This window comes from Trichechus manatus, unplaced genomic scaffold, assembly GCF_000243295.1.
Source record: "Trichechus manatus latirostris isolate Lorelei unplaced genomic scaffold, TriManLat1.0 scaffold00006, whole genome shotgun sequence".
In the NCBI taxonomy this organism is placed as follows: Eukaryota; Metazoa; Chordata; class Mammalia; order Sirenia; family Trichechidae; genus Trichechus; species Trichechus manatus.
In genome coordinates this window covers 10857081-10968803 of record NW_004443942.1, presented here as the reverse complement: position 1 = coordinate 10968803, position 111723 = coordinate 10857081, and the positions used below count along the sequence as shown (strand labels likewise).

The window sequence follows — 111723 nt, the reverse complement described above, 5'->3', positions numbered from 1 at the left end:
GGATTCTACTAAACATTCATAGAAGAGCTCACACCAGTACTACTAAAACTATTTCAGAACATAGAAAAGGAAGAGATACTTCCAAATTCATTCTAAGAAGCCAGCATAACCCTGATACCAAAACCAAGGAAAGACACCACAAAAAAGAAATTACAGACAAATATCTCTCGTGAATATAGATGCAAAAATTCTCAACAAAATTCTAGCCAATAGAATTCAGTATCATATTTAAAAAAAAAACCCACAACCAAGTAGGATTCACACCAGGTATGCAAGGATGGTTCAACATTAGAAAATCAATCAATGTAATCCACCACATAAATAAAACAAAAGAAAAGAATCACATGATCATCTCAGTCAATGCAGAAAAGGCATTTGACAAAGTACAACACACATTCCTGATAAAAACTCTCAATAAAATAGAAATAGAAGGAAAATTCCTCAACATAATAAAGGGCATCTATACAAAACCAACAGCCAACTTCATTCTCAATGGAGAGAGGCTGAAAACATTCCCCCTGAGAATGGGAAGAAGACAAGGATGCCCTTTATCACCACTCCTATTTAGTATTGTTCTAGAAGTCCTAGCTAGAGCAATAAGACAAGAAAAAGAAATAAAGAACATCCAAATAAGTAAGGAAGAATTAAAATTATCCCTATTTGCAGATGATATAATACTATACATACAGAACCCTAAAGACTCCACAAGAAAACTACTGGAACTAATAGAAAGATTTAGCACAGTAGCAGGATACAAGATAAACATACAAAAATCAGTTGGATTCCTATACACCAATAAAGAGAACTACAAAAAGGAAATCAGGAAAGCAATACCATTTATAATAGCCCCTAAAAAAACAAAATACTTAAGAACAAATCTACCCAGGGGCATAAAGACCTATACAAAGAAAACTACGAAACACTATTGCAAGAATCCAGAAGAGACCTACATAAATGGAAAAACATACCATGTTCATTGTTACACAGACTCAACATTGTGAAAATGTCAATCCTACCCAAAGTGATCTGTGAATATAATGCAATCCCTATCCAAATAACAACAGTATACTTTAAAGAGATGGAAAAATTAATCATTAACTCTATATGGAAAGGAAAGAGGCTTCGGATAAGTAAAGCACTATTGAAGAAGAAGAATAAAGTAGGATGACTAACAGTACCAGACCTCAGAACCTACTATACAGCTACAGTAGTCAGAACAGCCTGGTACTGGTACAATAACATCCACATTGACCAATGGAACAGAATCTAGAACACAGATATAAATTCATCCACCTATGGTCACCTGATCTTTGACGAAGGCTGAAAGTCCATTAAATGAGGGAAAAAAAACAAAACAAAAAAATCAAACCTGTTGCCATCAAGCCGATTCTGACTCATAGCAACCCAACAGGACAGAGTAGAACTGCCCCATAGGGTTTCCAAGGGGCACCTGGTGGATTTGAACTGCTGACCTTTTGGTTAGCAGCCGTAGCTCTCAACCACTCACTGCCAGGGTTTCCACTGGCCATTAGAGAAATGCAAATGAAAACTACAATGACAAACTTTCTCACCCTGACATTATTGGCACAAATAAACTTAAAAAAAAAACACAGAAAATAACAAATGTTGGAGAGGTTGTGGGGAGATTGGGACTCTTATGCACTGCTGGTGCGAATGTAAAATGGTACAATCACTTTGGAAAACAATATGGCGCCTCCTTAAAAAGCTAGAAATAGAAACATCATACGATCCAGCAATTCTGCTCCTAGGAATATATCCTAGAGAAATAAGAGCCATCACACAAATAGACATATGCACACCCATGTTCACTGCAGTGTTATTCACAATAGCAAAAAGATGGAAACAATCTAAGTGCCTATCAACAGATAAATGGATAAACAAATTATGGTATATACACACAATGGAATACTACGCAGTAATAAAATAAAATGATGAATCTTCGAAATATCTTACAACATGGATGAATCTGGATGGCATTATGCTGAGTGAAATAAGTCAATCACAAAAGGACCAATACTATATGAGACCACTATTATAAAAACTCAAGAAAAGGTTTACAAAGAAACAATCTTTGACAAGCACGAGGGAGGGGAGGAATGGGGAAGGAAAAACACTAGATAGTAGATAAGTAGTAACTTTGGTGAAGGTAAAGACACTACACAATACTGGGGAAGTTAGCACAACTTGACCGTGGCAAAGTAATAGAAGCTTCATAGACACATCCAAACTCCCTGAGGGACTCAGTTACTGGGCTGAGGGCTGGGGACCACAGTCTTGGGGACATCTGGCTCAATCAGCATAACATAATTTATTTAAAAAATTGTTCTATGTCTGACTCTGGTGAGTAGCATCTGGGGTCTTAAAAGCCTGTGAGTAGTCATCTAAGATACATCTACTGGTCCCATCCCATCTGGAGCAAGGGAGAATGAAGAAAACCAAAGACACAAGAGAAAGATTATTCCAAAAGATTAATGGACCAGAACTACCACAGCCTCCATCAGACTGAGCCCAGAACAACAAGATGGTGCCTGGCTACCACCATCGACTGCTCTGACAGGGATCACAATAGAGGGTCCTGGACAGAGAAGAAGAAAAATGTAGAACAAAATTCAAATCCATAAAAAAAAAAAAAAAGACCAGACTTACTGGTCTGACAGAGATTGGAGGAACCCTGAGAGTATGGCCCCTGGACGTCCTTTTAACTCAGTACTGAAGTCACTCCCAAAGTTCACCCATCAGCCAAAGATTAGACAGGTCTATAAAACAAACGGTAATACACGTGAGGAATGTGCTTCATAGTTCAATCATGTACAAATGGGCACACCAGTCCAAAAGCAAAGATGAGAAGGCAGGAAGGGACAGGAAAACTGGACAAATGGAAACGGGAAACCCACAGTGGAGAAGCGGAGAGTATTGACACATCTCAGGGTTGTCAACCAATGTCACAAAACAATTTGTATATCAATTGTTTAATGAGAAACTAATTTGCTCTGTAAACTTTCACCTAAAGCACAATAATAAAACAAAAAAAAAGATGAACAGCTAGATGGAGAGATGGATGGGTATGTGAAAAAGCAAATACCGGAAAATATGACAGTTGTGGCATCTGAGTAATGCATATATGGGCGTTCATTATATCATCCTTTCAATTTCTCTGTAGGATTGATAATTTTCATAACATATTAGGGAAGAAACACTATGAGAGGAGTATTGACATTGTCATTGTTAGTTGCCATTGAGTCAGCTCTGACTCATGGTGACCTTATGTATAACAGAATAAAATGTTTCCTGGCCCTGTGCCATCTTTACAATTGTTGGCATGTTTGAGTCCATTGTTGTAGCTATTGTGTCATTTCATCTCATTGAGGGTTTCCTTTGTTTTTGCTGACTCTCTACCTTACCAAACATGATGTCCTTTTCTTGCAATTGGTCTTTCCTGATGATGTTCTAAAGGAAGCAAGCTGAAGTCTCACCATCTGCTTCTAAAGAGCATTCTGGTTGTATTTCTTCTAAGGCTGATGTACTGACATTATTTACCCCCATTTTACAGGTAAGAAAATCAAGGTAGTAAAGTCACTTGCCTGATACCACACAGATAGTGAGTGACAAACCCCAGATAAGACCCCAAGTCACCTCACTTCAGACCATACACATAACTGTAAAGTCTACTCTCTCCCCATGGCCATTAGGCTCAGTTAAACACAGTCAGCAAAGGACTCTCAGAGGGCAGGAGGCCACCAAGTGGAAGGAAGACACAGCCTCCTCAAGGGAATAGAATAGGGTCAGGCAGCTGAAGACTCACTATGGACTCTCTCTCATTGAGGGAGGCTCCTGCACCCTCAAAGTGGAGGAAATGGCCCCTCCTCTGATTGCCCAGATGAGAATAACGGGGGGAAACTGCACCCTCTGTTACCAACACTCAAGACCTCAGTAACTGTTTATCATAATACTTACCCCAGCCAGAATTACATTTTTAGTTTTGTGATTTCTGGTTTGCCTGTCTAAACTGAAAAGTTACATCAGAGTAGAAATCGTGTTGCTCAGTGCTGTATCTCCAGCCCTCAGCACAATCCTGCACATGGTAGATCTACCACAACACATTAGGAGAATGACTGAGGAACTGGACTTCATTACATTTAGAAACTATCCAGTGCAGCATCACTAATTTACAGAAGAAGCTAAGGCTCAGAGATGGGATGGGACTCGCTCAGAGCCACACAGCAAGTTAATAGTTGGCCCAGGATCACAGCTTGGTCTCCTGGAGGCCTATCAGTTTGTGAAGAGCTCCTAAGAAAATGACTGATTCCCTGGATCCTGAGATCTGAGAGAGAGAAACAGCATCTCCCCTGTGGGTGCACTTTTCATCTCTATGGAGTTCAAGAGGCTGGCCATTCAGAGCCCCTGTGGAGATGGAAAGAGGCCCAGGCCACATTCATTTGTGAAACTCCCTAAAAAAATTAACAGATACATCTAGGGTTATAAAATGGCCCTCTATCTTAAATATGTTAAAAAATTTTTGACAGATAAAAATGCAATGTGTTATAATTGTTTCATTCCCAAGGAATTACAGAATATACAAAACATTTTAAATCATAGTGATATGGTGTGATAAAAGGACATAAGCACAAAGTTACATGATAAATGTAATTTTTTAATCCTGTCAGCAGAATTCTGTAACTGTGAGCATAACCTTATTTGAGAATAGCATCAAAATCTAAATTTGAGATGCTTTGGGAATTTGAGGACTGGGTTAAATGAGCCTCCTGCTTCTCCCCCTGTCTAACCTTGATAAACCCTATGATTCATACATTCTGCCCCACTGGAATGACACTAGAGAAAGAAAGCATTAGAGTAAGATTTGGAGGGAGAGATGGTGAGAATGTGAGTGGTATAATAATAGAGACAAGACAATGATTTAGGAAACAAGCAAAAAAGTAATAAAGGAAAATAAAAAACCATGATGCAAAAAAATAACATAGGAGAACTCCAGCAAAGCTAGGAAATCTGAAACGTGTAATAGTTCTCCAGCTTTGGGATGTAACGACCCACTCTCTTCCTGAAATAGCATTTTATCACCCTCTTCCCATGTCAATGGATCTGAATGGTTGGAGGGAAGGAGGAAAGTTGGGGAGGATTAAAAGTGGTCTGGTATATCCCAACCAGACTGCTGGCCCCCAATAGCTCATGCCTCCTCATGGTGACTGTCCCACACGTCCTTGCACATCCCATCACAAGAAAAAACCATAGGATTCTGAACTAAGAGGGAAACCACCCCTGGGTTTGAAAAGAAAATGATACTTCAGCAAAACTTACCTTCTATCTAGTCTCCACAGATCTCCGGTGGCACACAGACCTGTACTGAAGACCTTCCTGGAATTGACAGTCAGATAGAGGACGATTCTCTGCCCTATGAATGCAGGGTGTCTGCAGGAACTGGAATGAAAGTTGGTAATAGAATAAGGCTTATTAACATGGTGGACAGCCCTGTGATTTCCTATGCAGGGGCCTACCAGCAAATCAAAGCCCAGTTCCCTCACAAGATTGTTCTCAGCATTTGCTTCAATTATCTTAGACATCTCAACTTCTGCCTTACCCCACCCTACGGGGGCCCTCCCTGCAAGGAGTGACCACCTGACTCTTGTCACTGATAGCCAAGAGCCAGAGCAGCAATGCCAAGGATATGGGAATAAAATGGTTATAATGATTGAAAGTTTTTGTTTTTTAATTTTACATTTAAGACAGTATGTCATAGATTGAATTGTGTCCCCTAAAAACGTGTTGAAATCCTGACCCTGTAACTGTAAATATGACTTCCGGAAATAGGGGTTTTCTTCTGTTATGTTAAAGAAGTCATACCAGAGTAGGGTAGATCCTAAACCTAATCATTTCTGAGTTATTAAACGAGCACAATAGACATAGAGACACACAGGGAGAAAAGGCAAACAGACACCATAGACAGATGAACCTACAAGCCCAGGAACGCCAAGGATTGCTGGCAGCTACTAGAAGCTCAAATAAACAAGGAGGGACTTCCTGCTGGATTCACACCCTGAATTCAGACTTCTAGCCTCCTGAACTGTGAGCAAATAAATTTCTGTTCTTTAAAACCACCCACTTGTTGTATTTGTGTTACAGCAGCACTAGATAACTAAGACACAATAATAGTGACTATGGAATAAAATTTAAATGTCTTCCTTAGCTTAACATTCAAGGTCCTCCAAAATAAAACTCCAAGTTACATTTTTTTCTTAGTTAAACAAGTTTTATACAAAACTAAGGCATGTATAAGGTAAGCAATAATAATAATAAATGGTTATGAATTTAATATTAAATGTATTTTATTATTAAAATTATTTAATAATAAATCATAATAAAATTCAAATAGTGCAGATATATTGATGACATTAGCAAAAATGGTGGAGTAGGTAGCTCCAAGTAACCATCCTCCATAGCAACATTGAGAAATCAAGCCAAAACTGTCAGAATTAACTTTGTCAGAACTCTGGAAAACAGTCAAAGGTTTACAGCAACCAAGCAAACGCTGAATCAAGAAAAAGGTAATTTAACACCTGTCAGGCCTTGGTTGCTATATTTTGCCCATTTACAGTTAAACTTGGCATAGGAGTACAAAGAGACTATTCTGTGGTAAACATATTCTTCCCTCCCTCCATTATGTAGGAGCAGCCCTACCTCCTCGTGAGGCTAAGGGTAAATTACCCTTGGCAAGATGGTGATACCTTTCTTTGGCTGGTGGTGTGCTGGAAAAGTGACCAGGAGGCAGCCATAGTTTTAAGTTCAGTGCATAGTAAACAGAGCCTCAGACCCTCAGGGATGAGGGTCTTGATCACTCTACCAGTCAAGCCACCTAGACTAGATGAAATGCTAGCTGAGGTGGAGGGAATCTGGTATAGGTGGTAGAGGAAGGAGATAAGTATCAGTTGCAGCCTTGGGACCAGCTACAGAACTGGGGGCTGTAGCTTCTCCCATATCCTTATCGCTCTCTTGTAATTTTCCCTATAGAATCCTGGAGAACAGTGACAGATGCAATGAATGTCATATGAAAAGCAAGTGAATCTGAGTGGTGTAAGAGGTGGACTATAGCAGATGCTGTTGGTACCCTGCCAAGGGGATCCCTTTTTCCAGGCCAGTGCGCTTATCCCCCAGCTGCAGCATGAGCTGTTCACACTTCCAACTCCTCCATCAAAATGCTTGGGTGATTGTCTTCACAACTCACATTACCCCCCAACCCACCTATAGCCATGACTGAACAGAGTAGGGGTGGGATACAGAAGCCCAGCTCCCTTGGCTCAAGGTGGGACAAGCTGTGTGTGCAATTTGCACTCCAGAACTCCCTGAAAGATCAGGCTGAGGCTAGTCTTTGCAAAAATCACATTCTTATTCAGCTTCATCCCCTTCCCTACCCTGCTTTTCTCATTCCCTTACAGGTTTCTCCTGAGATCACTCCTTAACAAACCATGTGCACTAAATCCCCATCTCCAATTCTGTTTCTAGAGAACTTGACCTCAAACTATAAAAGTGATTTCAATTTTACTGTGATCATTGAATTCAAATAAAGTTCAAACTGAAATAATGATAAATGCAATTTGAAAATCATTCCCAGACCTGTGATCAAAATCATACGGCAGATTTCTTAAAATGTAGCTTACCAGGTCCTATCCTAGACTTAGGAGACACTGGCTGGCACAAGCTGGCACAAATGGTTAAATGCTCTACTACTAACTGAAAGGTTAGTGGTTCAAACCCATCCAGAAGCTCCTTGGAGATCTGCTTCTGAAAGGTCACAACCTTGAAAACCCTATGGAGCGTAGGTCGCCATGAGTTGCAATTGACTCAATGGCAACTGTGTTTTGTTTTAATTCTAGACCTCCCCAATCAAAACATCAGAAATGTGGCTTAGGAGTCTTAATTTTTCTAAGTTCTTCCGGTATTTCTAATTATCAAGGTTTTGGAACCCATTGATTTAGATAATTCATTTGTATTGGATGGTTTAAATATACCTCTACATCCATATTGCAGGATGTGCAAGATGAAGTCTTGAGGTCCTTTCTAATATGGCAAGTCTGTGATTCAGTTAACTACATTATAAATCAATAGCCCTTAATTGAAAACAAGTGATCTTGATTTTAAATCAGTCTGAGGATGATTATTCATTAAATTATAATTTAATGTGATTGTTTCTGAAATTCTGACATAAAAATTTCTGAATATGGTTGTATGCATAATTGGTTACATTTTATGAAATGGTAATGATTCTTTTTATTACGTAAGTTATATGTGTTACTGTATTAGGATAGATTGGGTTATGTTGTGGTAACAACACCAAAATCTCAGTGACTTAACAAAGTAAACATACAAAGTCCACCACAGATCTGGGTACCTCACTGGGGCATCTGTCCTCAGGTGATGGCTCAATAATATAGGCAGCTTCCATCTTGAGGCGTCTCCATTCAACACGAGATTTCAGGATACACTTTCGCTAGAGAGACGGGCACTAGAAATTAAGTGCTGTGGCCCTGAATGACCTGATAATTTTCATTCATAACCCATTGGCCAGAATTAATTATATTATCCCACATAAGTGCAAGAGCCAAGTAACCCCGCCGTGTGCCCAGGATGACAGAGGAGAACTGCACATTAGGGAAACAAGCAATGTCTACAGTAGTTACTAAATAAAACGTAGAAGATTTATGTCAGTGGAAAGAAGAAAAAGTGTATGTATATAATCTCCACCACTGAACTGTTATTGACTTTTTGGTTTATTGCCTTTGGAATGTTGGAAAAACATGTTCTTTTGAATAACATTTATTTTTATTTTAACTTTGCACATTCTCATTGAAGAATATTTAGAAGATACATCAATGTATACAGAAAATTAAAACCCCTTGTAATCCCATCTCAAAAGATAATCAAATATGATTTTAATCAAAATTTGAATCATATAATTTACGTTTACTTGTAATCTCCTTTTCCTTACCAATATATACAAATGCAATTTTTACTTCTAATTGATGATCATTAACTGTGATTTCAGGCAAGTCACTTCTGTCTGGGTCTAAATTATTCTGTGTCTAAAATGAGGATGTTAGAAGAGATGATGTTTAAAATGCCTTCCAGCTACGGTGATTTGTAAGAATATGCAACTCCTTTCTCTTCTGTCCTCTCCCCTACGTTCTACTCATGGGACTATTTTGTACCTTGGAGAATGAAGACTTTGAATCCCTCAGATTCCACTTTCAGGACCTAGGATAGCTCCCAGCGGTTCGGTCTGACATGGTGGTTTCCGAAGGCCTTTGTTGCTACAACTGTGATGTACAAATCTCCTTAGACTCCTGAATCCCTGGCCAATATCTTTGTCACAAATTCCTGCCAAATCAGACTTCTATTACTAGGAATTGATGAATCTTAAAATCTCAAGTTAGGAAAGAGCATTGTAGGTCGTTTACCCCAAAAAATGTAAGCTCATAAAACAAGGAGTTTGTTTTATTCACAGCTGTACACCCTATTACTTGTGAGAATTTCTAGGACATAGTAGATACTCAGTAAATATTTGCTTCTTTGAATAAGTGGACTTAACCTTACCTCTAACCTTTTCTAGCATTCCCAAGAAAGCATCATCAACATCTGCTTCTACACTTCCAGCAAATAGGAGCTGGTTACCTCCTGAAAAACCCCATCCACTGTTGCCTTCAGAGATAAGTGGAACTGTAGGAGGGAGGTGCTGAACTCAATACATCCTCTATCCCTAAATACTAAGTCTAAACTCAGGGGCAGAGGGGTGAACATGTCAAACCGGCAAAAGTCATCTCTGAGAGTGGAAATACAAGATTCAGAGACAATACACTTTCCATTTGGAGACTATGTTTTACTTTACAGGACATTTATAGCTATTTTTAATCCTACAGTTAAGGGTAGGCAGAGGCAGGATTTATTAAGCTCAGTAATATTTTGAATGGTTGAGCTTTTTCTGCATTTTTTACATAGCTCACCAGGGGGCGCACTTGTTGCTTAAATTGTCTCTGGATCTTCCTTGTAGATGGGGACCTGCAGAGTCTGATGGCCATGCTGGACTTTAACAATAAATAACCAGACGTTTAGATCCTGTCGCCTGCCCTTTCTACAACAGAGGAACAGTGCCAAAAAGGATTTCCTAGCAAAGCAGATAACTCGGGCACATTACATCTAGCAGGAAGGGTGGATAGAAACTCCTCTTTTACTTCTTATTAGATAGCCAGAGGAGAACCAGGGAGGAAAGCCAAAGACTTATCCCCCAAAATTATGGCTTCAAGGTGAAGGGGTCCCCTGTGTAGCTTTGTTGACCTGGAAGGAGGGCTGTAGAGAGGTTACCTACCGGTGCTACTTTATTCTCTAAATTTCTGGCAATCTCTTCCTAAAATGTTAGGGCTAGAAGGAACTGCAAAAGCACCCAGCTATTCTTCTGCCCTTCCCTTTTACAGATGGGGAAACTGATACTCAGGGAAAAAAATAAATTACTTGCACAACATCAAATAGCTATCTAGTGGCAGAGCACGAATTAAAACCCAGGAGGTCAGTTCACTGAGTATTTGCTTGGCTGATGTGAGATGGTTTTTAGAAATAACCCTTTGAATTCAAGACAGTCTAAATTCTATTGGTAATTGAGATTGGTCTTTTTAGAAAGGGTTATTGATTATGATATCTTGGCTCAAAAGAGACGAGAGAGAGAAAAGAGGAGAAAAAAGGAAGGAGTGAGGGAGGGAGAAAAAAGGAAGGGAGGGAGAAAGGAAGGAAAGGAGGGAGGGATGGATGGAGGGAGGAAGGAAGGGAGAGAGGGAGGGAGGGAGAAAGGGAGGAAAGAAAGAAGGGAGGGAGGGAGGAGGAACAAGGGGATAAAATAAAAGAATGTTCTGATAGCCTTGTCTCCAGGCAGCCTCTGTTGCTGCTGTCTCTTCCTAGCAACTGCAGCTATGCTGCATTGTTTGAAGTAATCATTTTGTTCAAAATCAAAGATGAAGGATAAACTCCCAAAACAAAAGGCATTTTTCTTCCAAGGGCTTAGATAAATCATAATTCAAGGACAAAAGAGGTTAGGGTGAGCAATCCCTCTAAAACCATCTGCAGAACAATTAAGCACTGTCAATAGCTCAACTCATTTCTGAAGTGCAGACTTGGAGAGCCTTGGAAGCCAGAGATAGAAGGGGCCTTGGAATCATCGTATTCAAATACCTCACTTTACTAATGAGGAATGTGTGGTTCACAGAGGGACAGGATAGGCTCACAACTCAAATGCTCACAGTGGCCAGGGCAATGAAGTAAGCTGGGGTCAGAGAGAGAGATTTTAGATATGTTACAGGAAACATGTGACTTCCCTCTTTAACAAAACAAAACAGAGCGAGCATGTAGATAAATGGCAAATAACACATGCCCTCAGAACGGGTATAAGAGGGAGCAGGGAGAACCGTGGCAAACTGGACATGTCCTACCTCGGGAGGGAAGCTGCGCGGCCATCTCCATTTAGTCACTGCCACTTGGGGATGTCAGCCTAGAGTTGCCAGATCTTCTGTTATTTTTTTTTTTAAAGGATCTGGAGATACAGATTTGCACTTGAAGTGTCTTGATTTTTTTTTTTTTTTTTTAATGATGGCAACTAATTGGAATTACTTGCAGGCCAAACAAAACCCTTCTGCAATCTGGATTCAGCCTCATGTTGCTGGTCTGCACCCGCCGGGCCAGGCTTATGGGGGAAGGTAGGGAAGGGGCCCTTTGGGAAGCCCTGGACTCCAGTTCATCAACGTTCATTTCTGTGGCTTACTGTCAGAGATGCTTGACTCCCTGACCATGCACTGCTCCGGGTTCAGAAAACTGGATTCCAGCCTCTGCTCAGTCATTAGCTCACTGTGTCTTTGGGTGGTACAAATGGTCAATGCACTCCACTGCTAACCAAAACACTGGCAGGTCAAGTCCACCCAGAGGCACTTTGGATAAAAAGCCTGGCGATCTACTTCCGAAAAATTGGCCACTGAAAACTCTACGGAGCACAGTTCTACTCTGACACACGTGGGGTCGCCATGAGTCGGAATCGACTTGATGGCAACTGGTTCTGGTGACCTTAGGCAAGGTATTTCTCCTCCCTGTGCTTCAGTACCCTCCTCCATAAATGGAGGCCTAGACCAGGCTCGCTGTTCCCGACCCTGGCCAATCAGCAAAGCATATGGGGAACTTCTTTCAGATTGAGCCTCACCCTGATCCTACTGAGTCAGATTCTCCAGGGGTGTAGGCTGAGAATCTACCTTTTTTAATAGTTCCGCCTGGATGATTCCGAGGCACAGCCAGTTTGGAAAGTACTGGGTTGGACGCACTCTGAGGGCCCTTCCAGAGCAGAAGGGCTGGGATTCTCCATGATTCTATGATGCTGCTGCTCTCTAGGAGACCCACAGTTCATATCCAGATATCGTCACTCTCCCCACTTAGAAATTTCTCGTAGCTTCCCCCTATGTTGAGAATAAAGTCCTAATGCTTCCCTGGCCTTCAAGGCCCAGGGTAGTCTTGCTCTGCCCTCCTTTCCTCCTCGTATCTCACTCTGGCCTTCCTGCTGTGTCTAGAAGAGAACATTCTGCCTGGGAAGCTCTTCATCTACTCTGTGGCTGGTTCCTTCTTGCAATTCGAGTATATGTCTAGCTATCTCCCATGAGATACCTTCTCTGAAGACCCAGTCAAAAATAGCCACTCTCCGCCCTCACTCTCCATCACCCCACTCTGTTTTCCTTTTCTTCACGACACTTACCACTGTCTGAAATTACCCTTTTATTCATTTTTTTAACCCCCTTCATTGTCTGTGTCTCCACTAGAATGTAAGCTCCATGCGAGCAGGGAAGCTGACTGTCTTATTCTCGAATGTGTACCCAGCTTCTGGCCCAGTGGCTGACTCAGAGTAGGCCCTCAGTAAAAAATTTGTCAAATGAGGCTGCTTTGCAGGAGCCCAGAGCAGAGCCACAGGGGAGAGAAAGCTCTGGCTCCCACTCCTCCTGAAACAAGTGTTGCTGATGTCTCTTCATGGGATTGGCATTGGCCTTCACCTTGAGCTGATAGGCTGGCATCTGTGGCTCCCAGGGGCTTGCCTGGATCTGTGGCCAGGAAGATCACATCACCCCCCTGCTCTCATACACCCCAGCAATCAGTTTCCTCCAAGACAGTCCTCTAACAAACCTTGTGAATGTCCCTGGCTTTTCACTCTTCAGGCTTGCAGCCAGGAAATACGACTCCAGAGGTGAGCTCTTACGAGCACAAGGATGCCCTCTGCCTTTAAATTGCTTCACACAAAAGCCCTGCTTTTTGTTTTCCTATCTCCATCCTCATAACATCTGCTCTAAATCCCAAATCCTTGGAATCTGATACTTGGGCACTATTTCTAGATCCCAAAAAGGATTACCTGTGTCGATGCAGATGTAAGGATAATGTTCAGCTTTCATTGAGAGATCTCACCAAAGTTAGCTACATGAAACCCGTTTCTGCATTTGCTGTGACAATGACACTGGCCACAGAAACCCTCCTGAAGATTTGCTTTCTGAGCTAAGTGCTAAAGCTGCCTCAAATTCTTTATGGACGTGAGTAGGGGAGAAAGAAAGAAAAGGAGAAAGGGAAAGAAAGTATGAGCTAGCAAAAAAAAAAAGTAAGCTGCTTCGCCACTTTAGATACACTAATCTGTTTCTTCCTGTCTGAAATAATCAATTCAACAAAAAATTATTGAGAACCCACTATATGTCAGGAAATGATCCACACAGACAAAAATGCTGCCCAAGCGGATATCGTATACTAGTGGGAGAAACCAAAAAAAAAACCAAACCCGTTGCCATCGAGTCAATAGCGATCCCATTGGACAGAGAAGAACTGCCCCATAGGGTTTGCAAGGAGTGGCTAGTAGATTTGAACTGCTGACCTTTTGGTTAGCAGCTGAACTCTTAACCACTGTGCCACCAGGGCACATATACTAGTGGGAGAAGACAGATGATTAACCATAAATGGCAGTGGTTAAAGCGATCCACTGCTAACCATAAGGTCAGTGGTTTGAAACCACCCGTGTCTCCATAGGAGAAAGACGTGGCAGTCACCTTCTATAGGGATTTATAACCTTGGAAACCCTATGGGGTCACTATGAGTCAGAATCAACTCGATAGCAGTGGGTTTGTTTTTGGTTTTTATATTAAACAGATAAATTTCTAACTTACATATAAATTTGTTAACATAAAATATATTCTATATTAAACATATTATATAAAATATAGTTTATAAATAGACTCTCCAGTATGATAGAAGATAAACTGTGCCATCATAAAAGAAAAGATAAAGGGAGATTGGGACTGCTGAAGGGAGCAGGGATGGGGAAGTTCCAGAATCAAATTGAGCGGTCAAGGTAGGATTGAGACGGTGACACCTCAGCAAAGACTTGAGGGACATGATGGAGTGAGTTCTACGTAACTGATTATTGCCTTTTTCTTTCTTTCTTTTTTTTTTTTAATGACATCCAAAAAGATCAGAACCAAATTTGAGGCTCACCCACACCGACTCTCTAAGCCCTGTGGTCTGTGAATTTGAGGTCTTTTGTCCCTTAGAGAGGCAGGGCAGGACAGTGGATAAGGGCATAGGTTCTAATGTCAAACTGGATTTAAATGGTGGCTGTACCGCTTACTAGCTGTGTGACTTTGGGCAACATATTTAATCTCTCTGAGCCTCAGTTTCATATATTTCAAAACAAGCATAATAATAGCACTTATCTCACAGGGCTCTTTTGAGGATTAAATGAAATAAAATATGTAAACTCTTTTGCACATAGAAAAAACTCAGTAATAATCAGCTATAATTAGTAATCCTTGGTCTTGTCTCTCAAAGCCAATTTATATTTTCCTTGGTCTTGATGCACTATCCTTATTGATATTTTAACATTGTTTTATAGTTTCTGTTCCTATGGTAAGTTACCTCAAATCCTTTGTGGCTTATAAATAAGCAAGTAAATAAAAATCTGGATAGGGGAACACTTTCACTGAAGCAAAGCATTTCATTAACAATAGAGTGAAGTGCAAGTGAGGCCACAAGCAAGAAATATTCACTCTAATCTCTAATAGTCCATCAAAAACCACCAGCAAAAATGGGCAGCTCCTGTCCAGAGGTGAGACAAGAAGGCAGAGAGGGACAGGAGCTGGTTGAGTGGACATGGGAAATCCGGGGTGGAAAGGAGGAGTGTGCTGTCACAGTGTGGGGAGAGCAACTAGGGTCACATAGCAGTGTGTGTGTGGATTTTTGTGTGAGAAACTAACTTGAGCTGTCAACTTTCATTTAAAGCACAATAAAAAACAAAACAAAAATTGGAATGATTAAAAAAAAAAAAACCACCAACAAGACACTCTGATTACTGAGACTGTCTTCTTCTCCCCTTCTCCTCTTTCCCAAACCCCCTCTTCCTCCATCCATCAATAGAGGTTAAAGGAGTCACACACAAATGGTTCAGCAAGCCTCCTAAATCCTTCCCTCAACCCCACAGCTACTTCATTGCCATGGGTCTCATGGAACTCTCCTCCTTCCCCATCAGAAAAGAGAAAGGAAACAAAAGGGGTCACTTCAGGTGGTGATGGAGTGGGGAGCACTGATTCAGTGAACAGAGCCAGACATAGGCTAGATTCTCACTGCCGTTAATTAGTGAGCTCTGGCGGCCATGGGAATGTCCCTGGATCTCTCGGTGCCACGGTTTCCTCATCGGTAATAACGGTACCTCCCTTCTAGGGTAGTTGCGCAGATGAAAGGGGAGAATTCAGGGAAGCAACACGCCTGGTTTATTTTTAAAGTTTTCAATAAATGTTAGGCTTCCCTTCCTTAACTACACCGCAGGGTAATAGTCAGAGGACTATGGGCACCTGAAACTCTCCAACAAGAGTATGTACAGGGCAGAAATGGGGTGAGAAGACCAGTTTAGATATATCCATGTTATGGATTGAATTGTGACCCCAAAAATATGTGTTGTAAATCCTAACCTCTATGCCTGTGGTTACAATTCCATTTGGAAACCTATTGTCTTTGTTATGTTAATGAGACAGAATTAGTGTAGGGTGTCTTGAGTCAATCTCTTATAAAACATAAAAGGAGGAGTTTAAGGAAGCAGAGATGGAGGAAGAGAGATGCCAAGCCACATGAAGATTATCCAGGAGCAGAAGCTAAAAAGAGACAAGGACCTTCCTCCAGAGCCGACAGAGAGAGAAAGGCTTTCCCTAGAGTCAGCACCCTGAATTTAGACTTCTAGCCTCCTAAATTGTGAGAAAATAAATTTTTTTGTTCAAGCCACCCACTTGTAGTATTTCTGTTATGGCAGCACTAGATAACTAAGACACATCCCTATGTGATAAAAACTCACTACAAGGAAGGAAAGGAGAAAGATCATTTTTTGAGGAGCCCTCATGGCACAGCGGTTAAGTGCTCAACTGCTAACCAAATGGTTGATGGTTCGAACCCACCAGCTGCCCCACAGGAGAAAGATGTGGCAGTCTGCTTCTGTAAAGATTTCAGCCTTGGAAACTGTATGGGGCAGTTCTACTTTGTCCTATAGGATTGCTATGAGTCAGAATCAACTCGACAGCAATGGGTTTAGAATGGGTTAGTACTTTCTAAACATATTATCATGCTTAATCCTTGCTATAACTCTTTGAGATAGGCATTATTATTCACATCTGACAGCTGGAGCTGGAATATGAACACAGGCATACAGCTAGGAATGTTTGGGAGGCCGCTCTGGTCTTCTGCGGTTGATTTTATGAAGGGCAACAACTAAGCTCTACCACAAGTCATCGGGGGAACCATTACAGAAATCTATGAGGCCCTGGCCCCCCTGGCGTGCCCTAACTGTGATTCTTGAGCTGGGTACAGCAAGAATCCGGGCCAGACTGACCCTGCTGAGGCTCCCTAGGCCTTTCTTCCTCCCCTCCCCTCCACCAGGCTGCAGGGCCATCACAGTTAAGGCATCCCTGTTCTGTGAGCTTGGGCTATGGAATTAGCTAGATCTGAATTTGAAACACACACCTCACATACCAACCGTGTCACTTATTCTTTCTGGTTCCTCTTCTGAAACAGGGGATATCAAGATGCCTACCTTCTAAAATTGCCAGGAAGATTAAATAGAGCAGTGCATTGAAAACACATAAAATGGTACCTGGCACATACCAAGCACTCAGTTAATGGTATCTGTCATTATTACACTGACGCAGTTTAGGGAAAATCAGCCTTACACTGAGCAACAGTGATGATGCTCTCAGGGAGGGAGAAGGGGCCCTTGAGCACTGGCTGACATATCTACCTACACTTCCACAAAGCCCAAGCATCATGGTCTGGTTGTCTGATCTTGATCCCCTTTCCCCGCTAGGAAACTCCTTGCGTGTAACAAGGAGACCTACCTGTACTCTGTGTCCCTCCCGGAAAAAAAAGGAAGACTAATCAAGGCCCAGCCCAGACCCTCTGGATCAGTGCCCCTGATCCACAAACATGTCTTCATGGTCCCTTTGGTGGTGGGCACTGAGAGTGAAGAAAGAGACACAGCCCTGTTTCCCAGAAGTCCATAGAGCACCTGGAGAAAAGGACAAAAAAACCAACGCCTGCTGCTGTGGAGTCAATTCTGACTCCTAGGGACCCTACAGGACATAGTAGAACTGCTCCATAGGGTTTCCAAAGAGCAGCTGGTAGATTCGAACTGCTGACCTTTTGGTTAGCCACCAAGCTCTTAACCACTGCACCACCAGGAGAAAAAGACAAGAAACTGCTAATCACAGCAGACAGAAGGAAATGAGTGCTAAATAGAGGTAGCTGCTTTCAGAACCCAAAAATTGAGCGTCCCTGGGGATGTGAGGGAAGGCCCCATGGAGAAGGAGGTGGTATTCGAACCGGATCTTAAACAATAGGTAAGACAGGCTAGAGGAGAAAAAATACAGGGTGTATTTAGGAAGCAGAGTAATCTGGTAGGCTGGAGGACTGGGATGTGAGAGGTGGGAGCTGGCAGTGATGGGCCAATGAGCCTCAGGTGCAGGGAACACAAAATTAAGGTAATGAGTACCATGGAAAAAATGGGGGGGTGGGGGTGGGATCGGGACTGCAATTTAAAATAGGATAGTCAGAAAAGACCTCTTTGACGTGACACATTTAAGACGTAAGCAAGCAAGCCATGTGACTACTGGGGGAAGAGTTTCCAGGCAGAGATAATAGCAACGCAAAGGACCTAAAGCCACAGGGTGGCTGCCATGTTGGTGATGCATTAAGGGGCCAGTGTGGCTGGAGCTGTGGGAGGCAGGGGGAGAGTGGTTGGAGATGAGGTCAGAATTGTAAAGGGGAGCCAGCTTATGAAGGGCCTTGCACAAGGCCGTTATAGGGGGCTTTAGTTTTCACTTGGATGAAATGGAGAGCCATTGTAGAATTTCAGTAATGGAGCAACGTGATCTGACTTACGTTTTAAAAGGATTGCTCTGGTTGCTGTGTAGAGAATCAACTGCAGGGGGCCAAAGGTGGAACCAGGCAGACCAGTGAAGAAGCTATTGCAGAAATCTAGGCGAAAGATGATGGTTGCTGGAACCAGGGTGGTAAGCAGTGTGGTGGTGCGCCTCAGTTTCCCCAAGTAAAAATGGAGCTTAGGATCCCCGCCCTGCGTGCAGCCCAGCCCCTCAAAAAGCTCCCATCGGGATAGAATGTCGGGAACCTCGGGCCAGTGGGGCGCCAGCCTGGAAAATATGGGATCGCGGGATCCGTGGGCAGCTCCTGGCGCATCCGGGCCCCTGGTGCCCACGGGAAAGCCAAGACAGGTGCGCGCCCCACGACGCGCGCCGGGAGGGCGAAGCCCTAAAGAGCGAGGGCTCTTCGGAGACTGAACAGAGAGGAGTGGGAAGGTGGGCGTTTCCTCTGAGCATTAGAGCGGGCCCTGGGGACCGAGCTCCGTGTGTGCAGGTGTGGGCAGGTGCGGGGAGCGCCCTACCACCCCTTCCACGCACCCCTCACTGCAGCTCTTCCCCCTTTGTCTCGCTTGCCCCACTCCCATCTGTCTGTCCGTCTCGCTTGGGGTTCGGTCCGGAAGGCCCCGCCGGGGTCCCTCTGGCGGTTGCCGTAGCGGCGCAGTCCCGGCCTGGAGCTCCTAGGAGAAAATCATGAATGAAATGGATGTGGTGCTACGACTCCCCCGCCCTCCCTGTCCAGGCAGGCTTGGCGCGGGGGCGGCACCTGCGGGGCTCCGCGCAGAGTTGGGGAGGGAGGGTACTGAGATGGGGTTCAGAGGTCAAGGATCTGTGATCGAGACCTACTGAGGCCCTGGGCGCTGCCGAGCCTCCCCGCCCCGCGGGCCCGTGGACCCAGCGCCATTCCCGGAGAGCAGCGCAAGCCGTCCGGGGGCGGGGCGGAGCTGGGGGCGGGGGTGGGGAGTGGGGGGCTGAGGCCGCCGGGCGGCTGCGTCCGCGACTCCGCAGCTGAAGCGCATTTGGTGGAGCGGTCGGGCGAGGGAGCGCGCACGGAGAGCGGGACGGAGCGCCTCGCAGACGGACCGACGGACGGACGCCCCCGCACACGCAGACGCACAGAGCTTAGCGCGGCCCCCGTCACACACACACTCGAGCAGACACACACAGGAACACACGCAGACACACGCACACTCGAGCGCGCACATCCTCTCGCCAGCCGGCCCGCCCGCTCGCCGGCGCCCGGAGCTCGCTCTGGCCGGTAAGTGCGGCGCCTCTGTCGGCGCCTTTGTGTGGGGAGCCGAAAAGCGTAGGGCGCGGGGTGCCTCCTAGAGCGGCCCGGCAACTGAGAGCTCCTCTTGCCCCGGGGCGGAGGAGCTCGCGCCCGCCCCCGCCACGCCCCCATGGGGCTCCGGGCGCCCCCGGACTGGGGGGAGGGGTCTCCCTGCGGGGGAGGGGTCCTGGGAGGGAGCGGCAGCCACTCCCCACGACGCTGGTGCGCGGTTCCCGGGAGGGATCCGGATAGTGGTCCGGGGCGCGAGCCTCTGCGGCTGAGGCCAGTGCGCGGCTTTTGACTGCATCGCTTTTCCGGGGTCTAGACCTCCTGGGAGGGAAATTGGAAATCGCCCTAGCCTGCTAGTCTATAAACCGGAACCCCTCGCCTTCCCGGCTCCCTCGGACCCTGTGGCTTTAGCCACCCGCTTCCCACCTACCCCCAAAATAAAAGCCCAGCACGTTCCCCTCCCCCAGCATGCCGCTTTTTCCTAGGCGAAGCCAGGCTCCTGCAAAACCCGTAGATTGCCGGGGTCAGAGCCTTGGGGGCAGTGTGGGGTTTATCTTACCAAGGATCGCGTGGCCCAGCGGGTCAGAGCCAGAAGAACCTTGGGAACTCGTTTAACCACCTCATTTTACAGGTGGGGAAACTGAGGCCCAGGGAGGTGGCTTCACCAAGGCCACCAGAGAGTTAGTGGCAGAGCCTGCATTAGAATCTAGGGTCTCTTGGCTTTCGTACTCATTCCCCCCAGTACAGTACACAATTCGACCCAATCCCGGCTGAAGCCCCAGAACCCAAAAATCACCTTAGTATGACACGAAAATTGTAATCCCAGCCCTGCCCCCACTTGGAGCTGCAGATGCCATTCATTTGCTGCCATCCTTAAGGTTAAGGGAAAGAAGAAGAAAAAAAAAGAAGGGTTTGCCTTTAATTTGCCTCATTCAGCCTCATAGGAGAGCTCTCTTACTAAAGCACTTCAGGTTTGGGATTTTGTTTGGGAGAATGAAACAATCTTGGATAGAGATCAGATTCCAGGGCTTTAGTCCTGGTTCGACCTCAGTGGGACCCGGTGATGTGACATTCAAGGATTCATCGCAAACCCCACTTTGACCTGACTTCATGTCCTCCCAGTCACTCTCCTCTCCTCCTTAAGGGCCCAGGTCTTTTAATCCAACCAGTCCCCTTTATCCCTCTGTCCCCTAGACTCCTTTTGCTATTCTTTTATGAAAGTCCCCAAGTCCTTTATGTGGAGCCACCTCTTCTTCCTTGGTGTTTGTTGAGTGTGGCCTCTTGGTATTGCTGACAAAACTTCTTGAGAAACTTGAGTTACAGCCATGCCAGGCTCGGGTGATGTCTCAGGACAAGGTCCTTCAAGGGCAACTGGGTGTCCCCAGAGCTGAGCCCAATGTCTGGCACAATGAGGGTGCCCCAAGAGTTTCGTTGAAGGAGTGCATCCATAGCTGGATGGTGGATGGATGAAGTTAGTCACCTTTAAGGAGATTCCCTTGCATGGTATAGTTGGCAGGGACGAGATGTTCAGTCTCTAGGGCCTGAGGCTCTTGCATCAAGAGGGGTGAGCAGCCTGACATAGAGCAGAGCCAAGGTGGCCAAATGACATAACTCCAGGGACCACCACTCACATTGTAGTCCATGGAAATGGCACCGTGTGCCAAGAGGTTCCATTTACATAGACCATAATGAGTGGTCACGCTGGAGTTTTTGCCGTATAGAGGCCTCCACCCCGAGAGTGAGGAGATCTGGGTTTCAGGCCCAGCCTCCTCCTCACTGGCTATGCGATCTCAATAAATAATAACTTCCCTGGGTCTCAGTCTCTCCACCTGAAAAATATGAGCATTGGAATGGGGGAAATGCAGAACAGAATTTCAGATTCTCATGGAATCCAGATTTTCTGGAGCCATGGTGGCTGGCTGAACCCCTGAAACTATTGCCCTGAGATAATCTTTAAAGCTTAAACTTTACACCAAAAATACTCCCTGAAGTCTTCTTAAAACCAAACAGTAGTTTAACTAGTAAAGAATGTCTGCCTTGAGCATTGTGCTCTTTTAAGATCTGTCTATATGGGATCAAATTGACAACAGCAACTTGAAAGATTAAATAGGAAACTTAAGGGGCAGTGAGTTTACATTAATGGGGGAGGAACAGCTTGGAAAAGAAGGGTGAGAGTGGTTGTACAACTCAGTGACATTAATTAATGTCACTGAATTGTATGTGTAGAAATTGTTGAACTGGTGTGTGCTTGGCTGTGTATATTTTCAACAACAGCAACAAAAATAAATTATAAAAAATAATAGTAAAAGCATTGGATTGAAAGATTTTCAGAATCCCTTTCAGCTCTGAACTGTTATGGGGGTAGGAGGGTGTACTTATTTATATCACTGCTATGGGCCTGGTTTTCCTCTTCTGTTATCCTCTGAGGGAGTCATTCCTGACTCAAAGAATTGTGAAGATGAGATAATGTATGTAGAGTACTTTGCACAGTGCCTGGGGCATAGAAAAAGCTCAGAAATTCATAGCTCCTAATACCGTTAGCACTAAGCTTTGTGGATCTACCCCCCATTTCTTCCCTTCGTTAGCTCAAAAAAGGACATGGTATTTTAGGGCCTCCAAGCCTCCCTCCCTCAGGAAATTCCTCCCTTACTGACATTCCTGGACTTTAGGGCCCAGCTGGCATAAGACATCCATGAAAGCTCCTTGGGAGGAGCACCACTTTGGTTTATCAATTATTTACACCTTAGTGTGATTGAATTTTAAAATTAATCTTTATATAGTGTCATAGTTTTTCTTATACTCTATCACTTATACTTAATCCTCATAACACACCCATGATATCAATGGTATTATCATTCCCATTTTACAGATGATGAAGTTAAGACTCAGAGTTTAATTTAATTTAAATTAAATTAGATAAAGGGTGCACACCTTAAAAGTGTCAGAGCCAGAGAGCTGGACCTTCAAATTGTGAACTCTTTGCATCATATTGCCTGCCCTCTCCTAAGATTTGCCCTAAAAGAGAGTATAACCCTCAGAAAGAGTTAAGGAGGGATTTTTTCCCCTGGAAAACGGGAATGATGTTCTTGGAAAAGCTAGATAGCACTTGAGCTGTGCCTGAATGATTTGTACATTAGAATAAAGGAGACAAGATATCTCAAGTATTGGAAACAGCATGAGCAGAGGACAGGCAGTGGGGACTTCCAGGGCACGCACAGAAACTGGTAAGTGGTTCACTCTACTGGCGCAAAAAGGATAAAAGAGGAGCCATGAGAAGGAGAGCTGGGTAGGAGGGTGGAGGCAGTTGTTGGGGGCACTGAGTGCCAAGCTGAAGAGTTGGTCTTTAGTTTTGAGTAGGGGAGAGACATGATCAAAGCTGGCCATTAGGAAGCTCACCCTGGCTGCCCGGTGAGAACAGATTGGAGCCGGGAGAGCCTGCTGGCTGGGAGCCCAGATAGGGAATGATGGCAGTGGTCTAGGTGAGAGATGATGAGGGTCTAGACTGGGGGTGGTTGTAAGAATGAAGAGAAAAAGGCATCGGTGCAAGAGGCCACAGCGTCAGCAAGATTGGTAACTGATTGGATGTGGGGACTAGAGGGAGGGAGGACTGAGAAGTGATGGCAAGGTTTTGAGCCTGAGTGGCTAAGGATGTCATTCACAAAAAGTGTCCAACAGTGGGGGAGGAGGGGGTGAGGTTTAGGACAGGGGCCATGAACCTGACGAGGAATCATAATGCCTCCTCTTGCAAGGCTGGCTCACCGAGCACTCTGAACTGTCAAGACCCAGTTTGTTTGTTCATTCATTCTTTCATTCATTCCCTAAATATGTATTAATAAAACCAGTTGCCATCAAGTCTTTTTCGACTCATGGCAACCAGTGTGCTTCAGGGTAGAACTGCCCTCCATAGGGTTTTCATGGCTGTGACCTTTTGGAAGCAGATCACCAGGCCTTTCTTGTAAGGCCTCTCTGGGTAGGTTCAAACCACCAACCTTTTGATGAGTAACCCAGTGCTTAACTGTTTGTGCCACCCATGGACTCTACAAATACGCATAAATACCTCTTACGTGCCAGGTTGTTCTAGGCTCTGGGGATACATTGTTGAAAAAGATGAAGTTTTTGCCCAGCTCTACCAGAGGAGACAGAGAATAAAGCGTAAGCAAATATACAACATTTCAGGTGGTGCACATAACTCTGGAGAGAGATGAAACAGGGAAAAGGTGAGTGGTATGGCGGGGAGATTTGCTTTTAAATACAATTATCTCTGACGAGGTGATATTTAAGCAAAGGGCTGAGTGAAGTGAGGGAGTGATCCATGAAAAGACCTGAGGGGACATCATTCTAAGAAGAGGAGACCACATGCACAAAGGCCCTGGGGTAAGAATATCATGGTATTTTCAAGGAACAGCAAGTGTAGTTGGAAGAGATAGGCAAAGGGGAAGAGTGATAAGGAAAAAAGGAGAGAGGAGCAAGGCCAGATCATGTAGGTGCTTGCAGGCCTGAGGAATAAGAAATTGAACAACGTTGAAGACTTCTATCCATATGTTCCTAGTGCCTAACAAACCCAACCTGACATCAGGGGCTTGGTAAGTAGTTGTAGAATGAATGAATGTTGGAAATGCCAACTTCCATACAAAACCTTGTAACTTAGACTTATATGAACCAATAAAAAAAGATAGTATGGCATAGTAAGGGCATAGTAAGCTTTATTATGATCACAGTGGTAAAGCTCAGATGATTTGAATGTCTGTTGTCATTCGAGTATGAAAATTTAAGTTAAATCTGTATATTTTATTCAGTATGACTTGATATTATAAAAACTGCTGTTGACTAAGGTAAATAGTAAAACATACCTGAAATGACTTGGAAACAATTAAAATGGTAACAGTGTTGGTCTTCCCTCATCCCTCTTCCTGTGCAAATGTATATCCTTCTGGCTTCACTGCAAATTTTCTTTTGTGTAACTCTTGTGCCCTCAGCCATTTTCCTTAATAGGAGAGATTTTAAAGAACTTGTTTCCAGCACAAAGGCCCATATTTGTAGGACAAGGAGTTATCTTCTCCAGTAAATGGACAGATTCCCAAAAAGGTTGGGGGGGGGCGGTGTTATTTATAGAGGTATAAATTCTTCAGGCACCTAATTAATTGTTTAAATGGATCTGTAAGTGAGAATGGAAAAACTCCAGAAGGTCAGTAATCATTTAAAGCTATTGTCTGCATTAAATTGGTCACAGGGCATTGTGAACATTTCAAACTATATGACACCCTATACCAAAAATTTAACCAACTCACCAGGAAATATGTATAAACCGATGTTCTTTCCAGTGTGAGTCAGCACGGTTGTCTGTGTGTAGTACCTGGTTCTAGTCTTGAACTTACTCATGATTAAATGACTGGGGAAGAGGCTCTTTCTCTATGCTGAGCTCAGTTTCTCCATCTCTGGGAGGTGGGGCTGGGGTTTCTGAGGCCTCTGAAGCCCTAAGCTCTTTTGGCCTTCATATCTGTGGGCCCACATTATTGTCTTCCCCAAAACCAGAGACCACATGGAGGTGTGGCTTCTGTGGACTTGGATAATATGGTGGATGAGATCAGACAGATGTTCCTGTCACAGAGGAGCTGGTGATTGCCATCGGCAAAGGGAGCCAGATGTTGGGCTGGACCTTGTGAGGGGACAGGTTGACTTGTGGTCTCTGTTGTCATAGAATCATAGATTCTCTAGGCCACCAAATGCAAACTCCACCTGAAACCTGGGTCATCCCAAGAGAGAAACTAAAAGGAGTGTTTGAACAATGCCATCACCAAATAGCTCTTCCTTGTCTTAAGCTAGAGTATTACAGCAAGTAAGATTTTCCCCCTTTTCATCAACATCGCCTCCATCTTTTCTCATTTGGTGAGATGTGGAACTAACACATTGACTACCATGTCTGGCAAAGCTCAGAAATTCCCAGGCTCTTAGACTGAAGAAACCTTTTCCCACTGAGCTGTAGCACATAGAACAGAAGCCACCCTTCCTGTGTCTTCTGTGAAGCAGCCTAGATTCAAGTTTCCATACGTGGAGTGCAAAATGTGGCAGGTGGCCTGGGAGGGGACCCCCTGGACCTAGATGTCAGGGATCCACAGTTTGCAGATTTGTAATGGAGCCAGCATCTTGATGGGAATTCCTAACTTCAGGCTGATGCAGGGGCTAAACTGTTGGTAGCCAAATCTGGTTACTGTGATGGCAAAATAAACAGACCCTAAATGGCCCATCCTTTTCCTGGTGAAGTGGTTGTTTGAAGTCACTAGAGAGATACCAAGTCTCAGCATCTCAGCATGTCTTTCCGAACAATTGACATAAAATGCCCCGGTCTTTCTGGAGGTCATTCAGGAGGGATCTGTGGGCTTCAGTAGGGGGGGAGCATGTGGGCAGCATGCGGGCATCTGGAGTCAACATCTAAAATTCTTATAAGACTAATTACATGTATATTTTATCATCTGCCTAAGGGAGTTGCCGCGCCTTTAAAAAATAAATAACAATTGTAAAATTAACACAGCCGTATCAGCGAGCAAATTTAAGGAGATTAACCATGGCCTTATATGTTCTGGAGCCTTCGTGGCACAGTGGTTAAGAGCTATAGCTGCAAATCAAAACATTGGCAGTTCAAATCCACCAGCTGCTCCTTGGAAACTCTATGGGGCAGTTCTACTCTGTCCTATAGGGTCTCTATGAGTCAGAATCAACTCAACAGCAATGAGTTTGGTTATATGTTCTATTCTATTTTTTCTGTACCAAAACATATTTTTTCATAGTTGAACTCAGTCCACTTACAGTTGTGTAGCCTGCATTTTTCACTGAACATTTTATCAGAACTGCATTTTTCACTTAATATTTTATCAGAACTTCTGTATTTTATCATAAGCCATCCTTGGTGGCTTTACCATAATTTATTTAACCATTTCTTTATTGTTGGACACAGTCATTAGTGAACCCCTTCAAGCATACAGCTTTTCCATCTCAGAGTCCCAAGGCATCCATTTTAAGCACCCTCAAGAGGGTATGACAAGGCCAAGGGGTGCAAGGGAAAGAAATGTGTCATCTGTGGATAATACATGCAGGTTGACTTCATAGATGCAGATGATGTGACCGAGGGTCCTGGCCTAGAACAAGATCAGGGAAGCAGAGCAGGAGCCAAGGAGAGGGTCAGAATCACAGGCGAGGAGGACACGGCCGTGAAGCTCTGAGGGCATGGCAAACGGGCATGCAGCTCTGCCAGATTTCAAGTGGAGACCCTCCAGAGTTTGTTGATTTGGTTTTGGGTACTTTTTTTTTAACAAAAGGACTTTTGTGTGCCCACCATGAAAAAGACCATTGAGTGAAGTCTTTGGAGTGGAGAGTGCAGGAAGAAGCCGTTAATTTAAAAAAGTAAATTTTGTGTGGGTTCTGCATGGCCTTGGAGATCATACCGAGGAGGGAAGAGGGGACAGAATACAAATGAGTCCAACCTCCATTTCTGAAGAATTATTGTGATTTAGAGGTATTGTGGGCAGAAAAGGAAAGCCCTCAGGAGAGATTTTGGTGGATGGAATTCATTCATGCATGCAAGTATAGACTGTACCAGGCATCGTGCTGGGCACCAGATACTCAGCAATAAACACAAATACCAGGACCTTGTCCACAAGGGGCTTACGTCTAATGGAGGCACCAGAAAACTAATCAGGCAACGAGGGACCATATGGATGCATGCCGTGATAATAAAAAGCACCAACTTTTACTAAAGGAGTCCTGGTGGCGCAAACGGTTAAGCGCTGGACCATTTACTGAAGGGTTTGCAGTTCAGACCCACCTAGCATCTCCACAGGAGAAAGATCTAGTGATCTGCTTCCTTAAAGCTTACAGCCAAGAAAACCCTATGGCGAAGTCAAAGTTCTGCTCTGTCACATGGGATCACTATGAGTCGATACAGACTCAATGGCACAGCAACAATCTTTAGTGAGTGATTACTGTACCTACATTATCTCACTTAATCTCCTTAACAGTTCAGTAAGAAGGTTTATTATTCTCAGTTTACAGGTGAGGAAACAGATTCAGAGAGGTTAAGTAACTTGCCGGGAACACACAGCAAATAAATGGCAGAGCCAGAATTCATCCCTAGGCAGTAATTGTGCTATGGTGCTGCGGCAGAGGACTATGGGAACATAGACGAGAGGTCAAAGAAGGCTTCGTAAAGGAAGGGATCAGGCGAGCATTTTAGTGTAAGTCTGCTGTGTTCTCCTTTGGCCCTGAGCCCTGCTTCCAGTGAATTTGAACTCCCAGGGAGCTCCACCTCATTCAGACTCCATTTTAGAGGATGACGATCACCTTCATTGTCTCTCGTGCTTATCATGAGGAAGAGAAGGGAGGACAGGGTAGGCGTTTCCTTTTCCTTGTGGCATCTGCTGCCTCTGACTACCCTGGCTGGCCTACTCCCAGCCCTTGTGGTATCTGGGGTGCCTTAGAGGGACATGCAGGGGGCCCTCCTGGCCCTGGGCAGCTTCAGGTTAATGTGCTGGAGTTGGCCAAATACAAGGCCCAGGAGTGGCAGTGAAGAGCACACGTTGACCTTCTGCGTCATGTCACTGCCCCGAGAAGCCTGGACCTGGTGGGTTCCGGCCACCACCAAAGCCCGGTCTTCCCAAAACACAGATGAAGCCAATTCTTCCTGCTCATTAAAGAGTGGTTTGGGATATATTTTGCATATTTATTTTAAACCCACTTTGTCTCTAAAATAATCTTGAGACAAAAACCTGCTGTAATCTTCTATCTGTTTTTAAGTATCAGACTCTGTGCTGGGCCTGTGGGGATATGCAGATGACTAAGACCCAGTCCCCGCTCTCAGCGTGCCTCCAGTCCAGCGAGTGGAGTCAGAAGCATGTTAAGTGTCAATGGAGGCTGCCTTATGGGGGTGCCTAGGTAGGATGGCACATGGGAGAGTCAGGAAGCTGTGCAGAAGAGATGGTGTCTGAGCAGAGACTAGATGTCCTCCATGGCCCCCCCGGCCTGTAGCAGTGTTTCTCAGCAGAAACTCTACTGGCCTTTGGGTAGGACATTCTTTGTTGTGAAGGCATCCCTGGCCCCACTCCCTAAATATCTGCCAGTAGCACCCTTCAGTCATTGTGACCACCGGAAACTTCACACACATTTTCAGAGTATATTTTACAAACAGGAAAAGGTACAGATCTTAAGTGTGCCATTCAGTGAATTGTGACAATTGTATGAGCATGTGTATCTATCACCAAGATCAGGATGTGGAACATATTCCATCACCCCTGAAAGTTCCTTCTTTCCCTTTTCCTGTCAGTACCCACCTCCCAGAGGTAAGTGTTGTTCCAATTTCTGTCATTGGAGGTGAGTTTTGTTCTTGAGCTTCATGTAAGTGGTATCATATAGCAGGTACCCTTTTGGGTCATAAAGTCTTTGAGATCCATCCATGTTGTTGCCCCCACCCACACACACACATTGCTAAATGCCAGGTAGAATGGTGATACCAGCTGCACTCCCACTGAGAAATAAAAGTCTAAGAGTTAAAGTCTGTGTGTCTTAGCCTGATGCATGTAGCCCTCTGCTGTATCATGTGAGTCCTCTCTTGCTCCCCCTCCAGCCACATGAAGATGCCCCTTTCTCCCAGAACTCTGCCCTTTCTCCACTTCAGGCCTTTGCCCCTGCAGTGTTCTCTGCCTGGAATGCCCTCCCTCACTGCCTGGGGAGCTCCTGCTTGTCCTTCAAGTCTCAGCTCAGACACCCCCTCTTCTGTGCAGCTCAGACCCTCCTGTGTGCCATCCTACCCATTGCCGTCAAGTGAGTTCCAACTCATGGTGCCCCTTTGTGTTGCAGATTAGAACTGTGCTCCGTAGGGTTTTCTTGGCTGTACTATTTACAGAAGCAGATCACTGGGCCTTTCTTCTGTGGTGCTGCTGGGTGGGTTTGAACTGTCAACCTTTGGATTAGTAGTCGAGCGCAAACTGTTTGCACCACCCAGGGACCTAGACCCTCCCTCAAGACAGACTTGGTTGATGTTTAACATGTTTCTGACTCCACTCGCTGGACTGGAAGCTTGTGAAGAGTGGGAACTGGGTCTTAGTTATCTGTGTATCCCCACAGGCCCAGCACAGAGCCTGATACTAAAGAAATACGTGTTAGATTAAACCAAATTTTGTCTTCAGATTATTTTAGAAACAAATGAAGATTAAAATAAGTATGGAAAATATATTCTAAACCTCTCTCTGAACTGGATAAAAGAATGGTGGTCAAAAAAGACCACACTCTCTGACTACAGGTGGTAAAGATGGAGTGAAACACGCTCTCGGTGAGGCAAAGGCCTCTAGCCCTTTATGTTGTAGGAAGTGTCATCAATGAGTACAGAGAGCTCAGAGAGCCAAGGGGCTGGGGGAGAGATCAAAGGCAATCAGGGAAGGCTTCCTGGAGGAGGTGAATTTTAAAGGTTTTTTCAGAGAGGAATCTGAGCCAGGGAGTTACGTAGTCAAGGGGGTAATCCATAGAGAGCCTTAAATATGATCCAAGGCAGCCATGCCCTTCCTGGGCCTCATCTGTCCTCTCATGACCCTGGCACAAGTCTCATGCAGCTGCCTGCCCCTCCTCCTTTCCACTCACTTCTTCCTTCTTTTTGTTCCACTTGGTATCTCCTTCCCATCTTCCTTCCAAATCTGAGTGTACAAGAAGGAGCTGAATGCCCATTGCCCACCCACCTTCTGTCCCTCCTTCTGTGCACTGGGCTCCCTACCATGGGGGACATGGAGGCTGGCCTCTTCTCAGCCTGGGCAGCTCACAGAGTCCAAGGTTATGGACAGGAGATCCAGGGAGCAGCCCCGGGTGGGGAGCAGTCCATCACTAGGTATCAGGTCACAAACCAGAATGCTGGGGGAAGAGTTCAGCCAGAGGAGAGGTCAGTGTGCATTAGACTCACAGGGAGGCTTCCAGGAGGAGGCAAGAGGCCACAGCATGGACGGGAGGAGCAGGAAGGCCTGTCCAGGCAGGAGGAACAGGGAGACAAAGGCTGATTAGCAGGAGTGAGCATGGCTGGTGGGGTGTTTCCATGGTGTAGGAGGATTTGGGGAATCCATTGAAGTCAGCCCTTCTCAAGGGCTCTGGGTGTGACTCGGAGACCTGGAAAGAACCCGGAGCTCTCTAGAAGGGAGAAGAGTCAGTTCTGCTGGGGAAGCCCCTCTCATCCTCAGCTACTCTTCCCTGTTCTCCTTAGCTCCAGAAACACCTGGCAGAGCCTGAGGAAATAGGAAACAGGCTTTTGTAACTGATGGCACTGCCTGGTACAAACAGCAGGAGCATCTCCCTGCTGGGCTGCCTTGGAGGGAAATGGAAGCTTTGAGCCAGGTCAGGAGTAGTAACGAGAAGGATGGCTGCCTAAGGATTGCCTAGTACTTTCTGTACATCAGTCACTTCCCTGAACTTCATCACAACCCTGCAGTAGGCAGCTCTTATTGCTCCCATGTCACAGAAGAGGAAACTGAGGCTCCCAGAGGTTAAGACACCAGCCCAGGACTGCATGGGGAGAAAGTGGCAGAGCCCAATGTTTGGACCAGGTCTCTCTGCTTCTGAATCCCATCCTTTTTTAGAGGACCGTGGTTGCCTTAAAGTGCAATCTCTGAGTGGTCGTCTTGTCATGCTTTGAGGGATTCTGCCACAGTTGGGGGGCCTCTAATGACAGCCACCTGTGGCTTCAGGTCCCCAGCTGTCCACTGGCACGAGGCAGTGAGAGGATGAGAGGATCAACATTCTTGGCCTGGGACAGCCTTTGTCCAGTCTTCCCCATTGGCCACCTAAGCAGGATAAGAGCCGACCACTTACCAGCTCTGCAACCTCATGCCAGCCCTAACCTCTCTGAGCATCTATTAGCTCCTCTACGAAGTGGGGATAATAATGTCTGCCTCACAGGGTCCTCACATAGTGTCAAATGAATAAGGTAGTGGAAAACACATAGCACCTAGTAGGCATCCAGCTGATATTTATTAAGTCTGAATTCAAGAGTTCAGACCCTTTCAACCTGGATTCCTGATCCATCAGCCTTTTTCTCATGCTGCTTTGACTTCCTGGTTCACAGGCTGTAGTTTCTGCCCTAGCAAAGGAGTACCCCTCCCCCCCCAAAAAAAACCAGCCCTATAGGACAGAGTGGAACTGTTCCATAGGGATTCCAGGTCTGTAATCTTTACAAAAGCCACATCTTTCTCCAGCGGAGTGGCTGGTGGGTTGGAACCACCGACCTTTCAGTTAGCAGTCCAGAGTACCTAACCACTGCGCTACCAGGGCTCCTTAAAGGAGCCTCAGACTCCGCTAATTGTTCCAGCCTAGCCTCTGCCTGGCCCACTCCCAGGCCCTGCTTCTGACAAAATTTGCCTCACTTTTTCACCAGATCCTGAGGTGCCAGGCTCTTTGCAGCCTGTGCTGCCAGCCCTGAGCACACAAGGCTGAAACTTGAGGCTGGAGGCAGGGGCCTGACAGGTAGCTAGATCCCACCGTGGGCCATGGCAGAGCTGCGGGCCTCGCTAGCTGTAGGTGGGAGCACACCTAGCACTGAACCTCAGCTTTCTCCTCTGCACGTGCATGCAGGCACTTTGAGAAGGGATCTTTCAAGCCATGGAGAGCAGGCCAGATGCCAAGTGAGATCACTGTGGATGATCCAGAGCAAGGCATAGGCAGCTGTGGCCATCCAAGCCAGCGGCTGGCATCAGGGATGTCTAGGGCAGAAACAAGAGGCAGGTCGAGACCCACATGTGTTGGGTGGGTGTATAACTAACACAGGCTAGGCAGTTACCAGTCCTTGGGGTGGGAGGTGGAGATAGATACTGCCAGAGTAGGCAAGGCCCCAATCCTAGAAAGCAGATGACTGAGACAGGGACTGTGTCTGCCGAGGTAAAACAGCAGAAGTCCAGTTGCTGGGATTGGCCCAGTGTCAGGGCCAGACAAGCAGCAAGGAGACTAAGTGTGCATTAGAACTGTTAACAATGACAATAATATTAGCTAACACTTATATAGCATACTGTATGGTAGACACTCTTCTAAGAGTTTTACATTTACTTATTACAACAGTAATAGCAACAACACTACTAGTAGTCCATTTAAAAGGTGAGGAAACTGAGGCACAGGGAGGTTGAGTAAAACTCCTGACCTTGTCCAAGACAGGCAGCATGACCATTACACTGGTAGCTTGAAATCGGCCATGGCAGAAATATTTACACCACAGAAATTGGCAAATGCCACAAATCTGGGCTTTTTTTTTTTTTTTTAAATCTCAGAGAATGGGTTTACTAACATGACACAGGACTCATCTCATCCCGGGGACTTCATGGACCTCACTTGTAGGAAGAAAATGACTATTAACTAGGAAACAGGCAAAACCTGACCCAAAGATGATGAAAACTAAGTTTTTTTGGTGCTTACTGGACCCTCTCTAAGCATTTTACATGCATCTCATGTAAAATCCTTATGTGAAGATCAAAATTTATTCGATCTCCACAAGAACCCTATGAGGTGTATGCACTGTTATCCCCATTTCACAGATGAGGAAACTGAGGCACAGAGAAGCTGAGTATCTTGCCCAAGATCATACAGCCAACAGTGGAGCCTTGATTCATACTTGAGTAGTCCAATCCCAAAGCCTGTGCTTTCAAGTACTATTCTTGTGGCATTTTTAATGAGCCATTTGTAAATGCTGAAACTCTAGCCCACTTCTCAGTTTTCAAGAAATATTTCATGGACATATGCCTGGTGCCAGTTAAAGTATTAAGCATCGGAAATTGGAGGGTCCATATTAGAGGCTTTAAACCTAGTGGGTTAAAGCATGGGTTTGGGGTTGGGCCAAACTGAGTCTGAAGCCTGGTTCTGCCGCTTACCCACTGTGTGACCTTGAGTAAGCGAATCAGTCTCTCCAAGTCTCTGTCCCCACGTGTGTAGAATGGAGATGATAGCTGTGTTTACCTCATAGGGTTTCCAAGGCTGTAAACCTTTATGGAAGTAGATTGCCACATCTTTCTCCCGCAGAGCAGCTGGTGGTTTCGAACTGCTGACCCTTTGGTTAGCAGCTGAGTGCTTAACCACTGTGCCAGCAGGGCTCCTCATAGGGTTGTAGTGAGAAAATAAATGATGTAATATATATCCAGCACTTGACACAGCATCCAGCACACAGCATTCAACAAAAGGAAGCTGCAATGCTTATAAACCACAGTGTTGTGTACAGGTGGCTCACTGTGAGACGGGGTTACAGGCATCATAGAGGATCCTTGAATACAGCAGTGAAAACAGAAGAGGGAGTATCCAGGTCTTCTAAAGGAGTCAGAAAGGGTTCTGTTGAGGAGGTAGCATTTGAACAGGGTCTTGAAGGGCAAGTAAGAGTTTTCCAAGGAGAGAAGGGAAAAGGGGGCTTTTCTAGTGGAGGGAAAATAACATTCTAAGGCATTATAGGTAAGAGAACGCATCTAACTAGCAGAATACCAGAACACTCCCATAAGAGGTGTGATCACACCTTCACGTTTGTGATTGCCTGTTTTCTCCTTGTAAATTAAACTGTATACCTGGGGGATGGAGGAGGGTGTAGAGAGAGGGAGCAGAATGGAGTGTTTTCAAAGCCTTGGGAGGCACAGGGGTAGACCAGATGATCTTTATACTCTGAAGTCCTGTTCTTGGATTATCTTTTGGGCTCATGCCCACCACACAGTTGATAATCAGATACCAATCACAGCTGACCTCAGCTTTGATCAATAGCCAGCTTGGGCAGGATCCGCCCTCACACCTCAAGGTTGGGCAGCCTTTGCCCAGGCTCCAAGGGCCAAGGCCTTGTTTCGCTGGTTCTGTGAGCACCCTCTGTTGGTTCTCTGCCACTTCACCATCCGCCTCATTAGACCTTGACAGCCCCAGAATTTTAGCCTGACCTTTAAGGAAAGACCCTTAAAGGTAATCTAATTCAACCCTTTGATTTTCATTTGGCGCTACTGAGACCAAGAGAGGGAGAAGGATGGACCCAAGGTCACACAGTGACCTGGGGACTAGAGCCCAGGGCCACTGAGTCCTGGACCAGTATGTTCATTTGTCACTCCACTGACGTAGCTGCAGCTGCTACCATCACCCACATTCCCCACCCAGCCAGGCTCCCAAAGAAGGTCGCTCAGAAACCTGAGGTCACTGTCCAGGGCAGGACTTCCGATTGTTCTCCTCAGGAGGGGACACGAAGCTAATGGCCCTACAGCAGTGAGTTCCCTCAGGGCCCTGGGCAGGAGGACAGGCGCGCTGGGTCTTCCTCTGGCTCCATCACTAACTTGCTCATTGTGTGAGCCTAGGAGAGTCACTTCACCCCTCACCCGAGCCTTAATTTCCTCACTGATAAAGCAGGGATCATCATACACCACCCCATGGGTTTATTGAAGATTCTAAAAAGGACATATAGAAAACAAACATTGTAGTCTTCTGTTTAGTAAATGTGTGCTCTCTTCCTCTTTTCAAAGTATTATTTTCACCAAAGGCTGAAAGGCAGAAGAGAAGAGAGGTTAAAAATGTGGGCAGTGGGGTACAGATCTGGGTTCAGATCTATAATCAGTAGCTGGGTGATCTCGGGCAGGTCACCTCACCTCTCTGAATCTGATTTTCTCATCTAGAGGATGCAGGTATGATGTATTCCTCCTGGGACTGTTTTAAGGAGCCCTGGTGGTGTAGCAGTTAGGGGCTTGGCTGCTCAACAAAAGGTTGGCAGTTCAAACCCACCTAGCAGCTCTACAGGGGGAGACTTGGTGATCTACTTCCGTAAAGATTATAGCCGAGAACACCCTATGGGGCAGTTCTGCTCTGTCACATGGGATTGCTATGAGTCAGAGTCAACTTGACAGCACCCAACAACAACAGGACTGTTGTAAGGCTTATGTATGCTAACATGTGACTGGCATGTATGGTAAAGGTTCAATAGAGATGAATGCTGTTTCTGTTGTTGTTAGTACTGTTATCTTGTTGTCCTCCCAATCTGTCTGGGGGCTGTGGAAGATGTTCCTAAACAAGTGACCTTAAGATTGGTTCTCTACCCCCTCCGCATCCTGCTTCCTCAGCCTCATCACCTCCTCCTACCCCCTTCCATCCTCACCAGCCCAAACGTGAGAGAACGAAAATGTGGGTTTTAAAAGAAAGTCAGGGTGGCCTCCAGGAGAGGCTGGAAGGGTCCACCAACCTCAGAGACTGAGCTAAGTTGCAGTAAGATTCTTGACCCCCTATCCCAAAGATGTAATTGGAACAAAGTGCTTTGGTCTGGGCCATGAGCCTCTTGACCCCCTTCATTGCTGCCTACACAGCAGGCCCCTGCTTCTCTGACCCCAGCATGGTGGCCAAGACCAGCAAAGAACCTTTGTGTGTCTCCACTCCCCCATCTCACCCAGTCTAGCAATTTGGCAGGACAAAGGCTCCTCCTGCCTCCCTCTAGCTCCTTCTCAGAGCACGGGACTGGCTCCTCCTCGGGGGCAGCAGGTAAACTTAGTTCATCCTGGGCCTTTGGTCGGCTGACAGAGTGAGACCATGACCAAAACACAGACACCTCCAGGCCCGGCAAAGGCTTCCCAGTGTCACGAAGGAGGGGCATGCATTCCTCAGATGCCTCAAGCCTCCAAAAAGCTGCCCCAGTCTCCTAGGCAATATTAAGAGCCTTTTACCCTCTGTAAGCCAGGCTCCCAGCCCTTTTCTGGAAAGTTGCTCACTGTCCTCTGCCCTCATTTTCCTCCTCTCCAGTGCCTTTGCTGATCACTTGCGCAGTTCCTAAGCACCTGCTATTTACCAGGTACCACGATAGGTATTCCCACATACATTCTTTCATTTGCTGATAACCCTTACCACAATCCTGTGTGGAAGGTACGGTCAGCCTCGCTTTACAAACGAGAAAAATTAAGGCCCAGAGAGGCAAAGAAACTTTCCCAAAGCCACACAGCTTGGCGAGAGCAGAGTGAAGATCCACCCCTAGGGAAGGCTTCCTGGAGGAGGTGAAGGTTAAGCTGGACTGTAAAGCCTGAGTTGGATTTTGAGGAGGGTAAAAAGAAGGGATGGTGGAGAGGCAGCCTAAGCAAAGGTGCAAAGGAAAGAATATGCCCGATGGTCATAGGCATGAGGGAGAGGCGGTTACAGTTTAAAGACCAGGGTGGCTGGAGCAGGTGATCCAGCAAAGGAGGCAAACAGAACCCTGGGGCAAGGCAGATATTACACACCTCCAAATCAACCCTCAGCTGCAAGCCCAGGCCACCCTTGTCACTTACCCGGACTGTTGCAGCCACCTTTCATCTGGTCTCCTGGCTTCCAGACCTCTCCTCCAGGCTACGAATCCATTCTTGGCACTGGTAGAGCTCTTAATCGTCAATATAGATTATGAAAGAAATGTCTCATTGTGTTCCTTAAATGAAATTAGGTCAGACTCAGAGCTCCCATCACCCCCAGCTGGTAGGAAATTCAATCTCGATCATTACTGAGGTGCCACCTCCCCACCATCACACCAAGGATGTTTCAAGTAACCCACCCTGGTTACGACTGAGATACCCCTAGCTCAGCCCAAAGAGTCCCCTCTGGGCCTGCTGCCTCTGTGCCCTGTGTAGGGTATGGAGACCCCAGAGGCTAAGATCCAGCCCAGTGCACACACCTCAAAGCCACCCCTGGAGGTCTTGTCACTGCCCGGTACACACCAGTCAAGGACCAGCAGACCTCTGTCATCTTCCCACGCCTGGAGACCCCTCTCCACTTCCTTATACTCCCTCCTCCCCCTCAGGGGTCTCCAGCTTTCACAGAACAAGACCATGAAGAAGTGGCTCCTCCAGTATCTTATGCCTTTGGTCCTGCAGACAAACCTGAGGGAAGGTAGACCTGCCTTGCCTTTCTGGAAAAATATGGGGGAAAAAAACCCATAAAGGAACATCTCTGTAAAATATCCTGCCCCATGCCAGACTCTTTCCACACTGTCCTGTCAGTCTGAATTTCTTTCCGTTCCTTGCACGTTGCACGTGCCTCGCTTTCTCCTATCCCGCAGCCCTCCCACATTCCCTCCTTCTGCCTAGAACACCCTCCTCTCATCCCACAGCTGGCCACCACTAATCCTTCACAGCTCATCATCGATGTTCTGCCCTAGGAACCCTCCCCTGACTCCTGCACTGGGCTGGGTGCCTCATTAGGGGTGCTGAAGCCCCCTGCACTTCTCCTATAGAACAGGCCACCTGCCTTGCCATCTCTGTTTTCCTTACCCACACCCCCCATTACACTGAGACAACTTATACTGCATCGTATTCCCAGGCCTCGCACCCATGGCCTGCACGTAGTAGGTGCTTAGTAAACATGAGTTGAACAAAAGAATGATCCAGTTCCTGAATCAGACTCACATGAAATATGGAAAGATGTGTGTTGCCTGAGCCCCTCAACAGGCTGGACCTCTCCAGTACCCTTTCATCTTCCCTTCCCTTGGGTCTCTGCCACCCTCCATACCCCCGTCTCCCACCAACAAGGCAAGGATGGAAGGAATTATCATTTATCTGGGCACATTCAAGCAGAGAACACTCAGACCCTGTGTTTGGGATCCAGAACACTCCAAGTTTGCAGTCTGCTCAGACGTGGGGACAGATGGCCGGACAGTGGACAGCTGGGCAGGGAGGATAGGCAGCTTGGCAGGATGGAAATAGCAGTGAACTAAGCATTGGGAGTCCTGGGCTCAGAGCCTTTCTGTTCCATGAGTTTGCTGCACACACCAGTCTGGGTTCTTCAGTTGCCAGCAACAGAAACTGACTCTGTGTAGCTTAGGCAGAAAAGATGTTCATTAGAAAGCTTTGGATAAAAAAAAAATTAAAAAGAAAAAAAAGAAACTCAGGCACTTCATTTCTTAGTGCAGTACCAATGGAGTCCCATAACTTCCATGTACATTATCCATATTCTAGCATTACAATAAATATGTAATGTTTAAAAAAAAAAGGTTTGGGATATGAATTCACAGGTAAGTGAGCTCTGGTGTTGGACCCTCCCTGTGACAAGGGGCAGTCTGGGCACCAGGCGAGAGGGAGAGAGAAAACTCCCAAAAGGAAATCAGGGTTCTGTTATTACCTGGAAGCATCAACTGTCCACACAGTGTGTGACCTTGGACAAGTTATTTAACCTCTCTTGGCCTCAGTTTCCCCGTCTGGATGTTCTGGATCTCTCTTCTCCATTCACATTTCCAGTTGTTTTCTACTGAGAATACAGGTACTCCCCAATTTACAATGGGTTCCGTTACGACTACTCCATCATAAGTCGGTTCTGACGTAAGCCAAATACCTCATTTTTTTTTGTTTTCATTATCAGTATCTTTATAAATTTGATCTTTATTTGTTTTTGAGGGTTAAATCTGAGAATGACCACATCAGCAAACTGTGCTGCAATGTTATAGGTAGTACATATTACTAATGACAAGATATACAAAAAAAAAAACTAAAACGGACAGTCCTGAGTGTAGTTCATCTTAACTCAGATATGTCGTAAGTCAGGGACTACCTGTACTTCCTGCGTTGACCCCAGATTTCACATCTCCCCACCCAGACACCTTGTGAGTGAATTATGAGGCAAGTAGGTGAGAGAGAATGCCACATATGTGGGTCCCTGCAACTCACCCCATGGAGCAGGGCAAGCCCTCTCCAAGTTGAGACACATGACTCATTTGTATGAGGTGGCCAGCCTGATCATTGGTTTTCCATGGAATCAGCATGTCTTCTGCCTTGCACACCAAAAATGCTGATGAAAATCTGGATGACTTTTTGGACTTCCTCCTGGCTGTGGTTTGACCATCTTCCCCAGGTTTAGAAACTCCTACCTGGAGTCTACCCTCCAGAGCCCTCAAAGCCACCAACCCTGAGACCCTTGCATCGCCCTTCATTTGGTCTTTAACATTTACACCAACAGGCCCAACCCTGTGCTGAACACCTGGGGTGCAGAGGTGGTTGAGGGGGTGGCCATGCTCCGAAGTTGCTCGCAACCCAGTGGGGGAGGCAGGTGTATAAACAGCTAACTATAGCAGTAGAACGAAGTAAGATCCACAGAGAAGTGTGAGTCAGGTGTGTGTAGGAGCCCAGGGAGATCAGGGACTGCTCCATGGAAGAGGTGATGTGTGAGCCAGGCTTAAAGAGAGAACAGCACAAAGGTCCAGAAGTGGGAATGCGCAGGTTTGGTTCAGCAAGCAGAGATGTCTGGTGGGGCCAGAGCTTTAGGCTGATGAAAATGTTCTGGAACTGGGCAGTAGTGGTGGTTGTACTACGTTTTGACTGTATTAAATGTCACTAAATTGTAGTGTATTTTTAAATGGGGGAATTTTATGTTATGTGAATTTTACCAAAATAAAAGAAAAAGAATTTTTAAAGAGGAGTTTGGGACAAGATCAGATGTCACCAACTGGGTCTCATGTCCATTCCTCACCACATGCTGCTGGCCCTGCTGCCTACCCCCTTCCTGTTAGAGACCTGCCCAGCCCAGGCCAGGGACGAGGAAGCCAGTGTGCCTCTTGGTGCAGGGGAAACCACATGATCAAGTGGAAGAGGGCTGCCCTACCAAGGAGGCAGGATCCCTGGCATCCAGGTCTGCTTCTCACTCATGTGCCTCTGCTGATGCCTAGCCCCATCTGCTTCCCCATCCCACTGACCAGCCTACTTCTAATTAGCGCCAGCATTCCATATATATCGGGTCTCCATGCCTTGTTCATGCTGCTTGTAGTGCCCGAGAAGTTCTTTCCCTCACAACCCCTCATCCGCCTAGCAACATCTTTCCAAGAATCAGCTTCCGTTTTCCCTTTGGAGAAGACTTCCCATCTCCCTCCCCTCTCACCACTGAGCAGAACCCTGCCAAGGTGTCACACACGCAGACCAATTAAAGCAGGTATCATAGTGCAGTCATGTTTCCAGGTATTTCTCCTAAGAAGACTGGGAGCTGGGCTGGGAGGGGCCTGGCTTGCTTTCATTGTATTCCTGGACAGGCATTGTCTGGTGCCTTGCTCACAGGAGGGGCTCAGCACTGGAGGGAACGGCTTTGGGAAGGTTCTGTCCTCCAGGCTGTTCTCCATGGGTGAATGAAGGACAGGCTGGACGATGTCCAAGTCCCTTCACTTCTGGGGTTTCCGGTTCTAAGAGCAGCAGTGGGTGGCCAGCCCAGCAAGTTGCTGCCTGTTGTCACAGGCCAGTGTTCTGCTCATGTTGCCTGGCTGATACAAGTGGAGAAGGAGAGAGAAGGAGCGTGCAGCAATCCACTGCAAGTAGCTATTTCTGATCTTGGTGGGGAGGGAGAAGGGCAATGCCCAGAGACTGGGCTGCCCATTCAAGCTGAATGGGACATCTGTTTTCTTTGGAAATGTAATTAAAACCCTCCCCTGAACAGCCTAAGCATGTGGCTTTTGGCTGGGGTTGCCTGAGTCCTTTGACTACAGGACAGAGAATCGGACTCTTGCTCCGTTCTCATCTGCAGTCTAGAGGTGCTACTCTTTCTGCTTTTGATTATGAAATTAGTCATTTTCTAGGAAGCTTATTTATAGAGTCCATTGCACACATGCAGCACTGAGCTATTCTGAACACAACTTAGGCCTGGGAGGCTTAAGGTGTGAAAACAGGTGTGAGTCACATTGTGGATCCCCTTCCAGAGGTTACCACTCTGCACCCAGCTAGGGGCCACCCATTATGGGCCACCCTCCAACTGGGGTAGTCTTTAGGGGAGAGAAAGAAAAAGCTCAGGTTGGGTATAGGTGTTCTCCATCCCCATGACCACCAACTCAATATACAACCTGGGGCAAGTCAGACCCCCTCTCTGTGCCTCAGTTTCCTCCTCTGCAAAAATGAGGGGCCTCCCAGATGTGTGATTCTGTGACTGCTCTGGACAACAGCTGTGGAGGAGGGTTCCAAGTGACTTACAGACCTGTCCACAGGGCAGCTCAGATAAGGGCTGTGTTTGAGGTTCATTTTTTTCAAGAACATCAGGGCAGCATTCACATATTCAACGAGTATTCATTGAGCATCTACTATCGGCCAGGCACTGTGCTAGGCTTTAAAGATTCAATGGTAAATAAAACACTTGGTGGTCCCTGCCGTCATGGTTGAAACAGATGTTAACCAAAGAATGGCATAAATTAAAAAGAAATTTCAAACTGCGACCAAGGCAGTGAATTGAAAAATACTAGGGAGTAGAGCTGGGGGACTTCCAGACAGAGAAAAAATTACGTGCAAAGGCACCATGAAGAAAAGAGTCTGTCTACTGTGGCTGGAGTACAGAGGTCAAGGGGAGGAGGGGCATGAGATAAGGTCAGCAGGATAAATGGGCTAGACTGTGCAACTCTTGGTGGTCAAATGGTTAATGCATTCAGCTGCTAACCAGAAGGTTGGTGGTTCAACTCCACCCACAGGTTCCTCAGAAGAAAGGTCTGGTGATCTACTTCTGAAAAATCATCCACTGAAAATCTTACGGAACATAGTTCTACACCAACACACATGGGGTTGCCATGAGTCACAAGGCAACTGGTTGCTGGTATACTGTGTAAAACCTAGTAAGCTATTTTCTAAAAGTTTTCTAAGTTCAGTAGGATGCCATTAAACTATTTTTAAAGGAAGATTATATGATAAATGTTGAATTTGAAGCATTGATTTCTAATTCAGGGCTGCTTCCTTCAGTTGTGCAGGTTGTAAACCGCATAACCTGTGTAGCCACATGCATTGGCACTATGTGGAGAATGTACTGGAGGCCAGCCTGACTAGGCACTGGAGACCAGTCAGAAGACAGCTGCAGTAATCTAGGCAAGAGCTGATGCTGGCTTGGATCAGGATGGAGGTGGTGGAGAGAGAAGTGGAAGGACTCAGGAGACATTTAAAGGGCCTTGACGGTAGCAGCCCTCTCTCTGCATGAAAGCTGGGCTCTGAGACTTGGGATTCTCAGAGACTCTGTCATTGGAGTGAGGAAAAAATTTAAAATGCACAGTCAGTTGAGAGCAGAACACGTCAGAGTGAGAAAGTTGGCACTCGGCTCGGCCTGTCTGCCCTTAATTGTTTCAAGTGTGCAGCTGAGCCTGAGAGGCCTGAGGACCAGTCAGAAAGGCGGGACTGGCAAGGAGGGAGGCAGCTGACCTCTTGGACTTCTTGGAAGTGTGATGCTAACAAAAAAACCCAACCCATTGCCGTTGAGTCAATTCTGATTCATAGCGACCCTATAGAACAGAGTAGAACTGCCCCCAAAGGGTTTCCAAGGCTGTAAATCTTTATGGAAGCAGACTGCCACATCTTTCTCCCATGGAGTGGCTGGTGGGTTCGAACTGCCACCCTTTTAGTTTGCAGCTGAGCACTTAACCACTGCACCACCAGGGCTCTTTAGTATGATGCTAGTGAGACTTTATTTGAGGTTCTTTTGGTTGCCAACTTCAGAAGTCAAATCCAACTGGCTTAAGCTAAAGTATGGAAATGTATTGGAAGGAACCTTGGAATCTCATGGTCTTGATGAACATGTTGCCCAATCCAAACTCAGGACAAGTGGGAACAAAATAGCTCTGAGGCCCTGGGCAGTAGATGTTCAAGACCTTCTCTTGAGGGCACTGCAGTTTCCATGATTCAGTGCTGGCAACTGCCGGCTCTAGGCCCTTCAGGATGCATTTTAAATGTACTGGAGAGAGGATCTGATTGGCCTAACCTGGTTTGTGTGTCTACCCCTGGATCAGTCAGCTACTGCCGGGGTCAGAGACATGAAGGGCAGATGGGGCCATTGGAGCCCATGCCCGTGTCTCAGGCCATTCCTAGAGGAGGAAAGCCTCTGTGAGCTGTGTAGTTGCTTTCAGGATGTCTCTACTCCACGGTCACTTCATGAGTCTGGCTGATCTCCAGCAACCTTTTTCCAGCCTATTGGGAGAAGGAGAAAAGACAGACCCCAGTACAGTCCTGTAAGGTGCCCTGATGGACTAGAAAGAGGGTTTTCTAGTTTTAAAGGAAATAGAACATTGAGACTATGCAAAAACATGTATATAGATACTTATTCTAGCAATTTCTGGAGGAGAATTTTGCATGCCACTTTCCATTTCTTGCGACCTTGTATGGGGAGCCCCACAGTCACTGTGCACTTGCAGGCCTTGGGGAGCTGGACACAGGACTGTGTGTGACTCAGACTCCTCTCCACGCTCACACATGGCTCCAACCCACAGTAACCCGGAGACAGAACAGCACAGCAGTGAGAGCATGAGCCTGGACTCCTAGACCATAATGTGAAACCCAAACCCTGTGTGACCATGAACAAGTTATTTAACCTCTCTGTGTCTGTTCAGTGATCCCTAATGCATGGGGTCATGATGAGGAATGGGTGTGATAAAGTTCGTAAAGTGCTTCGCACATTGTAAGCCCTCCTTCCATGGTGGAGATAATGGTGATGATGATGGTTGTGATGCTGCTGCCGATTCCACATGGAAGACACCTGCAAAATTCTGCTCCCGCCTCTGCAGCTCAACCCGTCAATAGGTTGTTGTTTTCCTCAGGTCCCCTTCGTGGGGTGGTGGCATTCAAACAGACGCAGAGTGCAGGAGAGGAAGGCTTTTTATCTTTGCTTGGGGTTTTGCCTTGTTCCGGCTCAACAGCATCATCTCCCATTTTTCATCCTGCTGCAGGAGTGAGAGAGAGAAGAGAACTACGTTGCTGATGACTCCGAGGGAGGGGCCCTGGACATGTGCTGGAGTGAGAGGCTGCCGGGTGAGTCTTCCCAGCACCCAGCTGTCCCCCAGAGCTCAGCGTGGAGGGAGAGAGAGCCAGGCTGACACTGGGGCTGGGGTAAAGCTGGTTAGCGGTGAGCTCATGCGAGAGGAGTGACTCAGCTGGTCCGTAGGTCTTCATTTAAACGGGGATTTGTTTTTCTAAGCCCTGACGTCTTTCTGACCTGTTATCATCTGGAGCTTCTCTGGGCTCATGTAGAGGAAGAGCAGGCAGCCAAGGCTGCGCTGGCGGAGTGGAGAGAAGGGGGAAGAGGGAACAGCTGGGACTGATAGGGACATGACCACTGATCGGTGATGTGTTGGGTGGACCTAAGGGACTCAAGAGGTAGGATTAGAAAACACAAGCAGATAACTTTAATGTGGCATAAACCAAGGGTGGGAGGGACAATGTGGAGAAACCTGGCTGTGAGGGTAAAATCGTCTGCTTGCATGTAGTCGACCACACCTATGGGGAGCCTGGCTGTCTGACCATGGGCGGTTAGTCACCAAGGAGCCATTACCAGGAGGTGGCAGCATCTCCAAGTCGTAGACCAAATACATAGGTGGAGATAAACAACCTTGGAAGGAGTAAAGGGAGGAAGTTTTTGGTTGTTTAAGTTTTTATTGGTTTTTGTTTTTAGTATTATTTAAAAATATCCATTGTAGAAATATTAGAAAATAAAGACAATTAAAAAAAGAAAAATTTCCATAATCTTACAAAATAGCATACATTTTTATACCTATCCTTCCATACCTTTTTGTTAAAAAAGCAGCCTTTTGAATTCTAACTTTGAAGTCTCAAACCTGTAGCTTGGCAGAAATCTCGCGATTGGCAAGAATTTTCACGTGCCACTCTTTCAGTGTCCATTGAAAGCAACTAGGTATGATTCTAAAGCAATTACTCTTTAAAATAAGTGGTTATTACCATGTGTCTGTGGCCCAGCTACTGATGAAGCTCCGCCGGGATCCAAATGAGGATTGAGGCATTTGCTGCAGTTCACCCCTTCTCCAGTAGGGGGTGCCATTGCTCAAAACACCTAGAGGACACCTATTTGGACAGTATGCAGAGATGGTCTAGGATGGATACTATCTCACCAGAGAAGTCATTGTGGGGACCAGGAACAGCTTGAGACAAGAATTCTCTAAATGGATGTGAGAGCTGTCTGTGAATATCTGAAAGGCTGCCTTGTGGAGGGGGCAGTGAATTCGTTCTGTGTATCTTAGGAGGATGGCATAAGCCCAATATATGGAAATTAAAGAGGAGCCTCTTGGCCCAAAGGATGCAGAACTTTCTTTCTGACTCTAAAAGTGATCCAGCCATAGAACTTGTAATTCAAGAGGGGGAAAAATGAGTACTCCATCACTAGAGGCATTCAAGTAATGGCTAGGTAGACATTGGAGAGGAAATTTCCACAGTGGGTGGGAGGTCTAGATGACATCAAAAGTCCCTTTCAACTATTAAACAGTTCTGTGATTCACATGTGAGTCATAGAATTTGGAGATGATTCTACAATCAGGGATGGCCCTGCTGGCTGGAAAAAAAATCCACAGAAAATAGGACATGATGTCTAGGAGTCCAGAGAGTCACATAGTGTGGAGGAAAGAGCGTGGGGTTTGGAGTCAGAGTATGGCTGTTCTGCTTACAGGTTGTGTGTTTGTGGACAAGTCACCCTTGCTGGGCCTCCGGTCCCTCATCTGTAAAATGGAAACAACAACAATGAACATTTATCCTCACAACAGGACTGTTGTTGTTGTTAGATGCCATCAGGTCGGTTCCGACTCATAGCGACCCTATAGGACAGAGTAGAAATACCCCTTAGGGTTTCCAAGGAGCGGCTGGTGGATTCAAACTACTGACCTTTTGGTTAGCAGCCTGAGCTCTTAACCACTGCACCGGAGGACTAAGAGAATCAATAAATGTAATCACTCATTCAATAAAATATTTATTGAGCACCTACTATGTGGCAGGTACTGTACTAGGTGCTGGACATACAGTGATGAATAAAACAGATTTAATCTCTACCCTGATGATGCTTCACAGAGAAGTCCTGCTTTGAGCTGTTTCTAGAAAATGGGATGAAGCCACAGCAGAGAAGAAGCTGCATTAGTAAGCAGCTAAAATAATATGTTTAATTCTAACCGTCTTGCCCATTTCCCCCGCAAAAGCATCAGCCATTGTAGAATGGAAGAGGAGTAATGGTCATCTTAGTTGGAGCTGGCACATTTGCTTCCTTGTACCAGGCACTGTTCTATAAGCTTTTACACATATATCTCATGTAATCCTCTCCACTACCCTGTGAAGTTGGTATCATTTGCTATTCCCATCTTATAGATGAGAAGACCAAGGCCCAAGGAGGTTTGGCAGTCTGTTCAAGGTCACTTAGCTAATATTTGGTAGAATGAGGATACATTCTAGGACATCCCTCCCAGAGCCCATGCTCCTGACTGCTACCCTGTTCTGCTTCCTTTGTCACCATCAGAGTCACCTTCATCTTCTGATACCCTGTCAAGTAAGGCAGGAAGAGCTAGGGTGTGTGTGTGGATGGGGAGGAGTTTGGAGAAGATTGGCCATGTCCTTTCCCTGTCCCCCTCTGTGTCATTTTTCTGGGAAGCCCCGCCTGCCAGGGAACAGCCAAATTATGTGCCTTCTCTAGACTCCCACAGTGCCATCCTTATGTAATATTGCAGTAATTGTTTCCTCCATAAGACCATGGAAGTCAGGTACCATCTCTGTTTCATCTGTGTCCTCCATGTCTAGCATTCATTCACTCATTTCTTCATTCATTCACTATTAATTGAGCACCTCCATGTGCCGGGCATTGTTGTAGGCACAGGAGAGTCAGCAGTGAATCAACTGAGAAGATTTCCTGCACCCACAAGGCAGTATTATGAGCTGTTAAGAGCAGGGACTCAGGATCCAGTCTTGGCTCCACCTCTTACTCTCTGTACCTGAGTTTCTGCATTTACAAAAAGGGAAGTATAATTTGTTGAAGGATTAAATGACTTAATACAGACAGAACTTAGAGCAGTGTCTGGCACATAGCAAATACTGTGTAGGTTTTTGCTATTAATGGAAAGAGACAATAAATAAAATAAATAAGTAAAATATACAGTATGGCAGATGGTGGTGAGAGCCGTGGAGAAAACTGAAGCCAGGAAGGGACATAGTTGGGGATTGGGAAGTGGTTTGGCATTGTAAATATGATGGTCCTAGAGCCCGGTATAGACTTCCACAAATGCTCGTCAGCCTAAACTGTAACTGAGAGATACAGATAGGCCAAGAGAATTGGGATTTTGGGTCTTAAGGAAAAGAGCCCATGGGCACTGCAAGCAATTGCACAATGATAGTGTAAAAATACAGCCCTCACTCAAACCTATATGGGTACGTTTACTGCACCATTATTCACAGTAGCCCAAAGGTGGAAACAACCCAAGTGTCCATCAACAGACAGATGGATAAACAAAATGTGGTACATACATACATAGGGTTGCTGTGAGTCTGAACCAACACATACCAAAAACAACACCACATACAATGGAATATTATTCAGCCATGAAATTCTGATACATGGATGAACCAATGACATGGATGAATGTGGAAAACATTATGCTGAGTGAATAAGTTAGTCACAGATGGACAAGTATTATATGATCCCAGTTATATGAAATGTCCAGAATAGATAAACACATAGAGGCCAAAGTTTACTAGTGTTTACCAGGAACAGGGGAAGGAGAGAATGGGAGTTATTGGTGTAGAGGTTCTGAGTTTCTGTTGAGGTGATATAAAACTTTTGGAAATGGATAGTAGTGGTGTTTGCACAACATGGTGGATGTAATTAATGTCACTGAATTGTACACCTAAAAATGGTTAAACTGGCAAAATTTTTGTTATATATGTTTTTGTTATAGTTAGTTGCTGTCAATTCCGACTCCTGGTGACCCCATGTGTGCAGAGTAGAACTGCTCTATAGCATTTTCAAGACTGTAACCTTTTAGAAGCAGATCATCAGGCTTATCTTCCAAGGCACCGCTAGGTTCGAACTGCCAGCCTTTTGGTTAGTCATACAGCGCTTACCTATTTTCATCACTCAGGGACTCCTGTATATGTTTTACCATAATCAAAAAATTTTTAAAGGTAGCCCTCAAGTAATCTCTCTCCCACCCAGCTGCCGTCCCCACTGGGGAAGGCGAGAGGCGAGGAGGAGCGAGGGCCAGCCATGCCTGGATGACTCACTCATTCCCACACACACCACCAGGCAGGGCGACAGGGCCAGCACTCCTGGCCATGGTCACCCGGACCTGAGCCAGTGCTGGGCAGGTCATACAGCCCTTCCAGGTGGAGATTGATGGGGTGAAAACATGCGCAGGCATTGCCAACACCCCTAAGCAGCACCAGCTGCCTGGGACCTGCACACTGGCTCCCAAACCTGCCCCCAGCACTCCACGCACGTGTTCACACGCTCGTGTTTGTTCTTGCTTGTCACACACACACACACACACACACACACACGCACATACCCACAGGCTGTCCCCCAGGCACATGATGGGTCTCTCCATGTCATACAGCCCTGCGGGGGCGGAAGCACACCTTCAGGCTTACACACCTGTATGCCGGCTTCCTCTTGCACACTCAGGCTCTTTTAGCTATGCCGTCCACCCACATGCTCCCTGGAGATGAGCACACTTGCTTGTTCTCTGGTCCCTCTTTTAGTCTCTCCCACAACCACACCCCCTTCTCACACAGTACAGAGATCAGCAACACCTCCTTCTCTCATCGGACATTCTCTCTCCTTTTCCCAGGCCCTCCTTTACACCAGCTCCCAGGTACTGTGGAAGGCTCTGCATATACACCCAGGTGCCTTCTCTCCCCTGTGTACACGTACACATGTGTATTTTTCTTCTCCCTCATGCACACATTCTTTTTCACGTGGGCAGCCTCCTTTTCATTTCTCTCGTTTTCCCTTCCTTGCTTGCTCACTCGCTCACAGTCACCCAAGTACACTTGTAAACTCAAACTCACACTCCTCCCACCCCTGTGTGTAGGTGTTCACATTTGCAGGAAACCAGGCAACGCTGCTGACGCTGGGGCCTCTACTCCTTCTTCCCAGCCAGCGCCAGTGGACGCCTAACCTGGGACCCAGCAGCCTCCTCGGGGGAAGGAGGTAGAGGAGGCAATTGTGGGGCTGGTGATGGCCAGTATGGGAGTGGAGCGGCAGCACCCAGTGTTGCTCTCATGGGCAGGCCCACTCCTAACATTTTCAGGGACCAAGGCCACTACAAATGAGGCGCCAAACTATGCACCACGCACTGCTCAGTCCTGCACTGCAGGGGCCCATGTGAGCATGTCAATCTGTGTGTCTTAAGCAGGGTCTACACCGGCCCCATACTGTCCCTTGACCACCCCTCAAACCTAAAGATATTCATGCAGGAGGCAGTGGCTACCCTCACAAGGATGAACCTGGGAAAGAAACCCCTGCAGGCTTCTGGCCATTTGAGCAGGGAGTTCTGGAGTCCCGGTACACAGAGCATGGTCTAGAAAGGGGGACATGATCATAGACTCCCGATAGGTACATCCCCTGGGCCCCGTGGACTTCCTACCCCGTGGTGAGAGCACAGGGCCCAGGTCTAAGGGTAACAGTGCTCATGGGAACAAGATGCTCCCACAGCAATGGCTGGAGCCATGACAGTTCTGCCACCTGTAATTTATGTGTGTTGGGTTTAGCTAGGTCTATGCAAGGTTGTAGGGGCAGTGGTAGTTCAGTGGTAGATTTCTCCTCTTCCATGCTGGAGACTTGTGTTTGAGTCCTGGCTAATGCACCTCATGCGCAGCCACCACCCATCTGTCTCTGGAGGCTTGCATGTTGCCATGATGCTAAACAAGTTTTAGCAGTGCTTCCAGATTAAGACAAACTAGGAAGAAAGGCCTGGCAATCTACTTCAGAAAAATCATCAAGTGAAAACCCTATAGATCACAACAGTCTGATCCCATTGCACATGAGGTTAACCATGAGTTGGGAGCCGACTCGCCAGCAGTTAACAACAGCTACATGCAAGGTTGTAAGTGAACACCGAAGATCCCAGTGGGCCATTGCCTGTTTGGTGGGAGTAGCTGGCCTCTTGGGCCTGTGGCTCAGGCAGACATGCCCCATCTTAAGTCCAGTGCCTTGAAAGCTATCCCTAGCCCAGCCCTAGGCACAAGGCTGTGCATCATATTGGTATAAAGTGGGCTCTTCTCTGAGGCCAGGGACAAGTTCTAGGTCTCAGCAAAAAGCCACTGTCCATCCTGGGTACCACTTTATAAAGTAAAGGGGAGGCCTGCATTGAGGAAACCTGTTATCCTTCTGCAGCAACTACTACCCATAAAGGAGGGGGAGGTCAGAGCTTTCACAGGAGTCTCACCATGACACTGGTAAGGTCTTGGGACAGAGGCCAACAGGGCCAGTTGGCTACCTGACCCTTTCATTGATTCAGCAGATTTTTATCAAGCATCCACTTGGTACCTGATGCTGTGCTGGGTACCTGTGATACAATGAGGAGCAAGACAGACATCATTCCTGCTCTGGAGGAGTTCAGGGCACTATGGAAGAATGTAACAATAGTGTAGTTATCTTGGAGTCAGGGAAGTCTTCCTGGAAGAAGCAGCCTTTATGCTGTGACCTGAAGGATGAGCAGGGGTCCCGGTTCATGTCTTTAGGAACCTGCTGTCAAAGCATTTTAAAGAGCAGGTTACCCTCCTCATAAGGGGCCTTGTCCTCCATCTGCTAACACTTGTTCTCACAGAACCCCCAGTCTGATGCTTAATACTGGTTCATACTGGTCTGGGAGCAGGTGCAGGAGCTCAGATAGGCATACGTAGAGAAGACAGACTGGACATAATACTATTGCTGAGATGTTGCTTGTGCCTACCGACACTCAACAGTATAGGTTCTGCTGATCTTTTTTTGTCTTCATTTATTTCATAATTCTGTTTTCTTTAAAGACTTTTAAGGCATTTCAGGGTATTTATGGGGATTAACGAGTTGTCTTGAACTTGAGTCTTCAGAATAGATAAAGAAGAACAAAGCATCATTTGGATGTGCTAAGGACCCTAATTAAATACCACTGTATTGAGAAGAGAAGTAGGTTAACCCAGGCACCCCATTGATCAGCAATTGTAGAGGTTAATTCTTCTCAGACATCAGGACGGATATGGAGGCAGGAGCCTATCTAGCTGGGCCTCAGGTGCCGTGGGAAGGCAGACGACCTGGGATCAAATCCCGGCCCTGCCATGGACCAGCAGCATGACCTCAGGTAAATTATCTGACTGCTTTGAGCTCCACGTTCTTCGCTCTGAAATGAGGGTGATGGTATGATAAGATCATCACAGGCGTTTTGTGAGGATTAAATGAGTCAATGCATGTAAATTGCTTCTTACACAGTCAACAATAAATGGTAGCTGACAATTAATGGTGACAGTTGTTCCAAGATACGGAGTGTGAACAGAAAAATCTTCGCATCTTCATGTCCCCATTCCCAGGGCTCAGACAGCAAGTCCCAGGTCAGTCCTTTGACAGCAGAGTGGACAGGGTCGCTTTGTGAATCTTTCGTGAATCCCTACACAGAACTCACAGAGCCAGCACAGATACAGCAGGGTGTTGTCTACTTACACAGTTAGGCAAGAGCAGGGGGCCAAAGTTGCTGAGAAGATAAGCATCCATTTTCCTTCACCACAGTAGAAACAGTTCTCATATCCTAGGGAGTTACCTGGGTGTGTGATGAGACTAGAAGGAGACTCCTTGCAATCAGAAGAAAGAGGCCATCTGGTCCAGTTCTCTGCCTCCACAAAGGTTGATACTCGAGCCCTTCAGACAGATGGCCATCCATCTTATTCCTAAGATATGCAGTGACAGATGCTGTCACCTTTCCCTTTGCCCTGGTCCAGTGACTTATCACCTCAGCTCTAAGCAAGTTCTTTATATTTAAAAACAAAAAAACTCATCCTTCCACTTAAGCTCTTTTCCTTTTGTTCAGGTCTAAGGATCTGTCTTGGTTATCTGTTGTTGCCTAACAAATGGCTTAAAACAACACCATTTTATTTGCTCATGTTTCTGAGGGCCATGCAGGGTTCAGCTGCGTGGTTCTTCTGTTCCATGTGGCATCAGTTGGGGCCATTCACTCGGCTGCATTCACTTGATACTGGGCTGGGCTGGGCTAGTAGGTCCAAGAAAGCTTTACTTGCATGTCTGGTGCCTTGGTGCTCCTTCACTTGGCCTTTCTTCCATGTGGCTAACTTGAGCTTCCTAACAGCATGGTGCTCTCAGGGTAATCAGACTTTTTACATGGCAGCTGGTTTCCAAGAAGGAGTGTCCCATGAGGGGCAAAAACAAAAGCTTCAGATCTTGTAATGCTCAGTTGCAGAAGTTACATGGTGTCATTTCACCATTTTATTAATCAAAGCCAGTCACAGAGCCAGCCCAGATTCAAGGGGAGGGAAATAGATGCTACCTCTTGATAGGAGGAGTAAAAGAATTTGGGACCATCTTTAATCCACCAGAGTATCCTCTTGATAAACTTTCATATTCCTCCTCATTCTAGCTTCTCCCTCTTCTGAATCTCCCCACCCTCAGCCTCTAGTCCATGTCCTGTTCTTTTCCCACCACTTCCCATTATTTACAATACTCACCGTTTGTAGCTTAAATTTTTGGTTCGTTGGTTTTTCTTGCTGTAACTATGTTGAACTTAGCTGTATACAGGCTATATATGGAGCCCTGGTGGTGCCGTGGTTAAAGCACTCGGCTGCTAACCAAAAGGTCGGCGGTTTGAAACTGCCAGTGGTTCTGTGGGAGAAAAATGTGGCAGTTTCCTGCTGTAAAGATTTACAGCCTTGGAAACCCTATGGGGTAGTTCTACTGTATCCTTCCTATAGGGTTGCTATGCGTTGGAATCGACTTGACAGCAGTGGATTTGGTTTGCTTTGGTGTGTGTGTGTGTAATGTCTTAATAGTTAAAAATTATAAATCAAGCTAACAGACTTTTAGATGAAATATGTCTGTCCTTAACAAATGAACCTTTGTAATGACCTTAAAAAAGGAGCCCTCATGGTGCAGTGGTTAAGTGTTAGGCTGCTAACTGGAAGGTCGGTGGTTTGAACCCACCTGCTGCTCTGTGGGAGAAAGATGTGGCTATCTGCTTCCGTAAAGATTACAGCCTTGGAAACACCATGGGGCAGTTCTCACCTGTCCTGTAGGGTCACTATGAGTTGGAATCGACTCAGTGGCAATGGGTTTGGTTTGGAATGAGCTTAAAGGCCAAGTTCAAATTTAGATTTCTGACTCCTCAGAGTTCTGTATCAAAGTACGGGACATAAGGAAAGCCAGTCCCCACTCTGGCTCTTGTCCAGCATCACAAGGGGCCTCACTGGCATTCACGTGGATAGTTACCCCAGCCTGCACATCCAAGCTCCGTCTACACCTTTTGAAAACAGCCATTGTTGGCCACTCCTAGAGATACACACAGCAGCACAGTATACCCTCATAAAGCAGGCAGGGAAGAGACCCACACATTCCCCTGTTTAGGCAGGGAATTCTGGGGTTCTGGGCACCCAGACTATGGTCTAAAGGGAGGAACTGGTTCCAAGTGGGAACATCTCTTTGACTCTGTGGACTCCTCACCCATGAGGAGGGGCATGCCCAGTGAAGGATTGAAGCAGGACCCTCTAAAGCATAGCGCCAGGGCAGGGGTCATCTTCCTGGGTCTAGAAGCAGTACTGAGTGTGTTTGCTCTTGTATTGGGCGACAGGCTTCAGGGTTCAGCCATGGGCAGGGACAGATTACCCAATAAGCAAGGTACACACGGGTTTACTTGTGCTTGTTTACTAGTCTGTAGTGAACAGTTTCACCAGACATGGTAAAGCCCATGTGAAATTGTTCACTACAGATTAGTAAGTAAACACAATTAAGCCCTTGCATACCTGGCTTACTGCAATTCTGTGCATACCTTGCTCACTGGCTAATCCACCTTGGCCATGGGCTTCGCCTCTCACAGATGCACTCTGTACTGTACCGCTCCTCGCATTGGCCTGCTTCACTGTAAAAGGAAAAAGCAATCTTCTCATGATAGTGTGAGAATTCAGTGAGATAATGGATATGATTGGGGATTTGTAAGCTATAAGGTCTTATTTACATGCCATTTTTATGCTTTATTATTGGAGTCAGAATTTGGGCTCTGCTATTTTTGAGCTTGAGATCTTGGATGAATCACTTTGCTTCTCTAAACTTTGGAATTACACACACACATGAAAATAACCCCATGGGACAGGTGGGGCTGCTTATTATGACCCCAGTGTTGTTTGTTTAATCCTGAGTCATTAAGAACTGAATGAGCTAAGAAACCAGAGAAGGTCATCAGCCGAGAAGGAACTAGACTGCCTGTCTTAGTCATCTAGTGCTACTATGACAGAAATACCACAAGTAGATGGCTTTAACAGAGAGAAGTTTATTTCCTCACAGTAAAATAGGCTAAAAGTCCAAATTCAGGGCATCGGCTCTGGGGGAAGGCTTTTTATCTCTGTCAGCCTTCTCATCAGTCTTCCCCCTGGACTAGGAGCTTCTCCGCTCAGGGACCCCAGGTCCGAAAGACACACTCTGCTCCCGGCACTGCTTTCTTGGTGGTATGAGGTCCCCCTTCTCTGCTCGCTTCTCTTTCCTTTTTATCTTTTGAGAGATAAAAGGTGGTGCAGGCCACACGCCAGGGAAACTCCCTTTACATTGGGTCAGGGAAGTGACCTCTGTAAGGATGTTACAATCCCACGCTAATCCTCTTTAACGTAAAATTACAATCACAAAATGGAAGACAGCCACGCAGTACTGGGAATCATGGCCTAACCAAGCTGACTTATTTTGGGGGGACACAATTCAATCCATGACACTGTCTGAACCAGGATTACCCAGAAGTCAGCTGGGCTCACATTGCCTTTTAAGATACAGATGAGAAGCCTGCTCCAAATTGCCCACTCCATTCTGTTTTCCTAACAAAAACAAAACTTGGCATATAGCAGCCCGATACTGAAAGATCAAGCCTCCTTTCCACTCAGCCCCACCTCTCAGCCTGACTTTTCTGTCTGGTTTTATTCATTTATTTTCTTTTATCTCCCATTGCCATGTCCCTTCTCTGTTCTAATGAGTTTAACATGTATCTTTTTGTTTCTGTGTGCCCTTGCAAAATGGGTGGTGGTGTTCTATATGCATGTATTTTTAGTTTAGAGTCCCTAGGTAGTGCAAACTGTTATTGGGCTTGGCTGCTAACGAAAAGAGTGGAGATTCCAGTCCACCCAGAGGCGCCTTGGAAGAAAGGCCTGGTGATCTACTTCCAAAAAAGTAGCCATTGAAAACTCTGTTGAGCACAGTTCTGCTGTGACACACTTGGGGTCACCATGAGTCAGAACTGACTCCACGGCAGCTGGTTTGGTTTCGGTTTATTTTTGGTTCATGTATATAGTATTGTGGTGGATCTCATTGTGTTCATTAGTCTTTTCACTCAGCTTCACGTTTCTGAGATCCGTCCGTGATGCCGTATGTACTCTGACCCTTTGCTCCATGATGTGTGCCTGTGACATTTGACGTCCCTTGCGTGGACACGCAGATGGCTCCACCCCACCCACCACAGATAGCCCAGGAGTAAACTTCCTCTTACATATCCCTTTGGGACTGTGTGAGAATTTCTTTGAGACTTACACCCTGAAGCAGAGCGTCTGGTTTCCAGACATTTGTATTTCCCAGACCAGTTCCCACAGAGGATCCAGAAGAATCTGGAGTAGAGAGAACAAGGGGGAAGGTGGTATGGGTAGAGGGTAGGGAGATAAGCAGGGTCCAGAGCCTGCTAGGCCCTCCTTGTTGGCCCTGGCAAGGACTGTGGTCTTGATCCTAAAGACAGTGGGAAGCCACTGAATTAAATTCAAGCCAGGGCTTAGTTTAAAAAAAGAAAGCAGTGGGTATTTAGAGCTGGAAAGGCCCTTAAAGACCTCCTAGATCTATTCTTTGAATTTGCAGAAAGCTTCTAAAGCCCATGGAGGCGGTGAGATGCCTGTTAGAGGTCACACAGCCCATTAGAAACAGTGCTGGGACTGGAACTCAGCAAGGTGCCAGGAGCACCGAGTTCCAGTCCTGGCATTGGGAGCCTCCCTGGTTGCCGAGGGCCATCTGAGAGTGGCAGCTTCTGGAAGCTTGGGGTTTGCCAGTGCTGCTACCCTGGTGTGAACCTCAGGCTATTCTTGCTCATCTCTTATCTAGACCTCTGATGGTACTTGGCAGGACCCACCAAAGAATCACAAGCCAGGACCCCCACCTTTCGCTCTAATGGGCTTCAGACTCAAACCCTCCAGATACCCACAGACAGCCCCTGTTAAACTTCTTATGCAGGTCGAATGAGAGAGCTGAACCAGAGGGTCAAAGATCCAAGCGCCAAACCTAGTGCTGCTTCTTGCTCTCTGCACCTCAGTTTCCTCATCTATGATATGGAAGAGTAGAGCAAGATGCTTTCTCAAGTCTGCCCCTTCCCCCGAGCATTTGTGCTTAAGTCTCAGGCCCTTGGGGCCTCTGTCATTCCCATTGCTCCAGAGCCTCTGCTGCTGGTTCTTCGAGTTCTCGGCGTAGGCAGCTCTGTAGGGGGCCTGCACCCTCAAAGTTTCATTGACGCTTTGCACCCTTATACTTCTGAGCCTCCGCTCTAGAGAGGCACAAAGAACTGAGCCTTTGTTTGCAGCAACAAAGCTGTTTGCAATTTCAGATAGAACCATTTTATTATTTCCCATCCAAAGAGTACTTGAGTTCCATTTTGTTTTGAAATCTTGTTAGCATTCCCGGATTTAATTAACTGGCAGAGACAAAGCTACCCCACTTTCCCCACCCCCAGCCCAGGTCCAGTCTATCCAGACCCCAGTTGCCAGCCAGCAGCCACAAAGCCCCTGCCCATGTGGGGCAAAATGCCCATTGTCCTGCTGAGGGCTCACCTGGCAGATGAAAGGGGAATCCTTGCTGCCATTTCTCCCTCACACTCTGCTCTCCCTGCCTTCTACCCCCACCCCCCCAATTCTGGCCACTTACTGAGCATTCACGGTGTGCCAGGCACCAGGCTAAGCACTGTGCGTATTGTACCTCATGGTATCTTCAAATCCTATAAGGCATTAGAACTTAAAGGGGCAGAGAGCCTAAATTAACGGTGATGAAACAATATGGATAGAGAGTGAAAATGGTGACACAATGTGAAATTTGTAAACAATGTTGTTGCACTATTTATGTAGAAATTGTGAGTGGATGTATGTTTGGTTGTGTATATTGCCACCAAAAATAAATAAAGATATGTTTTTAAAAATCTTATCAGGCAAGTTTTAGTATGCCCATTTTCCAGAGGACAGACTGAAGTTCAGAGAGATTAAGTCACTTGCCCAAGATCACATTGGTAGTAAATGGCAGAGTCAGGACTCGAACCTCAGTCTGTGTGACTCCAAAGCTTTTGCTGCAAGCCACTGCAATAAGCTACCTGCTTGTGGGGACAAGAGGAGCTGCAATATAGACTTGTAGGGTCAGGCCCTAGAGGCAGGTCTTGTTACTTGGAAATCTGCCTCCCCAAAGCATCTAGACTAGGGTCCCATGCCTGCCTCCTGACATGCCCTCTTCCCTAGCACAGCCTCTTGGACGTCTGCTAACAGCTTTCAGCCCTGCCCCTCTCCAGCCTCCTCTTCTCCACACTAAGCATTGGAACTCTTGGCTCCCAGACGTCTTCCCAGCCTCTTGGTCCCAATCCCACTTTTCTGTGTCCACATCCCCCTCCCAGAGGACCCCTACCATGGCAGGGTGTGATGGACTATGCCAAAAAGACCTGTCCCCTCCATCTAGGATGGCTTCTGTCCCCTCTGTCCTGGAATGGACTGGAGCTCCTTCTCAGGCTGACTCCCCTGACAGGGAAGAGGAAGAAACAATGGAGGTTGCAGTCTGGGGCAGGCAGCACAGAGAATGGTTAAGAGGACAGATGTTGAGGCCAAACTGTCTGGGTCTGAGTCCTGGCTGTGATGACTTGGGGCAAGTCACTTACCCTCTCATACTTCTCCTTTCCTACTGGCGGTTTAATGGTACCATTCTCCTCCTCCATGTGGGAGACTTGGGTTCGATTCCCAGCCAATGCACCTGATGCATAGCCACCACCTGTCTGTCAGTAGAGGTTTGTGTGTTGCTCTGATGCTGAACAGGTTTCAGCGGAGCTTCCAGATTAAGGCAGACCAAAAAGAAAGGCCTGGCGATCTACTTCCAAAAATCAGCCAGTGAAAACCCTATGGATCACAAGGGTCTGATCAGCAACTGATCCTGGGGATAGCACAGGACTGAACAAGGTTTCATTCTGTTGTGCATGGGGTCGCCATGAGTCAAGGGCCAACATGACGGCAGCTAACAACAATAACAAACCAAAAACCAAACCAAACCCATTGCCATCGAGTGAATTCCGACTCATAGTGACCCTATAGGTCAGAGTAGAACTGCCCCATAGAGTTTCCAAGGAGCAGCTGGTAGATTTGAACTGCTGACCTTTTGGTTAGCAGCCAAGCTCTTAAGCACTGCGCCACTAGGACTCCAACGACAATAACATCTGTAAAATGAGGACAATTCTGTTACCTATCTCATATGGTTTTTATCAGGATTGAATAAGTTAATAGTTGTAAAACGTTCGCTGAAGTGCTTAGAAGACTTGCTAGACTTTGTAATAGAAAGGAAAAAATATATAATCCCATGGGTGATAGGAGGTAAAGCTTGTTTAGCCCAAACTACAGGCTCGCAGACTTGCGCTTTGTGTGGGTCTGAGAATCAGGTCCTAGGCTTAGGAAGTTGTCAGTGTGTTGATTAATAGCATGGACTCTGGAGGCAGACATCCTGGATTCTAGTCTTAGCTTCTACTCATTTATTGGCCTGACCTCAGCCAAGTGACTTAACGTCCCTGTGCCTTAGTTTCCTTATCCATAAAATGGGAGTAAGAGTAACAGCTACCTCCTAGGCTTGTTGTGAGAACTAAATGTGCTAATATATGTAAAGCACTTAAAACGGCACCCACCACATTGTGAGCCCTCAATAAGTGTTAGCTAATAGTGGTCATGGTAGCAGCTGATGTCCTGGTTATGTCACTGGCTGGCTGTTGACCTTGGGCAAGCCACTTCCCCTCTCTGGGCCTCAGTTTCCCCATCTAAGAAATCAGCAGTCTGGACCAGATGTCCTTAGGGCCTGTCTGGCTCTAAAAGTCAGTGGTTCCAGAAGCCCAGGCCAGACTGGGTATGATGTTCTATGGGGCAGGGCCCCTTGTGACTGTGTGAGCACGTCCAGGAGGTCACTCAAGGAGACTGAGCTCCGCATTTGGGAAGGGAAGAAAAGCCGAATGGGACAGAGCCTCCCTCTGCATGTAAACAGGACCGGCTGAACTAGCCTTCCTCCAGCTCGGGTTCCGGTTCTGGTAGGCCGGCAGCCAGAGAGCTCTGAGGATGAGTCACTAACAGAAGCAGCCACAGGTGCTGGAGCTCAGGCGGCGCCAGTCCCAGGGCACAGTTGCTGCAGAGGTTAATGGTGGATTCAGGTTCTGGGTGACACGAGAGGGATCCTAGTGTTTCCTCATGCTCCATGTAGAAGCTGAAGTTCATTTGCCTAGAGCTTTGGCCTGGGATACTCATCTCCTGCCTTCCGGTACTACTTTCCTTCCCTCCACACCACAGAGCCTTTGAGGACCCATCAGCTGGGGATCAGGCACTAAAGCGGCACCACCGCCCTCATGCAGCTGGTTAGGGCCTGAGGTTCCCCCAGACACAGGGACTCCCTCCCTCCCAGGCTCTCACCCTCCTTGTACTGCAGAGACCATTTGTTATTGTTGTTGTTGGGTGCTGTTGAGTCTATTTCGACTCATAGTGACCCTGTGTGACAGAGTAGAGCTGCCCCATAGGGTTTTCTAGGCTGTAGTCTTTACAGGAGCAGATCGCTAGGTCTTTCTCCTGCAGAGCCACTGGGTGGGTTTGAACCGTTGACCTTTTAGTTAGTAGTTGAGGGCTTAATTGTTGTGTCACGAGGGCTCCTTGCAGAGATCCTTTACTGAGAAGCAATATAGCAAACTGGATAGATCACTTGGTATCAAGGAGCCCTGGGTTCAAGTCTCAGCTCTACACTCATTTAGACAAGCCACTTAACCCCTCTGCGCCTTGATTTCCTCGCCTGGAAAATCCCCTTCACCCTGCACAAGAGATGAGCCCCGTGAGGAGCCTGATGTTAAATCGCTTGTCAGCAAGCTGCCTGTGAGTCAGGGTTTCATGCGTGGCAAAGCAGCTACCTCACTGTGATCTATTGAAAATCCAGCCCTTGACACAAGCAGCCGCCTCTCACCGACAAAACGGGGCTGATGATGATAATGTCTACCTCATAGGGCTGCCAAAAGAAGCGGATACAACTGCATGCGCACAAGCGCTTTGGGAACTGCAGAGCCTGTCCAGGGAGGTGGCGCTGTCACTCACTGAAAAGACAGTAAGTGGAAGGGTAGGGCAGAGCAGGGAGAAGAGCTGGCATTGCCTCTGGGAGAGGGAACCAGAGGCCAAAAGGACAAACGCACCAAGCACCACAGTGGTCTCTGCAGGCAGGGACTGTCTTGTTCATTGTGGTATCCCTCAAGCCTAGCCCATTGCCTGGCAAAGTAGGCACTCAGGAAACACTTGCTGAATTGCATTAAACTGAATCTTTGTATTCCCAGTGTTTAATTATAATTGGTGCTCAGGAAGGAGCATGAATGAGCAGAGACAAGAATTGGGGAGACGAATTCTTAGCCCAGTTCTGCATCTCCCCTGCTTCCATTACTTTCCATCACAGACTCCCAACCTCCACCCCCAAAATCAGGGGTTCCTGACCTGGGGTCCATGGATTCCCCCCTCCCCATGAAATTATATGCAGAATACAGTATGTGTTTAAGAATATATCTTCTTGGGTAAGGAGACATCGGATTTCTACAGAGAAAAGTTTTTAATAAGCCCTGCTCTGTAAGGTGCTCATCCACCAGGCTCTCAGTTCATTGGGCTGCCAGGTGCCTTATGAATTTAAAAACAACAACACAGCCTCCACCTTGTCTCTGACATGCATATGCAGAGTCCCCCAGCCTGCAGTTTTCTCTCCACCCCCATAACGTGCAAGGCAGTGAACTCGCCATCTTATGCAGAAACAATGATCACGCATCATCCACATCATCCTTGGGGCCTGCCTTCCGATGGCTCTTCTATCTCTTCTACCACTCAGTGGGTTTCACAGAGCCAGGCACACTCTCTGTCTCTCACCCACGTCCTCTTATGTCCCAGCATATGCATTTAGATGTGACATGTGGGAGTCAGGGCCTGAAAACCGGGAATCCCAACTAGGCCTCACGAGATCTGAACTCAGAACTTTGATCTCTTTTTAAAAAATATTTTTTTCTTATGACAAGATACATAGGAAGAAATTGCAAATGTATAAACAATGGGGAAAAAAATCACCTCTAATCCCACCCCCACAAAGAACTGCTGTTAACATCTTGCGTATATTCTTCCATTTACCATGTACAGGCATTTATCGTGCACCAGGCATTCATTCCATTCACCGTGCGCCAGGCGTTCATTCACTGTGCTTCGTGCTCTACAAGTGTTCTCTCCTGTCAACCTCTGCCGTACATGGAGTATTCTCCATCTTTGTTGTTGTTGTTACTATGGTGACATATATGTAACAAAACATTTCAGCCATTTTTTGTATGCACATTTATGCTTTCGTAATTTTTAAGGCCATTGAGATCATACTGTTTTGTAACCTTGCCTTTCTCACTCAATACCTTCGAAATTCCTTTCGGCGTTATTAAATACTCATCTACAGAGTCATTTATAACGGCTGCATGACGTTTTATTGCAGGCAAGTTCCACGCTTCTCAGACTGGGGTGTGTGTACCCCTGAGGGCAAAGCCACAAGATAAATGTAGTACATCTTCCTGAAGCATAAATTTCATTCAAAGTTTTGTGAGAGAGAAAAACCATTATTTTAATATCAAAACAAGTACAGATATACTGTGGTGTAGAATTCAGGACACCCATGAATTTTAAAACAAAGCAGCAAAGTCCATGACAATGTGATCTTGCTGCTGTTTCCCCAGAGGTCCGTGTTTCCTCTCCTCTGAGGTTGGCAGAAATGTTCGAGAAGCACCAAATTCAAGCCCCTCATTTTCCAGCTCAGGAAACTGAGGCCCAGCGAGAAGAAGCCATTGTCCAAGGTCCACAGCATGTCCATTGCAGAGCCAAGGCGTAGAAGCCAGGTATCCCCAGGCCTGTACCCCTCCCTCCTTTCCACATTTGGCATCACCTGTCAACAAGGGTGTGGGTGGAGACCTTGCCCTAGAGTAATGAACCCTCTGCTTGCAAATAGCAGAAACTTTTGACTTCACAGTGATCCATCTTTTAGCAGCAGCTTCTCCTTTTGCATCTTCCTGGCCAGAATCTGAGCCATCTGTTTATGTGGTCAGTAACTGTAGCCTCTATGGGCAACGAGAGATGCCTCCCCCCATCGTAGACTCTACCAGCATTTACATATATCACTTAATACATTGTATTGTAAACAGGTATTTGCAGGCCTGTTTTACCCACCAGACTGGGAGCCTTTTGAAGATAGGAATTGTGTGTTATCATTATTATTATAATCTTCCGTTTATTGAGCACCTACTAAATGCCAAGTACCATGCTAGGCATTTCATATATAGTAGGTACAGTCTTCATAAGGTCCCTAGGTGGCACAGTTTGTGCTCAACTACTAACCTATAGGTTGGCACTTCAGACCTACCCAGCAGTACCGTGAAAGCTAAGCCTGGCAACCCGTCTCTGTTGAGATTACAGCCAAGAAAACTCTATGGATTAATTCTACTCTGTAACACATGAGGTCACCATGAGTCAGAATCAACTTGATGGCACCTAACAACAGCAATAACAGTCTTTATAGCAGCTTTTCAAAGTATGCATTACCCTATTTATCGGATAAGAAAACTGAGTAAGAGATTATCACTTGCCATCATCATTCATTCATTTAGTAAATGTTTATTGCAAACTTACATGCCAGGTCTTATGCAAGATGCTGGGGACAATCATGATGGGCAGCACTGACACAGCTTCTGCCCTTATGGAACTTACAGACAAATGGGGGAGATGATATTCAACAAGTAATTACACAAACCATAATGAGTGTAATGTGGCCCAGAGCCCATCTGACTACCTCTGTCCAGCCCACCTCTACCACTTAATAGCTAGGTGACCTCTGGCAAGTCCTATAACCTCTCTGCACCTCATCTTCCTCTTCTGTAAAATGAAGATAATAGTGAAACCAACTTCATAAGGGTACTGTGAAGAGTAAATAAGTTAACATATGTAAATCACTCAGAACAGAGTCTTGCACATTCCAGGTGTGTTTTTGCCGCTGGTAGTATGAAGGAGAGGCATGGGGTGCTGGAAGCATATGGCAGGGCGAGACCTACTTCAGGTGATGCCTTGAGATCTCGAAGATGAATAAGAGTTAACTTGGTGAACTTGTAGGAGGTACAGGGAACGGGGTATCCAGAGGGATGTTCCAGGCAGAGGGAACAGCATGGGCAAAGCACAGAGAGCAGGCTCACCAGAGGAACTTCAAGGAGTGTGGCTGGAAGACAGCAGGTGGGAAGCCATGCAGGTTCGGCAGCTAGGAAAGGGGAGCCTGTGATATAAATACAGGTGTCTTGAGGACCGGGGCACCTTGTACTGCACTGTTGATCCAGGCCATGGGAGATGCTCAGTAAATGTTTGTCAGTTGAGTTAAGAAGCACATGGACAAACACCTTTCTTGGCCTCATATGTTCTTGGCTGTAGGTGTTCTGATGTTGCCCAACCAAGAAGGAGTTCACTGTCCCATATACACAGTGATACAAATACCTGAGGCATCTCTACCGGGTTCCCTGTGTGGACAGCCCCATCCCCACTGTCAAGCCCTGCACATCCATTTTTCTGGTCCCTCTGTTCTTAGCAATAGACTGAACTATGGGGTTTGGATGGGGACCCCCAACATCTGAGATTCACCAAGGTGGAGTCCCCAGGCTACCACCAGGACCTCAGATCTAGGCCAGTGGTGTCCAGACTTTTTCAGTAGTAGCACCCAGTGTTGAAATAATGTTAGAGGAAACCCAATATATAAAACGGGGACAAGCAGAGCTTGTAGGGTTGAGGCACAGACATAGGATTCTGAGCAGCTCGTAACAGCCCCTGGCACTTGGAAAAACCCTAGTGCTCTGTAAAGTACATTAGAAAGCAAGACTTGAGCCCAGTCCCCCATTTTCCAGATGGTGAAACTGAGATTTGGAGAGGGGGTGACACACAACCAGGGACAGACCCAGAAATGGATCCCAGATAAAAAACCAAAAAACCCGTTACCGTCAAGTTGATTCCGACTCATAGTGACCCTATAGGACAGAGTAGAGCTGCCTCATAGGGTTTCCAAGGAGCGGCTGGTGGATTTGAACTGCCGACCTTTTGGTTAGCAGCCGAGCTCTTTACCAGATATCTAATGTCAATTCTTCTACCAAGATTTTTCTCCACACTGCCCTGACTGCCCCCCAGCCCCTTTCAGTATGAGGGCTCAAAGAAGGAGGAGGGGCACTTTTTTTGTGGCTCTTGTCCAGGGTCCATCCCCAGTCCCAGCTGGGGCAGAGACCACAAGAGACAAAAATTCAGAGCGCAGGCGTGGGTGGGTTGTTCAGGGTCACAGCCTGGTTATGCCGTGTCTTTTTCTCTTTTTTAATTGAGTTTGAGGTCGTTGTTTTTTGTTTCCTTAAGAAATGGGAAAGAATGAAGCTGCGTAAACACAACAATATTAACTCCCTGAAAAACCTCCTGCCATTTTACTCTGTTACTGGAGAAATAAAAGAGAAATAATTTGTCCACCCACACTTAGCTCTTTCTGACGAAGGTAGGTGAATATTGCTTTGCTAATCGAGGGTGACTGCTGGAAGTGGAGCCACGCTGACTGATCCTGGATTGAGAGGAATCCACAGCAACCCCAAAAGGAGTGGCCCGCCGTAGGTCAGCAGAGCCCTGTGTGCGGACAAGGTCCGGGGTCACGGCCCGCGTGTCCTGCCTTCCACAGGTCTCCCCCAGCCGGTAGTGATCGAGGCGCTAGACGAGGCTGAAGGGCTCCCGGACGCGCAGAGAGAGATGCCACCACCCCCACCTCCTTCACGGCTCCCAGAGCCATCTCGGAAAGCACCACCTCGAGTCACCTGGAGCGACTCTCTTATTCTCTGGAGCAGCCTGTGCCTGTTTGCTCTTTCCCATTTCCTGGTAAGGATCTCACAGGCCTCCTGAGGGCCTGGAGAAAGGGTGGGTTGAGGGACAGCCTTCTGCTTCCTCCCCAAGATGGCTGCCTGGGTCTGCAGAGGGCGGAGAGGCCTTTCTGGTGTCCCTCAGTGACTCTGAGCCCCCAGGGCTGGTATGAGGAGAAGGCTGGAGTTCTGAGTTACACCCTCAATAGCTTAGTCCCTCACAATCCCTAATCTGGGAGGCAGGGACATAGGCCCTCCCTTCCTCACCCCCCATCCTTTTCGGGTTCTCTCTAAGGACTTCCTGTCTGTGGAGGCATCTCTGGGATATTCTCCTTTCTCTGTACGTACCTGGGAGGTCCCCTCTGGGAAGGGCTTTCTCTTGGCTCCCGTCAGTCAGCTTTTCTCAAGGGAGAGTCTTAAGGCCTCCGTGGAGCATATGATACCTGGGCCCTTCCCTCAGCTGCCCATTCTGGACCTTGGAGGTTCAGGAGCCTGTTTGTGGCCCAGGTTGAGGCTGAAGGTGAGTTCTGTAGGGGACATTCGGGGCCAAGAAGCCCAAGCTCTGAACTCAGTCCACTCCCCCTGGCTGTCCCAGCTTGCCTTCGGCGTGCTCTGGTACAGCGGCCTCGGCCACATCTGGTTGAAGAATGCCACAAACTTCATTTCCTCCTTCTTCACATTCATGGAACAGCTGGTCCTAGGACCCACAGTGAGTAACTCTGGGTTACCAGGTTAAGAGGGAGCAGTTAGGGACCTCCAATCCCACCCTCTGGGGGTAGAGCTTCTCTGAAATCAGAAGTTATTTCCAAGCCCCTGAGGTTGTTCTCCCTCTTCCCCACCCCAGACCTAGTATGCAGTTTTCAGAGCCACAGTTTTGTCGGCATTGAAATGGATGAGAACTACCCGCCACTGCCACCCTGACCTGTTTCTCTGATGTTCCCCAGGCCTGGCTGGGTGTTGGGACCTGGGGAGTCCCCAGTCTGCTGCTGGTCTCTGTGTCTGTAGGCCTGGTCCTCGTTACCACACTGGTAAGGTGCCTTCTGACCCCAACCTCAGTGTTCTCCTTTTGTGGACCCTGTGGCCCTCATCGCACCAGATCTAGACATTCTGGGTAGGGGTGGGGATGGGGTATCTGTTTCCTTCCAACAGAGTGCCCAGCCTGAGGTAAGAGGCACCTTCTTTCTAAAAGTTGCTTAGCAGTGATCTGGACTGGGGAAAGAGGCTGAGGCAGGGAGAAGACTGGTGAAAGAGCCCCTCATGCCCCACCAAGAAGGCCTGGTCCGTAGGAAACCGAGGGTTGAACAAAGGAGGAGTTAGGGAGGGCAGGGGCAGGGGGTGGAGTTTCCAGCCTAGGTAAGGGGCATTGAGACCAGACAGCTCCCAGGACAGCGAGGGTGCTCTGGACACACTGAGGGACAGAGGCCTTAATCCCATGGGCACCCTAGTCACCCGGGGGCAGCTGGCATGGCCCCAGACCCACGATGTCACATGCCCCCAACCAGGTGTGGCATCTCCTGAGGGCTCCCCCAGAGCCACCCACTCCACTGCCCCCCGAGGACAGGCGCCAGTCGGTGAGCCGCCAGCCCTCCTTCACCTACTCAGAGTGGATGGAGGAGAAGGTCGAGGATGACTTCCTAGACCTGGATCCCGTCCCCGAGACACCTGTGTTTGATTGCGTGATGGACATCAAGCCTGAGGCCGACCCCGCCTCCCTGACTGTCAAGTCCATGGGTCTGCAGGAGAGGTGGGAAGGGTAGAGGAGGGAGTGGGTTGCACGGGCCCTCAAGCTCTCAGCGCCAGTCAGAAGGGAGATGCCTGACTCTGATTCCCTGTGCTCAGGACAAAGCTGTCCTCACAGCTTAGCCAGTGTAGACACATACTCTTCAGGTCTGATTTACGTAGATCACGCCCCAAAGTGAGTGCTAAGAAATACGGTGTTACTGCACACACGCAAACAGGCATACACAAGTTTACACATGTGCATACCTGCGTGCACTTACACATAATGATGTGCTAAAATAAATTGGGGATATTTTGAGATTAAAGAGGTTTCTTTACTGCAGGACTTGTCAGGGCCTGTAACATGCTCGTGTGCATTGTAATTCAGCAATGGGGTTAGTGTGCAGCTTTCCCCAAACTGATTTGACCACAGAACCCTATTTTTATAGGGTTCATAGTGTTCCACAGAACACACTTTGGGAAGTATTGTTGTGTGCCACCGAGTCAATTCTGACTTATAGTGACGCTATATGACAGAGTAGAACTGCCTCATAGGGTTTCGTAGCCTGTAATCTTTACCTAAGCAGATCGCCAGGTCTTTCCTCCTGCGGAGCTGCTCGGTAGGTTCAGACCACCAACCTTTCAGTTAGCAGCCAAGCTCTTAACCATTGCACCACCAGGGCTGTAGACACCCGCTTTCCAGAGCCTAGTTAGAAAAGCCAGATGACATCAGATTCGAGTTAGCCCTCTGATGTCATAGAAAGAGCCCTGGATGAGGAATCAGAAAACCTTGCTTTTGTTTCAGCTCTGCCACTTCCTTATCATGAGAACCTAGACAATTCTTGTCTCCTCTCTGGGACTCAGTTTCCCTTTCCATATAATGAGGGCCCTTCCTGTTCTGTGGCTCTATATGCTAAGCACAGTAGTTTGTCCAGTGTAGACATCCTTTCCCCCACTGTGCTGTCCCTGGGGCTCCCTGACAGCCAAAGGTCCTAGCCTCTCCTGGATGAGATGTCCTTGACTCGATTGCACCCTCATCCCAGGACTACTGGACCCAAGACAGTGATAGCAGAGGATGTGGAGCCCCACCTTCCGGCCGAGCCCTGCTTCTCGGCTCTGGACAGATGCTCTCTCTCTCTCTCTCTGAGTTTCCTGGGGGCTGTGGGGCTGGGACCTGCCTCCAGCCCTGCAAGAGATGAGTCCAGGGGAGGGCAGCGTTGGGGTTGCCTTGGATGGAGCAGCCAGGGATGGCCCTTTGTAACTGGGGCCCCAAATACCCTACTCAGCTAGATTCTCTACTGTGGGAGGCAGGAGACAGGGAGTCAGGCTTGTCTTGGGGCTGAGACCCATGTTCCTGTGGCGGGGGTTCTTGTCACACTCCTACTACTCTTCCTTGAGTCCACCCTCCTCCCACCTCTGCTCTTACCTCCTACCCCCCACCCCACCCCTCCACCCCTCGTTTCCCTGCCCCTGAGACTCCTCCTTTCTGACCCTTCCAGGAGGGGCTCCAACGTCTCCCTTACCCTGGACATGTGCACGCCGGGCTGCAACGAGGAGGGCTTCGGCTACATCATGTCCCCCCGTGAGGAGTCTGCCCGCGAGTACCTGCTCAGCGCCTCCCGCATCCTCCAAGCCAAGGAACTTCACGAAAAGGCTCTGGACCCCTTCCTGCTACAGGCAGAATTCTTTGTGAGTCCCCCGAGCCAGCCATCCCAAGTGGGCAGACCTTTCTGTTTGCATTCATCATCTGCCAGTGACATGGGGCATGTGTCCAGAACTCAGCATCTGGGGTAGACCGACACCACTTCATTATCAGCTCTTTTACTGGCTTGGGCAAGCTGCTTCCCCTCTGAGGCTCAGTTTCCTCATCTGAAAAATGGGGATACAAGTAATAGGGCTGTTTCAAGGATTAAAGAGATGGATAACGTGTGCAAAGCACCCAGTAGGGTGGTTGGTGTACAGTAGGCATTGCTAAGTCTTTACTGCCCAGCACTGTGCTCTGAAAGCCACAGAAAGCCTTCTCTTCTGACTGTCAAATTTTCCCACCCTTCTCCAGCCTGACATCACCAAGTATTGTTCCTCCCTTCCTTTGAAATCTCTCCAGTCACCTCCCCTCATCCCCACCCCTGTGACTCTAGCTTAAGTCCTAATCACCTCCCCCACACCTCTGCAGCAGGCTCCAGGTACCTCCTCTTAGACTTCGAGGTGTCTTGAATAAATGACATCCCTATCTTACTTGCCTGAGTTCTGAACCAGTTAAGACCTAAGACAGAAGAGAGCACAAAATCCCTTTTATTATTGATAAAAGCTAAGTTTGAAATGAAGCCTAGGTATGTAATAATACCCCACCCATTGCTATTAAGTCAATTCTGACTCTTAGTGACCCCATAGGACAGGGTAGAACTGCCCCATAGGGTTTCCAAGGCTGTAAATCTTTATGGAAGCAGACTGCCACATCTTTTCTCCTGCGGAGCAGCTGGTGGATTCCAACTGCTCACCTCTTGGTTAGCAGCCGAGCACTTAACCGTAGCAATAGTAAGTTTCTAATGCCCACCCCCGGAATTGGACAAACATCCCACCCCACACAGGAGGTGCTGGCACACTGCAGACCTCGCCCCATGGATCTCCCCAACCCCATCATTCTTTCTTGGCAAGAGAACTCCTGAAAGGAGAAGGGAGGAAGGGGCTGGTGCCCAAAAGCCTAGTTACTCAACCAAACATACCAATCGGGTAACTCCCCCACCTTTGAGGGGATGAGTGAGTGTGGGCAAGAGGCCAAGAATGTTTGGGAGAAATTCCTCCCGGTAGAAACCAGAGTGCTGGAAGCAATGTGCCTCCCTCACAGCTCCCTGCCTCTGGCCCCTTGCCCCAGGCCACTCTCAGCCCTGCGTGGACTGGTAAGTCTGAAGAGACTTCCATCACCTTGTGACCCCTGTTCCAAATTCTTCAGAAGCTGGGCACCGTCTGTGTGAGAAAATAGCCCACCTTACCTGAGTTGATCTGCCCCAGCCTCCTTTTCCAGCCTCTGCCTCCTCCACCCCTGTAGAACTGTCCACTTCAAACTGGCCACCCGTCTGCGCCTTCCTTTTTCCATGCTCTTACTAACATGCCCCCCACCTGGGATGCCCTCGCTTGGCCCCTTTCTCCCACACCCTATCCAAGCCTTCCTAGGGGACCCAACCTCCCAAGAAAGCCTCCTCGGCCACCCCAACCCCAGCTCCTCCTCTGAGTTCCACCATCATCACCTCCCCTTGAAGAAAGGGCTTGCATCCGCTATGTCTTTTCCCCACGCGGATGTTGAAGACATTCAGATAGCGTTGTTGATTTTACCCAGAGAAAGGAACGTAGTCTGAGCACCCACTCTACCAGGCACTTTGCACCTATATTTTTCTTTTGATTCTCATAACAACCCTAAAAGGTATTATGATCCTCATTTTACAAAGCCCGTACTTAGCGTGTCTCAAAGAAAAGAGCAATATAAAGCTGTAGGTAGTCTGTTGTTAAACTCTGTGAACAGATTGAGAGGGAGGTCAGAGGCAAAATGCATTGGGGGTCATTCTGAAGGACATCCTGAAGAAGGTGGGACTAGAGGTGAACATGAAAGTCTGAGAAAGATATGGAGAGACGGAGAGGGGAGAGACAGTGCTTCCGGCAAAGGGAATGCAGTGGACTAAGACGTGGAGGTAGGACTGATAATGGAATATTAGCAAAAGGGAAGAGACTGGAATACCTGGGGGTGGAGTGTCTCTTGAGGTCAGCCAGAAATAAAGAGGGGTCAGGTCCGAGAAGACCTCAGGTGCCAGGCTGAGAAGTTCAGACTTGGAGCTGTTGGCACAGAGAGTGGTTGGGAGGTGCATATATAGCCCCGGGAGCTCAAAGGAGGTGCCTCTCCTACTGGAAAACCAGAGAAGGTGCCTCAGAGGAGGTACCTTTAAGATGGATGAAGAGATGAGGACAGGGTGGGTGCCACCTAAGAGCCAGCAGCACAAACCAAGGCCCCGAGGTAGGGACACCCAGGGCAGGAATATAGAGTGGCAAAATCCCTCAGTTTTGGCTGCAGTGCAGGGAGTGTGGAAGGAGGCAGTGATTGGCCAGGTCGCCTTTTCTCTTGTCCTTCGTTAATCAGTCATTTATTGAGTGTCTGTTATGTGCCAGGCTGGCCCTCAATAAGCAATAATAATAACGTTTATTATGCACTAGGCGTGTGCCAGACACTGTTGTAAGTGCTGTAAGTGAGCTAACTCATCTAATAGTAAATGTTTGTTGAATGAACACACACACTCAATCCAGCCTCTGGACTAGAAGTTGGAGGCACAGCAGCCCTTGGATTGGAACATCTGTGAAGACCAGCCACACTTGGTCACACCCTCATGTTTTCTTCCTGCAGGAAATCCCCATGAACTTTGTGGATCCAAAAGAATACGACATCCCTGGGCTGGTACGGAAGAATCGGTACAAAACCATCCTTCCCAGTGAGTACTCACTGCCCCAGGGCAGTGGGGCAAGCTCACCCTCACCTGGGTGCTCCCTCACCCTGAAGAAGACCTTATCCCCAGAGCTGGGCCTCCAGGGGTGAAGAGACACTCATCACTGGGGGAGAAGGGATGGAGGTGTCAAGATGCCCAGTGAAAGGAAACACCCCTGGAGGGGGCAGAGGTTAAGTCATTCCTCACACAGCATTCTCTAGACCCTTGCCCTGGCCAGGTGTTGTGTTGGGCTCCCTGGAAATCCAGAGAGAAAGGATGACAATAACAACAGCTCCTAGATAGTGTGTGGTAACTGAAAAATGTGTCCGTATCATTTATCTCTTTGGTGTGGGAAGATCTTCTAGGAGAAGAAACTAAGGCTCAGAGAGGTTAAGTGGCTTTACTCCCATTTTACAGATGGGGAAACTGAGCCTTAGATCATGTGCTTTACAAGCTTACACAGCAAGTCAGTGGTGGTTACACAGCTAGTGAGTACAGAGCTGAGCTTCAAACCCAGGCCTCTGTGACCCGAGTCTGGTTCATTTGTCTATGCTTGAGTTCAGTTTGGTCAGCTTAGTAGTCCTTTAACAGGCAGAGCTGTCCCACAGGAGAATTGAACTACTTCTGTCAGGTAGTGAGCACCATGGTGGGCACTCAAGGTATTCAAGCAAGGCTCATGAGCAGTCCCCTGGAAGGTCTTTTCTCCCTTTGGGGGTAGTTAGACCAGCTGACCTCATGCTCCTCTTTCAGCCCTGAGGTGGTGTTTTAAGTTAGCTTTCATCAAGCCCCTGTCTTTCAGCAGCCCCTGCCAAGCTCTGGCCCCAGGCCCCAGGTCTAGCTTGGGGGTGACTTGTTGGAAGTCAATCCCCACAGACCTACTCCACTCAGTTTGTGGAGTAGCGAGGCTTTTAAAAAGCAGTTTTACCAGCAGCACCTCCAACAACATGTAACATGTCATGACTTATTTTTAACTTTTAAAATTTCCACTTGTGGTTGCTATGGTTACGCTGTCTCTGGTAGTTCTGGTTAAACAAAGCACCATTTAAGGCCAGGATGGATTATTTGGGGCTGCTCACCTCTTTCCTCATCCCCCACCTCAGCCCTACCTGGAGGGAGGGGATCAGATACCCCAGAACCTAGGGCATTGGTGACCACCCAGAACTGGCTGCAGCGGGGAAAGTGAGAGTCAGTCCACGTGGCCCCCACTGGATTGCGAGGGGCCTCGAGCTACCTCCGTCCATGTCCTGAGCCTCTGGGCCCCAAGCCTCATAGAATTTTCTCTGTGTCCAGCAAGGATTGACCCTGTCCCCTGCAGAGACTGGGCTGGGGCGCAGAGGGCAGATGAGGCCTGGCAGAGGCCCCCACTCAGATCCAGGGCATCCTGAGGTTTGTTCTGCACTCGTTCAGTGCACGTTTTCTGAGCCCATGCTGTAGTCCAGATCCTGCCCAGGGGCTGAGAATTCAGCCATGAATGAGACACATACTCTGCCTGCAACGAACTCAGTCCAGTGGGAGAGACCAGTAACCCAGAAGGCAGCATTGAGAACAAGGCTTAGGGGAGCAATTTCAGTACATTTACCACTGGGTGCTGTGCACCAGAAATGGTGCCTGGCACATAATAGGCATTTAGGACCTATTTGGATGGATGGAAGGATAGATGAGTGGATGGGTGGATGGGTGGGTGGGTGGTTGGGTGGGTGGGTGGTTGGGTGGATGGATATCTGTAATCTAGCTCTTCCTCTCCATCCCCACTGCCAGTGGCTTTGTTGGTGTCAGGGCCTCCATGTTGCCCAACTCCAGGGGGTGCCATTTACATAGACTGCATTGATATAAATGTCGCTGGCGTTGTGCAGAGCAGGATATCCCGTGACACTTCTTACTTGGATCATTGTAGCAGTCTCACAGCTAGTCTCCTGACTTCCACGTTCTCTCCGTCTAGCCATCTTTTACTGTTGTTACCAGAATGATGCAAAACAGAAATCGAATCATGTCATTGTGTTCCTTAAACACCGTCATCGTGACTTGCAGTCCTCAGGTTTAGGTCCAGCTTCCTGAGCATGATTTAAAAGACCCTTTATTGTCTGATTCCTCTCCAGCCTCATCTCTTACCAAGCCCTGTCTTGCCCTCTGCACTTGAATCAGACCCATCAGTGTTCCCTATTCCTTCCCCTTCTGGTCCTTCAAACACAGCCCAAGTGTCACCTCTTCCAGAAAGCCTCATCACTCTAGCCCAGTGAAGGGCCCCCTCTGGTTCCTCAGCCTTGGTGCTTACATGCCACACACTGTACCTGTCTGGCTGCCCATCTGTCTTCCTGCTACACTGTGAGTTCTTTGGGGACAAGGACCATGTCTTGTTTTTCTAGAAGTCTCTACTGACAAGCACAGTGCCAGGTGCAGAGTCAGTGCTCAGTAAGGGTTTGTTGAATGAGTTAAAGAAAAATCCATTACAGAGTGGTTCTTTAATACCAAAGACCCTGGCATCTGGCCAGAGTGGGCAGTGCCCACTTGTGTCCTTCTGGCCACCTAATCTGGGCAGATGCAGGTGGGGAGTAGGGAGGTGGCCTGCACGGAGCTCCCCGAGCCTCTCTTCTGCTCATCTCCCAGAAGCCCCTGTTCTGACCATTGCTTCTTTCCACCCCTGACACCCTTCTTCTATATGCTACTCCATAAGAACTGCCCCACCCCCAGCTGTCCCCCCAAATCACCTGCCAAAACCCCAGGCAGCCAGGCTGGGGTGAGAAAAGGACTGGGAAGGGGAGGCTTGTGCATGTCCTCTTCCCTGTTTCTCCTACTGGGCTTGGGATCCTTCTTTTTACCTGTTACCTTATAATGATAAAACTTGTAATAATAGCAGCAGTGACAGCAACTACCTGCTGTATAGTGTTGACTTCATGCCAGTAATTGCTCTAAGGGCTTTCCTTGTTCCTGTTTACTCATTGAATCTTTACAAGATAAAGGAGGTGGTGTTGAAAGGAGTATCCCTAGTTTACAGGTAGGGCACATGGAGATTAAATAAATTGCTAGTAAGTCACTGAGCCAGGATTTGAACCCAGGCTGTCTGGCTCAGTGGTGGGTACTCTGAACCACCAGTATGCACACTGGAAGTGCCTTTAGTCCAGTCCTCCTGACTATAGGAAAGAAGCTGAGGACCAGAGAAGGCAGAGTCCTGTCCGTAGTAACCCAGTGAGCTGGTGACAAGGCTAAACCAGAACGCAGGGCTCCAGGCCCCCAGCCAGCTCCCCTGCCCACCCTCCCCAACCTCCCAATCTCAGTCCCAGCCTCTGCAAGCTGACAGGATAGTCGGCTAGCTGGAACAAAACAAATATTTCTTCTCCAGGAAGGAAAACGGGATATTGTGGGAAATTCGTTACTCTATAGGGTTTGCCCCATGATGATGTTGTTAGTTGCCGTTGAGTCAGTTCCGACTCATAGCAACCCCATGTGACAGAGTCGGACTGCCTCATCAGGTTTTCCAGACTGTATCTTTACAGAAGCCGATTGCCAGGTCTTTCTCCAAGGAGCTGCTGAGGGTTCAAACTGCCAACCTTTTGGTTAGCAGCCGAGCGCTTAACCGTTTTTGCCACCAGGGCTCCTTTGACATGTGAATCTACGGGGAAAAAAGCCTTTGCGCGCAGGTGTCTCTGCCACTAAGACGCCTACAGGCTCATCTCAGACACAGAAGTCTTTACCCCTTTCACCCCTGTATTCTCCCTTCGTCTTCTACTCCGAAATCTTAACAGCCCTTTTCATTTGTAAAGCACTTCACAGTTTACACAGCACTTTCACATCTGTTTTCTCACTGATCTTCCAAACAACTCTAAGAAGTAGGCATCTTTACCCCCATTTTACAGATAGGAAAACCAAGGCTTAGAAAGATCTTGTGCTTTACAAGCTGACACAGCAAGTAAGTAGCAGTGTATACTCTGACTCTATTTGGCTCTTGCTGTCCAGGATCTGTACTGTAGATATTCCTGTCTTGACTTAATTTTCTCCTCTCCAGAACATGAGGTGCAGTGAGGACAGGGCAGCTTAAGAAGCACAGGCATTGATCCCACAGAGATTGAGACCCAGGGCCCCCCTCTCCACCCTTCCTTCTCAGCCTAGGCCACCACCTGCCTGCGTGGGCTCAGGGATGAGTCAGTGTTTTGCTACTGGGCAGGGGAAGGAGAAACCACTAGGGTCCCAGGAGAAATGTGGGAGCCCTATAGTGGGCTGGAGAAGGTGAGCCCTGTACCAGAGCACCCATCTCCCAGTGTCACCTGTCTCCCTTCACCCTAGACCCTCACAGCAGAGTGTGTCTGACTTCGCCGGACCCTGACGACCCCCTGATTTCCTACATCAATGCCAACTATATCCGGGTATGTAGCCTCACCCCGACAGCTTCTCCCTGAAAGGGACGCCCAGGGCCCATGGAGTCCACCCTTCAGGATTGTCCCTAAGCCAGTGTGGCTCCTGCCAGCCCCCAGGAAGAGCCTGAGGGTGGGGACTGGTCTCCGGGAGCACTGCGTCTGACCCTGACAGCCTGGCCTCGGCTGGCCACAGGGCTACGGTGGGGAGGAGAAGGTATACATCGCCACTCAGGGACCCATCGTCAGCACGGTCGGTGACTTCTGGCGCATGGTGTGGCAGGAGCACACACCCATCATCGTCATGATCACTAACATCGAGGAGATGAACGAGGTAGGGACCCCTGTACACAGGGACCGCATACGAGTATCAAGTGTCTGTTACTTTCTGCCCTAGGCTGAGCATCTCACTTTCATATTAATCCCTTCATCAGTCCTGTGAGGTTACTAGTGCCCGCTCCATTTCAAGATGAAGAAATGTGAAGCTCACAGAAGTTAAGTCATTTGCTTAGAGCCACACAGATAGTCACGGGCAGAGCCTGGAGCTGAACCCAGACCTATCTGTCCATCTTCAGTGCCCATGATCTTAAACACTATACTCTTCTGCCTCCCAGTCTGCCAGGCTTGGCACAGCTGCTTTCATACCCTTAATAGCCCACTTAATTCAACGCCCATAAAAGTCCTTCAGAATGGGTATTAGGACTCCCATTTTCCAGATGAAGCAACTGAGGCTCAGGAAAGGGAAGTAACTTATAATTTATGTAGCTGAGACTTGAACCCAATATTCTAACTCCAAACCTGTTGACTGTTCATATGTCTTTCCCCACTGGTCCTGGAGGGGTGTTAGGGAGAGCATGGGAGGGGAGCTCTGGGTCTCATGGCAGCCTGATCTGGGCCCCTGCAGAAGTGCACTGAGTACTGGCCAGAGGAGCAGGTGGTATACGATGGTGTCGAGATCGCCGTGAGGAAGGTCATTCACACTGAGGATTACCGGCTGCGACTCATCTCCCTCAGGGTGAGGCCTCGGGCTGGACTGGGCTGATGGAGGAGGGGAGAGGTGGGTGGCTGGGGATTGACTGGGGGGTCCATGGGGAACACAGTCCCAGAGTCCAGAGTAACTAAAGTGGAGGCCTTTGTCACTCCAGGAATTTCTGATAAGTAGGGATAAGGAAGGCGTAAATGGACTTGGGGGCCAGAGGCAGGACCCATATCCCCAAACCACACAAACATCAGTTACTGTTGAATTGAGTCCAACTCATGGCAACCCTGTGTATGTTCACGGTAGAACTGTGCTCCATAGGGTTTTCAGTGGCCAACTTCTGGGAAGCAGATCGCCAGGCCTTCCCAGGTGCCTCTGAGCGGACTCGCACTTCCAACCTCTTGGTTAGCAGCCAAGCGTGTTAACCATTTGCGCCACCCAGAGACCCCCCTCACAAACCTTCTTGTTGTTGGGTACCAATGAGTGAATTCCAACTCATCGACCCCATGTGACAGAGTAGAACTGCCCCATAGGGTTTTCTAGACTGTAATCTTCACAGGAGCAGATCACCAGGTCTTTTTCTCCTGGAACCACCAACCTTTCATTTAGCAGCCATGCGCTTAACCGTTGCGCCACCAGGGCTCTTTCACAAACCTTAGTCTAATTTAATTCTGTTGGGCTGTCTCTCTATGTTCTGAATTCATAATGCCTTCCAGCTCTGCTTCGAATGCACCCAAGGTCAGGACTGTCTGAGTGAGGGAGCTTCAACAGCCTCTAACATTGTCCTTATGACTCGAAGGTCCATTGGGACTTTGAGATCCCACCAAGAAAGGTCCCTTCACCTGGGCTGCTGGGCTTCTGGCCATAGTAATGCCTGCTATGTCCACCAGAGGGCAGGCACTCCTTGCTATGTTTGGGTTGCACAGGGAGACTGTGGTTAGAGAAAACGGAAAGAAAAAGGAAAACACACAAAATATGAGCAATACAAAACAGCCCAGAAGAGTTGGGGGAGGTATCCTCCCACCTTTAAGTTGTGCTTCTTCCAGGATCAGCATAATAGAGAAAACTGTTCCTTTGGAATCAGAGGGATTAGTGACTTCTGTGTTTGAGAAACAGTAAGACCTATGTTTGGGGAAGGTGGAGCCCACTCTAGTAGTTCCAAAGGCTGGAAGACATGAACATGGCAGCAGGTAGGCAGCCAGAGCATAGTGAGGTGAGCATAGAGTCCTGGGGGTCAGGGTTATGTGACCAAGGGATGACTGGGCCGTTTACTAAGATAAGGAATGCTGCAGACAGTAATGAGTTGGAAAAAGGGGCTCTCTACCCCTCTCGGATGATCCTGGAGTTGCTGAGCAAAGCTGAAGTGAAGACCAATGTCAGTGTCATTGACCAGCACCTGCGACCAAGCTGACTGTGGTTCTCTGTCTAGCACCGCTGGGCAGTGTGGTGTAGATGGAAGGGGCTGGGATCCACTCCCTGTGTCCTTCCTCCTGCGTTGTTTCTCCTCCCCTCCTGTCTCCATCTCTGGGGTGGTTTGTGGAACTGAAAGCGTTCACATGTATGTGGGTGGGCCTCTGCTCCTGGACAGAGTGGGACAGAAGAGCGAGGCCTGAAGCATTACTGGTTCACGTCCTGGCCCGACCAGAAGACCCCAGACCGTGCCCCCCCACTCCTGCACCTGGTACAGGAAGTGGAGGAGGCAGCCCAGCAGGAGGGGCCCCACTGCGCCCCCATCATTGTCCACTGCAGGTGGGTCCTCCCAGCCACCCACTGGGCTGGGCTACCCCCAGCCTACCCCGATGGGCTGCCCCACCCCTGACCCCATCCGACCCCCTGCCCTCAGTGCAGGGATTGGGAGGACTGGCTGCTTCATCGCCACCAGCATCTGCTGTCAGCAGCTGCGGCAGGAGGGCGTGGTGGACATCCTGAAGACCACGTGCCAGCTCCGCCAGGACAGGTCAGCTCACAGTCAGGGCATCGGGAGACATGGAGTTGCTAGAGCCCCAGGGACAACAGGGAAAGACTGTGCATGGGGTAAGGGACAGATGAACACTGGAGTATGGACAGACTGGAAGACAGGGAGTAGAGAGGACAGATTGACAGAGGGGTCAGGATCTAGTCAACTGGTGGCTCAATGAAGAGAGAAGAGAAACAGAGCTGGTGGACACGAGGACAGGGGCTGAGGGCATCTACCAGAGCTGGGAAGAGGCAGAAGGGCGGAGGGGAAGGCTGGCAAAGAGTGGTCTCTCTAAGCCGTACAAAGCCACGGCCCCGAATGGGCCTCACAAATGATTGGTCCTTCATGGTTGGGTGGGGCAGCTAACATGGTCACAGTTTTGCATCTGCCGGGCAGGGGCGGCATGATCCAAACGTGCGAGCAGTACCAGTTTGTGCACCACGTCATGAGCCTCTATGAGAAGCAGCTGTCCCGTCAGTCCCAGGAGTGACCACTCTCTCTCCGAGGTCCTCTGGGCCCTGCCCAGCCTGACTCTGGGCCTCCCCTCGGCCCCCCCACACCCAGGGCCTTACCTCAGGCCCTGGGCCGGCCCCCTGTCCCCTCCCACCCACTTCCCCCTGTTTTTGCCTAGGCCTGGCCCCTGCCCCCCAGCATCTCTCTACCTACTGTAAATATTGGGGAGGGTGGGGGAGGGATGTGCTAGGCCAGGCCTGGGGCCCTGGGGCCTGACCCACACCACAAAGACAGGGGCCTCAGTTTTTAAACTATGGCTTCACTGCTACTTGATCCAAAACGTTTCCGTGCCGCACTCCAAGTGTCCTGCCACAGGGTCCGTGTTCTGTCTGACCATCTGTCTCTGCTGTCTGTACCGGACACTGTGTCTCCTCAGCCGGGAGAGGGGTGATGAACTCCAGCCCCTGAGCAGCCCAGGCAGAGGGGCCTGCCTCAGGCCACCACCTCCACTTCTCCCCAGTTATCTGGACCAGGTGGGATCAGGATTAGGGGCCCTGAGTACCTGGAGGCCAAGCATGGGGAGCCCTTCAGGGGCTGGCTGAGAGCTCTCAACTGGGGGAAAGGTCTCTGGGTTGGGAGGGGTATCCAGCCAGGGGACACCTGTGTGTTAGATGCCCTCAGGAAGCAATGACCAGCCTCTGAGGCTTTGGAGAAGGAAGGGGACAGATAGGGGCAGTGAGCCCAGAGGCTCTGGGCCATGGTTGGGGTGGGGAAGGGGAGGGTGAGGACTTGGCCCCAGATCTGTGTCAAACATTTTTCTGTGTCACTGCGGGAAGGCACTCCCAAGTCTTGCTGCGTGTAGCTCTGCGTGTGTTCCTGTGTCCATGCGTGTGCTGAGAGCCCCCTCCGCGGGGCATGCATGACTCTTTGGCAACATGTGTTATCTTGGAGCCACATGTTTTTATTGCTGACTTTAAATATTTATCCCACAGCAGACAGAGACATTTGGTGTCTTTTTATAATTAGCTCGTGGTCATTGAATAGAGCAATAAACAGAGCATTTTGAGCAAAACAAGCCTTCTGGGTCTGTGTGATTTGCCCACCCCTCCCTCCCCACCTCCCTGCACTGAGGCGTTTGTGCCCCACCTTCCCAGCATACCCACAGAGCCTGGACTGCAGTCTCACTACCCCCCTTCCATGGAGAGAGTCCAGATTTGAAAAGCCAAGATAATTCCATTCTGCAGGATTCTCACATCCCTTTACCCCCAGCCCAGCCAGTGCCCTGGACCACAGGGGCCTCAAGGACAGGTGTGGAGGCTTCCAGGCAAGGTCAAGTGGCTGGTAGGCCACCAGCTCAGATGGATGGGCCAGAGAAGCCAAGGCTGGGGCAGGAGGACATCAGGTCATACCCGGGCCCTCCCTCTTGGCCAGCCTGCCTACCCCATGTTAGCCCCTCAGCTCCCAACAGCAGGTGCAGCCCAGCATGTTCTCTTGTAAGGCCTGGCTGAGAGTAGCCCCTCCCAAGGGGCCCAGGAAATCCTGAGCCATCCCAGACACTCATGCTCTATTTTACCCCTGCCCCCCGGGATGGAGGAAAAGTAGCTGTGATGCCACTGCCCACAGGTGGGGTTCACCCCAGGGCAGGGCTGCTGACCCACCAGCAGGTCCTTACAAGGCACCAGAACCTTGGCACACAGGATATGCTGCAGCGGCTGAGGAAAGAGCAGGGGTGGCTGGAGCAGCTTGGATTGGGGTGAGGGGAGCACGGGGCATGCCCTCCAGATACCTTCAAACAGATCTCACCCCACCCTGGCAAGACAGGCCCTCCTACCCTTCTATCCAGATTAGGTAGCGTGGGCTGTGGGATGGGGGAGAAGAGAGAACATCTGAATGGTGCCCCTTGAATTTGTGCAAGTGGCAGATCCCCTAGACCCTTTCCAACTCACTGCCTTCTAGACCCTGGTAGATATGGATTTGCTACTTTGTTTCCCACGTCCTGTGTTGAACTACATGCGCGCGGGCACACACACACTGCCCTGAGGCCCTCAGAGAGGTCCCACCCAGCTGTAGTGAGAAACCAAAAGTTCTGCCACAAGGGAACAGGATAAGCACCCCTGGATGACTACCCCCAGCTTCCTTCCCACCTGGTCCCCAGCATTTTCTCCAGGATCCAGCCTCCCCTCCCCCCAGTCTTCCACCAAAGCCACGTGCCTTCTAGCTGGGACAGCTGTGAAACCTAAGTAAGGAATTGCCCCCAGGGGGCCAGACATTTAAGGAGCTGGTGACTCCTGGCGGCCCCACTGTTGGGGCAAAGGAAGGAGGAGACTGGCCACTCTCACGGCCCAGACACTGAGCCTCTGAAGTGTTAGGAGGGACTGGTCAGCACAGAAGGTAAGGCTTCCCTCTTCACTCCAGAAGGGAGCAGAGCCTACTATTTCGAGCCCAGAGGGTAGAGGGCAGGAGGCAGGACAAGGGAGTGGTCTTAGGACCCCAAGAGGTAGAAGTAGGCCAAAATAAAAATTTAAAAAAATTGCCATCTAGTCGATTCCGACTCATGGCGACCCCCTGTGTGTCAGAGTAAAACTGTGCTCCATAGGATTTTCAGTGGCTGACTTTTCATTAGTAGATTGCCAGGCCTTTCTTCTCAGGCACCTCTGAGTGGACCTGGTTAGCAGCTGATCACTTAGAAGCAGATCAGGTAGAAATGTATCATGGTGGAAGGGAGCAGGTAAAGTGTAGCCACAACCCTCAAACCACCTGCCTGTCTCAACAAAGCTTTTGGGTCCCCTGAAAGGGCACTGAACTGGACATCATGAGGCCAGGATTCTAGTCTGAGTGACCTCGGACAAGTTATTTCTCTCAGATGTCAGTTTCCTCATATACAAAATAGGAATTTAAAAATTGCCGTGCATAAATAGATGATGGTAGGTACATCCATATGTTGAAAAGCTGTGTAACTGTTAACAGACTGAGAAAGCTCTTCATGAACTGGTATGGAAAGATGTCCAAGATGTATTAAGTGAAAAAAGAAAAAGGCAGGGTAATGTGTATATTTTTTATCTTACATGTAAAAAAAGGGAGAGAGCGAAAATATATATTCATATTTACATGAAGGAACTCCAGAGCCTAGAGACTATAAGCAGTTTTCTGTTGAGAGAGAGTTGGGAGATGGAGGTGGAGGGAGCCTCGAGAGTGGGAGGGTGCCTCTTCATATATATTTTTATATTTTATTTTTTTAACCATGTGATTGAATTACTGATTTAAACAAAAAAAGACCCCATTGCCATTGAGTCCGTTCCAACTCATGGCAACCTAATGTGTTACAGAGTAGAACTGCTCCACAGGGTTTTCTTGGCTGTAATCTTTATGGAAGCAGATTGCCAGGTCTTTCTTCCACAGAGCCCCTGGGTGGGTTTGAACTGCCAACCTTTAGGTTAGCAGCTAATCACAAACCACTTTCGCCGGAGAGGCTCCTAAAAAAAAAAAATTACAAAATAAATACTAAACTTCTGGCTTTACCATTTCACAAATGAAGGTAGGGCTGTAAAAGCGCATTGTCATCTGTTTTAGCATTCCCCAAATGCCAGGGATCTCCAGGGCCCAGGAAGAAGACCCATAGCTTCTTCCAAGGTCCACTCTAGTATGGCTTATTTAGGAAGTTCCTTCTTAGGTCTGACCTCATTCCCTCCTGATGAAAACGTCCAGCACTGCCTCACTAGTCCTATGTAGTTATCAAGAGGTATCCTCGAACTCCCTCTGGGCCTTACTTGGTTCTATGGATAAGCCTAAGCGTTACATTGTCCTGCCCCCACCCCACCCCTCACCCTCCTCCCACCAAGAGCTTGGAATGGTTTGGGGTTACTCAGTGGGGGAACAGGCTTATTGGTCTCACAACCAACCAGGGACAGGGCAATGTGAAATGAAAAGAACGGCTTACTGCCTAACGTCTCTCCTTGTCCTTTCCTGTGTGCTCCCGTCTCCCCTTGTGTCCACCTCCCTTCCACATTCAAATACGTATAAGAACATGTCTGAATCTCCTCCTCCTCCCTCCCTTGTTCTTCCTGGCCTCAACCTCTTCCTGGTCCTCACAGGTGAGTGCCTGCGCCTGCTGTCAGCATGACGACCATTCACCACAAGCAGATGCTGCAGGAGCACATGTGCATGGAGTTGAGTTCCAGCTCCACCACCCACGTGCAGACCTTCTCCTAGACAACCAAGATCATGGGAGGCAAGTGGAGTGGGTAGGGGGAGCCGGTAAGGGACAGCATTTCTTCCTCCACATCCACCCACTGGGTGGCCTCAGTCTTGGAAACTATAGGCCTTTCAGAAGCCTGAGATACCAACAACCCCCTCCCAACCTGTGCTTCTATCCGTGTTTGATAAAGCTTCAGCCAGTCGGATGTTCACCCAAAGACCAGATCTCCAGGAAAATGGTTTAGGAAGAATCAGTCACATGGAGGCGTGGGAGTGACTGACAAACTCTTAATTGCTTAAGAGTTTTAGAGCTGGAGGCCAGCGGGCTATTATCTCTGATGGTAGATGGTCAGGCATGGGGTAAGTTAGGGAGGTAGCCACCTTATCTACCTACATTTGAGTAATGCTGACCTTGCTCCACTTAATAGGAGACTCCAAGCTGCCAGTAGAGAGAGGATGAGCGCGTAAACAAGTGACCTAAGCTCCCAGGCTCTCAGCCCTTGGGGACCAGATTGGGGGAGGACAGATCCAAGGGAATGCCAAGAAATGGGCTCCAAGAAGAACAGACTGTTTTAGTCCTGTCTCTAGTGGAAAGAGATTAAAACATGGCCGGGGGTCAGGATATTGGATACCTGTTGACAGTCATTGCCCCTCCCTCAAATCCCTGAGGAACAGAGTCCTTCAGAGTCCTCTGTGCACAAGGTCAAGGCCAGATAAATAATCTCTGTATACCAACCCCTTCTGGTCCATGAGGCAGAACAAGTGGAACAGCCAGGACTCAAGGCCAATGGTCTAGACCAGAGATTGCAAATTCAAGTGATTCTCAACCCTGGCTGCACATTAGAATCATCTTAGTGTGGAGGGCAGGGGAAGAGGTTAGGGATGTGGGAAAGAAAAAAAAAGTAATACCTGAGTCTCACCCTAGACCATTAAATCAGGTATCTTTTTAAAGCTCTCCAGGGGATTCTAACGTATACGCAGAGTTGAAAACCACTGGCCAACAGGGCGCACGCAGGAAACATAAGTGCGGGCAGCAGACTGGAGTGGACTGGAGAGGACATATCCCATCTAAAGGGGGCGGCCACTACTCACCTCCCACTGACTGTTGCCACGTGAGAATACAAACAAGCCCAATGCTGAAATTCTAGAAATCTGGATTTTTATGTGAAACCTCCCAAGTCTTAGATGTAGGGCTGATTTTTGTTTTAATTTTGTGGTGGTCAAGTAAAAGACATCTGCAGGTCGAATGTAGCCTGCACACTGCCTGCTTAAGACCTCTGGTAACTATTCAAAAGCAGGCCATGAGGCCTTCTTAACGCCTTTTCTCATCTCAGTGCCCCAAATTAGTGGGGATAAAACAGTTACCTACTTCACTGGGATACTGTGAGGAGTAAATAAAATAAAAATATGCTTATCACAGTTCAACACAAGGAAAGTGCTCAGTAAACCATGTTGTTGTTGTTGGGTGCCGTCGAGTCGATTCTGACTCGTAGTGACCCCATATGACAGTAGAACTGTCCCATAGGGTTTTTCAGGCTATAATCTTTACAGGAGCAGATCACCAGGTCTTTTCTCCTGAGGAGGTGCTGGGTGGGTTTGAATCACTTAATCATTGTGCCACTAGGGCTCCTTCAATAAACCATGGTAATTATTATTAACTGATAACCTACCAGCCAAGATTTTCTGCAGTTTGTGCTGGGGGAAAAAAAAAAGCGTTTTCTTTTCCAAATATACAATTACATTGAATGTGCTCTTCCAATACGGGGATTCCCACAGACAGCCCCACTGGAATGGGAGTATGTCCTATCCCCCCACCCAAGGATCACCCATTCCAGTGGCAATGAGTGCTAAACCCACAGAATCACAAAGAGAAGGCTTAGAGCAGAGCTCAGCTGAGCTACCAGGCCTCCACAGCAGTAGCAGGCCCGAGCTGGTCTTAATGCTGCTGGTACTACTAAGGGATCAGGACTTCGAGGACAGAAGCCCAAGACACCAAGAAAATCCCAAAACATTAGTCCCCTGAAAAGAAAAGAGAAAAAAACAAAAACAAAAATAAATAAACAACTCAGTCATGGCCCAATAAACACGATTGACCTTGAAAGGTAGGGGAAAAAGGAGTTGGCGCTCTCTAGTGGTTAAAATTTGCCACAACACAATGATCCAAGGGCTCGAAGTTCTTGAACAAAGCCGGTCCTATCCGCTTTGGCCTTAACGTTGTTTGTTCCCATGCTCCACCGTCCCCTCCTGAAAAGGTGAGCCCTCCAATTCCGGGCTGACCCCCCGCCTGCAGCCCGTTCTGACCTCCTGTCCGGCCCCCACAGAGGAAGTCGTGTCGAGGAAGTCCTCAAGCACCGTGGAGTTCTTCAGCTTGGTGACCCGGAGCTCCAACATCCCCGCGGGCGAGAGCATCCCTGAGTCCACGGGGAAGCCTCACCCGATCACCGCACCCGAGGGTGCGCCGCTCCCCGTGTCTCCCCAGCTGCAGGGTGCTCCGCTTTCTTCCCCTGTCCCAGGCGCCCTCCCCCATTCACGGACACTGGCAGAGCCAGGCCGGGTAGCTGGGCCCAGAACCCTGGGAGGAGGAAGGGAGCAAGCAGAGGGTCCAGCCTGGGCGGCGGTGGGAGGGGGGGCCTAGAAGACGAGGCTGCGTCCTGTGCCCACCGCAGGGGACAAAGCCGAGTTCCGAGCCCAGGTGAAGGGAAACCCCAAACCCAGCATCTCCGGGAAGAGGGAGGGCGGCATCCCCATCAAGGAGTCCGCCAAGATTTTCTACGACAGCATTAACAAGGAGCTCGTGCTGAAGGTGCGGAGGCCGAGCCAGAGGTTCGGTTACCGTGAGGCCGGAGGCAGGGACCTCCGGTGGGCTGCCCGGCCTCTCACGAACAAGAGCCATAACGGCGACCCAAGAACGGAGAGGTGGGAACAAAGACGACCATTGCCCTACAGGAGGGGCAAGAAACGAGAGAGGCGGAATCGCGATCTTCCGGGCATTGCCTGGAAGCGGGGACCAAATTAGGGGGCGGGGCAAGGCCGTGTTAGGGCCAACCCAGAACGAGGCGGGCGCGGGACCAAATGGAGAGCCAGTCTAGGAGAGAAGGGACGGGGCCTAAAATAGGCGGTGGGGAAGGCTAGAAAGTGAGGAAGCCTGAAGGAAAGGTGAGTCCAAAGGCTAGAAAGGGTCTGGATCATAGTGAGCGGAGCGAGACTGAGATGGGGCGGGACTAGGAGGGTCGGAGGAACTGATCGTAGAGAAGGTATGAGGGTCAGGGATCCTGGGCTCCTCATCTCAGCCTCCGAGAAGAATCTCGCCAACAGCCGATCCTCCCTAGGTCTAACCAGCTTCTCGGCCACCTCCTGAGACTTGGGCCTGCCGGGCTGCAACCTCTGGCTCCAGGCCTTTTGAGGGAGAGGGAGGAGTGGGTCAGCGAGAGGCCGAGGCCTATAATTGCTCCTGTCCCAACTAGTCTTTCCCTGGCTTCTTGCTGTGAAAAGCAAAGAACCTGCGCTTTCCCCACGTAGCACTTGGTTCCTTCACCTCCCCAAAGATCCCATTGCTGGCCACACAGCACACACCAAGCTGCCCCAAGGCCCCCTACTGGCCACTCCTCACAGACCTCCTTCATTCAGCAAAGGTTGTTCTGAAAGCCTTGGCTTCTAAGAGCCCACCAGGCTGTAAACACCATGCAGACAGGCACCGCGAAGGCCTTATTCACCACTAACTCCTCAGGGGCCCAGCCCCATCAGTGCCTGCTACAGAGAAGTAGATATATGTTAAATGAAGGAATACTCAATCCAGTGCCAGGAACTGCAGATAGAGTTATAATTCAGACAAGGCCCCTGGCTTCCAGGAGCTCGCAGCCATGGAGGAGAGTCAGATGGGAAAACAGTTTTATTGCTGTGGAATCAGTCTACGAACAGATACGTACTCACACTGACTGCTGCCTGGTACTTCCAAATCACAGAGGCTACTCCGTCCTTCTCCACACATGCACTCAACACTCAGTTCTCCCTCCAAAAAAAAAAAGGCCCTTTCCTCCTCTCACAGAAAGCCCCGTGTAGTTCCCTCCCCTCTCCCCCATTAATGTCCTGACTCTGATCTAGCTGGAGCCACTGACCTCCGATGACTCTGATAGCTACAAGTGCATTGCAAGCAACGACCACGCAGATGCCATCTATATCGTGTCCTTGCTGATGACAGAGGGTGAGCCAGCCCCCTCCTTCTGCCCCGCCCCCCCCCCTTAGGGACCAGGTTCCCCTGTCTGATCCTGTCCCTCTCTCCATTCTCAGGTCAAGATAAAATGGATTTCAAAAATATGTTGAAGAAGAGGTGAGGCTGGGAGGTCCTTCCCCCAGGGTGCTGTCCCCCACCCTCCAGTCTGGAGCCTCTTGAAGGCCTCTCAACGGGACCCCAAGTTAATGGCCTAGGGTCCAAGAATCCATGGAGTGAGGAGGGCCATCTCAAGGTTGGGAGAGGCTCTTCAAGATTCCTGTCTTGAAGGAGATGCTCTGAGTCCAAGCTTAGTCTCTTCCTCCTCCCAGGGGCACCCCTGCTCCTAAGAAGCAGCAGAAGAAAGTGACAGGTGAGAAACAGATGCTGGAGATTTTGTCCAAGGTGCCCAAGAAAGACTTTGAGAAAAGTCTGCATGGAGTATGGTTTTATTGATTTCCGGGGGCTGCTCAGGAAGCTCAAAGAGATGAAGAAAGTGGAGGTGGAGGTCAGTGCCCAGCAGGGAACAAGTGCATGGTGACTGTTCCATGAATGATGGTTTCTTTCTCATCCCCCATCATCTCCTCCTCCCCCTAAATCTTCCAGTAGGTCAGCAGGGGGCTGCTAGCTAATCATCCTAGCCATTTCTCCCCAGATCCTTGGAGGCTCCTCCAAGGATTGAGGACAAAACCTGGGCAGGCTCCAGGTGCCCCTGACACCTACTGTTGTATTATCACCATCTCTCAGACCATCCAGATTCTAAAGCCCCTGGAAGACATAGAGACCAAGATGGACACTACAGTGACTTTTGACTGTATCATGGAGCTGAAGGACCCCAATGTCAAGAAGATGTGGCTCAAGGTGAGGGGGTACCTACCCCGGTCTTACCCTGGCAATATCATTTCTTCTCTGCACCCCTCCCATCTCAGACCCTCTTATTATGCATCAACCGTGGCCTTGCTTCCATTCTGTCAAGAGGATGCCTCCTGATATGATTGAAGGAGGTTGAGGGTTGAGCGCTATTCTTGGTTTTCCACCAGGGTACTGTGTAATTTGAGACAGTCACTTCCCCTCTCTAAGGCTCAGACTTTTCATCTGTAACATGAAAAGGCTGGATTAGATAGACCTCAAGGTCACTGAAGGTCTGTGCCTTTAAGAGAAACATCTAATAAACTCATGCACATCATTTGGACCTTGGGGAGATGCAAGGACCTGAGACCCCAGTGAGACAGATGATGAGACTAGAGATATTTTAGGGGCCTCTCAGTGTGTCTGAGGAGCTTAGGAGGTAGACAAGGCATCCTCCAGCTCAGACTGCCTTTTGGGAAATGGGGAACTCTGGACGTCTCCTCCTAAACCCCTTTATCAGCTTTCCTACCTGTTCCATGAGGCAGGGTACAGAGCCACTGAAGATCCAGTACTCCCTGGGCAAGTACAATGTGAAGCAGATGGGTACAAAGTACATGCTGGTCATTACCAATGTGAATATGAACACCTCAGGCACCTACACCCTGTCCGTGGGCGACAAGCGGATGAGTGCAGAGCTCACGGTGCTGGGTATGAGTGTGGGCATCATGGGGGTAGAGAAGGAAGACATGGTCAGGGTTGAGGGAAACAGATGGCCAGGAATGGGGTCCATGAGGATATGGGAGAGAGAATTGTGAGGCTATGCAGGAAAGGACTGCGTGAGGATGGGAGGTAATGGAAAGGGAAACATAGGTATGTAACAGAGAGGACTTTAAGATAATAAGTGCCATAGGGTGGTATAAAAGAGTGGTTAAGGGCACAGACTCTGGAGCCAGACTGCTTGAGTTCGAATCCCAGCTTCTGCCACATATGAGTTGTGTGATTTGGGGCAAGTGACTTAACTTCTCTTTGCCTCAGTTTCCTCATCTGTAGAATGGGGAATAATAGTAGAATCTACCTCTAAGGTAGCTGTGAGAATTAAATGAGTGAATATGTACAAATTGGCTAGAATAGTTCCTGGCACATATCTAAAACTGCGTAAGTGTTGTGGTTAACATTACTGGGGAGGAGGCCACGTGAACATCATGGGAAGAGGCTCCAGGGAAAAAGGGGTCACAAATGGACTGAAAGGAAGAGTACTTCCTCCAACTGTGGGCTTCAGAAGGCCAATGACACCTGAGTCTCCATTCCCCCTTCACCATCCCACCCCTCAGGAGGGACCATTCTACAGCCCAGCGACTTGCCCTCCTATCCTCTCCTACAGATGAGCCGCTGAAGTTCTTGGGAGAGATGAAGCCGCCGAAGGTGACAGAGCACCAGACAGCTGTATTTGAGATCCGCCTCTCCAAAAAAGTGCCCAACTTTGTGTGGAAGTTCAATGGAAAGGAATTAAAGAGGGATGAAAAATATGAAATCACTGTGTCCAAGGATGGTCAGACTCACACATTTAAGATCAAGGACACCAGACTTAGCGACAAGGGCAAGTTCTCTGCTGAGGCAGGGAACCTGGTACAGAAGGCCCAGCTCACCATTGACCGTGAGTAGTTGGGCCAAAGCCTAAAGGGTGGGCTTCATACCGTAGTAACCCTTGTGTGTGAAATTATCTATCCATCTATCCATCCATCCACCTATCTTCTCCTTACAATGCCCTGAGGTGGGTGCTGGACAGATAGACATGGTCCTCCCCTCTATTAACTTCAAGTCTAGTGGGGGGAGGCAGATGCAGAAATGGAATTAAAACAGCAGTTTCCAAGCAAGGAGTCAAGACACATCAGGGTCTTATCAGCTAGGAGATCATGGACCAAGAAATTATTGGCCTTTATGGCTCTAATAGTATATACTAGAGCACATCTGTGTCACTCTTGACTACTCACATTCTAATATAGCTAAAGTGGGGGGTTGCACGTGATAGTGGGCACACCAATGAGCATGTCTCACGTGTGACCTGCACCTGGGATCAATGTCACAAGGAATCATCCTTGCTGTCTTGGAGGGAGACACAGAGGCCGCAGGAGCCCATAGAAGGGGCATCACTTGGGGAGGTCAGAAGTGAAGTGATGTCTAAGCTTTAGTAAGAAGCACAAAAATGAGTTTGGCTTTCAGAGAAAAGGGAAGAGGAGAGGACATTCCCAGCAGAGGGAACAGCATGTGCAAAGGCACAGACACCAGAGAGACAATACAAGTATGGCTGGAGCTCCAAGGGGCCGTGTTAGTTTCCTGTGTCTGCCATAACAAATTACCACAAACTGGGTGGCTTAAAACAAGAAAACTTTATTCTCTCACAGTTCTGGAAGCTGGAAGTCTGAAATCCAGCAGAGCTGCACTCCCCCTGGAGACTCTAGAGGAGAATTCATTCTTTGCCTCTTCCAGCTTCTGGTGTCTGTGGCCTCATCACTGCAGTCTGCATTTCCGTGGTCACATTGCCTCCTCCACGTCTGTCTGTGTAATCTCCCTCTGTTCCACTCTTATAAGGACATTTGTCATTACATTTAGGGCCCATCCAGATAATCCAAGATGATTTCCTCATCTCAAGATCTCTAATTTAATTATATCTGCAAAGACCCTTTTCCAAATAAGGTAGCACTCACAGGTTCCATGTATTAGGACATGGACATATTTTTTTAGGGAGTCCCCATCTGACCTTCAAGACGGACATTATCAATACAGAGTGCAGCCCTGTGAAGACGTAAAAGTTTTAACCAATTTTACATATGAGGAAACTGAGACTTGGAGGGGTGAATGTGTTGCATGCAGTCAACTAGCAAGTAAGGGAGCTGGGATTCTACCTGCCAGGTAATTCCATGGGTCACATGTTGCACACATGCACATTCAACCTCGGAAGTCCCTTTGTTTTCTAGGGCAGCATGGAGCTGCAGGAAAAGGGTGTAGGGGTTTGGGAGCAGGCCCAAGCATCTGTCTGTCCTCAGGCATCCCCATCAAGTTTGTGAGCACCCTCAAGAAAGTGCGTGTGAAAGAGAGGAGTCATGCATGCCTTGAGTGAGCTGACAACCAAGGATCTGACACTGTGCTGGAAGAAGGATGGGCAGCTGCTGCATTATGGCACCAAGTACAGCATGAGCCATGAGGGCAAGCGAGCAGAGCTGGTCATTGAGGATGCACAGCTCAGCGACAGTGGCGAGTACACAGTGGTGGCCATGCAGGATGGGGACCCCACTGCATATTACAGTACTGCCATGTTCACCGTGGAGGGTATACACCCTACTCCTTACCCTGGCCTTCCCTACCGTGGACACTGATTAGCCCCCTCTACTGAAGCTAATACACCCCCAGACCATGACCATCCTCTACCTCCCCACTCTGACCGCCCCCATCTCCCAAATTCTGACCATCTCTGACCTCCCAAGCCCCAAACATTCCTACTTCCTAGGCCCTGATCACCCCCATCTCCCAACTCTAATTATCCCATATCCCCTGATTTCAACCATCCTTCACTTCCAGACCCTGACCATCCCCCAGCACCCTAGTCATCCCACACACCTTGACCCTGACCATCCTGTAGTCCCTAACCCTGACTCTCCCACTGACCCTGACCACCCTCAGTTTCCAATGACCCTGGACATCCCACAGACCAGCATAATCACCACTAAACATCCCATCTCCACTAACCACCTGCATCCTCACCATTTACTCCCCTTCTTCAAGTGAGCATCCTAAGTCCCCACTGACCATCCTCCACTGATCAATCCCCCATCAACTATCTCCCAGTGTTCCTGGCTGCCATTTCCCAACGCCACTAATTTTTCCCCAATCCGCCACTGACCTTTCCCTTGGTCACCACCTACTTGCTCCAGTCCCCCACCCTCACATTCCTCTGCCACCTACTGACCATCCCCGAATCTCCCAGTGACAATTTCCAAACTACCTCCTCATCATAAATTATTGTGATCAACGCGACGCCCCTACCATTTCCACGACCATCGCCTCCAGCTCCTTTTCCGATGAGTCTCTTCCACCCTAACACCCTGACTCAGCCCTGGCCCCTGTCTTTCCCCAGAGCGTCTGGCCACGTGAAGAGCGGGATGTCGGACGTGCACGCAGCAACTGGGAGCCCCACCGAGCTGTGCGTTGTGCTGAACGACGAGAAGGTGGAAGGCCTGTGGCTGAAGGATGGCGAGGAGGTCGGAGGCAAGGGCCAGGGAAGGGGGCAAAGGACGAAGGGGTAAACCTGGCCCACAATCTTGTTCCTGTCCGTCCCTCATCCCCAGATCACAGATTTGCCTGCCGTGCAAATCGTGAAGCAGGGGGCGGTGCACAAGCTCATCTTCCTCAATATGGGCCCCGACCACGAGAGCAAGTACACGTCCCGGGCCAAGGGCGCAGAAGGCGAAGCATCAGCGTTCATCGCAGGTATGGTCACCGCCCACTGTAGACAAAGCTTTACCACTGCTGGTCCCGCCTCCATACTCATGGCTCCTCCCCATCAAGCCTGGGCCTGGGCTATTTCCCCATCCCCTCAGCTCCTCCTCCTTCCGCTGGACAAGCCTTCCCTGCCGCCCCGCCCCGCAGATCCCGCTACCACTGACCTGTCTATGCTGGAGGCACTGGCTGCGCACCCAGTGACCGTGAAGGTGGGCCACACGGCAAACATCAAGGTGCCCTTCCGGGCAAAGCCGCTACCCAAAGTGACGTGGTATAAGGACGGCGTGGAGGTGACAGAGGAAGAGCACGTGTCCATGGAGCGCCGGGAAGACCAGGCGCTGCTCACCATCTCAAACTGTGTGCGCGAGGACAGTGGACTCGTCCTGCTCAAGCTCAAGAATTACTATGGCTCAGCAACAGCAACCCTGCCCCTCAGTGTGCTGGGTGAGGGCTGGGTCCAGGCTGAGCTGGTCAGAGAGCACCTGCTGCCCAGCTCTTAGGGTGGGGGGCAGGCTTGGGAAGGAGACTGGGGATAGAGTTGGAGTTTGGGTTGAAAATGAGACTGAAGAGCTGGCTTTGCAAGCAGAATCCCACTTCCTAACATTCTAACTAGGCGGCCTTGCGCAAGTCACTTAACCTCAGTCTAGGCTTCAGTTTCTCATCTCCAACAGGGGGATGGTTTGGGGGGTTTTTTGTTTGTTTTTAGTACTTACTTAAAGTGAATATAAAACACACAGCAGAGTGCACAGCACATAATAAGTTTTCAAATATGTTACTTAGTGTTGTTATTGACTTGGAGATGAGGACATGGTTGTAGGTAAGGTAGAAATGAGGTGAAAGAGCGGGGATTTAGAGATGGAGGAGAGGTTGGTTGAAGGGAGTAGTGGGGTTAGAAATGAAATGGGGTGGGTTGAAGCTGAGATAATGTTGGAGATGAAATGAGGTTAGAGATAAAGATGAAATGAGGGTAGGAATGGGATTTGGGATCAGTGTGACTATGAAGATGAGGAACTGGCCTTAGTGAACTCATACTCAACATTCAACACTCGCACGCAGTCACCATCTCCTGCGCTTGCATCTTCATCAGGCTGTGAGGTGTGAAGGTTTGGGTTTCAACTCAACGGCACGGCTGAGCACTGCCTCTGTGTTCTCAGCAGTCCTTCAACCAAAAAGGGATGAAAACTGGTAGACATGCAATTATAACTTAAGGTAGACTGAGATACCAGAAAGTACTGGAGTTCTGGGGAGACTAGGTCTGGAAGGGACAAGGGAGATCAGCCAAGGCAGGGGCCTCTCAGGTCTCCAGTCCACCATTCCTAGGCAGGCAGGAGGTTCAGGGCGGCAAGGATCAAACTCTTTGGGCAAGTCTTAGGAGGAGTGATGGACACGAGGAAGGGTAAGGGATCCAGAAAGCTCATAATCCAGCTATGCCCCAGTCTGGCTGGCTCTCCAGTGAGTGGGAGGAGGCCCTTCTGGTCCTTTGCTCCATGCTGAAGCTGTCGTCTGTCCCCAGACCGTCCCAAGCCTCCACAGGGCTGGGTGGAGTTCCTGGAGCTCTCAGGGAATTGCGTGCACGTGAAGTGGAAAGCCCTGAAGGACAACGGTGGACGGCCTGTGACACAATTCTTAGTGGAACGGAGGGCAGCCAGCAAGAAGTCCTGGATTAAGATAGGCGAGGTGGATGGCAAAGTCACCAACTTCACCAACAAGGTGGAAGAGGGAAAGGCATACCAGTTCCGTATCCTGGCAGTTAATTCGGAAGGTGTGAGCGACCCACTGGAGACCAATGAAGTGTTTGCAGGAAATCCCATTGGTCAGTGAGATAGCCCGGTGCTCAGTGGGTGACCTAGGGGTTGGGATGGGTCCTTCAGTCAGTGAGAAACACTAGTCTATGGGGAATTCCCCAGGATCATCTCTCTAGCCATCCCATAAGACAGACCAGTTCCACAGTAAAGGCAGAGCACCTTTTAGGGCAGGAATTCTCAACTTTTCCAGCCAGATCACAACATACTCCCATGAGTATATCCAGAACTGTGCATAATTCCAAGGCACTGTCTCCACTATTTCTCCATTTCAGAAATCATCCTAGAATCCAAGTGAGAGTGATTTACCTTAGAGAAAACCTTAAAACCACTCTAATTTTTTTCCAAAAGAAACCCTTGACAGACTTCTCCATTTTAATTACGGTTGCTAATAAATGGCTTTCAACACTCCTCCCAACCAATCTCCACATCTCAGTACACTAAGAACTGTGGCATTGAGGGTGACATAGGTTGCGAAGGTTTTAAGTCAGTGATTCTCAATCTTGGCTGCACGTTAGAATCACTTGGGATTTTTAAAAAATGCTGATGCCTGGGCTCCACCAGGCCAATTAGAATATCTAGGGGTAGGGCACAGACACTAGTTGTTGTTGTTTTTTGTTTTTACTTCCTAAATGATGTCAGTATGGCAGAGTTCAGTATGGAGTGGGCAGCTATCTACATGTTCCGCCTCCTAACCTCTGCCCTCCACAGAGCCCCCTGGTCTTGCCTCCCAGCCTCAAGTGTCCGATGTGACCAAAGAGGCTATGACTATCACATGGAATGCCCCCACCCAGGATGAGGGAGCCCCAGTGCTTGGCTATATTGTGGAGCGGAGAAAGAAAGGCAGTAACCTGTGGGTGCCGGTCAACGAAGACCCCATCCAGGGTGAGTTCCTAAGCACAGAAGCCCAACAGGGATGGATAGAGGCTTTGTTGGATGGGCCCACATACCTCTGGTGCTCTGAATATACTCCCCCCTCCACACACACACACACCACTTTGGGGGTTTTAATAGCATCCCATGACCTTCTCTTCCATGGCTTCTCCCACCTCATTGACCCCCCTGGCCTCATGACCCCTTGTCTTCTCATTTCAGGCACCAAGTGCACTGTAGATGGGCTCCTGGAGGACACAGAATATGAATTCTGAGTTATAGCTGTGAATAAGGCAGGCCCCGGGCAGCTCAGTATGGCATCCACCTTGGTGGTGGCCAAGGACCCCATCAGTGAGTATGGGGCTGTCAGGCCACACACATGGTGGAATTAGCCAATTCAAGGTAGAGAGAAGATTTTCTTCCCTGGGAAAGTCTGATAGGAGGGATCAATAGTCTCCACTCTCTGGATAGTGTCAGCCTGATAGAGGAACAGGATTCACACACAAGACAAAGTCAGCAAATAGATATTGAGAGCTGGGGACAGCTAGGAGGTGTGGTGGAAAGAGTTTTGATCAACTTTGAGTATTTCTGCTTAGGCGAGACATTAGAGGCATGTTTGAGGATTAGTTGGGGATGTCGGGTAGAAGATTGGGAGGGTTTTGAGTTTAGGAGGTGAAGGTGAAGGTGGAGGTGTTCTATGTGAATGGAGGTGGTGAGAGATGGATGGATTAAAGGCTGGAGTTTTTATTATTGAGGGGTTAAGTGTATATGGTATGTTGAATTTGGACGGTATTAAATTCAAATGAGGCACCCTGGTGGTACAGTGGTTAAGCGCTCAGCTGCTAACCAAAGGTCGGCAGTTCGAACCCACCTTCCACTCCACAGGAGAAAGATGTAGCAGTCTGCCTCTGTAAAGATTTACAGCCTTGGAAACCCTATGGGGCAGTTCTACTCTGTCCTGTAGGGTCCCTATGAGTCGGAACTGACTCATTGGCAATGGGTTTGGGTTTTTTTGGTTTCAAATTCAAGTGAGAAATGTTGAATTGGTGAGAAAATTGAATTTTAGGGGTTGATGAGTGTGCAGGGTATTGAGAATACTGACTGGGAGCTGGAGTTAGAAGTGGTGAAGTTAGAGTTTATGGGTGGGAAGTGGGCATGGGGTTGAGAGGGGGTGAGTTTGGGGACTATCTGTGACACCCTAGAACCTCCAGGTCTGGTGCAGGGCCTGTGCATGTCTGATTCCTCCAACTCCAGCATCTCCCTAGCCTGGCAGGAGCCTGTAGAGGGAGACCCACCCTCTGGTTACATCCTTGAGATGCGGGCTGAATACACCAAGGAGTGGTCCAAGTGCACAAAGATCCCCATTTCAGGCACCTGCTACACAGTGGGAGTCCTCACCGAGAGGCAGAAATACTTCTTCCCAAACCGGGCTGTGAACGAGGCTGGGGTTGGGAAGCCTGTGGAGTTGGATGAGGGGGTCCATGCCATGCTACCACCAGGTGAGGATGGGGACAGGGCTGGGGGTTCAAGCCCCAATATCCTGGCTCCAAACCTCCCTCCCTAGGGCCTCATATCACAGGGAAGAATCGAATGGTGCTGTGATCAGTAGTCATCCATCCTTATCCTGCCTGGACAGAGCTAGGGGTGAACCTAGGGGCTCCCCCCACCCAAAACAAAAATACTTACTGTGTGCCAAATAATACCCATCATGTGCCATTAGGTGTTAGGAATATTGAAACAAATAAGACACAGGACCTTCCCTCAAGGGACTTACATACTAGTAGAAGGAATCAGAGGAGAAAACAAATAAATGCTTCACAGCGTTGCAGGGCGGTGCTAGGTGTCTGTATGGCCTGTAGCAGGGGCATGAAGGAGGAGAGGTTGGGAAAGGCTTTGGAGGTGAGAGGCTTAAGCTGAGGCTGTCCTTTCCATCTTCCATCTCAGCTGCCCCGAAGTTTGACCTAAGTGCCCAGCTGAAGAGTCACATGGTGGTTCGAGCTGGGACAGCTCTCTGCATTCATGCAGCCTTCTCCGTGAGTCGCTCCCTTACCTTGGCCTTCACATAGCCAAGATGGTCCCTCCCTGTCTGTTGTAACCATCATAGCCTCTATCTCTGACCCTGCCCCTCACTAGGCCTTGGCACTGAAGCCTGGCAGGAGACTCTTCAACCAGTGGGGAGGGCCTGACCCCAGATACCATCTGGGTGACCCATGGTGCCCATTTCCTGTCACCACCCAGAGTTCACCACCACCCAGTGTGATCTGGCAGAAAGACGGCATCCCCACCAAGGGCCGGGAATCCATCACCAAGGGCAAAAACCACTCCCAGTTCCTCATCAACAGCACCAAGCGCTCTGACTCGGGGGTATATCGTATCTTGCTCCAGAATGAGTTTGGAGAGGCATATTATGACATTCATGTGCGTATGGCAGGTACTGACAGTGGGCAGAGGCCGTGGGGTGGCATGCGTGCACACTCTCCAAAATATAGCTCTCCACTGCTGCCTGAGTTCCTACCACTGGAAAGTCATGTCTTAGGCCAATGTATAGATACCAAAGTTTATTAGTGGTTACCAGGAGCAGGAGGGAGGAGGGAAGAGGGAGTCATTGTTTAGGAAACATTTGAATTTCTGGTTATGGTAACAGAAAATGTGGCAACAAATATTGGTGATGGTAGCACAACATGATTAATGTAATTTATGTTGCTAAATTGTATACATGAAAAATGTTAAATTGACAAATGTGTTATATATATTTTACAACAATAAAAAGAAAGGTAATGAAGGCTTCTTTGGCACCACCAAGCAAGACTTTATCAGCCATTGTCATGGTAGAGAGGATCGTTGGTTGCCCAGCTTTTTCTCAAACTCCTGAAGCCCTGAAGGCATTGAACTAGGACCAAACCCTTACCTCAGTTCCTGCAGTCATATCTATGAGCTTCAGGGTATATACAAAGTATGGTTGGCAAAGAATGAGTTAGGGACAGGTGGAGATATATCTATAAAAAATGTGGGGTGGTCTCTTAGACAAGAACGGGCTAGAAGCTTAAAAATAAAGCCCTAAACCCCCAAGGAAGGGAGGGATGAACTTTTAGTGAACAGTTACTCCATGCCAGGCACTTTACCCAATATTCCTATGAATACTGTTAGCCCCATTTTGCCAATGAAGTAATGGGTCTCAGGAAAGATGAAAAACCTACCTAAGGTCACAGGGCAGAGCTGCACTTCAGAAATAGTTCTGACTCCAAGATACCAGCTTCCTGAGTCTCAAAGAAGAGATTCAGTCCATCCCATCCCCCATCAGGCTTGGCAAGCAGCTCAGGTGAGGGCACACTATGGCAGGCTCCCCAGGGTGGCTGACAGACCTTCCGACTGGTCCAGATTTCCCCCATCCGCTGACAAACCTGCAGCTGTTTGAGGAGGTCCCCAACACGGTGACTCTGACCTGGAACCACAGCCCTGACATCCAAGAGGATAGTTAGGCCCACTATGTCATCATGAAGCGGGACGCCAGCACCGCCACCTGGTTCACTGCTGCAGAGCGTGTCTTCAGCAACAAGTACACAGTGACTGGGCTACTCCCAGGCAGGAAGTACTACTTCCAAGTGGTGGCCCGGGACGAAATCGGTGACAGCGACCCTCTTGACTCCAAGGATACCTGGCTCGTCAACAAGGACAAAAGTGAGTTGGGCACTGGGAGGTTCGGGTTACAGGTTATGTCTGGGAGCCCTGATGGTGGGGATGACATAAGAGAAGAGCAGGGGGACCCAAGAGGTGAGATAAAATCAAAGAACCATTGAGGTGGGAGGGTTAATGGCAAGGAAGCTGGGAGAGAAGGCATTGGGAAGCCTGTGGTGGTTGTGTTCCGTGGAGTGGATTCCTACTTATTGTGACCCTACAGGACAGAGTAGAACTGTCCCTTAGGGTTTCCTAGGCTATAATTTTACAAGAGCAGATAGCCAGTCTTTTCTGCCTTGGAGGCTGGTGGGTTCCAACCGCCCACCTTTTGGTTAGCAGCCTAGCTCTTAACCATTGTGCCACCAGGGCTTCTTCGGGGAAGGTTAGGGGTGGAAAAACCTTGGGGTACTCTTTGAGGTGTGGGACTAAGGTAAAGGTGGGGAGATGACTTTGGGGGCAGAAGCGACATGGTGGGTGGAGACACCGTCTGAACACTAGAGGGAGGGGAGGCTAATGCGGTGTGAGGATTAGGGAGGGAGGGTCGCTATGAGTCAACGCAAGGGCTCTAGGGACGGAATGATGGCCAGGAAACCCTGGAGGGAGGAGTTGAGGGTGGAGATAGTGTCAGGGAAACTCGGGAGGGACTTAATGGGAGAAAGAAGACCCTGGAGGCTGGGATGACGTCGGAGAAGCTTGGTAAGGGGTTAAAGGCAACGTAAACAGCTGCGAATACCCAGGTAAGGGAAGGTGGAGGCTGGAAAGACGTCAAAGACGCCAGTCTTGGAAAGCGTAAAACTCCGCGAACCTAGATTAGGTCACGGAACCCTGGTGTAGCGGGAAGGCTCTAGGGACGAGGAGAGCGTTGGAGTCCCTAGAGTTGATGGTGCATGGGAATCTGACCTGGGTCAGTGAAGTTGCGTGTGAGCTAGAGTCTCCCAGCCACCTTCCCAGACGGCGGGAGTGGGGGAAGGGAGTGCCGCGGGACGCCCCTGGCGCGTTGTCACAGGGAGCGCTCACGGCGCTTCCCCCGCGCAGTCGAAGACCTGAGCAGTAAACTGAAGCCATACGAGAAGGACTTAAGACACGCGCCGCGCTTCCTGACCCCGCTCAAGCCGCACAAGGTGCTGCGCGGCCAGGACTGCACCATGACCTGCGCCTTCCTTGGGAACCCGCGGCCCACGGTGACCCTCTACAAGGGCGACGTCAACATCACGGCCAACTCCAAGTTCTGGTACAACTCCACGAGCGGCGTCTGCACTCTAATCATCCCCACCTGCACTCTCAAGGACAGTGGAGACTACAGCGTACTGGTGGAGAACGAGCGGGGCAAGGACCGCAGCACGTGCACGTTCACGGTCTATGGTGAGGAAGCCGCGCAGGGTCGGGGCCTGGGAAGCAAAATGGTGATAGCGTGGGCCGGTGACAAACTCTTTTCTTTTGACTGGCAGCCGCTTTTTATTTAACCCGGCTGCTCCCATGTGGTGCAAACATTCTCTAATTGAACCTCAGTTCTTGCTGCAATCTCTTGTCCCATCCTCTCAATGTCACTTGTTACCTGCCTAGCCCCTGTGGCATGGGATTTTGTGATCACTTGATAGGCTGTGGTTTGACTATGGAAACCCTGGTGGGCCTAGTCACTTGTTAAGTGTCTTGGAGTTATTCTGACTCCTAGAGAACTGCCCCACAGAGTTTTCTAGGCTATAATCCTTTTGGGAGCTGATTGCTAGGTCCCCCCTCCCTCCCCCAGAGCACAGGGTGGGTTCCAACCACCAACCTTTTGGTTAGCAGCTGAGCATTTAACCATTGCGCCACCAAGGCTCCTAGACTTGCCTTTAAAAAAGATAGTGGTGATAAGGCAAGTATCCCTATGTTCACATTTTGTAAGAGGTTCTGATGTGCAACCAAGATTTAAAGAATAAGGGCAGATGGGAGGTACACATATGGGAGAACTGAAGGGAGTTTAGGTGGAGGCACTCACTCTGCATTGCTCACCTGTGCACACCTAGGGAAAAATATTTCGTTACTTTGCACACAAGCTATTGTCTTCACAGCTAGCAGAGTGAACTTCCTAAATGCAAAGCTTGCTCCCCCTTGCTTAAATTGTCTCCTAATTTTTCCATGATCCTCATGATAAAATCCCAACCAACAAGGTTCCCCCCCCAACTTCATCCTCTGCCACCCTTCAGCCTAGCACCATGTGCACACCCCCATACACTGTCTGCACCCGTCCCTGAACTCACATGGCACTCCATTAGCTGCGGTCTCCATGGTTACAGACCTTGGTTCATCCTGTTATAGATGCCTTTCCTTGGGATAAGGACCATATCCTATTGCTCTGTCTCTCAAGTGCTCAGCTAAGTGTCTGGCACCGAGATGGTGATGCCACCAGAGTGGCTGCCAAATTGTATAACAGAACTAGGCCAGGAAGGCAGCATGAAGGCCCTTGCATCAAGGGCCTCCTTGGCTCTACCACTGATCAGCTGTGTGACCTTGGGCAAGTCACCTCTCTGAGCCTGTTTTCTCATCTACTTCACAGGGTTGTTTTGAGGCTTAAATGAGATAGTGTATGGAAGTGCCTGGCATGGTACCTGGCAGATGTTAAGCTCTGAATAAACAGCGATTCTTGACCTCATACACTTAGCTGACCTTGGGGAACTGGGGCTCATCCCCAGGGGAGGATTCAGAGTCCAGCTCCTGATTCCCGTATAGTAACTACAAGTGCAGTTTAGAGGTTCCCCTCCCCCCAGCATCACTGTTGTTGTTGGGTGCCATTGAGTCAATTCAGACTCATAGTGACCCCATGTGACAGATTAGAACTGCCCCATAGGGTTTTCTAGGCTGTAATCTTTACAGTAGCAGACTACTGCCAGCCTTTCAGTTAGCAGCCAAGCACTTAACCAGTGTGCCACCAGGGCTCCTTCCAGCATCATTAACACTAACAAATACTTGCTTTGCTCTTTCAGACAAAGATGACAAGTCAATTCTAGCATCTGTTACTGAGAGTCTACAGAAGAAATCAAAGCACCTACGTGAGCCCCAGCATCAGGGGAATGCTGTGATGTGGGCTTCTGGGCCTGCCTTCTGCATGGCCTCAGAATGGGAAGCCCAATTTACTCTCTGCTGCTTGTCAGTGTAAACATCTGGTGAAGGGATGGGTCAATAAACTCACTGAGCTCACCCGTCTCTTCCTGAGGGTGGGGTACCGCAGGGACCAAGGGAATGGACATGGGCGTGGGATGGGGATACCGAGGCCGGGATAGCTGAGAGCCTAACCCAAGCCCACCCACATGGCGAGTGACCAGCCCCCTCTGACTGGGCCTTGACTTGCTGTCCCCTCCTCATCAGCCACACTGCACCTTCCCCTCCCCTGAGGGTACGTCTCTTTATCCTCTTCCCCATCCTGCTCCTTCTCGTGTCTTCACAACAGGTCTGTCTTCAGAGTTCAGGGTTTTGAGGGATCAGGACCTGGCCTCTTCAGTGTGCAGGGTTCCCACCATTAGAGAATTAGAGTGTCTCAGTGCTTGAAGGGACTGGTCATTCAGTTCACTAGGTTTCAAACTTACGTTTTGCAGCGGGATCCCTCCTTTAAAAAAAAAACACCTTAGGAAGCTAGTGGACTTGAAACAAAGATGGGGGTCTTTGAGCCCCCTCCCCTCCTTATTCCCTTTTCACCAACTAGGGATCTCTGTAATAACCCTCGTTTGAAAATCACTGATTCATCCAACACCCACCTGGATCTGAATCTCCTATATCATATCCCCACAACTGTGTAACACCTCCACTAATGGGGCACTCACTGCCATCCGAGGCTTCCCTTTCCACTTCTAGGCTAGGTCACTGCCGGTTAAAAATGCAAATGCTCCTGGAGTGGGATGACACATTGTTCTGCCGGGTCTTCACATCTGAAGTGTGAATCAGCCGATCTAATCCCATTTCTCTCAGCTGCTCAACCGAGCCCAGGATCCAAGGAGAGAGAAGGGAATCTGGCTCATTTTGGAGCAGGCAGTAGGTTTGGGCAGGGAGGAGGGAATGCAGGCAGCACTGGAGGACACTGGACAACTAGGAGTCACCCAAGGGTTCTGGGCATCTGTCATCAGGAGAGTGCATCAAGGACAAATTGCAACAGTGGCAAATACTACAAGTCCCTCATCCTCCTGAGCCACAACCTCACCCCTACCAAGGAAGTGAGACCCACTCCAAACAGGACAGTGTCACCAGAGCCAGGGAGCCAGCCTGGCACCAAAATGCACTCACCAGGACTGTGACTCAGACAGTGAGCACAGCCAGGGCCCCTGGCACCATGCCCCCACCCCCTCTCCAGGACAGGCACGTGCCATACAAGCAGACAAGCAGGGCAGATATGGACTTGGTTTTTATTTTTTTTTCACATGGGTAGTAGAGGATGGAGTTGCCCCACCCTTGCTCCCCTTGCATTGAATGTGCCTCGGGTCTCAGTGACCCTAGAGTGTCATTGGAGCCCCTTCCCTTTGCCCCCAGTGCAGGAGGGGCAGGGAAGAAAGCACTGTGAGTAGGCGCGAGGGGGCAGCTCTCTGAGCCAGGCTCAGTATCCCCTCAGACAGCAGGACAGAGACAGACGGCAGACAAAGACAGACAGGCTGGGACACAGACTACACATCCACACACACACACACACACATGCACACAAAGGCTGGTCCCTTCCTTTGGCATGGTTTACCCTAGCCTCAGGGATGGGGTCTGAGGATGGCGGTGTGAGGCCTGAGCTCTAGGCTGGCCTGTGAGAGAGGTGGGACCAACCTGAATCCTTGGTACTCCAACTTTTCTGGCCAAGGCAGTCTCCTCTCCTGCCTACCCTGAACAGACACCCCTTTACCTTCCCACTCACCCCTTAGAGATTGAGATTGTTCAAGTAACAAGGATAGATGAGAGAAAGGGAGATTCCACCCTCATCCAATCTTCCCAACTAGGGGCCTGAGAAAAGGGCTTCAAGCCCTGGGCCTGGGTCATCTCAGCACAGATTTCTCCCCTTTCCCTCAACTCTGCGCAGATCAGAGAGGGTGGGATCACCATTCCTGGGCATAAGACATGGAGTTAGAGTCCTCCCCCTTAGTAGGGATGGGGGGCAGTTAAGAAACAGCACCATCACCCTCAGGGGGCTTTGACAGTCCAGCAAGGGGCACTAGGTTGGCTCTTTTTAGCTCTCAGCATTATCCTGGACCATTAGTTTTGCTAGGGAGATCCTTTTCCTGCTCACCTCTTCAAACTTGCCAGGTGGTACCCGCTGCCCCAGGCTGGCACTGCAGCCATCCTGATCCAGGTCCTGCAGTTTCCCAGGTCCTGAATTCCAGTCCCAGGAGGAGAGAGGGGTGACCATACCCCAGCCTTTCAGTTGGCCTTCCTCAGTTCATAGTCTTCCACTGGCTCCCGGCTCTCAACAGCAGACAGGGCGATGAGCATCTGGGCGGCGTAGTAGGTGGACATGATGAGTGCCCGGGAGTAGGGCACAGGGAAGCGGAACTTGTCAAAGGCGATGGTCATGTCTGAGACCATAAAGAGCAATGCACCACTGCTAGCCGCCAGCTCAGTCCAGCGCCAGGCTGCCCCAACCAGTCGTAGCCCTGCCATAGCTCGCCAGCCCATGAAGCTGATAAGGGCCACATAGACCCCCACCAGGTAGGTGAAGGCACCTGAAAGGCCCGGGTAGAGGAGGGCATAGCACAGGCCTGCCAGCACTGCCATCACCAGTCCTGTCCGCAGGGCCAGTGGCCTCATGCCAAAGGCCGAGGCGTAGAACATGTGGGTCACAGCAAACATCAGCAGACCTGGGAGGAAGACGGGATGCTGAGGGCAGGGTCAGGTGAATAACCGGGGTAGGGAGGGGGGTGCTTGGGATAACCTAGCAGCTTTGTGGGGAGTAACAAGATAGGAGAAGACCCGCACAGGTAAAGATACCTCCCCCTGCCATGACCCTCAGAACTCCAGAACTGATCACCAGATCATCTGCAAGGTCATCCCCTGCAGAGACCCCCCCCCAGTCCCTGACCTCAGAAATCTTCAGATTCCCCATCTTCTAACTCAGAAGCTCCCTCCACCAAATCCTTGGACACCTCCCCCCCACAGCCCCCAGCCCCAGGACCCCTCCCAGGCAGCTACTGTGGCTACTGACCATGTACAAAGTAGCCCTGATCCTGCCAGATGAGGAAGGCATCACCCAGAGCAGAGAAGACGAGCCCCACAAAGATGCGCATGGCACTGGGGTGGGCCAGCAGGAATCCTAGGCCATGGGCCAGAAGGAAGAGCCAAAGGCAGAAGATGGGCAGGCACTTGATGAGGGCGTTGAACCATGACGGGCTGGATGAGGGCAGCCAGAGCACAAAATACACACATGTGGCTTTGAAGAAGGGCACCAGCTTGGGTCCCTCGCTCTTCACCTGGAGGACACATAGGGAAATACTCAGGGCTGGGGAGCTCCCATGGAGACTCAGAGCCAGCACCCTCAACCCAAGCATCCACCCAGAGACAGGTCCACCCTACAAGGAGGTCTGATATGGAGAAACCCAGCCTAGCCTGCCCCACCAGCCAGCAGGGTGTGGACAAGCCCATCCCCACCCTGAGGCTCCATTTATTGGAGAGGCTCCACTATTCCTACTGCCCTGTCCATTCTTGGCCCTGGGGCTGAACCGGAATGGTCACTCACTGAGCAGCAGACCTTGAGATAACGACCCCTCCAGCAGCCCAATGCTTCTCCCTCTCCCTCTCCAGGGTCCCTTCAGCCCCTCCCTCCCACCACCACCACCTGCATCAGCCCCCAGCTATCTGGAATGGAGTGGAGTCAGTGGGAAACCACAGAGATGCCAAGGCTGGCCAACTTATGATCCTCAGCAGTGAGGCCAGGGCACAGGCTTAGGGCCCTGGCAACACCAGATGAGTGCCAGGAATGCCAACCACCTTCACCCCCACAGGCTCTCCCCTGCTTGACAGTCTGCTCCTCATCCTCCAGCCCCCTGCCCCAGCCTAAATGTGTCATCACATTTAGGAGATAGGGATGCTGGCTAGAGAAATGGACCCATGAACTGGGGTCAAGAAAAGTGTCCCGGAAGCAGCGATTTCAGGGATTAGGGGCAAGGACGCAGTCAGTCTCATTTGCCAAAGAACAGAGCAATTCAAGACACAACAGGCAAGAGAGGCAGGAAGAGGGGAGAGGTTCTCTTCCCAGCTTCTGTTCTGGAGAGAGGTTGGGAGGATATGAGGAACTGAGAGGGGGAAGTTAGAGCAGCTGACAATGGCTCAGCCGGATTTGGGGGGGGGGCAGTTAAAGGTTCTACCCAAGGCCACTGTAGACACTCTCCAAATTGGGGGAGGGGGCTGCTGCAGGATATTCTGAATCTGGACTAGAGATCTGTGATCCCCTGAAGCTCCTTCCTCTGAGCGTGAGTCGGAGCACCTGGAGTTCCCTCCACACCTACACTCTGCCCCAAGTAACTGTGCCTCTGGCTGGATGAGTTGTCCAACACAGGGCTCTGGGAACACACTCAGAATCACAGACCACCAGATACTTGGGAACTGATCAGACTGTGATGAGGGGGGGATAGGAAGGGATAGGCAGATACGCCTAAGGACTAAGCCGCCCTTGCACTTCCAGGGATGAAAGCAGGAAGAGATGACCAAGTCCCTTCCCATGGAGATTCCCCATCAAGGCTGGCCAGGGCGGAAGCATGGGTCAGGGAGGAGAGGACTGCACAGCCCCAGATCTCCCCAGAAGCCACCTGCCAGCCCTTGGAAGCATCAAGGTGTACTCCATTCCCCCTCCCTCAGCCCATATTCCCTAGAAGGAGAACCAGGTAGTAGCTGGGGAGACCTTGACAAGCATAGAGAGCCCAGCACTGGAAGAGGAAAGCGGGGAGAGGAGACAAAGGTTCGAGTTGGGAAAGTCTGAAAAGGTAGAGGTGTCAATAGAGACTGTCTCCTCTTTCGCCAGCTCGTAATCAAGCGCAGTGGCTCCGCTCAACCCTGTACAGACCCAGGGGCATCCCCTCCTCCACCCCCGACAGGTTTATAAGATGGGGAAGAGGAAGAAACTAATTTGGAACGGATTCCAAGGAGATCCCTGTCACCCTCCTGCCCCTCACCTTATCTCAGCCCCCCGCTGTAGTCCACCCAAGCAGAACCTGGCGATCTGCTGCCGCCCCCTCCCTCTCCTGGACCGCGACCCCGCCGACCCCGGCCAGACAGACGGAGATCAACAAAGTCACGCTTCCGAGTCAGGTGCCCACTGTTTTCCTCCCACCCGCAGGCGGGCGGGGGGCGAGCGGAGGAGAGGCGCCGCGGGTCTGCTGAGCCGGGAGCCGTGACAGCGCCCGACTCCAGCCGGAGGCCGCCGGCCACCGAGGGATCCCTCTTCTCCTCAGCCCCCAGCGGCTTGGTCTGCCGCAGCCCAATCCTCAGGCCGGTGGGCTCCGGCCGCGCCGAACACTGGCTCGCTCGCTCGCTCGCTCACTCACCACAGTGACCGGGGACACCATGGCGGCGGCGGCGGCGGCAGCGGCTGGCACCCGGCTTCGGGATGCAGCAGCCAGGACTCGCCCGCGGCCAGGTGAGGAGGCGACGACGTAACAAAGCCCAGGGTGACGGACAATGCCTCTCGCGTTCCCGGCGCTCGGGGTTCTGTCTGAGAACCCTGCGACGTCACCGCAGCCACGGCCAATGAGCGGGCCGGAGTCCCGGGGGGCGGGGCCCAGTGGGCGACGCCTGCCAGGCCTCCCGGGGCTTCTGCCAGGAGAAAGGAGGCTTCTCCAAGGATGCAGGGGGCGGGACCTCGGAGGCCCCACCCCTCCAGGAGGCAGTGCCAGAACATCCTGGAAAGTGACCGTGACCCTGACCCTAGTCCCTGGGCGGGGGACCAAGTTTGGCTGAAAGACAAACACATTGCTGACCTGGACACACTAAACCAAAACCAAACCCAACCCAACCCATTGCTGTCGAGTCAGTTCTGACTCATAGCGACACTATAGGACAGAGAAGAACTGCCCTATAGGGTTTTCAAGGAGTAGCTGGTGGATTCGATGGATTCGAACTGCTGACCTTTTGGTTAGCAGCCGAATGTTTAATCACTGTGCCACCAGGGCTCCCTGGACACATGGCTGCACATATATTCGCATATATTCTCATAACCCCGCAACAAAAGGCAGACAGATTCCCTTTAGCCTTTAATCATACAATCCATATGGACACAATTGAAATTAGACCCAAAATCTTCACTGTGTACAAACACACATCCAATTGGACACACAATGACCAGCAGACACACAACCTTAAACATGAAAAGAGACACATGTATATACAGATATGCAGCAGCCCATAGACCCCAAATCCTAACATATATACAAACACAGAATCGCAATTACTCTTGGACACTGAACAAGTTCACAAACCACAGGTGGATACACATTCTTCAACATAAAATCAGAGACACATATGTAGACCCGCAGCAGCCCATAGACTCATAACCCTAACATATAAACAAACACAGGTACTCAATTGTCCTTAGGCACACACTTCTCACAACTCAGAAACACACCAGAAATTAAAGGCAGACCTGAGCATACTTAAGGACCCAAAGGAGTGTGAACTAACTTTGCCAAAAATATAACTTAAATGGTTCTAATGTTGCTAAAACACAGATTGAAAGCACGGGCACATTTGGAAGTATGAGTGTTCAGAATCATGAGAATTACGTAGGAGGTGGGTAGTCAAATGTACAGAGATAAAGTCCCAGTTTTGCCACTTCCATGCCATGTGATTGGATGAAGCACTTCTCTCTGGCCTTGATTTCCTCATCTATTAGTGATGATCTCTAATGTTCCTCCCAACTGTCTCCTCTTTCGCCAGCTCGTAATCAAGCGCAGTGGCTCCGCTCAACCCTGTACAGACCCAGGGGCATCCCCTCCTCCACCCCCGACAGGTTTATAAGATGGGGAAGAGGAAGAAACTAATTTGGAACGGATTCCAAGGAGATCCCTGTCACCCTCCTGCCCCTCACCTTATCTCAGCCCCCCGCTGTAGTCCGTTGTGTAGGATGGGGAAGAGCTGCTGGTTTCAGGAAATGTAAATCTAGGTAGCTTCCTAGAGGAGGAGATTTCAAATACATTTTAAAGGATGGACTAATGATCCATGACCTGCAGTAGCAGGGGAGTAGTTGTTTGACTTTGGGAATTTGAGGCGGGGGTGTGGCCAGTCCTAATTAGCAGCCACTGAGGAGTTTCTAGTATCCTGGGATGGTGACACTGAGGCCCTGGTGCTGGACCCCAGCCCTGTGCTGGCCAAGCAGAGGCCCACAGGCCGAGGTCTTCTGGGATCCCCTTTCCCCAATGGGCCTCTTCTTGTTCTTCTTCTTTTTTGTGCCCTACCCAGCTTTCCCTAAGCCTGTGCTATTAGCCTAGCACCCATTCAGAGGGAGGAGCATCCTCTTCTACTACAGAATTGACAATTGCAGGTTCTGAGCCTAGAACAATAGGGGTGAGTGTCATCCATAGCCTTCCGCCATCGTCTCCAATCCCCTCCTGGACAGAGCCCCAGTGGACAATGAACTGTTCCTGCTCTACTTCGTTTTCAGTCACGGGCTGTCAGGAGGCCCACCTTACCAGAACGGGGGACTTGAATTGCTGCTCCCAAGGCTTTCTCTCTCTCTCTCTCTCTCACACACACACACACACACACACACATACACACACCCCTGACTTCAATTGCTGCTCCCAGGGCTTTATCACACACACACACATACACACACCCCTGACTTCAATTACTGCCCCATACACATTATCACACACTCACACACACACACACACACACACACACACACACACACACACACACACCCCTGACTTCAATTGCTGCTCCCAGGGCTTTATCACACACACACACACACAACCACCTGCAAAGTGTGCTGCCAGAAAAGACCACTAGATTGGGGATTAGAAATACTTAGTACTAGATGCAAGAGACCAAAGGGGCAGCTTCTGTCCAGAGGTGAGATGGGAAGGCAGAGAGGGTTAGGAGCTGGTTGAATGGTCTAAGAAATCAGGGGTGGAAAGGAGGAGTGTGCTGTCACAGAATGGGGTGAGCAATTAGAGTCTCATAACAATGTATGTAAAAAAATTTTGTATGGAGACTAACTTGAAATGTAAACTTCATTTAATTACAACAATAAAAAAATAAAAAGAAAAAACAAGAAATACTTAGTACTAACCCCTTATCTCTCTGACTTGCTAGTTGTATAATGGGGCACGTCACCCCATCTTGAAGCCTCAGTTTACTCATCAGTAAAATGGGGGGAATTAGGCTAGAAGATACAGGCAAACATGCCAGTTTTCCAGCCAAACCGTCTAAGGTTACCTACGGGATAGTTCTCAGACAGAGAGCAGTTAAGTCAGGGCATTTTTCATTTCTCTGAGCCTTAGTTTCCCTGTCTATAAAAATGAGAACATAGGACTACGTTAGTGTTTCTCAGCAAGTGCTGGCTTATCAAAATTACTTGGGAAGCATTTTCAAAAACAAGATGCCCTTGTCCCACTTCAGTCTTACTAATTCAGTGGCATAGATTTTAATATGGTTGGATATACAGATATCTAAATAATATAAAACGTGAAACCTAGACTGGTCATCTAGGACTCAAATAAGTGCTTGACTACCCAGTAATAGGTCACTCACAAAGCAGAGGCACCTCCCTTCCATGTTAGGTCTCATACAATATTTGTCCTTTTGTGATTGACTTATTTCACTCAGCATAATGTCCTCCAGTGTCATCCATGTTATGAGATGGTTCACACATTCTTTGTTGTTCTTTCTCGTTGCATAGTACTCCATTGTGTGTATGTACCCTAGTTTGTTTATCCATTCATTTGTTGATGGGCATCTAGGTTGTTTCCATC

At 48.8% G+C, this 111723-nt stretch overlaps 3 protein-coding genes across 4 annotated transcripts; 2 read left to right on the top strand and 1 right to left on the bottom strand.

Moving 5' to 3' along the window:
- Positions 1–19888: 19888 nt before the first annotated feature.
- Positions 19889–79757, top strand: PTPN5 (protein tyrosine phosphatase non-receptor type 5). The gene is made up of 14 exons (XM_004369832.1): positions 19889–20044; positions 44396–44468; positions 65626–65819; positions 66396–66509; positions 66745–66828; positions 67303–67544; positions 69019–69208; positions 71907–71991; positions 76264–76343; positions 76528–76665; positions 77236–77346; positions 78899–79059; positions 79154–79267; positions 79664–79757. Exons 1-14 carry the CDS (start codon positions 19889–19891, stop codon positions 79755–79757), a joined length of 1836 nt encoding a protein of 611 aa, XP_004369889.1.
- A 4079-nt stretch (positions 79758–83836) lies between these two features.
- On the top strand, positions 83837–105137 carry IGSF22 (immunoglobulin superfamily member 22). The gene is given in 26 exon segments (XM_004369831.1): positions 83837–83948; positions 86236–86367; positions 86581–86717; positions 88016–88115; positions 88202–88241; positions 88454–88547; positions 88549–88629; positions 88869–88982; positions 89516–89678; positions 90352–90624; positions 92015–92084; positions 92086–92297; positions 93103–93114; positions 93117–93226; positions 93314–93455; positions 93615–93911; positions 94981–95280; positions 95981–96154; positions 96365–96493; positions 97345–97641; positions 98087–98175; positions 98381–98573; positions 99521–99820; positions 100853–101179; positions 102781–102877; positions 105068–105137. Coding segments are annotated over 26 exon segments (4065 nt in total).
- TMEM86A (transmembrane protein 86A) lies at positions 104508–108318 on the bottom strand. 2 transcript variants are annotated; one of them, XM_004369706.2, is made up of 3 exons: positions 108298–108318; positions 105963–106227; positions 104508–105618 (listed from the first exon to the last, which is right to left on the bottom strand). In XM_004369706.2, the coding sequence occupies exons 1-3, from the start codon at positions 108316–108318 to the stop codon at positions 105182–105184; spliced, it is 723 nt and encodes a 240-aa protein (XP_004369763.1). In that variant the 3' UTR covers positions 104508–105181. The 2 variants fall into 2 exon arrangements, with proteins under 2 accessions (XP_004369763.1, XP_023592459.1); XM_023736691.1 differs by lacking the exon at positions 108298–108318 and having other exon boundaries at positions 105963–106305.
- Between the last annotated feature and the right edge of the window lie 3405 nt (positions 108319–111723).

What these genes read in the sequence shown, in the direction of transcription:
- PTPN5 (XM_004369832.1), top strand. Translation starts at nt 19,889, where the DNA reads ATGGGGCTCCGGGCGCCCCCGGACTGGGGGGAGGGGTCTCCCTGCGGG. An exon ending in CTGGAGTGAGAGGCTGCCGG is followed by an intron (nt 44,469 to 65,625) that starts GTGAGTCTTCCC and finishes TGCCTTCCACAG; the next exon opens with GTCTCCCCCAGCCGGTAGTG. An exon ending in TCCATGGGTCTGCAGGAGAG is followed by an intron (nt 67,545 to 69,018) that starts GTGGGAAGGGTA and finishes TGACCCTTCCAG; the next exon opens with GAGGGGCTCCAACGTCTCCC.
- TMEM86A (XM_023736691.1), bottom strand. Translation starts at nt 106,305, where the DNA reads ATGCTTGGGTTGAGGGTGCTGGCTCTGAGTCTCCATGGGAGCTCCCCA. An exon ending in TCAGGGCTACTTTGTACATG is followed by an intron (nt 105,619 to 105,962) that starts GTCAGTAGCCAC and finishes TCTTCCTCCCAG; the next exon opens with GTCTGCTGATGTTTGCTGTG.